Here is a 144,179-nt window from a genome sequence, read left to right as displayed (position 1 = left end):
AAGTGCTCGCTACTTGAGTTTTCATTGGGTGCTCATGTATGCATCGAGTATAGCAGGTGCTTGAGTGACATGCTCGAGTTTCCGCCCCAAATGTTTTGCAGCTGTTTTACAGCCAAAAAAATCTTGTGGGGATTGCCTGCCATGCACGAGCAATCCCCGCATGTTTTTTTTTGCATGTCTAATAACCGTGAAACATGCGGGACGGGGATCCGAGCATGTCACTTGAGCACCAGCGATACTTGGTGCATACCCGAGTACCCGATGCAAACTTAAATAGCGAGCACTTGCACTCAAGACTAATGACAATCTATTCAATATGATGACCTAATGTTATCAAATTCTGTGTTGTACCTCTGGGTTCAAAATGTTCACTATACCCCCTGATAAAATCCTGGAGGGATGTAGTTTCCAAAATAGAGTCACTGGGGGGGTGGATTCCACTATTTAGGCACATCAGGGACTCCCCAAATGCAACATGGCGTCCGCTAATTATTCAGGCTAATTTTACATTCAAAAAGTCAAATGGCGCTCCTTCCCTTCCGAACCCTGCCGTGCGCCTAATTAGTGGTTTTCCCCCACATATGGAGTATCGGCTTACTCAGGAGAAATTGCACAATTAATTGCATGGTTCAATTTCTCCTGTTACCCTTATGAAAATGCAAAATTGGGGGCTGAAAAATATTTTTGTTGAAAAAATGTGAAAATTTTATTTTTACGGTTCAATGCTATAAACTTCTGTGAAGCACCTAGGGGTTCAGGGTGCTCACCACACATCTACATAAGTTCCCTGGGGGTCTAGTTTCCAAAATGGGGTCACTTGATGGGGTTTTCCACTGTTTTGGGACATTATGGGCTCCCCAAACGCAACATGGCGTCCGCTAATTATTCAAACAAATTTTACATTCAAAAAGTCTAATGGTGCTCCTTCCCTTCCAAACCCTGCGGTGCGTCCAAACAGTGGTGTAACGGGTCCGGGAGGCGGAACCTCTGAGCTACTATACAAGGGGGCGGCCCTTGTAAGGGAGCGGGTGGCAGTCTCTGGGTGAACGGACAGGGAGTTACGGCAAGTGATCAGGGCAGTCTCTGGGTAAGGGGTAGGTACGACCTGTGATGGCAGACCCTCCGGGTAGGCTAGCAGGCAGATGGTAGATGTGTGCTCCCAGGTGAGCAAGCGAGAGTCTCTGGAATAGCAGGTGGTCACGGCACGTGACAACGGGACCTCCGGGCTGGCAAGCAGGCAGGTAACGGAGATGCGCTCCCAGGTGAGCGGGCAAGAGTCTCTGAGATAGCTGGTGGTCACAGCACGTGACAACGGAGCCTCCGGGCTGGCAAGCAGGCAGGTAGCGGAGAAGCGCTCCCAGGTGAGCGGGCAAGCTGGTCCATAGACAGACTGACCGGAGTTGTAAGGCAGACCGTCGGACCTCAGGCAAGCAGGCAGGTAGCTGATGTGCGCTACCAGGTGAGCGGACAAGTTGGTCCTTAGACAGACTGACCGGAGTTGTAAGGCAGACCGTCGGACCTCAGGCAGGCAGGCAGGTAACAAGTATACAGGCAGGAATCAGGCAGGTAACTAGCAGGAAACTGGCAGGAAACTGGCAGGTAACTGGCAGGTAACTGGCAACGGGACCTGAGGGCTGAAGCACAGGTGAGACACAGGTGCAAACAACATTGCTCGGGCACCTCCATTTTGGAGGAGGTGCCTTATATATGATGAAGTCCTCCGGCCATTGGCCGGGGACTCTTTAGGGCGGCGCGCGCGGCCCCTTTAAGAGGAGGGAAGCGCTCGCGCGCGCCCTAAGCACAGGGGCCGGGAAGGAGCGCGCGCTGAGAGCAGAGCAGGAGGAGGACGCCGGGACGGAGCGCGCGCTGACAGCAGAGCAGGAGGAGGACGCCGGGACGGAGCGCGCGCTGACAGCAGAGCGGTGAGGGGAGCAGCGTCCCTGCCTAGCAGAGGGCAGGGACGCCAGCGCTACAGTACCCCCCCCTTTAGGCCCCCCTTTTTTAGGCCAGACAGAAATTTAGCTAGGATGAGAGGGGCATGGATATTCTCCCGGGGCTCCCACGTTCTCTCCTCAGGACCAAACCCCCTCCAATCTACCAAGAAAAAGGTCTTTCCTCTTACCCTTTTGGTGGCAAGAATGTTCTCTACCTCAAACTCGTCCTCAGCAGAAACCGGAGCAAGAGGCGTACCTGTAGACTTAGAAAAAGAGTTAAGTACCACAGGTTTGAGGAGAGATACATGGAAGGAGTTAGGGATCCGTAAGTTGGCCGGGAGTTTCAATTTATAGGCCACCGGGTTGATCTGACTCATAACCTCCAGTGGGCCGATGAACCGAGGCCCCAACTTATAGGAAGGGATCTTGAGCCGGACATATTTGGACGAGAGCCAGACTTTATCCCCAGGACGGAATTGAGGAGGATCCAGACGTCCCTTGTCAGCGTGCCCCTTCATACGCTCGGATGACAGAAGGAGTGCGGACCGGGTACTCTCCCACATGGAGGAAGACTCGCTCTTGTGATTGTTGTACGAGAATTCGGCCCATGGCAGGAGATCCACCCAGTCAGAATGGTGAGCATTAACGAAGTGCCGGAGGTAACTGGTCAGGTTCTGATTGATCCGCTCCACTTGACCATTAGACTGTGGGTGGTAAGCGGAGGAGAAGTCCAGAGTGACGTCTAGCAATTTACAAGTGGCTCTCCAGAAACGAGAAGTGAACTGTACTCCTCGATCCGACACGATGTGACGGGGCAGGCCATGAAGACGGAAGATGTGGCGGATAAAGACTCTAGCCAGCTCGGATGCAGACGGAAGACCTGGCAGGGGAATGAAGTGAGCCATCTTGGAAAAGCGGTCAGCGAGCACCCAAATGACCGTACAACCGGCAGAGACGGGCAGATCAGTTACGAAGTCCATCGCTATATGCTGCCAGGGGGCAGCAGGTGCTGGCAGAGGAAGAAGGCGGCCGGCCGACAGGTGTCTCGGAACCTTGTTGCGGGCGCAGGACACACAGGCAGAAACAAAGTCCATAACATCCTTGTGCAGGTTAGGCCACCAGTAGTGCCGGGTAATAAGCTGGAGGGTCTTTTTCTGACCGGCGTGGCCAGCTAGTTTAGACGAATGACCCCAGTGTAGGATCCTCTCCCGATCAGGTACCGATACGAACGTCTTACCAGGAGGGAGACAATTTAGACTCACGGGGGCCACCTGCATTACTCTGGCGGGATCGATGGGGCAGTCACATGGTCTATGAGGTGGTAATGTCTCTGCCTCCTCCATATCAAAGACATCAGCACAAGACCAATAAGGAATCGGAAGTCCAGGTAGATTAGCTGGGATAGGAGAGGGACGGACGGAATGGACGGGAACCAGACAGGTTTTATGACAGTCTTGTCCCCAGCGAAGGACTTCTCCGGTTTGCCAGTCAAGCACGGGTGCATGTCTCTGGAGCCAAGGCAGACCTAGCAAGAGGGCGTGAGAGAGTCCAGGCAGAACGTGAAGGGAGATACTCTCTGAATGCAGCATACCCACTTGCAGAGTAATGGATTCGGTGATGAATTGGATGGGGCGAGATAAGAGGCCCCCATCCACGGCAACAACAGACAAGGGTACAGCCAGAGGTTTGGTGGGGATGCGGTATTTCTCCACCAGGGACAGTGAAATAAGATTTCCGGCTGCTCCAGAGTCAAGTTGGGCTAGTTCGGAATAACGATTCTCCCCGCAGATGATTGAGACAGACAGCAGCAGGGATGGAGAGGATTTATTTTTGTCTAGATCAAGTCCTCTGAGCGAACCTAGACACAGGCGTTCTCCCGACCTCTCCGGGCAGGCACGGATCCGATGCTCCTTACTGCCACAGTAGAAGCAGCTCCCCTCGGCACGGCGAAAGTCCTGACGGGATTTGACCATCTTGGTCTGGTCGACCTGCATAGGCTCAGGAGAGTGTACCTGGGGAGAAACGGAAGGAGTGACGGGTTTCAGAAAAGTAGGAACCAGACGTGGAAGCCCCTTTTCACGGGTGACCTCTTTGGCACGTTCCTGGAACCGTAGGTCAATCCGGGTGGCAAGAGTTATTAGGTCATCGAGAGTGGTAGGAATGTCCCGGCCAGCAAGTTCATCTTTAATACGGCCGGACAGACCCTCCCAGAAGACGGATACCAGAGCTTCGTTATCCCAGGCCAGCTCCGAGGCAAGGGTACGGAACCGTATGGCATATTGACCCACGGTGAGGCTTCCCTGACGGAGGCGTAGCAGAGATGATGCGGATGAGGTCCTCCGTCCGGGTTCGTCGAAGGCTTTCCGGAAAGCCGTGAGAAAGGCAGGCAAGTCGGACACCAGGGGGTCTCCTCTCTCCCATAGAGGATTTAGCCAGGCCAGAGCCTCCCCGGTGAGATGGGACATGATGAATGCAATTTTGGCTCGGTCGGAGTTAAACTGGTGGGACAATAGTTCAAAATGCAGGGTGCACTGATTTATGAAGCCCCGAGCCAGGACGGAGTCGCCTCCGAAGCGAGGAGGTGCAGAGAGCCGGGGTCCGGAAAAGGATACCAAGGTACTGGCCGTAGTTGCAGGATCAGACAGGGTGTTCAGGCGAGTATTAACATTCCGCAGATGACCCAGGATGGCCTCCTGTTGGGACTTCTGATGGGACAGTTCAAGACAGAGGTCCGAGAGCGAGGGAGCTTGGGTGCCACCGGGTTCCATGGCCCGAGCAAACTGTAACGGGTCCGGGAGGCGGAACCTCTGAGCTACTATACAAGGGGGCGGCCCTTGTAAGGGAGCGGGTGGCAGTCTCTGGGTGAACGGACAGGGAGTTACGGCAAGTGATCAGGGCAGTCTCTGGGTAAGGGGTAGGTACGACCTGTGATGGCAGAGCCTCCGGGTAGGCTAGCAGGCAGATGGTAGATGTGTGCTCCCAGGTGAGCAAGCGAGAGTCTCTGGAATAGCAGGTGGTCACGGCACGTGACAACGGGACCTCCGGGCTGGCAAGCAGGCAGGTAACGGAGATGCGCTCCCAGGTGAGCGGGCAAGAGTCTCTGAGATAGCTGGTGGTCACAGCACGTGACAACGGAGCCTCCGGGCTGGCAAGCAGGCAGGTAGCGGAGAAGCGCTCCCAGGTGAGCGGGCAAGCTGGTCCATAGACAGACTGACCGGAGTTGTAAGGCAGACCGTCGGACCTCAGGCAAGCAGGCAGGTAGCTGATGTGCGCTCCCAGGTGAGCGGACAAGTTGGTCCTTAGACAGACTGACCGGAGTTGTAAGGCAGACCGTCGGACCTCAGGCAGGCAGGCAGGTAACAAGTATACAGGCAGGAATCAGGCAGGTAACTAGCAGGAAACTGGCAGGAAACTGGCAGGTAACTGGCAGGTAACTGGCAACGGGACCTGAGGGCTGAAGCACAGGTGAGACACAGGTGCAAACAACATTGCTCGGGCACCTCCATTTTGGAGGAGGTGCCTTATATATGATGAAGTCCTCCGGCCATTGGCCGGGGACTCTTTAGGGCGGCGCGCGCGGCCCCTTTAAGAGGAGGGAAGCGCGCGCGCGCGCGCCCTAAGCACAGGGGCCGGGAAGGAGCGCGCGCTGAGAGCAGAGCAGGAGGAGGACGCCGGGACGGAGCGCGCGCTGACAGCAGAGCAGGAGGAGGACACCGGGACGGAGCGCGCGCTGACAGCAGAGCAGGAGGAGGACGCCGGGACGGAGCGCGCGCTGACAGCAGAGCGGGGAGAGGACGCCGGGACGGAGCGCGCGCTGACAGCAGAGCGGTGAGGGGAGCAGCGTCCCTGCCTAGCAGAGGGCAGGGACGCCAGCGCTACAAGTGGTTTTCCCCCACATATGGGGTATCGGCTTACTCAGGAGAAATTGCACAACAAATTGCATGGTGCAATTTCCCCTGTTACCCTTGTGAAAATGCAAAATTGGTGGCTGAAAAGATTTTTGTGTGAAAAATGTGAACCAGTTACCAGAAATAATCTGATCACTGTGTTGTACAGGTTGTTATGATTACAGGGAAACCAAATATTTTCATTTTGTTTGCTGATTTGTGATGTTTATTAATTTTTTTAAATGTGTATTGAAGATGACATTTTTGCAATTATTTTTATTTTTAGTAATTTTACAGGACAAAAAAAATGTGACCAGATCACAAGGAAAAGGAGAATTGTATATTTAATTAATGTAAGTGTGAGTAATAATAATAATAATCTTTATTTTTATATAGCGCTAACATATTCCACAGCGCTTTACATACATTATTGTCGCTGTTCCCATCGGGGCTCACAATCTAGATTCTCTATCAGTATTTCTTTGGAGTGTGGGAGGAAACCGGAGAACCCGGAGGAAACCCACGCACACACGGGGAGAACATACAAACTCCTTGCAGATGTTGTCCTTGGTGGGATTTGAACCCAGGACCCCAGCGCTGCAAGGCTGCAGTGCTAACCACTGCGCCACCGTGTAAAAATTCCGCTCCTGTGCCTCCCACCCCTTCCCAGGAGGAGGGGCTACAGCACAGAAACAAGCCGGAGAGAAATCTTCGCTGAGAGACTTGCAGAGATAATGGGATTGCCCACTTGCTACCATTCAAATAAAGTAACAGCTAAAATGCTGGTAAATATAGTTGATGGATGGCACAATAATCAGGCTTGAAACAAGTAAAGGAACCAACTTTCTTCCAAAGAGTCAGTACTCAGTACAAGTGCAAAATATTGCATTTGTAGTTGAAAAAAAATGTAAGACAGGAGATTCATAAAAAATGTCTGAACACACGATTTCTTCTGTGTAGCTACGGTTTCTCTGCCTCCTGCCGGGCAGAGACGCCGTTCCCCTCACCTCCGCGGTCCCGGTCCGGCATACTACAGCTCCCCTGCTGCTGCTGTTGCGCGCACTGTGCACAGCTTTTCCAGCACCGTGCTAAGGGCGCGCGAGCTCCCTCTTGAAAGGGCCGCACGCGCCGTCCAAAAGAGTCCCCGACCGATGGCTGGAGGACAACTCCTATTTAAAGCACCTCCTCCAAAATGGAGGTGCCTGTGCAAGGTTGTTGTTTGTGTGCGAACACTCTCCTTAGCCCTCAGGTTCCAGTGCCCGCCAGTCTGTCTATCAGCCGTGCCCACATGCCTGTCTATCAGCCATGCCCACCTGCCTGTTTATCAGCTGTGCCCGCCAGTCTGTCTATCAGCCGTGCCCGCTGGCTTGCCTATCAAGATCACCTGTCAGATTACCTTCTGTGCCCGCCTGTTTGCCTACCCGGATCACCTGTCTGGCTACCTGCCGTGCCCACCTGCTTGTCTACCTGGATCACCCGTCAGGCTACCTGCCGTGCTTATCCACTGTACCTGTCAGCCTCAGCCATCTGACCTGTGGGAGTCGCCTGCTCTCACACAAGGTCTGTCCCAGAGTGGCACCTGATTCACCTGCCTGGTCCCTCCTTGGTTCATGGAGTCGACTAAGCCGCCATGTGGCCAGGGTCGGTCCGAGTTGGCACTTAGTTATGCCCCTCTGGTCCCTCCCAGGCTGCTTCGCTCTCAGACCTGTACCAAGAGGTCTCTCACCAGAGATCCCAACAGGATACTATCCTGTCCTATCTGCGGTCAGTCAACTACCGCTTGGACACGCTGTCCACCTCGACTGTGTCCACCTCTAACTGAGCGGCATCCGCTCCTGCGGCACCTCAACCCAGTGGTGCTGTGGCACCTGGCTTTATACCCGGCTTTCTGCGCCTCCATGTTTTGGTGGTGACCCTGTCCTATGTCTGGGCTTCATAAATCAGTGCACGCTGCACTTTGAACTCCTGGCACACCTGTTCAACTCCGACCGGGCCAAGGTGGCATTCATCATGTCTCACCTTACCAGAGAGGCGTTGGCGTGGCTTAACCCTCTGTGGGAGAGAGGGGATCCTCTGGTGTCTGCTCTCCAGGCTTTCCTCGCGGCTTTCTGGAAGGTGTTCGATGAGCCTGGACGAAAATCTTCTACTGCCTCCTCACTACTCCGACTCCGCCAAGGGAGTCTCTGTGGGCCAGTATGCCGTGCATTTGCAAACCCTCGCATCTGAACTTGCCTAGAACAATGAAGCCCTGGTGTCCACCTTTTGAGAGGGCCTTTCCGAACGGCTCAGGGATGAGCTAGCCGGTCATGACATACCTTCCTCCTTGGATGACCTGGTGTCATTAGCTACCCGGATTGACATCCGTTTTTTGGAACGCGCTAAGGAGATGACCCGTGAGAGGAAACCTCTGCGCCTCGCTCCCGTCTTCCAAAGTTCAGTCTCGCAACCTGCACTCCCCTGGGTGTCTTCTCCAGAGCATATGCAAATTGATCATCCCCTCTTGCTTGGCCTGCCTTGGTTACAGAGACATGAGCCTGTCCTGAATTGGAGCTCGGGTGAGGTGCTCCGTTGGGGTCAGGAATGCCATAAGACCTGTCTGGTTTGGGTTCGTCCTGCTCGACCCCCGTATACTCCTGCTAACCTACCTGGCCTGCCAGCACCCTACTGGTCCTATGCGGACGTCTTTGATAAAAAGGAGGCAGAGACACTACCACCTCATACGCCGTATGATTGTCCCATCGACCTAATACCTGCTGCTTCACCTCCTCGCCGGCGAATCTACTTCTTGTCACTGGACGAGACCCGTGCCATGTCTGAATACATAGAAGAAAATCTTGCTAGGGGATTTATCCAGAAATCCACCTATCCGGCTGGAGCAGGATTCTTCTTCGTCAAGAAGAAAGATGGCTCTCTTCATCCTTGTATCGACTACAGGGGCCTAAACCAGATTACCATCAAGAATAAGTACCCCCTGCCTCTCATCTCTGAGCTGTTTGACCGCCTAAAAGGCGCTACGGTCTTCACTAAGCTCGATCTGCGTGGGGCGTACAATCTGGTCTGGATTCGCCAGGGAGACGAGTGGAAGATGGCATTCAACACTCGGGATGGTCACTACGAGTACCGCGTGATACCCTTCGGTCTCTGTAATTCTCCAGCCATCTTCCAGGAGTTAGAAAATGATATCTTTTGAGATCTCCTGTTTTCCTGCGTAGTGGTGTTCCTGGATGATATCTTAGTGTTCTCCCCTGATCTGCCCTCTCACCGGAGGGATGTTCGTCAGGTCCTGCTGAGGCTCTGGAAGAATCGCCTGTATGCTAAGTTCAAGAAATGCCTTTTTGAGCAGACCTCCCTGCCATTTCTGGGGTATATCATCTCTGAGCCAGACGGCCGACGGATCCCGAGAAGGTGTCTGCTCTATTAAAGTGGCCCCAACCGGAGGGCTTGAAGGCTATTCGGCAGTTTCTGGGATTCGCTAACTATTACGGTCTCTTTATTCCACATTTCTCCTCCCGGACAGCTCCCATCTCTGCTCTTACCCGTAAGGGAGCAAACCCCAGGGAGTTGCCTCCCGAGGCAGAGAATGCCTTTATCTCTGTTAAACAAGCCTTCTCCTCCACTCCTGTGCTACACCATCCAGATTGCAATAAACAGTTCTTCCTGGAGGTTGATGCCTCTTCCTTCGCACCCGGAGCAGTGCTTACCCAGAAATCCTAGTCCAGGCGAATGGTGACCTGCGGCTTCTTTTCCAAACTATTCTCTTCGTCCGTGTGCAATTACTCCATAGGAGATCGAGAACTGCTGGCCATCAAATTAGCGCTAGAGGAGTGGTGCTACGTGCTTGAGGGGGCTCTGCACCCAGTGGTCATTTACACTGACCATAAAAACCTCGCTTATTTGCAGACCGCCCAAAGACTAAACCGGCATCAGGCCAGATGGTCTTTGTTCTTTGCTTGATTCAGCTTCACTCTCTATTACCGCCCGAAAGACAAGAACATTAAAGCCAATGCTCTATCCCGCTCTTTTCTGTCTTCTGACATAGAGGAAGAGCCTCTACACATCATTGACCCCTCCAGAATTATGATTGTTGCTCCATTTGATCTCTCTCATCTACCTCCTGGTAAGACCTTTGTAGTGGCCCAGGATTGGAAGAGGATCTTACTCTGGGGCCATTCGTCAAAACTGGCTGGCCATGCTGGTCAGAGGAAGACGCTTCTGCTCATTACCCGGCATTATTGGTGGCCCACCCTGTGCAAGGATGTTGCAGATTTTGTTGCGGCTTGTTCCTCTTGTGCCCAAAACAAGATACCAAGGCACCTCACAGCCAGTCGTCTTCTTCCTCTTCCTGTGCCTTCCGCTCTGTGGCATCATACTTCAATGGATTTCATCACGGATCTTCCTGTATCGGCCAGCTGTACTGTCATTTGGGTGGTCGCCAACCGCTTCTCCAAGATGGCTCACTTCATCCCTGTGCCTGGCCTTCTGTCTGCACCTGTGCTGGCTAAGTACTTCATCCGTAACATCTTCCGTCTCCATGGCTTGCCCCTCAGCATTGTCTCAGACCGAGGAGTTCGGTTCACTTCTCGCTTTTGGAGAGCCACGTGCAAGCAGCTGGATGTCTCTTTGGATTTTTCTTCGGCCTATCATCCTCAGTCCAATGGTCAAGTGGAACGTATCAATCAGATCCTTACAAGTTTTCCTTGGCACTTTGTCAATGCTCACAATAGCGATTGGGTTGAGCTCCTGCCCTGGGCCGAGTTTTCATATAACAACCATATGAGTGAGTCCTCTGCTAAATCTCCGTTTTTTGTAGTGTACGGTCGACACCCCAGAATTCCATTTCCAGTCTCCTCATCAGTGGACAATCCTGGTGCAGAGTCTCTTGTCAGTGAATTTTCTGCGATTTGGGAAGACACTAGATCTGCGCTTCTTCGGTCCTCAGAGCGGATGAAGAAGCATGCGGATAAAAGATGTCTAGATCCATCTCAATTCTGTCCAGGAGACAAGGCCTGGCTTTCCTCCAAATATGTCCGTCTGAAGATACCATCATACAAGTTGCGTCCGCGATTCATCAGTCCATTCGAGATTCTGAACCAAATTAATCCAGTGGCTTAGAAGCTGAAACTCATGGCCTCTCTATGGATCCCCAACTCCTTTCATGTGTCTCTCCTCAAACCGGTTGTCCTTAATCCTTTCTCTAATGATCCAGGTACCACTCCAGCTCCAGTCTCCACGGAGGATGTCTTTGAGGTAGAAAACATTTTGGCCATCAAGAGGGCAAGAGGAAAAACTTTCTTTCCTGTGGATTGGAAGGGGTTTGGACCTGAGGAGAGGTCTTGAAAGCACAGGGAGACCATTCATGCCCCTCGTATCCTAGAAAAATTACTTGGGGGCGTAAAGGGGGAGTACTGTAGCATCGGCGTTTCTGCCTCCTGCTGGGCAGAGACGCCGTTCCCCTCACCGCCACGGTCCTGGTCTGGCGTCCTCCAGCTCCCCTGCTACCGCTGTTGCGTGCACTGTGTGCAGCTTCCCGGGCACTGTGCTTAGGGCGCCTGCCTGTCTATCAGCCGTGCTCGCCTGCCTGTCTATCAGCTGTGCCCGCCTGCCTGTCTATCAGCCGTGCCCACCAGCCTGTCTACCTGCCGTGCCCGCCTGCTTGCCTACCCAGATCACATGTCTGGTTACCTGCTGTGCCCGCCTGCTTGCCTTCCCGGATCACCTGTCTGGCTATCTGCCATGCCCACCTAATGCCTACCCGATCACCCGTCAGGCTACCTGCCGTGTTCATCAGCTGTACCTGTCAGCCTCAGCCACCTGACCCGTGGGAGTCACCTGCTCTCACACAAGGTCGGTTCCAGAGTGGCACCTGATTCACCTGCCCGGTCCCTCCTTGGTTCACGGAGTCGACTAAGCCGCCATGTGGCCAGGGTCGGTCCGAGTTGGCACTTAGTTACGCCCCTCTGGTCCCTCCTTGCATCACAGCACAGAGGTTCCACCACCCAGATCTGTAACATTCTGAATGAGAGAAATAGTGATTAGTGTTGAGCCACCCCCGTAGTGTTCGAGTTCGGTTCGGTTCGTCGAACACCCGTGTGTTCGCCGAACTGTTCGTCGAACTGTTCATCGAACACCTTCGAACACCGTTAAAGCCAATGGCAGGCAAACAAAAACACATAGAAACACATAGAAAACACCTTCAAAGGTGTCCAAAAGCTGACAAACTGCTCAGAAGACACAACTAACACATGGAAAAGTGACAAGTACATATAGTCATGCGAAAAGAAAAGAGGTGGAGGAGTAAAAGGAGGGGGAGACACAGATATAGGCATGTCATGCCCTTCTGAAATCCAAAAAGTGAGAAGCCGACACGTTCAGTCCGCTCCTGCCCGTGCCACCTCCGTGTCGCCGGGTTTGTGCCAGAGCCGCGGTGAACCCTGACGGCCAGCCCCCCTGTCCCAATACTGGTGCCTGTCCGCTGGTGGGTCGAGCGAGCCCCCCTGTGGTGGAGGCAGCTCTAAGCTTTTTAATTTAAATTGTCTCTCTAATTTGAATAAATACACTTTAAATCCATTTACAAGGATCTATTGGAGGGCAAGTCTCATGCCAGCAGACGCGTAATTCCAGCTCCAGTAGCGTCCACTAAAGCTGCTGCAGTTAAAAAGCTTTTATAAGGATCGAGCTTGGCTGTCCACAGCAAGGCATCCTACTGCCAGTCCGAGCCCCTATGCCTTGGGGTGCCTCCTGATGCTCTTCACTGAGTATCCCGTGGTCCCGAAGCATTTCCTTTGAAAAAATAAAGTGTCCAAACTACAGGTGGTGTAGCTTGCTTAACAGCCGGGAAAATCCGCTGACTAGCAGACCATGCTACTAGGCACAAAGTATTTCCTGGGCTAGATGCAGTTAAAAATTTGTAATTAGATACTCTCGTTGGATGCTGAGAAAGCATTCCATAGAGTCTCCTGGCACGCCATATATGATTCTCTTAAAAAGCTTGGGGTAGGGGTCTAGGGGACCCTTTTATAGCCAAAATCACGGCCCTGTATCGCAATACGTCACCTAGGCTGAAGATAAATGGAACTGTAGCACCCTGAGGGCTCGGTTGCTACAGAGGTATTGCACCTCACCCAGAGGTGTGATATCTCACTCTCAGGTAAGGATGTATTGTGGATCAGGACCCGACACCTGCATGCATTACACCACATTGCCGTGGGGCAGGGCGACCAATATGCCCCTGAGATGGGCACGACAGTCCCTGTCCCTGGCTGGAGTGGGGGGAGGGAACACTGAGGAAGGGGAACCCTGTAGTGCAGGAGCAGGGAGGAAGCAGTTCCTGGGTGCATTGAGAAGGGAGTATAAAAGGTGGGCACCATCTTAGTTCAGTGCAGAGAAGTCTGAGCAGAAGTGGCAGGGAGCAGGGGATCTGCATGAGCTCTGCTCCGGAGGCGGGCCTAGTAACAGAGGCCCAGGCCTGGAAGAGGGAGAAGGAAGGAAGAGGAGCGGAGAAGGCTCCAGGAACGAGGAACGAAGGGATCTCAGGGGTGCGGACGGGCGATTCGCCACCGCACGCCCGAATCCACCTGCGTGGAGGGGTCAGGCCAAAGGGGGAGACCGGTCCCCGAAACTAGTGGAGGCAGGAAACGACCCTCAGCTAGAAACAGGAGGCTGTGACATTTTATGTGGCGCAGCCCCTCGCTACACCCGCTAGGAAGGCACCACATAGGGTCAGGGAAACTGGCGCCAAGTTTACCAAGAGGAGGCCCGAGGCAGCCGGACAGAAGGGTTGGTAAGAAAGGCCAGACAAAGGACACACAAAGGGGGTCCTGTGAAGCACTCCAAAGTTATCTGGGAGTTGTCTGAGCCCCTCACCTGGTGAGCACAGTACGACGTGGGCAGCCGTTACCTGCAGACGTGGTCTGGATAATAAGAACTGTGAGTAAAGGCCCTGGACTGCATCACTGACTCCGTGTCATTACTGCTGCTGCCCTGCACCATCACCCCCATCCTCCGCATACACTGCCCTGAGGCTATACTCCTCCCGTGGGGAGTTATGCTACGCTCTGCTGCACCCACAACACCAGCCTCAGCGGTCTGCCCTGGAGCGGCGGTTCACTCTGACCGCAATCCACGGGTGGCGTAGTCGGACATTTAAACATCAAAACCACATAAATAGTTCCGCCACTGGTTTGACCGCCCTGAGCCACGGAACCGGGTTGCCGCCACGGAGACTACAACCACCAGCATCCACCAAAAAGCGTCCGGCTCCGGGTGTCCCAAGGCCCAGGGGGCGCGTCAGAACATTTTCATCACCTTTCACAATCACCAATGGGACAAGGCAGGGATGTTCTCTGTCCCCTCTCTTATACATCCTAGTGACGGAGCACCTGCTCTCATCAATTCGCCATAACCCCAATATTAGGTGGATTGAGGTGGGAGGCACCGAGTACAAGTGTTCTCTATTTGCTGATGATGTCCTAGTATATATCACTCAATCACATATATCCATCCATGCTGTTATGGCTGAAATAGATCACTTTGTTACATGGTCAAATTTTAAAATCAATGCAGCGAAGTCTGAGGCCCTCGATGTCTCCCTCCCCAAATCCATGTAGGATTCCATCCAGTCCAACTTTCCCTTTGCCTGGCCCTCACAGGGTATCAAATACTTAGGAATTCCTATTGATAGAGACCTCTCCCATCTATGTTATCTTAATTTTGGGCCCTTTATTGAACAACTCCATACAGACCACGGTTGGCAAGTTAGAACTGTAAGATTCACTACGTGAACCACTGGTGTTTTGTGGAAAAGCACATGTACACTGTGTTCCAAATTATTATGCAAAAAGTGTTTAGGAGTGATAAGGGAAGAATTTGTTTGTTTGTCAGTTAAACTCATTGATGGTGATGTGTGTGAGGGCTCTTTATATCACTGTAAGCAATTGCAGACACCTGTGCTAATTAGTTTGGCAGGTGTGTCCAATGAAAGGCAAGACTACTTAAGAAGGCTGTCTCACATTATTAAGCAGCCTACATTTTCTGCCAAAATGGGAAAGAAAAAGGATGTGTCGGCTGCTGAGAAGCAACAAATTGTGGAGTGTTTAGGTCAAGGCATGACTACAATCAACATTGTGCGATGATCAGGATGAAGTGTCTTGGCAATCAAGAAGTATGTAGCTGATTCACAGTACACACGTGTGCGTGCTGATAAGGGCAAATTGAGGTCTCTTTCCTACAGGCAATTACGTCAGGTTGAAAGAGCAGCGGCAAAAAAGCCTTGTCATAGCAGCAGACAAGTTTTTGAAGCTGCTTGTGCCTCCAACGTCCCCCGAACAACAAGATGCAGGGTCCTTCAGAGGTTTGTAGATGTGTATACGCCATCCTGTCGACCTCCTCTATCCACTTCACACAAGCAGAAACGGCTCCAGTGGGCCAAACATTACATGAAGACTGATTTCAAGACTGTTTTGTTCACGGATGAGTGCCGTGCAGCGCTCGATGGTCCAGATGGATGGAGTGGAGGATGGCTGGTTGATGGACACCCCACGCAAACACGGCTACAGCGCCAACAAGGAGGAGGTGGAGTAATGTTTTGGGCTGGAATCATGGGGAGAGAGATTGTCGGCCCCTTTAGGATCCCTGAAGGCGCTAAAGATGAACTCCATAATGTATGTGGATTTTCTCAAACAGCACTTCCTGCCATGGTTCAAGAAGAAGAACCGTGTATTTCACAGCAAGATCATTTTTCTGCATGATAATGCACCATCTCATGCTGCACATAAAACATCTGCATCTCTGGCTGATATGGGCATAAAAGGGGACAAACTTATGGTGTGACCCCCATGCTCCCCTGACCTCTACCCCATTCAGAACCTTTGGAGCATCATTAAAAGGAGTGTCTATGATGGCGGGAGGCAGTTCACATCTAAGCAACAGCTCTGGGAGGGTATTCTGTCCTCATGCAAAACAATTGAAGCAGAAACCATCCAAAACCTGACAAATTCAATGGACGAGAGAGTTCAGAAGCTCCTTTCGAACAAGGGGTCCTATGTGAAAATGTAACATCACCTAGAATAAAGTTTTGAGTTGAAAACTGTTTGATTTCAGTTTCTAACAACCTGCTAATGCTTATAATTTCAAAAATGACCATTTTTTTGGTCTTTATTAAAATGAAAAGGTTGATCGAAAAGTTTGGGGGATCTAAGAGTGTGGCAACCCAGTAGTCATGATTACTTCGAATTCTGACAATATGAGGGTCATGCTGCAGGTAGTGCAACAAGAAGGCACTTATGTGTCTTGCGCATCTCGGAGCCCCAAAATTATTTTCCGGGCTAGATGCAGCTAAAAATTATTATTAATTTTAAATCTGGTGAAGCTTTAGTATAGATGGCCTAATAGGATCAGTGCTGCACACTGCTACAAAGCCCAAATTATTTTCCAGTCAAGATACAGATAAACATGATTAGTAATTTTAAATCTGGTGGAGCTTATTATAGATGGCCTAATAGAATCAGTGCTGCACACTGCTCAAAGCCCAAATTATTTTCCAGCCAAGATACAGATAAACATGATTAGTAATTTGAAAGCTTAAAACGGTTGGCAGGGTGATTTTAACCAATCATCAAGCTTTTACTCTCCCCAGGATGACACAGGGGTAGAAAAGTCATTTCGGATCCATGATTTGTTCATCTTTATGAACGTGAGTCTGTCTACATTATCAGTGGAGAGCCGCGTGCGCTTATCTGTCAGCAAACCACCAGCAGCGCTGAACACACGTTCAGACAGAACGCTGGCTGCGGGGCATGACAAGATCTCCAAGGCGTAAGTGGCTAGCTCCGGCCATTTATCCAGATTGGAAGCCCAAAAAGAGCAAGGGTCCAGTGACACAGTCGTGGCTTCAATGTTTACTTGGAGATACTCCTGTACCATCGTCTCTATGCGCTGACTATGTGTCAGACTTCTTGTCTCCTGTGGCCTTGCAAAGGATGGGCTAAAAAAGTGGTGAAATGATTCCGCAAAATTGATGTTACAAGCAGATACTGTGGTTCTGTTATGGTTTGAGTGCTGAACACTTGACGGTCCCACGGTTGGCAAGTTGGAACTGTGAGATTCACTACGTGCACCACTGGTATTTTGTGGAAAAGCACATGTAAGATTCTGCAACAGTCTCTGCTGATACTCCTGCATGCGTGCATCCCTTTCTATGGCAGGAATAATTTCTGCAAATTTACTTTTGTACCGGGGATCTAACAGTGTGGCAACCCAGTAGTCAGGATTATTTCTAATTCTCACAATTTGAGGGTCATGTTGCAGGTAGTGCAGCAAGAAGGCACTCATGTGTGTTGCGCATCCAGGAGCACCAAGTCCCTGTTGTGTTGGTGGCGAGGTAACAATCATGCTTCCTTCCTCTGTCCTCTCCCCCCAACCTCGCACAACAGAAATGTGATCAAGGTCTCCCTCATCTGATGAGTCTTCCATCAGTTCGTCCTCCACTTCTTCCTGGGCTCCTGCACCTTCCTCACTAGTTTGGCTGCTACCATGCGCCCTGGTAAAACCATCTCCCCCACCCTCACATGCCTGCCGCCTTGGTGCTGCCGACCGTCTGGACCTTGCAGATGTTAGCCCTTCCGCATACAACTCCTCCTCCTCTACTTCCTCCACCTCCTCTTGTGCCACCACCTGACTCCGAATTCTGTTTAACATGTGCTCCAGCATGTAAATCACCGGAATAGTCATGCTGATAATGGCATCGTCAGCACTAAACATCTTCGTCGCCATTTCAAAACTGTGCAGAAGGGTGCATAGGTCCCTGATCTGAGACCACTCCTCCAGCGTGATTTGCCCCACCTCTGGATCTCGTTGGCCCAGGCTATACGTCAGAACGTATTGCACCAGGGCTTGACGGTGCTGCCACAGTCGCTGCAACAGGTGCAGAGTTGAATTCCACCAGGTAGGCACATCGCATTTTAGCCGGTGAAGTGGCAGGCCCAACGACTTCTGTAGAGATGTAAGTCACTGAGCTGCGGGATGCGAACGGCGAAAGTGAGCACACAGCGACCGTGCCCTCTGCAGAAGGCCATCTAGTCTGGGATAGTGGGCTAAAAATTGCTGGACAACCAGGTTCAACACGTGAGCCATACAAGGCACGTGTGTGACATTGCCCCGGCGAAGGGCCGCACCCAGGTTTGCAGCATTGTCGCACACGGCCTTCCCTGGTTTCAGGTCCAGTGGAGACAACCATTCATGAAATTGGTTCTCCAGAGCTGACCACAACTCCTCAGCTGTGTGACTCACATTTCCCAGACATTTCAATGTAAAAACCGCCTGATAACGTTGAGCCCTACTGCCAGCATAGTAAGGAGGTGTGCAGGATCCTTTCTGCGCAGTTAGAAAGCTTGTGGCATGACCAGACAGGCTTTGGGTGCAGGTGGAAGACCGAGAGGAGGTTGAGGAGGCAGAAGCAGTGGAGGAACTTTGACATAAAGAGGATTGACGCACAACTCGTGGGGACGGCAAGACTTGGACAGCAGCCCCTTGTCCTGCTGTCACCAAAGTTACCCAGTGCCCAGTCAGCGACATGTAACGCCCCTGTCCATGCCTACTCGTCCAAGTGTCTGTGGTGAAATGCACAATGTCACACACAGAGTTTCTCAAAGAAGTGGTGATGTTGTGTGCGACATGCTGGTGGAGCGCAGGCACACCTTTCTTTGAGAAGTAGTGCCGACTGGGCATCTGGTACTGGGGCACTGCGACGGACATAAGGTCTCGAAAATCCTCTGTGTCCACCAGGCGGAAAGGCAGCATTTCTGTAGCCAAGAACTTGCAGATGGTGAAATTCAGCCTCTTAGCTTTCTCATGGCTAGGAGGAAATGGTCTTTCACTTGTCCACATCTGAGGGACCGAGGGCTGGCTATTGTGCTTAGACGGGGTTGATAAGGGTGTCCCCGGCAAACTGCCAGTCTGTGAGGAAGATGCAGGCGGACATGTTCGGTTGCCTTGATCCAAAGGTGGTGCTATCGATGTCGGACAGCGCTCAACACCAGCTGGTGTTACCACCTCCAAAGAAAATGACGACCTGCCAATCACGCTGGCTGTTGCGGGTAAAGAGGTGGCAGGTCTGCGCCCCAAAACAGGTGTGACTGCTGTCCCCCCAGTCACAGAGGATGAAGAGGCCGCGGATGCACAAGATATGGCAGACGGTGGTTGGCCCGGCCGGCTAGGCCGCATTGTAGCACACTGAGCTTCCCACTGCAACTTATGCTTCATGTCCATGTGCCGGTTCATGCATGAAGTACTCAAACTATGTATTTTTTGGCCTCTACTTAGCTTTTGCTGACAAATGTTACAGATAACACGAGTTGGGTCATCTTTATCGATCTGAAAAAATGCCCAGGCTATGCAAGGCTTAGCACCCATGCGACCTGAAGAGCCACCACGACTTGTGGTGAGAGGCAGAGTTGTGTTTGAGGATGCAGTTGTTGACATGCTTCCAGTACTACGTCTCTGTCCAGGAAGGCGCAACCTGACCTTGTCGTCACTAGCATCTTCCTCCACCTCCTCTGCTGACCTCATCTCTTGGCTGACTGTGGGTTGACAGTAAGTGGGATCTCCAACCTCATCATCATCACCCTGTGCGTTATCACACCCGTCGTCCTCAGAGCCAACCTGTTCCTGCCCTGACAAAAAACTAAAGTTGTCGCTCCAATCAGGTATTTGAGTCTTATCATCATCTTCCTCATTGTCTCCACCAACAGGAGTTACAGTTTGGGAATGAGGGTCTACATTATGGTCAGAACCTTCTGCGTCTGGTCCTGGATCTGACTCATAAAGATTCTGGGCATCAGTGCAGATCATTTCCTCGTCTGGATTCACAGAAGCGCTGGAGTCGACCTCTGATTCCCAGGCTATAGTATGAGTAAACAGCTCTGCAGATTCAACCATCTGTTCTACCTCATACTCAGACGGGCAGCTAGAGATTTGGGAGCTGTGAGGAAGCAAGTGCGATTGGGGTGACACCTTTGAGGACTGGAGTATTTGTGATGTTGAAGTTGATGTGGAGGAGAGCCCACTTAAAGGAGCACTTGATATCCGTTGAAGCACCTGCTGTTTCTGTGCCTCATCTGGAATTTGTAGTGATTGGCGTGGCCGTAAGAAAGGGATCTTATCACATTGTCCGCTAAAAGAAGTAGACATTTTAGTTTGGCTGGAAGATGGTCTTTCTTCTGCAGATGTTACTGTTGCTTTAACACCTACCCCACGGACACAACCTTTTTTCCCCTTCCCAACACGCCTATTCCCCTTTCCACCAGCAGCAGACCTTTTTCCACTCATTTTGGTGGTTAACTAATTAACAACTCTGGAGTTGTTTGCACAAAAAAACAATGGATGGGAACCGAGCAGAGCTGAGTGGCCAAACTGTGGTATTAGGCCAAAACTATTGGCTGGGTTAGAGCAGAAAAAAATTATATTCAATTTGCAACCTGATGGAGGTCAGTATAGATGGACTAATAGAGAAAGTCCCACACACTGCTAGAAGGCCAAATATTTTTTCAGAGCTAGATGCAGATAAAAATTATTTTTAATTTGCAACCTGATGGAGGTCAGTATAGATGGACTAATAGAGAAAGTCCCACACACTGCTAGAAGGCCAAATATTTTTTCAGAGCTAGATGCAGATAAAAATTATTTTTAATTTGCAACCTGATGGAGGTCAGTATAGATGGACTAATAGAGAAAGTCCCACACACTGCTAGAAGGCCAAATATTTTTTCAGAGGTAGATGCAGAAAAAAATATATTCAGTTTGCAACCTGATGGAGGTCAGTATAGATGGACTAATACAACAAGTCCCACACACAGCTAGAAGCCCAATATTTTTTCAGAGATAGATGCAGAAAAAAATATATTCAGTTTGCAACCTGATGGAGGTCTGTATAGATGGATTAATAGAACAAGTCCCACACACAGCTAGAAGCCCAATATTTTTTCAGAGGTAGATGCAGAAAAAAATATATTCAGTTTGCAACCTGATGGAGGTCAGTATAGATGGACTAATGCAACAAGTCCCACACACAGCTAGAAGCCCAATATTTTTTCAGAGGTAGATGCAGAAAAAAATATATTCAGTTTGCAACCTGATGGAGGTCTGTATAGATGGATTAATAGAACAAGTCCCACACACAGCTAGAAGCCCAATATTTTTTCAGAGGTAGATGCAGAAAAAATATATTCAGTTTGCAACCTGATGGAGGTCAGTATAGATGGACTAATACAACAAGTCCCACACACAGCTAGAAGCCCAATATTTTTTCAGAGGTAGATGCAGAAAAAAATATATTCAGTTTGCAACCTGATGGACGTCTGTATAGATGGATTAATAGAACAAGTCCCACACACAGCTAGAAGCCCAATATTTTTTCAGAGGTAGATGCAGAAAAAAATATATTCAGTTTGCAACCTGATGGAGGTCAGTATAGATGGACTAATACAACAAGTCCCACACACAGCTAGAAGCCCAATATTTTTTCAGAACTAGATGCAGAAAAAATATATTCAGTTTGCAACCTGATGGAGGTCTGTATAGATGGATTAATAGAACAAGTCCCACACACAGCTAGAAGCCCAATATTTTTTCAGAGGTAGATGCAGAAAAAAATATATTCAGTTTGCAACCTGATGGAGGTCAGTATAGATGGACTAATACAACAAGTCACACACACAGCTAGAATCCCAATATTTTTTCAGAGGTAGATGCAGAAAAAAATATATTCAGTTTGCAACCTGATGGAGGTCTGTATAGATGGACTAATACAACAAGTCCCACACACAGCTAGAAGCCCAATATTTTTTCAGAGGTAGATGCAGAAAAAAATATATTCAGTTTGCAACCTGATGGAGGTCTGTATAGATGGATTAATAGAACAAGTCCCACACACAGCTAGAAGCCCAATATTTTTTCAGAGGTAGATGAAGAAAAAAATATATGTAGTTTGCAACCTGATGGAGGTCAGTATAGATGGACTAATACAACAAGTCCCACACACAGCTAGAAGCCCAATATTTTTTCAGAGCTAGATGAAGAAAAAAATTATATTCAATTTGCAACCTGATGGAGGTCAGTATTGATGGACTAATAGAATGATGCTATGCCCAAAAGATTTTATTTCACTAGGTGCAGTAAAAAAAATTGGTATTCTATACACAGGTGGTATATCTTGCAACACAGATAGGCTACTCCACTGACTAACACACTCTGCAATAGGCCAAAAAGGATTAGCTTTGCTAGATTCAGCCAAATGCTGTGAAAAAAACTTGCACAGCACTGGCACAGACCTGCCTGGCAAAAACTGATAGGAACTGATGTAACCTAGTCCTGAAAAGGACTCCAATTACAATTAGTCTTTACTCCCACAATCTATCTATTTAAGAGCACAGACCTGCCTGATAAAAGTCGTAGGAAATGCTGTAACCTAGTCCTTAAAAGGACTGCAATCACAACTATTCCCTACTCCCAAGCTATCTGTAGATTTGTGCGAAAATTGGCTTGAAATTAACAAGGTATAGCGCACACAGCAACAGCGGTGCCGTCTAACACGCAGCTGCAGCAGTGAGAAAATGGTGGCGACGGGGAAAATGGCTTGGTCTTATAGGGCAAGGACATGTGACATACACTGCCAATGACACATGCCCTTGCTTGTGTGAAAAAAAGCACTTTGCTCCGTGTGTGCGCTGCTGATAGGCTGACAGATTGCACCTCCCCACTGTAAATGCGGCAAAGAGAAAAAAAAAATGGAGATCTTCATTGTTCCTGCAGAGATGCATCCCCTGCCCCTCCCCCCACCCCGCTGTACACTCAAACTGCGTATTAACATTAATTTTCATCATTACTGAGAAAAAATCCAGTTATGATTTTGGTGCACGAACAGTTATCGAACATAACCTCGAACAGCCGAATTTTTCTCAAATTGTTCGTGTTCGCGGAACGGCTCGAACACCGCCCAAAACAGCTCGAATTTGAGATTGGCGAACAGTTCGAGTAGAACAACGCTCATCTCTAATAGTGATACGTTCCCCAAACTGGAAATATTAAATTCGGATATACTGGATATTGGTCTGAGGCTCATTCGTACACATAAATTTTTCATTGTGCATACTGATCAAAGCCACCAAAAATTCTGAACGTGTTACATATGATTTTGTGCAGATTTTTATGTGAATTTGCCATGTATTATAATGTGTAATTTGTAAAGGATGAAAACCAGTATAAAATTCTGCAGCATAAACTGATGTGTTGGGGATTTAAAATTTGCACCACTGATCAATTTCCACTGGAGATTTTACAGCAGTGCATGGATGAGATTTGGTAAAATTTGATCCACCATGCTACTATATTAATATGTCCACAAATTAAGATGGAAAATTAGCAAGATATCTACTACATGTGAACGTACCCTAAATAATGCTTCCACACACGACCCCACTGCATCAAGAGAAGTTCGATATTAGCATACTATGATGTTTACAATTAAATTCTTCCTATATTCAGAATATGTAACAGTGAGTTACATCGCATGAACATAGCAATTATGCTCTGCAAATAAAGACGTCTAACCTATTTCTCGCACAATGTTAGACTAATAGAGTTTTGATTGATATTTTGCTCAATGCTCAATATCCCAAACCAATTAAAGAAAAAAAGGAAAAGTCAAAATCTGCCTTTTGTCAAAAGTCTACCATAGTCTTCTGGGGGAAGCTTCTGATGTGATGAAACAGAGCTCTTTAATCTATTATTTTACCTTTCTGAATGTCTGTTCTAAATATGGCTTACTAAAGAAATTACACCACATCATTACACATTACACATTACGTCAACATTAATTTAGCCTGGTCTGGGATCAAAATGGAACAACCAACACTTTCAAGCTTTGCCATTGAGCTGTTATAATTGCTTCCAGTCAGAGGTGGAATTAAATTTTTTAGGAGGAAATGCTAGCAGTTGTTAATAGCCATTATCATATATATTTATTAAGGGATAATCTTACCCCTTCCTATATGTAAAGGATGACATCAAGGTAATTCTTATCAAAAAATATAGTCATTTATTAAATTATCTTTATTAAGTTATCAGTGTAGAAAAATACAGAATATGTAAAGAAATTTTAGTAAAATTGTCTATTTGTCTGTGGTCAGAATATTTGATTTATTGAAGAGAGAATTTTACCCATCTTTCTTTGAATCTTGAATGGAAAGTTTGTGTCAGCTTCGTGTCCTTGAGTGAGAGAGTGTCTAAGAGCAGCAGTCTCATGTAATCATATATTTATACATTAAACCCAGCGGCTGGTACATCCATCTATGGCTCTATGGCATTTCAAGCCTATATTTTGTTGCTAACATGCACCTAAGCTAAGTGTGCAGACACACTAATAAATATATATATATATATATATATATATATATATATATGTACATATATATTAGTTTCAACACATATAGTATATCTGCAGTATCTATCTATCTACAGGCATACAGGATTGAAAGATAGCTAGATAGATAGCTAGATAGATAGGTGGTTTAAGGGTTTTATAAGAATGTTAATTAATTTAAATGTATGTTTTTATTTGTACCTGATGAAGAGAGCAATTCACTCTAGATATGCGTTGTTTTAATAAAAACACCGTTTTTCAATAATTCATTGGAGTGACAGCGCCATTAGATCGTCATTTTTTTATTATTTTTATTTCGATTTATATCTTCACTCTCAGCTGGGGGCTGATGACGAAGGCTGCAGTCTGGTAACATCAGAGCTGTGCCTAAGATTACACAACGATTCCACGTGAGCCTTTTCAGTATTGGGTTGATTCACACATAGGAGCGCCTGATTCTTTCTTTGCTTTTAAGAACTATAGCATCCATACTATCCATACTTATGAATTCTGCTTCTAGAGATGATTAACTTGCCTAAAATTCAAATTCAACAGCTTCAATGAATTTTACCTGAAAATTTTGATGTGTGTCAAATAAATTCACTGTGAATCTCAATACTGCAAAGCTTCTAATTACCGTGAAACTAGGTTTATAAGACTTGGAAATCTCATAGCCATGTATAGAACTCATTTTGAGCTCTTTAGTACAATCACAGCCTTCTTAATGTCCATGTGACCTATCTGGATGAATGAAAATGAATAGTAGCTGGTGGTAAATAAGAGGATATTTACAAACACACTCTGCAGTACAGGCCTTAGTAGTTTGTACAAATTGTAGAACTTTCCAAAAATTATCATTTTTAGGGGCAGATGCCTACCTTCCTGGTGTTTATACACAGGCAGAGCAAATGGAAGAAGCCATGGCTTTTCACACAAGGTGGTGCAAAAATGATTCCTGTTTTTTCTTTGCTAAATTATGCAGCACAAGTTTTTAGCAAGGCATTAAAAAATTAACCCCTTATGAGAGCAAAACAGGTGAGATTAGCACTATTGAAAGTAAAGAAATGTTGACTTCTAAACTCGTACTGGAAAAATTATCAATTTTTGTGTGATCCACAACAGGTTTTGCGAGAAAACAATTACAAAGTCTTTTCATCAAAGCTTCCAAAAATTATTCTATTTTTGTTCTGGAGAATGAACAGGCTAATTATTTTCATAGTGAAAAAACAATTGTTTGTTGTCAATAAGCTTTTAAAAAATTAGCCATATTTTGTTAAAGAATAAAAGTCATTTTACTTTTTATGTTTTAAATCAATGGTACACGTGAAAAAAAGAAACTTAGCAGTATATTTCATCAGAGAAATTGTGCTTCTTTCTGTGCCAGAGCTAATCATTCATTTTCTAAATTCTCAATTCTTTGTTAAAATCTCTATTCACTGAAGACATATTTTTTAGTACTAAGACAAGAGATGACAGTTGGCTTTTATAAGATTGTATGTAGAATGAATGGAGCAGTAGAAGGGATGAGCTTTACCTTGAGCTCCTCCTCCTTCTTCTTCCAGTTTTCTTTCAGTGGAAGTGGAAGCAGCCAAAACCGCATTGCACAGTATTAGGAGGGGTAAGCAAGAAGATGTCTGACAGTGAAGTGCCAGCAATGGCAGAAGCAGCAGTACAGTCTAACATTATAAAATACAGTGGGCAGGTAGCTTGGAGATGTGTGGCTGACGTGGCTGTGCAGTGTCAGTGGCAGAGGCCTCATGATAGAGTATTAGGATGGGTAGTCATGAAGGTGTCTGGCAGTGTTGCACCAGCAATGGCAGCTCCAACAACAGCAGTACAGTCTTGCACTATAAAACACAATGTGCAGCCAGGAGATATTTGGCTGGCATAGCTTTGTAATAATAGTGGAAACGGAAGATGCCACATAGTAGAGCATTGCAATTTGCAAGAAAGAAAATTTCTGACAGTTTAGGAACAGCAATAGCAGCCCCAACAGTAGCATTACTACAATATAGATGACCTGTTGCCCAGCTGGAATTGATCTGAGAGTGGGCTATCATCACTGGTGACAGCATAAATGTGTAGAATACAGACAATAGGCAATCAGGCAAGCAGATGGTATAGTTTATTTAATCACTGGCATTAGCCATAAGTAGAGATGAGCGTTGTTCTACTCGAACTGTTCGCCAATCTCAAATTCGAGCTGTTTTGGGCGGTGTTCGAGCCGTTCGGCGAACACGAACAATTTGAGAAAAATTCGGCTGTTCGAGGTTATGTTCGATAACTGTTCGTGCACCAAAATCATAACTGGATTTTTTCTCAGTAATGATGAAAATTAATGTTAATACGCAGTTTGAGTGTACAGCGGGGTGGGGGGAGGGGCAGGGGATGGATCTCTGCAGGAACAATGAAGATCTCCATTTTTTTTTTCTCTTTCCCGCATTTACAGTGGGGAGGTGCAATCTGTCAGCCTATCAGCAGCGCACACACGGAGCGAAGTGCTTTTTTTCACACAAGCAAGGGCATGTGTCATTGGCAGTGTATGTCACATGTCCTTGCCCTATAAGACCAAGCCATTTTCCCCGTCGCCACCATTTTCTCACTGCTGCAGCTGCGTGTTAGACGGCACCGCTGTTGCTGTGTGCGCTATACCTTGTTAATTTCAAGCCAATTTTCGCACAAATCTACAGATAGCTTGGGAGTAGGGAATAGTTGTGATTGCAGTCCTTTTAAGGACTAGGTTACAGCATTTCCTACGACTTTTATCAGGCAGGTCTGTGCTCTTAAATAGATAGATTGTGGGAGTAAAGACTAATTGTAATTGGAGTCGTTTTCAGGACTAGGTTACATCAGTTCCTATCAGTTTTTGCCAGGCAGGTCTGTGCCAGTGCTGTGCAAGTTTTTTTCACAGCATTTGGCTGAATCTAGCAAAGCTAATCCTTTTTGGCCTATTGCAGAGTGTGTTAGTCAGTGGAGTAGCCTATCTGTGTTGCAAGATATACCACCTGTGTATAGAATACCAATTTTTTTACTGCACCTAGTGAAGTAAAATCTTTTGGGCATAGCATCATTCTATTAGTCCATCTATACTGACCTCCATCAGGTTGCAAATTGAATATAATTTTTTTCTGCATCTAGCTCTGAAAAAATATTGGGCTTCTAGCTGTGTGTGGGACTTGTTGTATTAGTCCATCTATACTGACCTCCATCAGGTTGCAAATTGCATATATTTTTTTCTTCATCTACCTCTGAAAAAATATTGGGCTTCTAGCTGTGTGTGGGACTTGTTCTATTAATCCATCTATACAGACCTCCATCAGGTTGCAAACTGAATATATTTTTTTCTTCATCTACCTCTGAAAAAATATTGGGCTTCTAGCTGTGTGTGGGACTTGTTGTATTAGTCCATCTATACTGACCTCCATCAGGTTGCAAATTGAATATAATTTTTTTCTGCATCTAGCTCTGAAAAAATATTGGGCTTCTAGCTGTGTGTGGGACTTGTTGTATTAGTCCATCTATACTGACCTCCATCAGGTTGCAAACTGCATATATTTTTTTCTTCATCTACCTCTGAAAAAATATTGGGCTTCTAGCTGTGTGTGGGACTTGTTCTATTAATCCATCTATACAGACCTCCATCAGGTTGCAAACTGAATATATTTTTTTCTGCATCTACCTCTGAAAAAATATTGGGCTTCTAGCTGTGTGTGGAACTTGTTGTATTAGTCCATCTATACTGACCTCCATCAGGTTGCAAACTGAATATATTTTTTTCTGCATCTACCTCTGAAAAAATATTGGGCTTCTAGCTGTGTGTGGGACTTGTTCTATTAATCCATCTATACAGACCTCCATCAGGTTGCAAACTGAATGTGTTTTTTTCTGCATCTACCTCTGAAAAAATATTGGGCTTCTAGCTGTGTGTGGGACTTGTTGTATTAGTCCATCTATACTGACCTCCATCAGGTTGCAAACTGAATATATTTTTTTCTGCATCTACCTCTGAAAAAATATTGGGCTTCTAGCTGTGTGTGGGACTTGTTCTATTAATCCATCTATACAGACCTCCATCAGGTTGCAAACTGAATATATTTTTTTCTGCATCTAACTCTGAAAAAATATTGGGCTTCTAGCTGTGTGTGGGACTTGTTGTATTAGTCCATCCATACTGACCTCCATCAGGTTGCAAACTGAATATATTTTTTTCTGCATCTACCTCTGAAAAAATATTGGGCTTCTAGCTGTGTGTGGGACTTGTTCTATTAATCCATCTATACAGACCTCCATCAGGTTGCAAACTGAATATATTTTTTTCTGCATCTACCTCTGAAAAAATATTGGGCTTCTAGCTGTGTGTGGGACTTGTTGTATTAGTCCATCTATACTGACCTCCATCAGGTTGCAAACTGAATATATTTTTTTCTGCATCTACCTCTTAAAAAATATTGGGCTTCTAGCTGTGTGTGGGACTTGATCTATTAATCCATCTATACAGACCTCCATCAGGTTGCAAACTGATTATATTTTTTTCTGCATCTACCTCTGAAAAAATATTTGGCCTTCTAACAGTGTGTGGGACTTTCTCTATTAGTCCATCTATACTGACCTCCATCAGGTTGCAAATTAAAAATAATTTTTATCTGCATCTAGCTCTGAAAAAATATTTGGCCTTCTAGCAGTGTGTGGGACTTTCTCTATTAGTCCATCTATACTGACCTCCATCAGGTTGCAAATTAAAAATAATTTTTATCTGCATCTAGCTCTGAAAAAATATTTGGCCTTCTAGCAGTGTGTGGGACTTTCTCTATTAGTCCATCTATACTGACCTCCATCAGGTTGCAAATTAAAAATAATTTTTATCTGCATCTAGCTCTGAAAAAATATTTGGCCTTCTAGCAGTGTGTGGGACTTTCTCTATTAGTCCATCTATACTGACCTCCATCAGGTTGCAAATTGAATATAATTTTTTTCTGCATCTAACCCAGCCAATAGTTTTGGCCTAATACCACAGTTTGGCCACTCAGCTCTGCTCGGTTCCCATCCATTGTTTTTTTGTGCAAACAACTCCAGAGTTGTTAATTAGTTAACCACCAAAATGAGTGGAAAAAGGCCTGCTGCTAGTGGAAAGGGGAATAGGCGTGTTGGGAAGGGGAAAAAAGGTTGTGTCCGTGGGGTAGGTGTTAAAGTAACAGTAACATCTGCAGAAGAAAGACCATCTTCCAGCCAAACTAAAATGTCTACTTCTTTTAGCGGACAATGTGATAAGATCCCTTTCTTACGGCCACGCCAATCGCTACAAATTCCAGATGAGGCACAAAAACAGCAGGTGCTTCAACGGATATCAAGTGCTCCTTTAAGTGGGCTCTCCTCCACATCAACTTCAACATCACAAATACTCCAGTGCTCAAAGGTGTCACCCCAATCGCACTTGCTTCCTCACAGCTCCCAAATCTCCAGCTGCCCATCTGAGTATGAGGTAGAACAGATGGTTGAGTCTGCAGAGCTGTTTACTCATACTATAGCCTGGGAATCAGAGGTCGACTCCAGCGCTTCTGTGAATCCAGACGAGGAAATGATCTGCACTGATGCCCAGAATCTTTATGAGTCGGATCCAGGACCAGACGCAGAAGGTTCTGACCATAATGTAGACCCTCATTCCCAAACTGTAACTCCTGTTGGTGGAGACAATGAGGAAGACGATGATAAGACTCAAATACCTGATTGGAGCGACAACTTTAGTTTTTTGTCAGGGCAGGAACAGGTTGGCTCTGAGGACGACGGGTGTGATAACGCACAGGGTGATGATGATGAGGTTGGAGATCCCACTTACTGTCAACCCACAGTCAGCCAAGAGATGAGGTCAGCAGAGGAGGTGGAGGAAGATGCTAGTGACGACGAGGTCAGGTTGCGCCTTCCTGGATAGAGACGTAGTACTGGAAGCACGTCAACAACTGCATCCTCAAACACAACTCTGCCTCTCACCACAAGTCGTGGTGGCTCTTCAGGTCGCATGGGTGCTAAGCCTTGCATAGCCTGGGCATTTTTTCAGATCGATAAAGATGACCCAACTCGTGTTATCTGTAACATTTGTCAGCAAAAGCTAAGTAGAGGCCAAAAAATACATAGTTTGAGTACTTCATGCATGAACCGGCACATGGACATGAAGCATAAGTTGCAGTGGGAAGCTCAGTGTGCTACAATGCGGCCTAGCCGGCCGGGCCAACCATCGTCTGCCATATCTTGTGCATCCGCGGCCTCTTCATCCTCTGTGACTGGGGGGACAGCAGTCACACCTGTTTTGGGGCGCAGACCTGCCACCTCTTTACCCGCAACAGCCAGCGTGATTGGCAGGTCATCATTTTCTTTGGAGGTGGTAACACCAGCTGGTGTTGAGCGCTGTCCGACATCGATAGCACCACCTTTGGATCAAGGCAACCTAACATGTCCGCCTGCATCTTCCTCACAGACCGGCAGTTTGCCGGGGACACCCTTATCAACCCCGTCTAAGCACAATAGCCAGCCCTCGGTCCCTCAGATGTGGACAAGTAAAAGACCATTTCCTCCTAGCCATGAGAAAGCTAAGAGGTTGAATTTCACCATCTGCAAGTTCTTGGCTACAGAAATGCTGCCTTTCCGCCTGGTGGACACAGAGGATTTTCGAGACCTTATGTCCGTCGCAGTGCCCCAGTACCAGATGCCCAGTCGGCACTACTTCTCAAAGAAAGGTGTGCCTGCGCTCCACCAGCATGTCGCACACAACATCACCGCTTCTTTGAGAAACTCTGTGTGTGACAGGGTGCATTTCACCACAGACACTTGGACGAGTAGGCATGGACAGGGGCGTTACATGTCGCTGACTGGGCACTGGGTAACTATGGTGACAGCAGGACAAGGGGCTGCTGTCCAAGTCTTGCCGTCCCCACGAGTTGTGCGTCAATCCTCTTTATGTCAAAGTTCCTCCACTGCTTCTGCCTCCTCAACCTCCTCTCGGTCTTCCACCTGCACCCAAAGCCTGTCTGGTCATGCCACAAGCTTTCTAACTGCGCCGAAGGGATCCTGCACACCTCCTTACTATGCTGGTAGTAGGGCTCAACGTCATCAGGCGGTTTTTACATTGAAATGTCTGGGAAATGTGAGTCACACAGCTGAGGAGTTGTGGTCAGCTCTGGAGAACCAATTTCATGAATGTTTGTCTCCACTGGACCTGAAACCAGGGAAGGCCGTGTGCGACAATGCTGCAAACCTGGGTGCGGCCCTTCGCCGGGGCAATGTCACACACGTGCCTTGTATGGCTCACGTGTTGAACCTGGTTGTCCAGCAATTTTTAGCCCACTATCCCAGACTAGATGGCCTTCTGCAGAGGGCACGGTCGCTGTGTGCTCACTTTCGCCATTCGCATCCCGCAGCTCAGCGACTTACATCTCTACAGAAGTCGTTGGGCCTGCCACTTCACCGGCTAAAATGCGATGTGCCTACCCGGTGGAATTCAACTCTGCACATGTTGCAGCGACTGTGTCAGCACCGACAAGCCATGGTGCAATACGTTCTGACGTATAGCCTGGGCCAACGAGATCCAGAGGTGGGGCAAATCACGCTGGAGGAGTGGTCTCAGATCAGGGACCTATGCACCCTTCTGCACAGTTTTGAAATGGCGACGAAGATGTTTAGTGCTGACGATGCCATTATCAGCATGACTATTCCGGTGATTTACATGCTGGAGCACATGTTAAACAGAATTCGGAGTCAGGTGGTGGCACAAGAGGAGGTGGAGGAAGTAGAGGAGGAGGAGTTGTATGCGGAAGGGCTAACATCTGCAAGGTCCAGACGGTCGGCAGCACCAAGGCAGCAGGCATGTGAGGGTGGGGGAGATGGTTTTACCAGGGCGCATGGTAGCAGCCAAACTAGTGAGGAAGGTGCAGGAGCCCAGGAAGAAGTGGAGGACGAACTGATGGAAGACTCATCAGATGAGGGAGACCTTGATCACATTTCTGTTGTGCGAGGTTGGGGGGAGAGGACAGAAGAAGGAAGCATGATTGTTACCTCGCCACCAACACAACAGGGACTTGGTGCTCCTGGATGCGCAACACACATGAGTGCTTTCTTGCTGCACTACCTGCAACATGACCCTCGAATTGTGAGAATTAGAAATAATCCTGACTACTGGGTTGCCACACTGTTAGATCCCCGGTACAAAAGTAAATTTGCAGAAATTATTCCTGCCATAGAAAGGGATGCACGCATGCAGGAGTATCAGCAGAGACTGTTGCAGAATCTTACATGTGCTTTTCCACAAAATACCAGTGGTTCACGTAGTGAATCTTACAGTTCTAACTTGCCAACCGTGGTCTGTATGGAGTTGGTCAATAAAGGGCCCAAAATTAAGATAACATAGATGGGAGAGGTCTCTATGAATAGGAATTCCTAAGTATTTGATACCCTGTGAGGGCCAGGCAAAGGGAAAGTTGGACTGGATGGAATCCTATATGGATTTGGGGAGGGAGACATCGAGGGCCTCAGACTTCGCTGCATTGATTTTAAAATTTGACCATGTAACAAAGTGATCTATTTCAGCCATAACAGCATGGATGGATATATGTGATTGAGTGATATATACTAGGACATCATCAGCAAATAGAGAGCACTTGTACTCGGTGCCTTCCACCTCATTCCACCTAATATTGGGGTTATGGCGAATTGATGAGAGCAGGTGCTCCGTCACTAGGATGTATAAGAGAGGGGACAGAGAACATCCCTGCCTTGTCCCATTGGTGATTGTGAAAGGTGATGAAAATGTTCTGACATGCCCCCTGGGCCTTGGGACACCCGGAGCCGGACCCTTTTTGGTTGATGCTGGTGGTTGTAGTCTCCATGGCGGCAAACCGGTTCCGTGGCTCAGGGCGGTCAAACCAGTGGCGGAACTATTTATGTGGTTTTGATGTTTAAATGTCCGACTACGCCACCCGTGGATTGCGGTCAGAGTGAACCGCCGCTCCAGGGCAGACCGCTGAGGCTGGTGTTGTGGGTGCAGCAGAGCGTAGCATAACTCCCCACGGGAGGAGTATAGCCTCAGGGCAGTGTATGCGGAGGATGGGGGTGATGGTGCAGGGCAGCAGCAGTAATGACACGGAGTCAGTGATGCAGTCCAGGGCCTTTACTCACAGTTCTTATTATCCAGACCACGTCTGCGGGTAACGGCTGCCCACGTCGTACTGTGCTCACCAGGTGAGGGGCTCAGACAACTCCCAGATAACTTTATAGTGCTTCACAGGACCCCCTTTGTGTGTCCTTTGTCTGGCCTTTCTTACCAACCCTTCTGTCCGGCTGCCTCGGGCCTCCTCTTGGTAAACTTGGCGCCAGTTTCCCTGACCCTATGTGGTGCCTTCCTAGCGGGTGTAGCGAGGGGCTGCGCCACATAAAATGTCACAGCCTCCTGTTTCTAGCTGAGGGTCGTTTCCTGCCTCCACTAGTTTCGGGGACCGGTCTCCCCCTTTGGCCTGACCCCTCCACGCAGGTTTATTCGGGCGTGCGGTGGCGACTCGCCCGTCCGCACCCCTGAGATCCCTTCGTTCCTCGTTCCTGGAGCCTTCTCCGCTCCTCTTCCTTCCTTCTCCCTCTTCCAGGACTGGGCCTCTGTTACTAGGCCCGCCTCCGGAGCAGAGCTCATGCAGAGCCCCTGCTCCCTGCCACTTCTGCTCAGACTTCTCTGCACTGAACTAAGATGGTGCCCACCTTTTATACTCCCTTCTCAATGCACCCAGGAACTGCTTCCTCCCTGCTCCTGCACTACAGGGTTCCCCTTCCTCAGTGTTCCCTCCCCCCACTCCAGCCAGGGACAGGGACTGTCGTGCCCATCTCAGGGGCATATTGGTCCCCCTGCCCCACGGCAATGTGGTGTAATGCATGCAGGTGTCGGGTCCTGATCCACACTACATCCTTACCTGAGAGTGAGATATCACACCTCTGGGTGAGGTGCAATACCTCTGTAGCAACCGAGCCCTCAGGGTGCTACAGTTCCATTTATCTTCAGCCTAGGTGACGTATTGCGATACAGGGCCGTGATTTTGGCTATAAAAGGGTCCCCTAGACCCCTACCCCAAGCTTTTTAAGAGAATCATATATGGCGTGCCAGGAGACTCTATGGAATGCTTTCTCAGCATCCAACGAGAGTATCTAATTACAAGTTTTAACTGCATCTAGCCCAGGAAATACTTTGTGCCTAGTAGCAGGGTCTGCTAGACAGTGGATTATCCCCGCTGTTAAGCAAGCTACACCACCTGTAGTTTGGACACTTCATTTTTTTAAAGGAAATGCTTCGGGACCACGGGATACTCAGTGAAGAGCATCAGGAGGCACCCCAAGGCATAGGGGCTCGGACTGGCAGTAGGATGCCTTGCGGTGGACAGCCGAGCTCGATCCTTATAAAAGCTTTTTAACTGCAGCAGCTTTAGTAGACGCTACTGGAGCTGGAATTACGCGGCTGCTGGTATGAGACTTGCCCTACAATAGATCCTTGTAAATGAATTTAAAGTGTATTTATTCAAATTAGAGAGACAATTTAAATTAAAAAGCTTAGAGCTGCCTCCACCACAGGGGGGCTCGCTCGACCCACCAGCGGACAGGCACCAGTATTGGGAGAGGGGGGCTGGCCGTCAGGGTTCACCGCGGCTCTGGCACAAACCCGGCGACACGGAGGTGGCACGGGCAGGAGCGGACTGAACGTGTCGGCTTCTCACTTTTTGGATTTTAGAAGGGCATGACATGCCTATATCTGTGTCTCCCCCTCCTTTTACTCCTCCACCTCTTTTCTTTTCGCATGACTATATGTACTTGTCACTTTTCCATGTGTTAGTTGTGTCTTCTGAGCAGTTTCTCAGCTTTTGGACACCTTTGAAGGTGTTTTCTATGTGTTTCTATGTGTTTTTGTTTGCCTGCCATTGGTTTTAACGGTGTTCGAAGGTGTTCGACGAAAAGTTCGACGAACAGTTCGGCGAACACACGGGTGTTCGACGAACCGAACCGAACTCGAACACTACGGGGGTGGCTCAACACTAGCCATAAGTGAATGAAAATCTGCATTCATCCATGCCTGATTCATTTGAAAAATGTAAGGTTCTCCATGCTTATGGCTGAAAACATGGTCCGCTTAATTGTGACAAAGCCACTGGCCATGCTGAACCAATTTTCTAACAGTAGAGTGGAGGCTGGATATGATAGCAAACTGGGCCACTTCTTGACACTGGTGCAATCTTCGGAACCAGAAACCTTTGGCGCAGCTCATGATACAATGCCAGAGAAAGAACACAATGCTGGTATGACAAGGCTCATCATACAATTCAGTTTTCTGTTGTTCATCAGGTTCGTACAGTGTCAAATAAAACATCTGGACCATCATGTCATATATACTCAAATTACTGATGCTGCTTTGGTTATTTGTTGTAGCTGTAGTGATGGCAAACGTGGGGAAGTGCTGCCCCTAAAAATCATTCACAATTTTGATGCTAAATAATGTTAAAAGAAAATTGCATTACAGAATTCCAAGAATTTGGGCTAAATAATTTACAATTTTGTCCTCCGTGTTTATGCCCAGTGCATGGTACCTGGGTACATGGGGAAGAGTTGATTCTGCAGGAAGAGGAGAAAGTTCTCCTGGTCAAACATGCAGTTCTTAGCTGTCTGCTACTGTTTCTTTCGAGAATGTAGCTTATCCTGCAAAGACATCAATTCACCAGCTCAAAAAAATCATTAACATTTTTGAAAGATTGTGAATTTTATTTAATAAAATTTCATTTACGGAATTCAAGAATTATGAGTTGATAAGTTTTATCAATATTTTCCTCTGTTCCTTCCCTGCTCAGAAATTTAAATCTTCACAGAGTACTACCGGGTAAGATCATCACAGACGCAAGCACAATGAAATTTAAGTTTACTGGAAATTACAGAGAATGTGAGAGTTGTAAGACATATTAAAAATTTGCTGCCAAAACCTGGCCCACATGGCTTTTTTCATAAAATAATCATAAAATTTGTGGAATCAGCCATAAATGCAAGGCAGGGTTCACGAGATGCCCAAAAAGGCTAATGCAACACCAGCATGTTTGTAATATTGGTGCAGAACGTGTCTCCAATTTGATGATTTAAACAAGTGTGCCAAACAGACGTCCAGTGCAAAATATCTAAATATTTTCTAATAATTTGTAGTCAAATATTTGGTTAGAGCAGATTAATTTCTCATTCCTAAAATGGAACACATAACAACAGAAGCCAGGAGGTAGAAACTACGTCTCAAAATCCAGCAACAGCCCCCAGTATAAATGTGGAGTAAATAATTGCCAAATTGGAATATTTAAACAGTTAAACAATTAGTAAATTGTGTGTATAATGTTTTTAAATTTGTAATTTAGGCTTTTTTTAATATGATTATCTTCCGTGATAAAAAAAATGTGTCCAGAATGCTATGTTGTTTGTTAAATACACAGACGTTAACCCCCTTACCCCCGAGGGTGGTTTGCACGCTAATGACCAGGTCAATTTTTACAATTCTGACCACTGTCAATTTATGAGGTAATTACTCTGGAAAGCTTCAAGGGATCCTCCTGATTCTGAGACTGTTTATTCCTGACATATTGCACTTCATGGTAGTGGTAAAATTTATTTGACATCACTTGCGTTTATTTTTGAAAAAAACTGAAATTTGGTGAAAATTTTGAAAATTTTGCAATTTTCAAACTTTGAATTTCCATGCCCTTAAATCAGAGAGATATGTTACACAAAATATTTAATAAATAACAACATTTCCCACATGTCTACTTTACATCAGCACAATTTTGGAACCACATTTTTTTTGTTAGGAAGCTATAAGGGTTAAAAAATGATTGATTGCTCATTTTTACAACAAAATTTACAAAATCATTTTTTTAGGGACCACATCACATTTGAAGTGACTTTGAGGGGCCTTTATGACAGAAAATACCCAAAAGTGACACAATTCTAAAAACTGCATCCCTCAAGGTGCTCAAAACCACATTCAAGAAGTTAATTAACCCTTCAGGTGCTTCAAAGGAATTTTTGGAATGTGGAAGAAAAAAATGAACATTAATTTTTTTTTACAAAAATGTTATTTTAGACCCCAATTTTTTTTATTTTGGTAAGGGTATCATTAAAAAATGAACCCAAAATTTATTGTGCAATTCCTCCTGGGCATGATAATACCCCACATGTGGGGGAAAACTACTGTTTGGGCACACGGCAGGGTTCGGAAGGGAAGGAGCGACATTTGACTTTTTGAATATAAAATTTGCTTGAATAATTAGCGGATGCCATGTTGCGTTTGGGGAGCCTCTGATGTGCCTAAACAATGGAAACCCCCCACAAGTGACACTATTTAGGAAACTAGACCCCCTAGGGAACTTATCTAGATGTGTGGTGAGCACCCTGAAACCCCAGGTGCTTCACAGAAGATTATAACATTGAGCCATAAAAATAAAATTTTCACATTTTTCCAACAAAAATGTTTTTCAGCCCCCAATTTTGCATTTTCATAAGGGTAACAGGAGAGATTGCACCATGCAATTTGTTGTGAAATTTTTACTGAGTAAGCCAATACCCCATATGTGGGGGAAAACCACTGTTTGGGCGCACGTCAGGGTTCGGAAGGGAAGGAGCGCCATTTGACTTTTTGAATGTAAAATTTGCTTGAATAATTAGCGAACGCCCCTGATGTGCCTAAACAGTGGAAACCCCCCACAAGTGATCCCATTTTGGAAACTAGCCCTCTCAAGGATTTTATCAAGGGGTATAGTGAACATTTTGAACCCAGAGGTACGACACAGAATTTGAGAACATTAGGTCATCATATTGAATAAGTTGTCATTAGTCTTGAGTGCAAGTGCTCGCTACTTGAGTTTGCATTGGGTACTCGGGTATGCACCAAGTATCACGGGTACTCAAGTGACATGCTCGAGTCCTCACTCCGCATGTTTCATGGTTATTAGACACCCTAAAAAAAACATGCGGGTATCGCTCGTGCATGACAGGCAATCCCCGTGAGGTTTTTTTGGCTGTATAACAGCTGCAAAACATTTGAGGTGGAGACTCGAGCATGTCACTCGAGCATTCGCTATAATTGGTGCATACCCTAGCACCCGATGCAAACTCAAGTAGCGAGCACTTGCACTCAACATTAGACGCCATATCAATGTCATTTTGTTTTCTTTACTTCTGAAAAAATCCCAACCTCAACACAAGCCTAACCCCAACCCTAAAACAACCCCAACCCTAATACAACCCTAACCCAACCCTAGCCCAACCCTAACCTTAGCCCAACCCTAACCCTAGCACGACCCTAACCCTAGCCCGACCCTACCCCTAGCCCAACCCTAACCCTAGCACAACCCTAACCCTAGCCCAACCCTAACCCTGACCTTAGCCCAACCCTAACCCTAGCACAACCCTAACCCTAGAGGGCTTTTTTTACGCTGTTACTCGTGCGGTATAAGTAATTAGACGACTTTATTCTTCGGGTCGGTGCAATTACAGCGGTACTAGATTCATATTGGGTTTTTATGATTGACAGCTGTCACAAACTAAAAAAATCTTTTTTTTTGCAAAGACTAGTTTTTGCATCGCCATATTTTGAAAGCTATAATTTTTCCGTATTTCGGCCGACATAGTCAGGTGATGGCTTGTTTTTTGCGGGACAAGTTGACGTTTTTATTGGTACCATTTTCGGGCACGTGAAATTTTTTGATCGCTTTCCATTTCAATTTTTGAGAGGCAGAACCAACAATTCAGGAATTGTTTTTTGGGGTTTTATTTTATGCCGTTCTGCGTGCAGTAAAATTGATAGCTTTATTATTCGGGTCAGTACGTTTACAGCGGTACCACATTTATATATTTTTTTATGTTTTGGCGGTTTTATACAATAAAAACTATTTTATAGAAAAATAATTGTTTTTGCATCGCTTTATTCTGAGAGCTATAACTTTTTTATTTTTCTGCCGTTGGAGCTGTTTAGTGGCTTGTTTTTTGCGGGACAAGATGTTGTTTTCAGCGTTACCATTTTTATTTACAGTTGTCTTTTTGATCGCATTTCATTCCATTTTTTGTTTGGCGGTATGATAATAAAGCATCATTTTATGTTTCTTTTTTTTTTTTTTTTTTTACCTTGCTCACAAAAGGGGTTAACTAGTGGGACAGTTTTATAGGTCAGGTCGTTCCGGACGCGGCGATACTAAATATGTGTACTTTTATTGTTTGTTTTTGTTTTTTTTCATAAGATTATTTATTTATGGGTACAATATATATATATATGTTTTTTTTTGGGATTATTTTTTTAATAATTTTTTAAAAAAAAATTCTCACCTTTTTGGACTTTTTACACATTGTCCCACTATTGGACTTTCACTTTTTGCAGCATGATCAGCTGTATAGCACAGGAATGCAGAACCATCCCTGTGCTATGCAGCCTGTCAGCGCTGCACAGGGAGAAGTTACTTTGGTCGTGCACTGCCTGCTTTCTGGTTACCCGGATGTTGTCATGATGACATCGGGTCACCATAACAACATCTGGGACCGGACTCAGATGCTGCGGGATGCCGGAAAAGAAGGTAAGTATCGCGCTTACCTCCTTTTAACCCACATTTCGGGGGTTAATGAGCAGGGAGCCGTGCAGGACCGCTCCCTGCACATAGCACCTGGTGTCAGCTGTGAGAATCAGCTGACACCTGGCAGCGATCGTGCCCGCACCACTTGTGTGCGGGCGAAATCGCCAAGGCGTACTAATACGTATCTGACCCATAAGTCTCAGGGCACAGATACATATTAGTAAGCCCTGGGCCAGAAAGGGGTTAATTAATTAATTTACTGTATCAGCAAGTAGTATTGCTGTGTGCAGAGGTGTACTTAGGGATTCATCTCAGGGGTTTGAAACATCTGAGTGGGCCCCTAACCTGTAACCCTAATTACAACTATGGTGACGCACTAATATTATCGCCATATGGTGATATATAGTGGTAGATAGAAGTCCTGCAGAACATACAAGTGATTACAGTACAGTTACATATAGTGACCTACACATGACATTCTTTCTGATGGAGTCATTCATTTTCCACATCTTTCCTATTTGGCCCAGATCAACATGGCAATTTTTTCCAGACATGTCTTGTCTGCAGATATTACAACAAAGACACATTTGACTTCTCATAAATTCCAGCACTGTCCTCATCTATTCCCAACCTGCACAAATGAATCATCCTGCTGGTACCTCAATACTGACCACTGCTGCATTATGTGTCCATATTACTGCACCTGCTGTTTGGCACAATAACAGTGCTCCTCTTAGTGCCTCACATAATAATGCCACCAATGTGCCCCTTATAAAGTAATAATGCCTTCTTTGTGTCCTCTAGATGGTATACCTGGCCCAAAGAAAATATTAATGCTTTGTGGGAATGCCATAAAAAACAGTGTCTACATTTTGTCCTTTGATGCACACAATATTCTGAGTACCCCTATAGCAATAATGTTTCTTAAATGCCCACATAACATTTAATTACGTTTACTCAATTAACCAATATACAGCTCCTCTATATACAGTATGGTGGGCCCACAGCTCTCTTATACAGAGTATGATGTCCCCACAGCTCCCCTATACACAATATGATGGGCCCTCAGCTAACCTACAGTGCTGGCCAAAAGTATTGGCACCCCTGCTATTCTGTCAGATAATACTCAGTTTCTTCCTGAAAATGATTGCAATCACAAATTCTTTGGTATTATTCTCTTCATTTAATTTGCTTGCAAGGAAAAAACACAAAAGAGAATGAAGCAAAAATTAAATCATTGATCATTTCACACAAAATTCCAAAAAAGGGCCGGACAAAAGTATTGGCACCCTCAGCTTAATACTTGGTTGCACAACCTTTAGCCAAAATAACTGCGAACAACCGCTTCCGGTAACCATCAATGAGTTTCTTACAATGCTCTGCTGGAATTGTAGACCATTCTTCTTTGGCAAACTGCTCCAGGTCCCTGATATTTGAAGGGTGCCTTCTCCAAACTGCCATTTTGAGATCTCTCCACAGGTGTTCTATGGGATTCAGGTCTGGACTCATTGCTGGCCACCATAGAAGTCTCCAGTGATTTCTCTCAAACCATTTTAGAGTGCTTTTGGAAGTGTGTTTTGGGTCATTGTCCTGCTGGAAGACCCATGACCTCTGAGGGAGACCCAGCTTTCTCACACTAGGCCCTACATTATGCTGCAAAATTTGTTGGTAGTCTTCAGACTTCATAATGCCATGCACACGGTCAAACAGTCCAGTGCCAGAGGCAGCAAAGCAACCCCAAAACATCAGGGAACCTCAGCCATGTTTGACTGTAGGGACCGTGTCTTTGAATGCCTCTTTTTTTTTCCTGTACACTCTATGTTGATGTTTTTTCCCAAAAAGCTCTACTTTTGTCTCATCTGACCAGAGAACATTCTTCCAAAACGTTTTATGCTTTCTCAGGTAAGTTTTGGCAAACTCCAGCCTGGCTTTTTTATGTCTCGGGGTAAGAAGTGGGGTCTTCCTGGGTATCCTACCATACAGTCCCTTTTCATTCAGACGCCGATGGATAGTACGGGTTGACACTGTTGTACCCTCGGGCTGCAGGGCAGCTTGAACTTGTTTGGATGTTAGTCGAGGTTCTTTATCGACCATCTGCACAATCTTGCGTTGAAATCTCTCGCCAATTTTTCTTTTCCGTCCACATCTAGGGAGGTTAGCCACAGTGCCATGGGCTTTAAACTTCTTGATGACACTGCGCACGGAAGACACAGGAACATTCAGGTCTTTGGAGATGGACTTGTAGCCTTGAGATTGCTCATGTTTCCTCACAATTTGGTTTCTCAAGTCCTCAGATAGTTCTTTGGTCTTCTTTCTTTTCTCCATGCTCAATGTGGTGCACACAAGGACACAGGACAGAGGTTGAGTCAACTTTAATCCATGTTAACTGGCTGCAAGTGTGATTTAGTTATTGCCAACACCTGTTAGTTGCCACAAGTAAGTTACAGGTGCTGTTAATTACACGAATTAGAGAAGCATCACATGATTTTTCAAAGGGTGCCAATACTTTTGTCCATCCCCTTTTTTAGGTTTGGTGTGGAATTATATCCAATTTGGCTTTAGGACAATTCTTTTTGTGTTTTTTTCATTGATGACAAATTAAATGAAGATAATAATACCAAAGAATTTGTGATTGCAATCATTTTCAGGAAGAAACTGAGTATTATCTGACAGAATTGCAGGGGTGCCAATACTTTTGGCCAGCACTGTATACACAGTATGATGGGCCCATAGCTACTTATACACAGTATGATGGGCCCAGAGCTCTGCTATACACAGTATGATACCCCCACAGCACCCCTATACATAGTATGATGTCTTACTGCTCCACCAAAACACTGTATAATGACCATCACCGAAGCCCTCACACTGTATAATAGCTCCCACAGTTGAAGAAACACTGTATAATGGCCCCCACACTGTATAATAGCCTCCACAGTAGTACCCACACTGGCTCCCAAACTGTATAATTGCTCTGGCACTTGCCCCCAAATTGTATAATGGCCCCTACATTAGCCTCCACGCTGTATAATGGCCCTCATATTGGCTCCCAAACTGTATAATTGCTCTCACATTAACCTCTAAACTGTATAATGGCCACTTCATTAGCCCCTAAGCTGTATAATGGCCTGCACATTAGCTTCCTCGCTGTATAATGGCCCTCACATTAGCCGCCAAACTGTTTAATGACCCCCATATTAGCTCCCACACTGTATAAAGGGCCCTACATTAGCTTTTGTACTGTATAATGGCCCCCATATAAGCTCCTATACTGTATAATGGGTCCCACATTAGCTCCTATACTGTATAAGAGCCCCAAAATTAGCCCCTAAACTGTATAATTGCCTCCACATTAGCTCTCATACTGTATAATGGCCCCCACTTTAGCTCCTGCACTAAATAATTGGCCCCACATTAGCCTCTAAACTGCTTATTAAAGTTATTAGGCCCCACACTTTATAAGGGTCTCCACAGTACAGTAGTCCCTATAATATATGATCGCCCTCCAGTATTTCAGGGTCCCCCATTGTTTAAGATGCCTCCCACATCATTAAATAAAAAAACATAATATACTGTACTTACCTAATCCAGAATCCTGATGACTCCTCCGACAAGGCTCGGGCAGACCAACACGCTGTCATAGCAAAGACGCATGCACAGGATGTCAGAATCATGACGCCTGCAGTCTACAGAACTGATAATGGTGGTGCAGAGAGATTGTGTCTTCCTACACTACTGTAGGGCTTAACTGTATTGGTGTTCGCAGCTAAGAGTAGTGTAGCTCCAGGTGTGACCCTGTGAGTGCAGAGCATGGGGCAACTTCACTCTTTGCTCTCCCCGGTGGCTACGCTACTGTTGTGTCGCGAAAGGTTGTTTAATTCAACTACTAAAATGGTTGTAAAACTTTAAGCTTTTGGTGATTTACCTATATATACTGTATACAAAAATGCAAAGTAATCCTGATATGTAAAATAGCTTAAGTAGCTACACATAGTTTTACATCCAGAAAGGAATGTGCAACAGTTACATGCCATATGATGATGAGGTGTGCAGGTTTTTTTGCACACCTTTTGGACAAAAATAATTGTAATCAATCGCTTTCTTTAACCAATCCACAAGTTTCTTACACCTCTCAACTGGAATTTTGGATCACTCTTCTTTTGTATATTGCTTCTCTCATATTTGAAGGGTGCCTTCTCCAAACAACAATTTTAAGATCTCTACACAGGTGTTCAATGGAATTTAGATCCAGACTCATTGCTGGCTACTTCAATACTCTCCAGTGCTTTGTTTCCATCCATCACTGGGTGCTTCTTGAAGTATGTTAGGGGTCATTGTCCTGCTGAAAGACCCATGACCTAGGACGCAAACCAAGCTTTCTGACACTAGGCATTACATTGCGACCCAAAATCCTTTGGAAATCTTCAGATTTCATGATGCTTTGCACACAGTCTTGGCACCCAGTGCCAAAGGCAGCAAAATAACCCCAAAACGTCTTTGAACCCCCATCATGTTTGACTGCAGGTACTCTGTTCTTTTCTTTGTAGGCCTCATTCTGTTTTCGGTAAACAGTAGAATGATGTGCTTTACCAAAAAGCTCTATCTTGGTCTCATCTATCCACAAGATACTTTCTCAGAAGGATTTTGTCTTACTGACAAACAATTTGTCAAACTGCAATCTAGCTTTTTTACATCTCTGTCAGCAGAGGGGTCCTCCTAGGTCTCCTGCCATAGTGTTTCATTTCATTCAAATGTAGATGGAAAGTTCACACTGACCCTGATGCACCATGAGCCTACAGGACAGCTTGAAATTATTTGGAACTTGATTGGGGCTGCTTATCCACAACCCAGACTATCCTGGGTTTCAACCTTTAGTCAATTTTCCTCTGCCATCCACTTTAAGCTACAGTAACATAGGTTGTAAACTTCTTGATTTTGTTTTGCACTGTGGACAAAGGAACATCAAAATCTCTGGAGATGGACTTGTAATCTTGAGATTATTGATATTGTTCAACAATTTTGGTTCTCAAGTCCTCAGACAATTCTCTTCTCTTTTTATTCTCCATGCTTCGTGTGGCACACACAGACACACAATGCAAAGATTGAGTCAACTTCTCCACTTTTTATCTGGTTTCAGGTGAGATTTTCATATTGCCCACATCTTTTACTTGCTGCAGGTGAGTTTGAACGAGCATCACATGCATGAAAGGAATTTGTTTACCCACAATTTTGGAAAGGTGCTAACAATTTTATCTAGCCCATTTTTGGGGTTTTGTGTGAAATTATTTCCAATGTGCCTTTTCTCTGTTTTTCTGTGGTATTACAATACACACAAAGGAAATAAACATGTGTATAACAAAATGTGTAATTGCAATCATTTTCTGGGAGAAATATTTAATTTTCTGGAACAATTTCAAGGGTGCCAAAAACTTTTGGGCATATCTGCATATTAATATTTATTTTAAGTCCCCACCCATGCTAAAAAATGTAACATAAGTAACCTTAAGATACTATTTTACTAGGCAGGTGCACTTGTTTTATTTGGCTATAAAAACAGCTGTAATCCTTAGCATTTTTTTGTTTTTGTTTTTTCTTTTTATTGTTTTCTTTTTTTTTCTTTATCCCCCTTCCCCTTGAATGAAAACTTAATGTAACCCAAAATGCCTCGTTGCAAATTTGGTACACATAAGTTTCAAAAGGGTCAAGTATGGTCTTGTGGTATACAGTAGTGATGAGCGCGTATGCTTCATTAACCCTTTCGGCGAGCACGCTCAGGTGCTTGCTGAATATTTTGGCGTGCTTGGCGTTTCATTCATTGTCGCCAAGCCTGCAAGTGTTAACAGCTGTTAGACAGCTGTGACACATGCAGAGATAGCCTGTTCATCAGGCTATCTCTGCATGTGTCACAGCTGTCTAACAGCCGTGACACTTGCAATCGCGGCGACAATGAGTGAAATGCCGAGCACGCCAAAATACTCGGCGAGCACCCGAGTGTGCTCGCCGAAATGGTTAATGAGGCATACTCACTCATCGCTAGTGTACAGTTGATAATTTGTACTATTAAACAGGTATTCAATCATTTAAAATGTATCCAATATTTCCCCAATATTTTCTTAAAAATGATCGGGACAAGAAAAGTTTGTTAGCATTGAGTCTTAAAAGCGATCTACGTACATTAGCGAAATTAGAACATAAGTTGTTAAAATGAGTTTGTTTGCAACTGCAGTGTTTGAAGAGTAAAACAACTGTTATTAAGGTGCAGTTACTGCATTATATCACAGAGCAATTAATTCGCAGTCACATAACTATGTAGGTACTACAACTATGTACTGTACCTACCCTCTATTTCACTTGAATCTTTGGATTATTATTCAAACACTGACTAACACTCACATTTTCATTGTGCTTCAACACTAGAGCTGTAATACCACACAATTCAATTTTAGTCTTTTTCTGTCCCTATATGGAATGAGCTATGTGCTCTGATCTCCTATCTTAATCTACAAAAGTATTGGCCAGACCTCATCTTTCTTACTGGATTTGATAATCCTCCCTGTGTAACTCTAGACCATGTAATGTTATAGCTGTAGGGCATTATGCGGAAGTCCGCTTGGTCACACCTGATATCATTAGCCTTCTGTGTGACTTTTCAGCAGTGTGAGAAATGGCACTGGGACTTTTTTTTTGGCCACTCCATGTCATTCAAATAGCAAACTGTTTGAATTTGTGAGAAGCCATGAGTAGGAGGAAACTTGACTCGTTCTGAATCAACTACAGTGTAACTCCTAATGAAATATAACTACCCCATTGTCTGACCTTTTAAACTACTGTATAACTGCCACACTACCCTCCCTTATGAGTTATGGCTTCCACACTGCCCCACCTAATCCATCCACACTGCCCCTTCTTCACTCTGTGTACCTTCCTACTCTGCATCCTTTCCATACTATGCACTTACACTGCTCCCTCTCCATGCAGTGCCACCTCTTCACATTGTCCCCTTCTCCATACTGTGACCATCTTTACACAGTTTCCCTCCACAACACAGTGTTCTTTTTCCATATTGTGTTCCCCATCTGCATACTTTCTTCCCCATGCTGTGCCCTCATACAAACCCAATCTCCCATTCCTGGTATACAATAAAAGTCCCTTGAATTTTCAGCTCTGCTGTGGAGCGCTTACCATATCTCGCATATTTGCCTCTATTGAAGTGCTGCATCTTGTCATCAGGGTGTAAAACACAGCTTAAGAATATGGAGGACTACATGGCAGCAGGCCAACTGGTCCTTAAGTGATAATATGCCTCTAATAAAACAGTGATTTTGCCAAAACTACACTTAAAAACTAAAATCAGTCTAAAAATGGTAATACTGTGAAGTTTAACAATTGATTGTTGCTACTATGAGAAAGTTCCCATATCAGAATATTTAAATCAATTACATCATAATACCAAAGAGTTAAACCAAATTGAAACATCGAACAAAATCAATAATCAGTTCTTTGCACTTTTGCAAATGATTTGTTATTGTTCTTCAGATAACATCGAGATAAGTCCAGTTGTCCAGAACAAATTCACACTTTGAAGAAATAAAAATCACACAGTATTCTGGTTAAAATAAAGTTATAAAGTTTTACTACTCAAACCAGTTACTGATTACTTCTAGCTTTATTTCAGCCTCGTTGTGCAGTCAGGAGAAGACAGCAAATTCATTAGGGAAATATGAAAAATTCCTTCTTCTACAATTAGAAAAGCTCAATAAGGACATTAAGCTCAATCTCAATAAGGACATTAAGATTTCATGAGCTTTGTTATCTAACAATTATTTATGAATAGGCAATAATCTGCATTGCTTTATTGTCTATACTAACACTGTGACTAACTATAATGATAACTTTAGCCACCCCATTGTTTTTTTCCCATTTGCAACTCTTACAATATGCGTTTTAATATCTGTTTCCTAAGCTATAAAATATCCATGGAAATCAGGTTTGTAATGATACAGTACACAAGAGAATGATTCTGATGGTTCAAGTGGCATCAAGAATAATGATACTGATCAAGCATTAGGGTGCTTGGGTACGCTCGTTACTCAATCGAGTATCCGGGTGCTTGAGCGCCATGCTCGAGTCCCTGCCCTGCATGTTTTGTGACTGTTAGTGTACGTTCATTGTTTGTTCAGGCTTTCACACAGCTGAATTTCCACATGAATCCTGCACCTCAGCTCACTTGCGATTCTTCTTGAGTTTTTGCAGCGTTTTTGACGTATGCATTTTTTGTCTCTCTTTGATATGATGTGCAAGGGTATAGATAGATATGGGGTAGGTAGATAGATAGATAAATAGATAGATATGGGGTAGATAGATAGAGAGATATCTGTGAGTTATATAATTAACCTAATAAATAAATGGAAAAAATGACTTGGGGGCCCCCCCTATTTTTGATAACCATCCAAGGTAAAGCAGACCACTGTGAGCTTATATTATCATGCTGGGAAGGTCCCTGGTTATTCGGCCTGTCTCAGCCTAAAAATACAAGCCCCAGAATTGGCGCATCACGGCGCCAATCCTGGTGCTTTGCCTGGCTCTTCCCCATTGTCCTGGTGCAGTGGCAATCAGGGTATTGTTAGTTAGGTTTGATGACGGCTGTGATTTGACTAAAATAACTGCTGGTATCATGCCTTGGGGTTAGTAATAGAGATGTGTCTATCAGTCACCCCCATTGCTAACCCGGTAATTAAAAATAAAAACATACACAAAGAAAAAAACACTTTATTTGAATAAATACACCCCCACACTATCCCTCATTCACCAATGTATATAAAAAAAAAAAAATCCTATGCGAGTTGGCAGTAATCCACCGAATCCGAAATAGTCCAGAGAAGGATGTCTGATAGACATAAAATGACAGAAACAAAGACAGAAAGACTCCCTGATTCATCAATTTATTATCCAAAATGTTGCCACGTAGGTCCAATGTAGTCCACGTTCCCCAAAGTCTCCAGCATCTGTGAATAGCAGTAAAGTGACCACTATTCACAGGAGCCGGGTAGTCACATCAATGCTCATCATAGTTGCAGGGTCTTGCTTCGCTCAGCAAGACCCGGCAACGATGATGAGTGTCGTAGACATTACAAGGCGCTTTTGCATAGCTGTCACTTTACTGCTATTCACACTCACCGGAGCAAGATTTGAGGAACATGGACTATGGCAGAGCTTCGTGGGAACACTATAGGTAATAAATTGGTGACCGATGGAGTGCCTGTTGTGTTTATTTCTGACTCGGATAAACTTATCCTCAGAAGCTGAAGTGACTCTTGGTCTTCCTTTCCTGGGGCGGTCCTCATGTGAGCCAGTTTCTTTGTAGCGCTTGATGGTTTTTGCAACTGCACTTGGGGACACTTTCAAAGTTTTCCCAATTTTTCGGACTGACTGATCTTCATTTCTTAAAGTAATGATGGCCACTCATTTTTTTTTACTAAGCTGATTTTTTCTTGCCATAATACAAATTCTAACAGTCTATTCAGTAGGACTATCAGCTGTCTATCCACCAGACTTCTGCACAACACATCTCATGGTCCTAACCCCATTTATAAGGCAAGAAATCCCACTTATTAAACCTGACAGGGCTCACATATGAAGTGAGGAGTAAAAGGAGGATGAGACACAGATATAGGCATATCATGCCCTTCTGAAACCAAAAAAGTGCAAAGCCGACTCGGCCAGTCCGTTCCTGCCCGTGCGACCTCCGTATCGCTGGGTTTGTGCCAGAGCTGTGGTGGACCCTGATGGCCAGCCCCCCTCTCCCAATACTGGTGCCTGTCCGCTGGTGGGTCGATCGAGCCCCCCTGCGGTGGAGGCAGGTCTAAGCTTTTTCATTTAAATTGTCTCTCTAATTTGAATGAGTACACTTTAAATCCTTTTACATGGATCTATTGAAGGGCAAGTCTGATGCCAGCAGCTGCGGGAATTCCAGCTCCAGTAGCGTCCACTAAAGCTGCTGCAGTTAAAAAGCTTTTATAAGGATTGAGCTTGGCAGTCCATCGCAAGGCGTCCTACCGCCAGTCCCAGCCCCTGTGCCTTGGGGTGCCTCCCGATGCTCTTCACTGTGTATCCCGGGGGCCCGAAGCATTTCCTTTGAAAAAATTAAGTGTCCAAACTACAGGTAGTGTAGCTTGCTTAACAGCTGGGATAATCCGCTGACTAGCAGACACTGCTACTAGGCCCAAAGTATTGCCTGGGCTAGATGCAGTTAAAAATTTGTAATTAGATACTCTCGTTGGATGCTGAGAAAGCATTCCATAGAGTCTCCTGGCACGCCATATATTATTCTCTTAAAAAGCATGGGGTAGGGGTCTAGGGGACACTTTTATAGACAAAATCACGGCCCTGTATCGCAATACGTCACCTAGGCTGAAGATAACTGGAACTGTAGCACCGCGAGGGCTCGGTTGCTACAGAGGTATTGCACCTCACCCAGAGGTGTGATAGCTCACTCTCAGGTAAGGATGGAGTTTGGATCAGGACCCCGATACCTGCATTCATTACACCACATTGCTGTGGGGCAGGGCGACCAATATGCCCCTGAGATGGGCACGACAGTCCCTGTCACTGGCTGGAGTGGGGGGAGGGAACACCGAGGAAGGGGAACCCTGTAGTGTAGAAGCAGGGAGGAAGCAGTTCCTGGGTGCATTGAGAACGGAGTATAAATGGTGGGCACCATCTTAGTTCAGTGCAAAGAAGTCTGAGCTGAAGTGACAGGGAGCAGGGGCTCTGCATGAGCTCTGCTCCGGAGGCGGGCCTAGTAACAGAGGCCCAGGCCTGGAAGAGGGAGAAGGAAGGAAGAGGAGCGGAGAAGGCTCCAGGAATGAGGAACGAAAGGATCCTAGGGGTGCGGAGGGGCGAGTCACCACCACACGCCCGAATCCACCTGCATGGAGGGGTCAGGCCAAAGGGGGAGACCGGTCCCCGAAACTAGTGGAGGCGGGAAACGACCCTCAGCTAGAAACCGGAGGCTGTGACATTTTATGTGGCGCAGCCCCTCGCTACACCCTCTAGGAAGGCACCACATAGGGTCAGGGAAACTGGCGCCAAGTTTACCAAGAGGAGGCCCGAGGCAGCCGGACAGAAGCGTGGTCACTGGTGGGGTAAGAAAGGCCAGAGAAAGGACACACAAAAGGGGTCCTGTGAAGCGCTCCCAAGTTATCTGGGAGTTGGCCGAGACCCTCCCCTGGTGAGCAGAGTACGACGTGGGCAGCCGTTACCTGCAGAAGTGGTCTGGATAATAAGAACTGTGAGTAAAGGCCCTGGACTGCATCACTGACTCCGTGTCGTTACTGCTGCTGCCCTGCACCATCACCCCCATCCTCCGCATACACTGCCCTGAGGCTATACTCCTCCCGTGGGGAGTTATACTACGCTCTGCTGCACCCACAACACCAGCCTCAGCGGTCTGTCCTGCTGCGGCGGTTCAATCTGACCACAATCCACGAGTGGCGTAGTCGGACATTTAAACATCAAAACCACATAAATAGTTCCGCAACTGCTTTGACCGCCCTGAGTCATGGAACCGGGTCGCCACCACGAAGAATACAACCCCCAGCATCCACCAAAAAGGGTCCGGCTCCGGGAGTCCCAAGGCCCAGGGGGCGCGTCAGAACATTTTCATCACCTTTCATAATCACCAATGGGACAAGGCAGGGATGTCCTCTTTCCCCTCTCTTATACATCCTAGTGACGGAGCACCTGCTCTCATCAATTCGCCATAACCGCAATATTAGGTGGATTGAGGTGGGAGGCACCAGGTACAAGTGCTCTGCCTTTGCTGATGATGTCCTAGTATATATCACTCAATCACATATATCCATCCCTGCTGTTATGGCTGAAATAGATCACTTTGTCACATGGTCAAATTTTAAAATCACTGCAGCGAAGTATGAGGCCTCGATGTTTCCCTGCCCAAATCCATACAGGATTCCATCCAGTCCAACTTTCCCTTTGCCTGGCGCTCACAAGGTGTCAAATACTTAGGAATTCGTATTCAAAGAGACCTCTCCCATCTATGTTATCTTAATTTTGGGCCCTTTATTGAACAACTCCATACAGACCACGGTTGGCAAGTTAGAACTGTAAGATTCAGTACATGAACCAAAGGTGTTTTGTGGAAAAGCACATGTACACTGTGTTCCTAATTATTATGCAAAAAGTGTTTAGGAGTGATAAGGGAAGAATTTGTTTGTTTGTCAGTTAAACTCATTGATGGTGATGTGTGTCAGGGCTCTTTATATCACTGTAAGCAATTGCAGACACCTGTGCTAATTAGTTTAGCAGGTGTGTACAATGAAAGGCAAGTCTACTTAAGAAGGCTGTCCCACATTTTTAAGCAGCCTACATTTTCTGCCAAAATGGGAAAGAAAAAGGATGTGTCGGCTGCTGAGAAGCAACAAATTGTGGAGTGTTTAGGTCAAGGCATGACTACAATCAACATTGCCAAGACACTTCATCCTGATCATCGCACAATCAAGAAGTATGTAGCTGATTCACAGTACACACGTGTGCGTGCTGATAAAGGAAAATTGAGGACTCTTTCCTACTAGCAATTGCGTCAGGTTAAAAGAGCAGCGGCAAAAAACCCTTGTCATAGCAGCAGACAAGTTTTTGAAGCTGCTGGTGCCTCCAACGTCCCCCGAACAACAAGATGCAGGGTCCTTCAGAGGTTTGCAGCTGTGCGTAAGCAATCCTGTCGACCTTCTCTATCCACTGTACACAAGCAGAAACGCCTCCAGTGGGCCAAACAATACATGAAGACTGACTTCAAAACTATTTTGTTCACGGATGAGTGCTGTGCAATGCTCGATGGTCCAGATGGATGGAGTGGAGGATGGCTGGTTGATGGACACCCCATGCAAACACGGCTACGGCGCCAACAAGGAGGAGGTGGAGTAATGTTTTGGGCTGAAATCATGGGGAGAGAGATTGTCGGCCCCTTTAGGATCCCTGAAGGGGTAAAGATGAACTCCATAATGTATGTGGAGTTTCTCAAACAGCACTTCCTGCCATGGTTCAAGAAGAAGAACAGTGTAATCCGCAGCAAGATCATTTTCATGCATGATAATGCACCGTCTCATGCTGCACATAACACATCTGCATCTCTGGCTGATATGGGCATAAAAAGGGACAAACTTATGGTGTGACCCCCATGCTCCCCTGACCTCAACCCCATTGAGAACCTCTGGAGCATCATCAAAAGGAGTGTCTATGATGGTGGGAGGCAGTTCACATCTAAGCAACAGCTCTGGGAGGGTATTCTGTCCTCATGCAAAACAATTGAAGCAGAAACCATCCAAAACCTGACAAATTCAATGGACGAGAGAATTCAGAAGCTCCTTTCGAACAAGGGGTCCTATGTGCAAATGTAACATCACCTAGAATAAAGTTTTGAGTTGAAAACTGTTTGATTTCAGTTTCTAATAACCTGCTAATGCTTATAATTTCAAAAATGACCATTTTTTTGTTCTTTATTAAAATGAAAAGGTTGATCGAAGAGTGTGGGGGATCTAAGAGTGTGGCAACCAAGTAGTCAGGATTATTTGGAATTCTGACAATCTGAGGGTCATGTTGCAGATAGTGCAGCAAGAAGGCACTCATGTGTCTTGCGCATCTAGGAGCCCCAAAATTATTTTCCGAGCTAGATGCAGCTAAAATTGATTATTAATTTGAAAGCTGGTGGAGCTTAGTATAGATGGCCTAATAGAATCAGTACTGCAAACTGCTTCAAGGCCCAAATTATTTTACAGCCAAGATACAGATAAACATGATTAGTAATTTTTATATCTGGTGGAGTTTGGTATAGATGGCCTAATAGAATCAGTACTGCAAGCTGCTACAAGGCCCAAAGTATTTTACAGTCAAGATAAAGATAAACATGATTAGTAATTTTAAATCTGGTGGAGCTTAGTATATATGTCCTAATAGAATCAGTACTGCAAACTGCTACAAGGCCCAAATTATTTTACAGCCAAGATACAGATAAACATGATTAGTAATTTTAAATCTGGTGGAGTTTAGTATAGATGGCCTAATAGAATCAGTACTGCAAACTGCTACAAGGCCCAAATTATTTAACAGCCAAGATACAGATAAACATGATGAGTAATTTGAAAGCTTAAAACGGTTGGTGAGGTGAATTTAACAAATCATCAAGCTTTTACTCTTCCCAGGATGACATAGGGGTAGAAAAGTCCTTTCGGATCATTGATTTGTTCATCTTTATGAACGTGAGTCTGTCTACATTATCAGTGGAGAGCCGCGTGCGCTTATCTGTCAGCACACCACCAGCAGCGCTGAACACACGTTCAGACAGAACGCTGGCTGCGGGGCATGACAATATCTCCAAGGCGTAAGTGGCGAGCTCCGGCCATTTATCCAGATTGGAAGCCCAAAAAGAGCAAGGGTCCAGTGACACAGTCATGGCTTCAATGTTTACTTAGAGATACTCCTCTACCATCGTCTCTAGGCGTTGACTATGTGTCAGACTTCTTGTCTCCTGTGGCCTTACCAAGGATTAGTGTTGAGCCACCCCCGTAGTGTTCGGGTTCGGTTCGGTTCGTCGAACACCGGGATGTTCGAGGAACTGTTCGTCGAACTGTTCGTCGAACACCTTAGAACACCGTCGAACACCGTTAAAACCAATGGCAGGCAAACAAAAACACATAGAAACACATAGAAAACACCTGCAAAGGTGTCCAAAAGCTGACAAACTGCTCAGAAGACACTCTCTTTAAAAAAGCCGGCCGGCAAATTCAGCAGCGGCATACACCGGTACCCGACAATTTAGACAAGAAGGAATAGAGCATCACACATAGATTAGATAGATAGAAACATGTCAGTCACACATATAAGAAGCACAGTGACAGTGTTGGTTACTGCACTTGTCATTTAGTGTAAAGGATTTATTAAAAAAAATATTAGTGTTTTCATGCACCGTCTCTTTAAAAAAGCCGGCCGGCAATTCAGCATCTGTACCCGACAATTTAGAACAGAAAGAATAGAGCTTCACACATAGATTAGATAGATAGAAACATGTCAGTCACATATATAATAAGTACAGTGATAGTGTTGCTTACTGTACTTGTCATTTAGTGTAAAGGATTTATTTAAAAAAATAATAGTGTTTTCATGCACTGTCTCCTTAAAAAAGCCGGCCGGCAATTCAGCAGCGGTACCCGACAATTTAGAACAGAAAGATAGAGCATCACACATAGATTAGATAGATAGAAACATGTCAGTCACATATATATGAAGTACAGTGATAGTGTTGGTTACTGTACTTGTCATTTAGTATTAAAATAAAGGATTTATTATTAAAAAAATTGGCGTGGGGTTCCCCTTAATTTTAGGCTCTAGCAGAGGTTAAGCAGACGGCTGGGGCAGATGTTTGAAGCCTGGGAAGGGGGTAATACCCACGGAGCTTCCCAGGCTACTAATATCAGCCCCCAGCTGAATACATAGCCTTTACTAGCTATTAAAATGGGGGACCCCCCAAAAAAAATGACGTGGGGTCCCCCCTAATTTAATAGCTAGCAAAGGCTAGGCAGACAGCTGGGGGCTGATATTAATAGCCCAGGAAGGGAGCCATGAATATTGGCCCCCTCCCAGGCTAGAAACACCAGCCGTCAGCCGCCCCAGAAATGGCGCATTCATAGGATGCGCAAATTCTGGCACTTAGCCTCGCTCTTCCACGCTGCCCTGGTGCGGTGGCAGGGGGTAATAGGGTTGGGGTTGATGTCAGCTTATAATGCCAGCTGACATCAAGCCCAGGTTAGTAATGGAGAGGCGTCTATAAGACACCCCCATTACTAACCCCATAGTCAAAGTTAAAAAAAACACAAACACCCAGAATAAAGTCCTTTAATTGAAATAAAGACACAATCCTTTATTGTTCTAAATTAAACCATACTTACCATCACGCCCATTCCAGCTGAAGCCAACGATCTCCTGCAATAAAAGAAAAATAATAAAGCAACCTCATCCTTACCTTTCCATGGTTCCCACGACAGCTTCAGCTCTGCTACATCGAGATGACAGGCTGGACCGCAGCAGAACGCTGCCATCCAGCCTGTCATCCCGCAGACACTGAGAAGCGCAGGCTTGCTTGCGCTGCTCAGCGTCTCTCTGTGACGACATCCAGATGAGCCGAGTTCATGTCCAATGAACTCGGCTCACCTCATGCACGTCACTGACAGCGTGGGAAAATTCTCACGCTGAAGCGCTGATTGCAGGAGAATTTTCCCACGCTGTCAGTGACGTGCAGGAGGTGAGCTGAGTTCATTGGACATGAGCTCACCTCATGCACATCACTGACAGCGTGGGAGAATTCTCCTGCACTCAGCACTTCAGCGTGAGAATTTTCCCACGCTGTCAGTGACGTGCATGAGGTGAGCCGAGTTCATTGGACATGACCTCGGCTCATCTGGATGCCGTCACAGCGAGACAGTGAGGAGCGCAAGCATGCCTGCGCTTCTCAGTGTCTGCGGGATGACAGACTGGATGGCAGCGTTCTGCTGCGGTCCAGCCAGTCATCTCGATGTAGCAGAGCTGAAGCTGTCGTGGGAACCATGGAAAGGTAAGGATGAGGTTGGTTTATTATTTTTCTTTTATTGCAGGAGATCGTTGGCTTCAGCTGGAATGGGTGTGATGGTAAGTATGGTTTAATTTAGAACAATAAAGAATTGTGTCTTTATTTCAATTAAAGGACTTTATTCTGGGTGTTGTGTTTTTTTTAAATACTTTACTAGAAATTCATGGCGGTCATGTCTAATACTGGCGTGACCCCATGAATTTTGGGCTTGGGGCCAGCTGATAATGCCAAGCTGGCCCTAACCCCTTTATTACCCAGTGAGCCACCGCATCAGGGCCCTGGATGAGTTGGGTACAGCGCCAGAAGATGGCGCTTCTATGAACGCGCCATTTTCCGGGGTGGCTGCGGACTGCAATTTGTAGCGGGGGGGGGCCCAGAAAGCTTGGGCCTCCCTGCGCTGCAGATTCCAGCCCCCAGCTGCCTAGTTGTACCTGGCTGGACACAAAAATAGGGCGAAGCCCCACGTACTTTTTTTTTAATTATTTCATGAAATTCATGAAATAATTAAGAAAAAAAGGCCTTCCCTATATTGTTGTGTCCGGCCAGGTACAAATAGGCAGCTGGTGGTTGGGGGCAGCCCGTTCCTGCCTGCTGTACCTGGCTGGACACAAATATAGTGCGAAGCCCCACTTCAATTTTTTTTAATTATTTCATGAAATTCATGAAATAATTAAGAAAAAAAGGGCTTCCCTATATTGTTGTGTCCGGCCAGGTACAAATAGGCAGCTGGTGGATGGGGGCAGCCCGTTCCTGCCTGCTGTACCTGGCTGGACACAAATATAGTGCGAAGCCCCACTTCAATTTTTTTTAATTATTTCATGAAATTCATGAAATAATTAAGAAAAAAAGGGCTTCCCTATATTGTTGTGTCCGGCCAGGTACAAATAGGCAGCTGGTGGATGGGGGCAGCCCGTTCCTGCCTGCTGTACCTGGCTGGACACAAATATAGTGCGAAGCCCCACTTCAATTTTTTTAAATTATTTCAGGAAATTCATGAAATAATTTAAAAAAAATTGACGTGGGGCTTCGCACTATATTTGTGTCCAGCCAGGTACAGCAGGCAGGAACGGGCTGCCCCCATCCACCAGCTGCCTATTTGTACCTGGCCGGACACAACAATATAGGGAAGCCCTTTTTTCTTAATTATTTCATGAATTTCATGAAATAATTAAAAAAAATTGAAGTGGGGCTTTGCACTATATTTGTGTCCAGTCAGGTACAGCAGGCAGGAACGGGCTGCCCCCAACCACCAGCTGCCTATTTGTACCTGGCCGGACACAACAATATAGGGAAGCCCTTTTTTTCTTAATTATTTCATGAAATAATTTAAAGAAAATTGACGTGGGGCTTCGCCCTGTTTTTGTGTCCAGCCAGGTACAACTAGGCAGCTGGGGGCTGGAATCCGCAGCGCAGGGAGGCCCAAGCTTTCTGGGCCACCCCCGCTGCAAATTGCAGTCCGCAGCCACCCCGGAAAATGGCGCGTTCATAGAAGCGCCATCTTCTGGCGCTGTACCCAACTCATCCAGGGCCCTGATGCGGTGGCTCACTGGGTAATAAAGGGGTTAGGGCCAGCTTGGCATTATCAGCTGGCCCTAAGCCCGAAATTCATGGGGTCACGCCAATATTAGACACGACCACCATGAATTTCTAGTAAAGTATTTAAAAAAAACACAACACCCAGAAAAAAGTCCTTTAATTGAAATAAACACACAATTCTTTATTGTTCTAAATTAAACCATACTTACCATCACGCCCATTCCAGCTGAAGCCAACGATCTCCTGAAATAAAAGAAAAATAATAAAGCAACATCATCCTTACCTTTCCATGGTTCCCATGACAGCTTCAGCTCTGCTACATCGAGATGACAGGCTGGACCGCAGCAGAACGCTGCCATCCAGCCTGTCATCCCGCAGACACTGAGAAGCGCAGGCTTGCTTGCGCTCCACAGTGTCTCTCTGTGAGGGCATCCAGATGAGCCGAGTTAATGTCCAATGAACTCGGCTCACCTCATGCACGTCACTGACAGCGTGGGAAAATTCTCCTGCACTCAGCGCTTCAGCGTGGGAGAATTCTCACACTGAAGCGCTGAGTGCAGGAGAATTCTCCCACGCTGTCAGTGACGTGCAGGAGGTGAGCTGAGTTCATTGGACATGAGCTCACCTTATGCACGTCACTGACAGCGTGGGAAAATTCTCCTGCACTCAGCGCTTCAGCGGGAGAATTCACACGCTGAAGCGCTGAGTGCAGGAGAATTCTCCCACGCTGTCAGTGACGTGCAGGAGGTGAGCTGAGTTCATTGGACATGAGCTCACCTTATGCACGTCACTGACAGCGTGGGAGAATTCTCCTGCACTCACCGCTTCAGCTTGAGAATTTTCCCATGCTGTCAGTGACGTGCATAAGGTGAGCCGAGTTGATTGGACATGAACTCGGCTCATCTGGATGTCGTCACAGAGAGACGCTGAGCAGCGCAAGCAAGCCTACGCTTCTCAGTGTCTGCGGGATGAGAGGCTGGATGGCAGCGTTCTGCTGCGGTCCAGCCTGTCATCTCGATGTAGCAGAGCTGAAGCTGTCGTGGGAACCATGGAAAGGTAAGGATGAGGTTGCTTTATTATTTTTCTTTTATTGCAGGAGATCGTTGGCTTCAGCTGGAATGGGCGTGACGGTAAGTATGGTTTAATTTACAACAATAAAGGATTGTGTCTTTATTTCAATTAAAGGACTTTATTCTGGGTGTTTGTGTTTTTTTTAACTTTGACTATGGGGTTAGTAATGGGGGTGTCTTATAGACGCCTCTCCATTACTAACCTGGGCTTGATGTCAGCTGGCATTATAAGCTGACATCAACCCCAACCCTATTACCCCTTGCCACCGCACCAGGGCAGCGTGGAAGAGCGAGGCTAAGTGCCAGAATTGGCGCATCCTATGAATGCGCCATTTCTGGGGCGGCTGATGGCTGGTGTTTCTAGCCTGGGAGGGGGCCAATATTCATGGCTCCCTTCCTGGGCTATTAATATCAGCCCCCAGCTGTCTGAATAGCCTTTGCTAGCTATTAAATTAGGGGGGACCCCACGTCATTTTTTTTGGGGGGTCCCCCATTTTAATAGCTAGTAAAGGCTATGTATTCAGCTGGGGGCTGATATTAGTAGCCTGGGAAGCTCCGTGGGTATTACCCCCTTCCCAGGCTTCAAACATCTGCCCCAGCCGTCTGCTTAACCTCCGCTAGAGCCTAAAATTAAGGGGAACCCCACGCCAATTTTTTTAATAATAAATCCTTTATTTTAATACTAAATGACAAGTACAGTAACCAACACTATCACTGTACTTCATATATATGTGACTGACATGTTTCTATCTATCTAATCTATTTGTGAAGCTCTATTCTGTCTGTTATAAATTGTCGGGTACAGATGCTGAATTGCCGGCCGGCTTTTTTAAAGAGACGGTGCATGAAAACACTATTATTTTTTTTGATAAATCCTTTACGCTAAATGACAAGTACAGTAAGCAACACTGTCACTGTACTTCGTATATATGTGGCTGACATGTTTCTATCTATCTAATCTATGTATGATGCTCTATTCTGTCTGTTATAAATTGTCGGGTACCGCTGCTGAATTGCCGGCCGGCTTTTTTAAAGAGACAGTGCATGAAAACACTATTATTTTTTTAAATAAATCCTTTACACTAAATGACAAGTACAGTAATCAACACTGTCACTGCACTTCTTATATATGTGACTGACATGTTTCTATCTATCTAATCTATGTGTGATTCTCTATTCCTTCTACTCTAAATTGTCGGGTACCGCTGCTGAATTGCCGGCCGGCTTTTTTAAAGAGACGGTGCATGAAAACACTATTATTTTTTTTGATAAATCCTTTACGCTAAATGACAAGTACAGTAAGCAGCACTTTCACTGTACTTCGTATATATGTGGCTGACATGTTTATATCTATCTAATCTATGTGTGAAGCTCTATTCTTTCGGTTCTAAATTGTCGGGTACAGGTGTATGCCGCTGCTGAATTGCCGGCTTTTCATGTTTCACTGTTGGCACTGTTCCCATCGATTTGGGCAATCACTGTAATGCCACAACCACAATGGCTGTGGCATTACAGTGAGTGGCAGACAATCCCTGCATGATTGGTGCTCTAAATAGCGCCAGACATGCAGGACACGCTTTTGGTGCACGAACAGTTATCGAACATAACCTCGAACAGCCGAATTTTTTGCAAATCGTTCGGGTTCGTCGAAAAACTCGAACACCGCCCAAAACGGCTCGAATTTGAGATTGGCGAACAGTTCTAGTCGAACACCGCTCATCTCTACCAAGGATGGGCTAAAAAAGTGGTGAAATGATTCCGCAAAATTGATGTTACCAGCAGATACTGTGTTTCTGTTACGTTTTGAGTGGTGAACACTTGACGGTCCCACGGTTGGCAAGTTGAAACCGTGAGATTCACTGCGTGCACCACTAGTGTTTTGTGGAAAAGTACATGTAAGATTCTACAGCAGTCTCTGCTGATACTCCTGCATGCGTGCATCTCTTTCTATGGCAGGAATAAGTTCTGCAAATTTACTTTTGTACCGGGGATCTAACAGTGTGGCAACCCAGTAGTCAGGATTATTTCTAATTCTTACAATTCGAGGGTCATGTTGCAGGTAGTGCAGCAAGAAGGCACTCATGTGTCTTGCGCATCCAGGAGCATCAAGTCCCTGTTGTGTTGGTGGCGAGGTAACAATCATGCTTCCTTCCTCTGCCCTCTCCCCCCAACCTCGCACAACAGAAATGTGATCAAGGTCTCTCTCATCTGATGAGTCTTCCATCAGTTTGTCCTCCACTTCTTCCTGGGCTCCTGCACCTTCCTCACTAGTTTGGCTGCTACCATGCGCCCTGGTAAAACCATCTCCCCCACCCTCACATGCCTGCCACCTTGGTGCTGCCGACCGTCTGGACCTTGCAGATGTTAGCCCTTCCGCATACAACTCCTCCTCCTCTACTTCCTCCACCTCCTCTTGTGCCACCACCTGACTCCGAATTCTGTTTAACATGTGCTCCAGCATGTAACTCACCGGAATAGTCATGCTGATAATGGCATTGTCAGCACTAAACATCTTCGTTGCCATTTCAAAACTGTGCAGAAGGGTGCATAGGTCCCTAAACTGAGACCACTCCTCCAGCGTGATTTGCCCCACCTCTGGATCTCGTTGGCCCAGGCTATACGTCACAATGTATTGCACCAGTACTTGTCGGTGCTGCCACAGTCGCTGAAACATGTGCAGACTTGAATTCCACCTGGTAGGCACATCGCATTTCAGCCAGTGAAGTGGCAGGCCCAACGACTTCTGTAGAGATGTAAGTCACTGAGCTGCGGGATGTGAATGGCGGAAGCGAGCACACAGCGACCGTGCCCTCTGCAGAAGGCCATCTAGTCCAGGATAGTGGGCTAAAAATTGCTGGACAACCAGGTACAACACATGAGCCATACAAGGCACGTGTGTGACATTGCCCCGGCGAAAGGCCGCACCCAGGTTTGCAGCATTGTCGCACACGGCCTTCCCTGGTTTCAGGTCCAGTGGAGACAACCATTCATGGAACAGGTTCTCCAGAGCTGACCACAACTCCTCAGCTGTGTGACTCACATTTCCCAGACATTTCAAAGTAAAAACTGCCTGATGACGTTGAGCCCTGCTGCCAGCAGAGTAAGGAGGTGTGAAGGATCCCTTCTGCACAGTTAGAAAGCTTGTGGTATGACCAGACAGGCTTTGGGTGCAGGTGTAGGGCCAAGAGGAGGTTGAGGAGGCAGAAGCAGTGGAGGAACTTCGAGATAAAGAGAATTGATACACAACTCGTGGGGACGGCAAGACTTGGACAGCAGCCCCTTGTCCTGCCGTCACCATAGTTACCCAGAGCCCAGTCAGCGACATGTCACGCCCCTGTCCATGCCTACTTGTCCAAGTGTCTGTGGTGAAATGCACCCTGTGACGCACAGAGTTTCTCAAAGAAGCGGTGATGTTGTATGCGACATGCAGGGACCGAGGGCTGGCTGTTGTGCTTAGACGGGGTTGAGAAGGGTGTCCCCCGCAAACTGCCAGTCTGTGAGGAAGATGCAGGCAGACATGTTAGGTTGCCTTGATCCAAAGGTGGTGCTATCGATGTCGGAAAGCGCTGAACACCAGCTGGTGTTTCCACCTCCAAAGAAAATGATGACCTGCCAATCACGCTGGCTGTTGCGGGTAAAGAGGTGGCAGGTCTGCGTCCCAAAACAGGCCTGACTGCTGTCCCCCCAGTCACAGAGGATGAAGAGGCCGCGGATGCACAAGATGTGGCAGACGGTGGTTGCCCCGGCCGGCTAGGCTGCATTGTAGCACAGTGAGCTTCCCACTGCAGCTTATGCTTCATGTCCATGTGCCGGTTCATGCATGAAGTAATCAAACTATGTTTTTTTTGGCCTCTACTTAACTTTTGCTGACAAATGTTACAGATAACACGAGTTGGGTCATCTTAATCTATCTGAAAAAATGCCCAGGCTATGCAAGGCTTAGAACCCATGCGATCTGAAGAGCCACCACGACTTGTGGTCAGAGGCAGAGTTGTGTTTGAGGATGCAGTTGTTGACGTGCTTCCAGTACTACGTCTCTGTCCAGGAAGGCGCAACCTAACCTCATCGTCACCAGCATCCTCCTCCACCTCCTCAGCTGACCTCATCTCTTGGCTGACTGTGGGTTGACAGTAAGTGGGATCTCCAACCTCGTCATCATCACCCTGTGCGTTATCACACCCCTCGTCCTCAGAGCCAACCTCTTCCTGCCCTGACAAATAACTAAAGTTGTCGCTCCAATCAGGTATTTGAGTCTCATCATCATCTTCCTCATTGTCTCCATCAACAGGAGTTACAGTTTGGGAACGAGGGTCGACATTATGGTCATAACCTTCTGCGTCTGGTCCTGGATCCGACTCATAAAGATTCTGGGCATCAGTGCAGATCATTTTCTCGTCTGAAATCACAGAAGCTCTGGAGCCGACCTCTGATTCCCAGGCTATAGTATGAGTAAACAGCTCTGCAGACTCAACCATCTGTTCTACCCCATACTCAGACGGGCAGCTGGAGACTTGGGAGCTGTGAGGAAGCAAGTGCGATTGGGGTGACACCTTTGAGGACTGGAGTATTTGTGATGTTGAAGTTGAGGTGGAGGAGAGCCCACTTAAAGGAGCACTTGATATCCATTGAAGCACCTGCTGTTTTCGAGCCTCATCTGGAATTTGTAGCGATGGGCGTACCGTAAGAAATGGATCTTATCACATTGTCCGCTAAATGAAGTAGACATCTTTCTTTGGCTGGAAGATGGTCTTTCTTCTGCAGATGTTACTGTTGCTTTAACACCTACCCCACAGACACAACCTTTTTTTCCCTTCCCAACACGCCTATTCCCCTTTCCACCAGCAGCAGGCCTTTTTCCACTCATTTTGGTGGTTAACTAATTCACAACTCTGGAGTTGTTTACACAAAAAACAATGGATGGGAACCGAGCAGAGCTGAGTGGCCAAACTGTGGTATTAGCCCAAAAGTATTGGTTGGGTTAGATGCAGATAAAAATTATTTTGAATTTGCAACCTGGTGGAGGTTAGCATAGATGGAATAATAGAACAAGTCCCACACACTGCTACAAGACAAAGCCCAAATATTTTTTCAGAGCTAGATACAGATAAAAATTATATTGAATTTGCAACCTAATGGAGGTTAGTATAGATGGACTAATAGCACAAGTCCCACACACTGCTACAAGCCAAAATATTTTTTCAGAGCTAGATGCAGATAAAAATTATATTGAATTTGCAACCTGGTGGAGATTAGTATAGATGGACTAATATAACAAGTCCCACACACTACTACAAGCCGAAATATTTTTTCAGAGCTAGATGCAGAAAAAAAATATATTGAATTTGCAACCTGGTGGAGGTTAGTATAGATGGACTAATAGAACAAATCCCACACACTGCTACAAGCTGAAGCCCAAATATTTTTTCACAGCTAGATGCAGATAAAAATTATATTGAATTTGCAACCTGGTGGAGGTTAGTATAGATGGACTAATAGAACAAGTCCCACTCACTGCTACAAGCCAAAATATTTTTCAGAGTTAGATGCAGATAAAATTCTATTGAATTTGCAACCTAGTGGAGGCTAGTATAGATGTACTAATAGAAAAAGTCCCACACACTGCTACAATCCGAAATATTTTTTCAGAGCTAGATGCAGAAAAAAATTATATTGAATTTGCAACATGGAGGAGGTTAGTATAGATGGAATAATAAAACAAATCCCACACACTGCTACAAGCCGATGACCAAATATTTTTTCAGCGCTAGATGCAGATAAAAATTATACTGAATTTGCAACCTGGTGGAGGTTAGTATAGATGGACTAATAGAACAAATCCCACACAGTGCTACAAGCCCAAATATTTTTTCAGAGCTAGATGCAGAAAAAAATTATATTGAATTTGCAACCTGGTGGGGGTTAGTATAGCTGGACTAATAGAACAAGTCCCACACACTGCAACAAGCCGAAATATTTTTTCAGAGCTAGATGCAGAAAAAAATTCTATTGAATTTGCAACCTGGTGGAGGTTATTATAGATGGACTAAAAGAACAAGTCCCACACACTGCTACAAGCCGAAGCCAAAATATTTTTTCAGAGCTAGATGCAGATAAAAATTATATTGAATTTGCAACCTGGTGGAGGTTAGTATAGATGGACTAATAGAACAAGTCCCACACACTGCTACAAGCCGAAGTCCAAATATTTTTTCAGAGCTAAATGCAGATAAAAATTATCTTGAATTTGCAACCTGGTGGAGGTTAGTATAGACGGACTAATAGCACAAGTCCCACACACTGCTACAAGCCGAAATATTTTTTCAGAGCTAGATGCAGGAAAAATTATATTGAATTTGCAACCTGGTGGAGGTTAGTATATATAGACTAATAGAACAAGTCCTACACACTGCTACAAGCCGAAATAATTTTTCAGGGCTAGATGCAGAAAAAAATTATATTGAATTTGCAACCTGGTGGAGGTTAGTATAGATGGACTAATAGAACATGTCCCACACACTGCTACAAGCCGAAGCCCAAAAATTTTTTCTGAGCAAGATGCAGATAAAAATTATATTGAATTTGCAACCTGGTGGAGGTTAGTATAGATGGACTGATAGAACAAGTCCCACACACTGCTACAATCCAAAATATTTTTTCAGAGCTAGATGCAGATAAAAATTATATTGAATTTGCAACCTGGTGGAGGTTAGTATAGATGGACTAATAGAACAAGTCCCAACCACTGCTACAAGCCAAAATATTTTTTCAGAGCTAGATGCAGAAAAAAATTATATTGAATTTGCAACCTAGTGGAGGTTAGTATAGATGGACTAATAGAACTAGTCCCACACACTGCTACAAGCCGAAGCCCAAATATTTTTTCAGAGCTAGATGCAGATAAAAATTATACTGAATTTGCAACCTGGTGGAGGGTAGTATAAAAGGACTAATAGAACAAGTCCCACGCACTGCTACAAGCCGAAATATTTTTTCAGAGCTAGATGCAGAAAAAAATTATATTGAATTTGCAAACTGGTGGAGGTTAGTATAGATAGTCTAATAGAACAAGTCCCACACACTGCTACAAGCCGAAATATTTTTTCAGAGCTAGATGCAGAAAAAAATTATATTAAATTTGCAACCTGGTGGAGGTTAGTATAGATGGACTAATAGAACAAGTCCCAAACACTGCTACAAGCCGAAGCCGAAATATTTTTTCAGAGCTAGATGCAGATAAAAATTATATTGAATTTGCAACCTGGTGGAGGTTAGTATAGATGGACTAATAGAACAAGTCCCACACACTGCTACAAGCCGAAGCCGAAATATTTTTTCAGAGCTAGATGCAGATAAAAATTATATTGAATTTGCAACCTGGTGGAGGTTAGTATAGATGGACTAATAGAACAAGTCCCACACACTGCTACAAGCCGAAGTCCAAATATTTTTTCAGAGCTAAACGCAGATAAAAATTATATTGAATTTGCAACCTGGTGGACGTTAGTATAGATGGACTAATAGATCAAGTCCCACACACTGCTACAAGCCGAAATATTTTTTCAGAGCTAGATGCAGGAAAAATTATATTGAATTTGCAACCTGGTGGAGGTTAGCTTAGATGGAATAACAGAACAAGTCCCACACACTGCTACAAGCCGAAATAATTTTTCAGAGCTAGATGCAGAAAAAAATTATATTGAATTTGCAACCTGGTGGAGGTTAGTATAGATGGACTAATAGAACTAGCACCACACACTGCTACAAGCCGAAGCCCAAATATCTTATCAGAGCGAGATGCAGATAAAAATTATACTGAATTTGCAACCTAGTGGAGGTTAGTATAGATGAACTAATAGAACAAGTCCCACACACTGCTACAAGCCAAAATATTTTTTCAGAGCTAGATGCAGAAAAAAATTATATTGAATTTGCAACCTGGTGGGGGTTAGTATAGATGGACTAATAGAACAAGTCCAACACACTGCTACAAGCCGAAGCCCAAATATTTTCTCAGAGCTAGATGCAGAAAAAAATTATATTGAATTTGCAACCTGGTGGAAGTTAGTATAGCTGGACTAATAGAACAAGTCCCTCACTCTGCTACAAGCCGAAATATTTTTTCAGAGCTAGATGCAGAAAAAAATGATATTGAATTTGCAACCTGGTGGAGGTTAGTATAGATAGACTAATAGAACAAGTCCCACACACTGCTACAAGCCGAAGTCGAAATATTTTTTCAGAGCTAGATGCAGAAAAAAATGATATTGAATTTGCAACCTGGTGGAGGTTAGTATAGATAGACTAATAGAACAATTCACACACACTTCTACAAGCTGAAATATTTTTTCAGAGCTAGATGCAGAAAAAAATTATATTCAATTTGCAACTTGGTGGAGATTAGTATAGATGGACTAATAGAATAAGTCCCACACATTGCTACAAGCCGAAATATTTTTTCAGAGCTAGATGCAGATAAAAATTATATTGAATTTGCAACCTAGTGGAGGTTATGTAGATGGACTAATAGAACAAGTCCCACACATTGCTACAAGCCGAAATTTTTTTTCAGAGCTAGATGCAGAAATTTTTTTTATTGAATTTGCAACCTGGTGGAGGTTAGTAAAGATAGATTAATAGAACAAGTTCCACACACTGCTATAAGCCGAAATATTTTTTCAGAGCTAGATGCAGAAAAAAATGATATTGAATTTGCAACCTGGTGGAGGTTAGTATAGATGGACTAATAGAACAAGTCCAACACACTACTACAAGCCGAAGCCCAAATATTTTTTCAGAGCTACATGCAGAAAAAAATTATGCTGAATTTGCAACCTGGTGGAGGTTAGTATAGATGGACTAATAGAACAAGTCCCACACACTGCTACAAGCCGAAATATTTTTTCAGAGCTAGATGCAGAAAAAAATTATAATGAATTTGCAACCTGGTGGGTGTTAGTATAGATGGACTAATAGAACAAGTCCCACACACTGCTACAAGACGAAGCCCAAACATTTTTTCAGAGCTAGATGCAGAAAAAAATTATATTGAATTTGCAACCTGGTGGAGGTTAGTATAGATGGACTAATAGAACAAGTCCCACACACTGCTTAAAGCCGAAGCCAAAATATTTTTTCAGAGCTAGATGCAGATAAAAATTATATTGAATTTGCAACCTGGTGGAGGTTAGTATAGCTGGACTAATAGAACAAGTCCCACACACTGCTAAAAGCCGAATCCAAATATTTTTTCAGAGCTAGATGCACATAAAAATGATATTGAATTTGCAACCTAGTGGAGGTTAGTATAGCTGGACTAATAGAACAAGTCCCACACACTGCTACAAGCCGAAATATTTTTTCAGAGCTTGATGCAGGTAAAAATTATATTGAATTTGCAACCTGGTGGAGCTTAGTATAGGTGGACTAATAGAACAAGTCCCACACACTGTTACAAGACGAAATATTTTTTCAGGGCTAGATGCAGAAAAAAATTATATTGAATTTGCAACCTGGTGGAGGTTAGTATAGATGGACTAATAGAAGAAGTCCCACACACTGCTACATGCCGAAGCCGAAAAATTTTTTCAGAGTAAATGCAGATAAAAATGATTTTGAATTTGCAACGTGGTGGAGGTTAGTATAGATGGACTAATAGAACAAGTCCCACACACTGCTACAAGCTAAAGTCAAAATATTTTTTCAGAGCTAAATGCAGATAAAAATTATATTGAATTTGCAACCTGGTGGAAGTTAGTATAGATGGACTAATAGAACAAGTCCCACACACTGCTACAAGCCAAAATATTTTTCAGAGTTAGATGCAGATAAAATTCTATTGAATTTGCAACCTAGTGGAGGCTAGTATAGATGTACTAATAGAAAAAGTCCCACACACTGCTACAATCCGAAATATTTTTTCAGAGCTAGATGCAGAAAAAAATTATATTGAATTTGCAACATGGAGGAGGTTAGTATAGATGGAATAATAAAACAAATCCCACACACTGCTACAAGCCGATGACCAAATATTTTTTCAGCGCTAGATGCAGATAAAAATTATACTGAATTTGCAACCTGGTGGAGGTTAGTATAGATGGACTAATAGAACAAATCCCACACAGTGCTACAAGCCCAAATATTTTTTCAGAGCTAGATGCAGAAAAAAATTATATTGAATTTGCAACCTGGTGGGGGTTAGTATAGCTGGACTAATAGAACAAGTCCCACACACTGCAACAAGCCGAAATATTTTTTCAGAGCTAGATGCAGAAACAAATTCTATTGAATTTGCAACCTGGTGGAGGTTATTATAGATGGACTAAAAGAACAAGTCCCACACACTGCTACAAGCCGAAGCCAAAATATTTTTTCAGAGCTAGATGCAGATAAAAATTATATTGAATTTGCAACCTGGTGGAGGTTAGTATAGATGGACTAATAGAACAAGTCCCACACACTGCTACAAGCCGAAGTCCAAATATTTTTTCAGAGCTAAATGCAGATAAAAATTATCTTGAATTTGCAACCTGGTGGAGGTTAGTATAGACGGACTAATAGCACAAGTCCCACACACTGCTACAAGCCGAAATATTTTTTCAGAGCTAGATGCAGGAAAAATTATATTGAATTTGCAACCTGGTGGAGGTTAGTATATATAGACTAATAGAACAAGTCCTACACACTGCTACAAGCCGAAATAATTTTTCAGGGCTAGATGCAGAAAAAAATTATATTGAATTTGCAACCTGGTGGAGGTTAGTATAGATGGACTAATAGAACATGTCCCACACACTGCTACAAGCCGAAGCCCAAAAATTTTTTCTGAGCAAGATGCAGATAAAAATTATATTGAATTTGCAACCTGGTGGAGGTTAGTATAGATGGACTAATAGAACAAGTCCCACACACTGCTACAATCCAAAATATTTTTTCAGAGCTAGATGCAGATAAAAATTATATTGAATTTGCAACCTGGTGGAGGTTAGTATAGATGGACTAATAGAACAAGTCCCAACCACTGCTACAAGCCAAAATATTTTTTCAGAGCTAGATGCAGAAAAAAATTATATTGAATTTGCAACCTAGTGGAGGTTAGTATAGATGGACTAATAGAACTAGTCCCACACACTGCTACAAGCCGAAGCCCAAATATTTTTTCAGAGCTAGATGCAGATAAAAATTATACTGAATTTGCAACCTGGTGGAGGGTAGTATAAAAGGACTAATAGAACAAGTCCCACGCACTGCTACAAGCCGAAATATTTTTTCAGAGCTAGATGCAGAAAAAAATTATATTGAATTTGCAAACTGGTGGAGGTTAGTATAGATAGTCTAATAGAACAAGTCCCACACACTGCTACAAGCCGAAATATTTTTTCAGAGCTAGATGCAGAAAAAAATTATATTAAATTTGCAACCTGGTGGAGGTTAGTATAGATGGACTAATAGAACAAGTCCCAAACACTGCTACAAGCCGAAGCCGAAATATTTTTTCAGAGCTAGATGCAGATAAAAATTATATTGAATTTGCAACCTGGTGGAGGTTAGTATAGATGGACTAATAGAACAAGTCCCACACACTGCTACAAGCCGAAGCCGAAATATTTTTTCAGAGCTAGATGCAGATAAAAATTATATTGAATTTGCAACCTGGTGGAGGTTAGTATAGATGGACTAATAGAACAAGTCCCACACACTGCTACAAGCCGAAGTCCAAATATTTTTTCAGAGCTAAACGCAGATAAAAATTATATTGAATTTGCAACCTGGTGGACGTTAGTATAGATGGACTAATAGATCAAGTCCCACACACTGCTACAAGCCGAAATATTTTTTCAGAGCTAGATGCAGGAAAAATTATATTGAATTTGCAACCTGGTGGAGGTTAGCTTAGATGGAATAACAGAACAAGTCCCACACACTGCTACAAGCCGAAATAATTTTTCAGAGCTAGATGCAGAAAAAAATTATATTGAATTTGCAACCTGGTGGAGGTTAGTATAGATGGACTAATAGAACTAGCACCACACACTGCTACAAGCCGAAGCCCAAATATCTTATCAGAGCGAGATGCAGATAAAAATTATACTGAATTTGCAACCTAGTGGAGGTTAGTATAGATGAACTAATAGAACAAGTCCCACACACTGCTACAAGCCAAAATATTTTTTCAGAGCTAGATGCAGAAAAAAATTATATTGAATTTGCAACCTGGTGGGGGTTAGTATAGATGGACTAATAGAACAAGTCCAACACACTGCTACAAGCCGAAGCCCAAATATTTTTTCAGAGCTAGATGCAGAAAAAAATTATATTGAATTTGCAACCTGGTGGAAGTTAGTATAGCTGGACTAATAGAACAAGTCCCTCACTCTGCTACAAGCCGAAATATTTTTTCAGAGCTAGATGCAGAAAAAAATGATATTGAATTTGCAACCTGGTGGAGGTTAGTATAGATAGACTAATAGAACAAGTCCCACACACTGCTACAAGCCGAAGTCGAAATATTTTTTCAGAGCTAGATGCAGAAAAAAATGATATTGAATTTGCAACCTGGTGGAGGTTAGTATAGATAGACTAATAGAACAATTCACACACACTTCTACAAGCTGAAATATTTTTTCAGAGCTAGATGCAGAAAAAAATTATATTCAATTTGCAACTTGGTGGAGATTAGTATAGATGGACTAATAGAATAAGTCCCACACATTGCTACAAGCCGAAATATTTTTTCAGAGCTAGATGCAGATAAAAATTATATTGAATTTGCAACCTAGTGGAGGTTATGTAGATGGACTAATAGAACAAGTCCCACACATTGCTACAAGCCGAAATTTTTTTTCAGAGCTAGATGCAGAAATTTTTTTTATTGAATTTGCAACCTGGTGGAGGTTAGTAAAGATAGATTAATAGAACAAGTTCCACACACTGCTATAAGCCGAAATATTTTTTCAGAGCTAGATGCAGAAAAAAATGATATTGAATTTGCAACCTGGTGGAGGTTAGTATAGATGGACTAATAGAACAAGTCCAACACACTACTACAAGCCGAAGCCCAAATATTTTTTCAGAGCTACATGCAGAAAAAAATTATGCTGAATTTGCAACCTGGTGGAGGTTAGTATAGATGGACTAATAGAACAAGTCCCACACACTGCTACAAGCCGAAATATTTTTTCAGAGCTAGATGCAGAAAAAAATTATAATGAATTTGCAACCTGGTGGGTGTTAGTATAGATGGACTAATAGAACAAGTCCCACACACTGCTACAAGACGAAGCCCAAACATTTTTTCAGAGCTAGATGCAGAAAAAAATTATATTGAATTTGCAACCTGGTGGAGGTTAGTATAGATGGACTAATAGAACAAGTCCCACACACTGCTTAAAGCCGAAGCCAAAATATTTTTTCAGAGCTAGATGCAGATAAAAATTATATTGAATTTGCAACCTGGTGGAGGTTAGTATAGCTGGACTAATAGAACAAGTCCCACACACTGCTAAAAGCCGAATCCAAATATTTTTTCAGAGCTAGATGCAGATAAAAATGATATTGAATTTGCAACCTAGTGGAGGTTAGTATAGCTGGACTAATAGAACAAGTCCCACACACTGCTACAAGCCGAAATATTTTTTCAGAGCTTGATGCAGGTAAAAATTATATTGAATTTGCAACCTGGTGGAGCTTAGTATAGGTGGACTAATAGAACAAGTCCCACACACTGTTACAAGACGAAATATTTTTTCAGGGCTAGATGCAGAAAAAAATTATATTGAATTTGCATCCTGGTGGAGGTTAGTATAGATGGACTAATAGAAGAAGTCCCACACACTGCTACATGCCGAAGCCGAAAAATTTTTTCAGAGTAAATGCAGATAAAAATGATTTTGAATTTGCAACGTGGTGGAGGTTAGTATAGATGGACTAATAGAACAAGTCCCACACACTGCTACAAGCTAAAGTCAAAATATTTTTTCAGAGCTAAATGCAGATAAAAATTATATTGAATTTGCAACCTGGTGGAAGTTAGTATAGATGGACTAATAGAACAAGTCCCACACACTGCTACAAGCCAAAATATTTTTTCAGAGCTAGATGCAGAAAACAATAATATTGAATTTGCAACCTGGTGGAGGTTAGTATAGATGGACTAATAGAACAAGTCCCACACACTGCTACAAGCCGAAGTCCAAATATTTTTTCAGAGCTAAATGCAGATAATAATTATATTGAATTTGCAACTTGGTGGAGGTTAGTATAGATGAACTAATAGAACAAGTCCCACACACTGCTACAAGCCCAAATATTTTTTCAGAGCTAGATGCAGTTAAAAATTATATTGAATTTGCAACCTGGTGGAGGTTAGTTTAGATGGACTAATAGAACAAGTCCAACACACTGCTACAAGCCGAAATATTTTTTCAGAGCTAGATGCAGATAAAAATTGTATTGAATTTGCAACCTGGTGGAGGTTCGTATAGATAGACTAAAAGAACAAGTCCACACATTGCTACAAGCCAAAATATTTTTTCAGAGATAGATGCAGAAAAAAATTATATTGAATTTGTAACCTGGTGGAGGTTAGTATAGATGGACTAATAGAACATGTCCCACACACTGCTACAAGCCGAAGCCAAAATATTTTTTCCGAGCTAGATGCAGATAAAAATTATACTGAATTTGCAACCTGGTGGAGGTTAGTATAGATGGACTAATAGAACAAGTCCCACACACTGCTACAAGCCAAAATATTTTATCAAAGCTAGATGCAGAAAAAAATTGTATTGAATTTGCAACCTGGTGGAGATTAGTATAGATGGACTAATAGAACAAGTCCCACACACTTCTACAAGCTGAAATATTTTTTCAGAGCTAGATGCAGAAACAAATTATATTGAGTTTGCAACTTGGTGGAGGTTAGTACAGATGGACTAATCGAATAAGTCCCACACATTGCTACAAGCCGAAATATTTTTTCAGAGCTAGATGCAGATAAAAATTATATTGAATTTGCAACCTGGTGGCGGTTAGTATAGATGGACTAATAGAATAAGTCACACACATTGCTACAAGCCCAAATATTTTTCCAGAGCTAGATGCAGTTAAAAATTATGTTGAATTTGCAACCTGGTGGAGGTTAGTTTAGATGGACTAATAGAACAAGTCCCACACACTGCTACAAGCCAAAATATTTTTTCAGAGCTAGATGCAGATAAAAATTGTATTGAATTTGCAACCTGGTGGAGGTTCGTATAGATAGACTAAAAGAACAAGTCCAAACATTGCTACAAGCCAAAATATTTTTTCAGGGCTAGATGCAGAAAAAAATTATATTGAATTTGCAACCTGGTGGAGGTTAGTATAGATGGACTAATAGAACAAGTCCCACACACTGCTACAAGCTGAAGCCAAAATATTTTTTCAGAGCTAGATGCAGATAAAAATTATATTGAATTTGCAACCTGGTGGAGGTTAGTATAGCTGGACTAATAGAACAAGTCCCACACACTGCTAAAAGCCGAATCCAAATATTTTTTCAGAGCTAAATGCAGAAAAAATTTATATTGAATTTGCAACCTGGTGGGGGTTAGTATAGATAGACCAATAGAACAAGTCCCACACACTGCTACAAGCCGAAGCCAAAATATTTTTTCAGAGCTAGATGCAGATAAAAATTATATTGAATTTGCAACCTGGTGGAGGTTAGTATAGCTGGACTAATAGAACAAGTCCCACACACTGCTAAAAGCCGAATACAAATATTTTTTCAGAGCTAAATGCAGAAAAAAATTATATTGAATTTGCAACCTGGTGGGGTTTAGTATAGATGGACCAATAGAACAAGTCCCACACACTGCTACAAGCCGAAGCCCAAATATTTTTTCAGAGCTAGATGCAGATAAAAATGATATTGAATTTGCAATCTGGTGGAGGTTAGTATAGCTGGACTAATAGAACAAGTCCCACACACTGCTACAAGCCGAAATATTTTTTCAGAGCTAGATGCAGGTAAAAATTATATTGAATTTGCAACCTGGTGGAGCTTAGTATAGCTGGACTAATAGAACAAGTCCCACACACTGCTACAAGCCGAAATATTTTTTCAGGGCTAGATGCAGAAAAAAATTATATTGAATTTGCAACCTGGTGGAGGTTAGTATAGATGGACTAATAGAACAAGTCCCACACACTGCTACAAGCCGAAGCCGAAAATTTTTTTCAGAGTAAATGCAGATAAAAATTATATTGAATTTGCAACCTGGTGGAGGTTAGTATAGATGTTCTAATAGAACAAGTCCCACACACTGCTACAAGCCAAAGTCAAAATATTTTTTCAGAGCTAAATGCAGATAAAAATTATATTGAATTTGCAACCTGGTGGAGGTTAGTATAGATGGACTAATAGAACAAGTCCCACACACTGCTAAAAGCCGAATCCAAATATTTTTTCAGAGCTAAATGCAGAAAAAATTTATATTGAATTTGCAACCTGGTGGGGGTTAGTATAGATGGACCAATAGAACAAGTCCCACACACTGCTACAAGCCGAAGCCAAAATATTTTTTCAGAGCTAGATGCAGATAAAAATTATATTGAATTTGCAACCTGGTGGAGGTTAGTATAGCTGGACTAATAGAACAAGTCCCACACACTGCTAAAAGCCGAATACAAATATTTTTTCAGAGCTAAATGCAGAAAAAAATTATATTGAATTTGCAACCTGGTGGGGTTTAGTATAGATGGACCAATAGAACAAGTCCCACACACTGCTACAAGCCGAAGCCCAAATATTTTTTCAGAGCTAGATGCAGATAAAAATGATATTGAATTTGCAATCTGGTGGAGGTTAGTATAGCTGGACTAATAGAACAAGTCCCACACACTGCTACAAGCCGAAATATTTTTTCAGAGCTAGATGCAGGTAAAAATTATATTGAATTTGCAACCTGGTGGAGCTTAGTATAGCTGGACTAATAGAACAAGTCCCACACACTGCTACAAGCCGAAATATTTTTTCAGGGCTAGATGCAGAAAAAAATTATATTGAATTTGCAACCTGGTGGAGGTTAGTATAGATGGACTAATAGAACAAGTCCCACACACTGCTACAAGCCGAAGCCGAAAATTTTTTTCAGAGTAAATGCAGATAAAAATTATATTGAATTTGCAACCTGGTGGAGGTTAGTATAGATGTTCTAATAGAACTAGTCCCACACACTGCTACAAGCCAAAGTCAAAATATTTTTTCAGAGCTAAATGCAGATAAAAATTATATTGAATTTGCAACCTGGTGGAGGTTAGTATAGATGGACTAATAGAACAAGTCCCACACACTGCTAAAAGCCGAATCCAAATATTTTTTCAGAGCTAGATGCAGAAGAAAATTATATTGAATTTGTAACCTGGTGGAGGTTAGTATAGATGGACTAATAGAACAAGTCCCACACACTGCTACAAGCCGAAGCCAAAATATTTTTTCAGAGCTAGATGCAGATAAAAATTATATTGAATTTGCAACCTGGTGGAGGTTAGTATAGCTGGACTAATAGAACAAGTCCCACACACTGCGAAAAGCCGAATCCAAATATTTTTTCAGAGCTAAATGCAGAAAAAAATTATATTGAATTTGCAACCTGGTGGGGGTTAGTATAGATGGACCAATAGAACAAGTCCCACACACTGCTACAAGCCGAAGCCCAAATATTTTTTCAGAGCTGGATGCAGATAAAAATTATATTGAATTTGCAACCTGGTGGAGGTTAGTATAGCTGGACTAATAGAACAAGTCCCACACACTGCTACAAGCCAAAATATTTTTTCAGAGCTACATGCAGGTAAAAATTATATTGAATTTGCAACCTGGTGGAGCTTAGTATAGCTGGACTAATAGAACAAGTCCCACACACTGCTACAAGCCGAAATTTTTTTTTTCAGGGCTAGATGTAGAAAAAAATTATATTGAATTTGCAACCTGGTGGAGGTTAGTATAGATGGACTAATAGAACAAGTCCCACACACTGCTACAAGCCGAAGCCGAAAAATTTTTTCAGAGTAAAAGCAGATAATAATTATATTGAATTTGCAACCTGGTGGAGGTTAGTATAGATGAACTAATAGAACAAGTCCCACACAATGCTACAAGCCCAAATATTTTTTCAGAGCTATATGCAGTTAAAAATTATATTGAATTTGCAACCTGGTGGAGGTTAGTTTAGATGGACTAAAAGAACAAGTCCCACACACTGCTACAAGCCGAAATATTTTTTCAGAGCTAGATGCAGGTAAAAATTGTATTGAATTTGCAACCTGGTTGAGGTTAGTATAGATAGACTAAAAGAACAAGTCCACACATTGCTACAAGCCAAAATATTTTTTCAGAGTTGGATGCAGAAAAAAATTATATTGAATTTGTAAACTGGTGGAGGTTAGTATAGATGGACTAATAAAACAAGTCGCACACACTGCTACAAGCCGAAGCCCAAATAGTTTTTCCGAGCTAGATGCAGATAAAAATTATATTGAATTTGCAACCTGGTGGAGGTTAGTATAGCTGGACTAATAGAACAAGTCCCACACAATGCTACAAGCCGAAATATTTTTTTAAAGCTAGATGCAGAAAAAAATTATATTGAATTTGCAACCTGGTGGAGGTTAGTATAGATGGACTAATAGAACAAGTCCCACACACTGCTACAAGCCAAAGCCCATATATTTTATCAGAGCTAGATGCAGATAAAAATTATACTGAATTTGCAACCTGGTGGAGGTTAGTATAGATAGACTAATAGAACAAGTCCCACACACTGCTACAAGCCGAAATATTTTTTCAGGGCTAGATGCAGAAAAAAATTATATTGAATTTGCAACCTGGTGGGGGTTAGTATAGATGGACCAATAGAACAAGTCCCACACATTGCTACAAGCCGAAGCCCAAATATTTTTTCAGAGCTAGATGCAGATAAAAATTATATTGAATTTGCAACCTGGTGGAGGTTAGTATAGCTGGACTAATAGAACAAGTCCCACACAATGCTACAAGCCGAAATATTTTTTCAGAGCTAGATGCAGAAAAAAATTATATTGAATTTGCAACCTGGTGGAGGTTAGTATAGATGGACTAATAGAACAAGTCCCACACACTGCTACAAGCCGAAGCCCATATATTTTATCAGAGCTAGATGCAGATAAAAATTATACTGAATTTGCAACCTGGTGGAGGTTAGTATAGATGGACTAATAGAACAAGTCCCACACACTGCTACAAGCCAAAATATTTTTTCAGGGCTAGATGCAGAAAAAAAATTATATTGAATTTGCAACCTGGTGGAGGTTAGTATATATGGACTAATAGAACAAGTCCCACACACTGCTACAAGCCCAAGCCGAAAAATTTTTTCAGAGCTAAATGCAGATAAAAATTATATTGAATTTGCAACCTGGTGGAGGTTAGTATAGATGGACTAATAGAACAAGTCCCACACACTGCTAAAAGCCGAAGTCCAAATATTTTTTCAGAGCTAAATGCAGAAAAAAATTATATTGAATTTGCAACCTGGTGGGGGTTAGTATAGATGGACCAATAGAACAAGTCCCACACACTGCTACAAGCCGAAGCCCAAATATTTTTTCAGGGCTAGATGCAGGTAAAAATTATATTGAATTTGCAACCTGGTGGAGCTTAGTATAGCTGGACTAATAGAACAAGTCCCACACACTGCTACAAGCCGAAATATTTTTTCAGGGCTAGATGCAGAAAAAAATTATATTGAATTTGCAACCTGGTGGAGGTTAGTATAGATGGACTAATAGAACAAGTCCCACACACTGCTACAAGCCGAAGCCGAAAAAATTTTTCAGAGCTAAATGCAGATAAAAATTATATTGAATTTGAAACCTGGTGGAGGTTATTGTAGATGGACTAATAGAACAAGTCCCAAACACTGCTGCAAGCCAAAGTCAAAATATTTTTTCAGAGCTAAATGCAGAAAAAAATTATATTGAATTTGCAACCTGGTGGGGGTTAGTATAGATGGACTAATAGAACAAGTCCCACACACTGCTACAAGTCGAAGCCCAAATATTGTTTCAGAGCTAGATGCAGGTAAAAATTATATTGAATTTGCAACCTGGTGGAGCTTAGTATAGCTGGACTAATAGAACAAGTCCCACACACTGCTACAAGCCGAAATATTTTTTCAGGGCTAGATGCAGAAAAAAATTATATTGAATTTGCAACCTGGTGGAGGTTAGTATAGATGGACTAATAGAACAAGTCCCACACACTGCTACAAGCCGAAGCCCATATATTTTATCAGAGCTAGATGCAGATAAAAATTATACTGAATTTGCAACCTGGTGGAGGTTAGTATAGATAGACTAATAGAACAAGTCCCACACACTGCTACAAGCCGAAGCCCAAATAGTTTTTCCGAGCTAGATGCAGATAAAAATTATATTGAATTTGCAACCTGGTGGAGGTTAGTATAGCTGGACTAATAGAACAAGTCCCACACAATGCTACAAGCCGAAATATTTTTTCAAAGCTAGATGCAGAAAAAAATTATATTGAATTTGCAACCTGGTGGAGGTTAGTATAGATGGACTAATAGAACAAGTCCCACACACTGCTACAAGCCGAAGCCCATATATTTTATCAGAGCTAGATGCAGATAAAAATTATACTGAATTTGCAACCTGGTGGAGGTTAGTATAGATAGACTAATAGAACAAGTCCCACACACTGCTACAAGCCGAAATATTTTTTCAGGGCTAGATGCAGAAAAAAATTATATTGAATTTGCAACCTGGTGGGGGTTAGTATAAATGGACCAATAGAACAAGTCCCACACATTGCTACAAGCCGAAGCCCAAATATTTTTTCAGAGCTAGATGCAGATAAAAATTATATTGAATTTGCAACCTGGTGGAGGTTAGTATAGCTGGACTAATAGAACAAGTCCCACACAATGCTACAAGCCGAAATATTTTTTCAGAGCTAGATGCAGAAAAAAATTATATTGAATTTGCAACCTGGTGGAGGTTAGTATAGATGGACTAATAGAACAAGTCCCACACACTGCTAAAAGCCGAAGCCCATATATTTTATCAGAGCTAGATGCAGATAAAAATTATACTGAACTTGCAACCTGGTGGAGGTTAGTATAGATGGACTAATAGAACAAGTCCCACACACTGCTACAAGCCAAAATATTTTTTCAGGGCTAGATGCAGAAAAAAATTATATTGAATTTGCAACCTGGTGGAGGTTAGTATATATGGACTAATAGAACAAGTCCCACACACTGCTACAAGCCCAAGCCGAAAATTTTTTTCAGAGCTAAATGCAGAGAAAAATTATATTGAATTTGCAACCTGGTGGAGGTTAGTATAGATGGACTAATAGAACAAGTCCCACACACTGCTAAAAGCCGAAGTCCAAATATTTTTTCAGAGCTAAATGCAGAGAAAAATTATATTGAATTTGCAACCTGGTGGGGGTTAGTATAGATGGACCAATAGAACAAATCCCACACACTGCTACAAGCCGAAGCCCAAATATTTTTTCAGGGCTAGATGCAGGTAAAAATTATATTGAATTTGCAACCTGGTGGAGCTTAGTATAGCTGGACTAATAGAACAAGTCCCACACACTGCTACAAGCCGAAATATTTTTTCAGGGCTAGATGCAGAAAAAAATTATATTGAATTTGCAACCTGGTGGAGGTTAGTATAGATGGACTAATAGAACAAGTCCCACACACTGCTACAAGCCGAAGCCGAAAAAATTTTTCAGAGCTAAATGCAGATAAAAATTATATTGAATTTGAAACCTGGTGGAGGTTATTGTAGATGGACTAATAGAACAAGTCCCAAACACTGCTACAAGCCAAAGTGAAAATATTTTTTCAGAGCTAAATGCAGAAAAAAATTATATTGAATTTGCAACCTGGTGGGGGTTAGTATAGATGGACTAATAGAACAAGTCCCACACACTGCTACAAGTCGAAGCCCAAATAATGTTTCAGAGCTAGATGCAGGTAAAAATTATATTGAATTTGCAACCTGGTGGAGCTTAGTATAGCTGGACTAATAGAACAAGTCCCACACACTGCTACAAGCCGAAATATTTTTTCAGGGCTAGATGCAGAAAAAAATTATATTGAATTTGCAACCTGGTGGAGGTTAGTATAGATGGACTAATAGAACAAGTCCAACACACTGCTACAAGCCGAAGCCCAAATATTATTTCAGAGCTAGATGCAGATAAAAATTATGCTGAATTTGCAACCTGGTGGAGGTTAGTATAGATGGACTAATAGAACAAGTCCCACACACTTCTACAAGCCGAAAGATTTTATCAGAGCTAGATGCAGAAAAAAATTATAATGAATTTGCAACCTGGTGGGGGTTAGTATAGATGGACTAATAGAACAAGTCACACACACTGCTACAAGACGAAGCCCAAACATTTTTTCAGAGCTAGATGCAGATAAAAATTATATTGAATTTGAAACCTGGTGGAGGTTAGTATAGCTGGACTAATAGAACAAGTCCCACACAATGCTACAAGCCGAAATATTTTTTCAGAGCTAGATGCAGAAAAAAATTATATTGAATTTGCAACCTGGTGGAGGTTAGTATAGATGGACTAATAGAACAAGTCCCACACACTGCTACAAGTCGAAGACCATATATTTTATCAGAGCTAAATGCAGATAAAAATTATACTGAATTTGCAACCTGGTGGAGGTTAGTATAGATGGACTAATAGAAAAAGTCCCACACACTGCTACAAGCCGAAATATTTTTTCAGGGCTAGATGCAGAAAAAAATTATAATGAATTTGCAACCTGGTGGAGGTTAGTATAGATAGACTAATACAACAAGTCCCACACACTGCTACAAGCCAAAGCCGAAAAAATTTTTTAGAGCTAAATGCAGATAAAAATTATATGGAATTTGCAACCTGGTGGAGGCTAGTATAGATGGACTAAAAGAACAAGTCCCACACACTGCTAAAACCCGAAGTCCAAATATTTTTTCAGAGCTAAATGCAGAAAAAAATTATATTGAATTTGCAACCTGGTGGGGGTTAGTATAGATGGACCAATAGAACAAGTCCTACACACTGCTACAAGCCGAAGCCCAAATATTTTTTCAGAGTTAGATGCAGATAAAAATTATATTGAATTTGCAACCTGGTGGAGGTTAGTATAGCTGGAATAATAGAACAAGTCCCACACGCTGCTAAAAGCCGAAATATTTTTTCAGCGCCAGATGCTGAAAAAAATTATATTAAATTTGCAACCTGGTGGAGGTTAGTATAGATGGACTAATAGAACAAATCCCACACACTGCTACAAGCCAAAGCCGAAATATTTTTTCAGAGCTAGATGCAGATAAAAATTATATTGAATTTGAAACCTGGTGGAGGTTAGTATAGATGGACTAATAGAACAAGTCCCACACACTGCTACAAGCCGAAACATTTTTTCAGAGCTAGATGCAGAAAAAAATTATATTGAATTTGCCACCTGGTGGAGGTTAGTATAGATGGACTAATAGAACAAGTCCCACACACTGCTACAAGCTGAAATATTTTTTCAGAGCTAGATGCAGAAAAAAATTATATTGAATTTGCAACTTGGTGGAGGTTAGTATAGATGGACTAATTGAATAAGTCCCACACATTGCTACAAGCCGAAATATTTTTGCAGAGCTAGATGCAGAAAAAAATTATATTGAATTTGCAACCTGGTGGAGGTTAGTATAGATGGACTAATAGAACAAGTCCCACACACTGCTACAAGCCGAAATATTTTTTCAGAGCTAAATGCTGAAAAAAATTATATTGAATTTGCAACCTGGTGGGGGTTAGTATAGATGGACTAATAGAACAAGTCCCACACACTGCTACAAGCCGAAGCCGAAAAATTTTTTCAGAGCTAAATGCAGATAAAAATTATATTGAATTTGCAACCTGGTGGAGGTTAGTATAGATGGACTAATAGAACAAGTCCCACACACTGCTACAAGCCGAAAAAATTTTTCAGAGCTAGATGCAGAAAAAAATTATATTGCATTTTCAACCTGGTGGAGGTTAGTATAGATGGACTAATAGAACCAGTCCCACACACTGCTACAAGCCGAAGTTCAAATATTTTTTCAGAGCTAAATGTAGATAAAAATTATATTGAATTTGCAACCTGGTGGAGGTTAGTATAGATGGACTAATAGAACAAGTCCCACACTCTGCTACAAGCCGATATTTTTTCAGAGCTAGATGAAGATAAAAGTTATATTGTATTTGCATCTTGCTGGAGGTTAGTATAGGTAGACTAATAGAACAAGTCCCACACACTGCTACTAGCCGAAATATTTTTTCAGAGCTAGATGCAGAAAAAAATTATATTGAATTTGCAACCTGGTGGAGGTTAGTAAAGATGGACTAATAGAAGAAGTCCCACAGACTGCTACAAGCCGCAGCCCATATATTTTTTCAGAGCTAAATGCAGATAAAAATTATATTGAATTTGCAACCTGGTGGAGGTTAGTTTAGATGGACTAATAGAACAAGTCCCACACACTGCTACAAGCCGAAATATTTTTTCAGAGCTAGATGCAGATAAAAATATATTGAATTTGCAACCTGGTGGAGGTTAGTAAAGATAGACTAAAAGAACAAGTCCCACAAACTGCTACAAGCCAAAATATTTTTTCAGAGCTAGATGCAGAAAAAAATTATATTGAATTTGCAACCTGGTGGAGGTTAGTATTGATGGACTAATAGAACAAGTCCCACACACTGCTACAAGCCGAAGCCCAAATATTTTTTCAGGACTAGATGCAGATAAAAATTAAACTGAATTTGCAACCTGGTGGAGGTTAGTATAGATGGACTAATAGAACAAGTCCCACACACTGCTACAAGCTGAATTATTTTTTCTGATCTAGATGCATAAAAAAATGATAGTGAATTTGCAACCTGGTGGGGGTTAGTATGGATGGACTAATAGAACAATTCCCACACACTGCTACAAGCAGAAGCCCAAATATTTTTTCAGAGCTAGATGCAGATAAAAATTATATTGAATTTGCAACCTGGTGGAGGTTAGTATAGCTGGACTAATAGAACAAGTCCCACACACTGCTACAAGCCGAAGTCTAAATATTTTTTCAGAGATAAATGCAGATAAAAATTGTATTGAATTTGCAACCTGGTGGAGGTTAGTATAGATGGACTAATAAAACAAGTCCCACAGACTGCTACAAGCCAAAATATTTTTTCAGAGCTAGATGCAGAAAAAAATTATATTGAATTTGCAACTTGGTGGAGGTTTGTATAGATAGACTAATAGAACAAGTCCCACACACTGCTACTTGCCGAAATATTTTTTCAGAGCTAGATGCAGAAAAAAATTATATTGAATTTGCAACCTGGTAGAGGTTAGTATAGATGGATTAATAGAAGAAGTCCCACAGACTGCTACAAGCCGCAGCCCATATATTTTTTCAGAGCTAGATGCAGATAAAATTATACTGAATTTGCAACCTGGTGGAGGTTAGTATAGATGGACTAATAGAACAAGTCCCACACACTGCTACAAGCCGAAATATTTTTTCAGAGCTAGATGCAGAAAAAAATTATATTGAATTTGCAACCTGGTGTGGTTTAGTATTGATGGACTAATAGAAAAAGTACCACACACTCCTACAAGTAGTAGCCCAAATATTTTTTCAGAGCTAGATGCAGGTAAAAATTATATTGAATTTGCAACCTGGTGGAGCTTAGTATAGCTGGACTAATAGCACAGGTCCCACACACTGCTACAAGCCGAAATATTTTTTCAGGGCTAGATGCAGAAAAAAATTATATTGAATTTGCAACCTGGTGGAGTTTAGTATAGATGGACTAATAGAACTAGTCTCACACACTGCTACAAGTCGAAGCCGAAACATTTTTTCAGGGCTAGATGCAGAAAAAAATTATATTGAATTTGCAACCTGGTGGAGGTTAGTATAGATGGACTAATAGAACAAGTCCCACACACTGCTACAAGCCAAAGTCAAAATAATATTTCAGAGCTAGATGAAGAAAAAAATTATATTGAATTTGCAACCTGGTGGAGGTTAGTATAGATTGACTAATAGAACAAGTCCCACACACTGCTACAAGCCGAAGTCCAAATATTTTTTCAGAGCTAAATGAAGATAAAAATTACATTGAATTTGCAACCTGGTGGAGTTCAGTATAGATGGACTAATAAAACAAGTCCCACACACTGCTACAAGCCCAAATATTTCTTCAAAGCTAGATGCAGATAAAAATTATATTGAATTTGCAACCTGGTGGAGGTTAGTATAGATGTACTAATAGAACAAGTCCCGCACACTGCTACAAGCCCAAATATTTCTTCAAAGCTAGATGCAGAAAAAAATTATATTGAATTTGCAACTTGGTGGAGGTTAGTATAAATGGACTAATAGAATAAGTCCCACAAATTGCTACAAGCCGAAATATTTTTTCAGAGCTAGATGCAGAAAAAAATTATTTTGAATTTGCAACCTGGTGGAGGTTAGTATAGATGGACTAATTGAAGAAGTCCCACAGACTGCTACAAGCCGAAGCCCATATATTTTATCAGAGCTAGATACAGATAAAAATTATACTGAATTTGCAACCTGTTGGAGCTTAGTATAGCTGGACTAATAGAACAAGTCCCACACACTGCTACAAGCCAAAATATTTTTTCAGGGCTAGATGCAGAAAAAAATTATATTGAATTTGCAACCTGGTGCAGGTTAGTATAGATGGACTAATAGAACAAGTCCCACACACTGCTACAAGCCGAAGCCAAAAAATTTTTTCAGAGCTAAATGCAGATAGAAATTATATTGAATTTGCAACCTGGTGGAGGTTAGTATAGATGGACTAATAGAACAAGTCCCACACATTGCTACAAGACAAAGTCAAAATATTTTTTCAGAGCTAATTGCAGATAAAATTATATTGAATTTGCAACCTGGTGGAGGTTAGTATAGATGGACTAATAGAACAAGTCCCACACACTGCTACAAGCCGAAGTCCAAATATTTTTTCAGAGCTAAATGCAGATAAAAATTATATTGAGTTTGCAACCTGGTGGAGGTTAGTATAGATGGACTAATAGAACAAGTCCCACACACTGCTACAAGCCGATATTTTTTCAGAGCTAGATGCAGATAAAAATTAAATTGAATTTGCAACTTGGTGGAGGTTAGTATAGATAGACTAATAGAACAAGTCCCACACACTGCTACTAGCCGAAATATTTTTTCAGAGCTAGATGCAGAAAAAAATTATATTGAATTTGCAACCTGGTGGAGGTTAGTATAGATGGACTAATAGAAGAAGTCCCTCAGACAGCTACAAGCCGAAGCCCATATATTTTTTCAGAGCTAGATGCAGATAAAAATTATACTGAATTTGCAATCTGGTGGAGATTAGTATAGATGGACTAATAGAACAAGTCCCACACAATGCTACAAGCCGAAGTCCAAATATTTTTTCAGAGCTAAATGCAGATAAAAATTATATTGAATTTGCAACCTGGTGGAGGTTAGTATAGATGAACTAATAGAAGAAGTCCCACACACTGCTACAAGCCCAAATAATTTTTCAGAGCTAGATGCCGATAAAAATTATACTGAATTTGCAACCTGGTGGAGGATAGTATAGATGGACTAATAGAACAAGTCCCACACACTGCTACTAGCCGAAATATTTTTTCAGAGCTAGATGCAGAAAAAAACTATATTGAATTTGCAACCTGGTGGAGGTTAGTATAGATGGACTAATAGAAGAAGTCCCACAGACAGCTACAAGCCGAAGCCCATATATTTTTTCAGAGCTAGATGCAGATAAAAATTATACTGAATTTGCAACCTGGTGGAGGTTAGTATAGATGGACTAATAGAACAAGTCCCACACACTGCTACAAGCCGAAGTCCAAATATTTTTTCAGAGCTAAATGCAGATAAAAATTATATTGAATTTGCAACCTGTTGGAGGTTAGTATAGATGAACTAATAGAACAAGTCCCACACACTGCTACAAGACCAAATAATTTTTCAGAGCTAGATGCCGATAAAAATTATACTGAATTTGCAACCTGGTGGAGGATAGTATAGATGGACTAATAGAACAAGTCCCACACACTGCTACAAGCCAAAATATTTTTTCAGAGCTAGATGCATAAAAAAATTATAGTGAATTTGCAACCTGGTGGGGGTTAGTATAGATGGACTAATAGAACAATTCCCACACACTGCTACAAGCAGAAGCCCAAATATTTTTTCAGAGCTAGATGCAGATAAAAATTATATTGAATTTGCAACCTGGTGGAGGTTAGTATAGCTGGACTAATAGAACAAGTCCCACACACTGCTACAAGCCAACATATTTTTTCAGAGCTATATGCAGAAAAAAATTATATTGAATTTGCAACCTGGTGGAGGTTAGCATAGATCGACTAATAGATCAAGTCCCACACACTGCTACAAGCCGAAGTTCAAATATTTTTTCAGAGCTAAATGCAGAAAAAAATTATATTGAATTTGCAACCTGGTGGGGGTTAGTATAGATATACTAATAGAACAAGTCCCACACACTGCTACAAGCCGAAGCCCAAATATTTTTTCAGAGCTAGATGCAGATAAAAATTATATTGAATTTGCAACCTGGTGGAGGTTAGTATAGATGGACTAATAGAACAAGTCCCACACACTGCTACAAGCCAAAATATTTTTTCAGAGCTAGATGCAGAAAAAAATTATATTGAATTTGCAACCTGGTGGAGGTTAGTATAGATGGACTAATAGAACAAGTCCCACACACTGCTACAAGCCGAAGTCCAAATATTTTTTCAGAGCTAAATGCAGATAAAAATTATATTGAATTTGCAACCTGGTGGAGGTTAGTATAGATGAACTAATAGAACAAGTCCCACACACTGCTACAACCCCAAATATTTTCTCAGAGCTAGATGCAGTTAAAAATTATATTGAATTTGCAACCTGGTGGAGGTTAGTATAGATGGACTAATAGAACAAGTCCCACACACTGCTACAAGCCGAAGTCCAAATATTTTTTCAGAGCTAAATGCAGATAAAAATTATATTGAGTTTGCAACCTGGTGGAGGTTAGTATAGATGGACTAATAGAACAAGTCCCACACACTGCTACAAGCCGATATTTTTTCAGAGCTAGATGCAGATAAAAATTAAATTGAATTTGCAACTTGGTGGAGGTTAGTATAGATAGACTAATAGAACAAGTCCCACACACTGCTACAAGCCGAAATATTTTTTCAGAGCTAGATGCAGAAAAAAATTATATTGAATTTGCAACCTGGTGGAGGTTAGTATAGATGGACTAATAGAAGAAGTCCCTCAGACAGCTACAAGCCGAAGCCCATACATTTTTTCAGAGCTAGATGCAGATAAAAATTATACTGAATTTGCAATCTGGTGGAGGTTAGTATAGATGGACTAATAGAACAAGTCCCACACAATGCTACAAGCCGAAGTCCAAATATTTTTTCAGAGCTAAATGCAGATAAAAATTATATTGAATTTGCAACCTGATGGAGGTTAGTATAGATGAACTAATAGAAGAAGTCCCACACACTGCTACAAGCCCAAATAATTTTTCAGAGCTAGATGCCGATAAAAATTATACTGAATTTGCAACCTGGTGGAGGATAGTATAGATGGACTAATAGAACAAGTCCCACACACTGCTACTAGCCGAAATATTTTTTCAGAGCTAGATGCAGAAAAAAACTATATTGAATTTGCAACCTGGTGGAGGTTAGTATAGATGGACTAATAGAAGAAGTCCCACAGACAGCTACAAGCCGAAGCCCATATATTTTTTCAGAGCTAGATGCAGATAAAAATTATACTGAATTTGCAACCTGGTGGAGGTTAGTATAGATGGACTAATAGAACAAGTCCCACACACTGCTACAAGCCGAAGTCCAAATATTTTTTCAGAGCTAAATGCAGATAAAAATTATATTGAATTTGCAACCTGGTGGAGGTTAGTATAGATGAACTAATAGAACAAGTCCCACACACTGCTACAAGACCAAATAATTTTTCAGAGCTAGATGCCGATAAAAATTATACTGAATTTGCAACCTGGTGGAGGATAGTATAGATGGACTAATAGAACAAGTCCCACACACTGCTACAAGCCGAAATATTTTTTCAGAGCTAGATGCATAAAAAAATTATAGTGAATTTGCAACCTGGTGGGGGTTAGTATAGATGGACTAATAGAACAATTCCCACACACTGCTACAAGCAGAAGCCCAAATATTTTTTCAGAGCTAGATGCAGATAAAAATTATATTGAATTTGCAACCTGGTGGAGGTTAGTATAGCTGGACTAATAGAACAAGTCCCACACACTGCTACAAGCCAACATATTTTTTCAGAGCTATATGCAGAAAAAAATTATATTGAATTTGCAACCTGGTGGAGGTTAGCATAGATCGACTAATAGATCAAGTCCCACACACTGCTACAAGCCGAAGTTCAAATATTTTTTCAGAGCTAAATGCAGAAAAAAATTATATTGAATTTGCAACCTGGTGGGGGTTAGTATAGATATACTAATAGAACAAGTCCCACACACTGCTACAAGCCGAAGCCCAAATATTTTTTCAGAGCTAGATGCAGATAAAAATTATATTGAATTTGCAACCTGGTGGAGGTTAGTATAGATGGACTAATAGAACAAGTCCCACACACTGCTACAAGCCAAAATATTTTTTCAGAGCTAGATGCAGAAAAAAATTATATTGAATTTGCAACCTGGTGGAGGTTAGTATAGATGGACTAATAGAACAAGTCCCACACACTGCTACAAGCCAAAATATTTTTTCAGAGCTAGATGCAGAAAAAAATTATATTGAATTTGCAACCTGGTGGAGGTTAGTATAGATGAACTAATAGAACAAGTCCCACACACTGCTACAAGCCCAAATATTTTTTCAGAGCTAGATGCAGTTAAAAATTATATTGAATTTGCAACCTGGTGGAGGTTAGTTTACATGGACTAATAGAACAAGTCCCACACACTGCTACAAGCCGAAATATTTTTTCAGAGCTAGATGCAGATAAAAATTATATTGAATTTGCAACCTGGTGGAGGTTAGTATAGATAGACTAAAAGAACAAGTTCCACACACTGCTACAAGCCAAAATATTTTTTCAGAGCTAGATGCAGAAAAAAATTATATTGAATTTGTAACCTGGTGGAGGTTAGTGTAGATGGACTAATAGAACAAGTCCCACACACTGCTACAAGCCGAAGCCCAAATATTTTTTCAGAGCTAGATGCAGATAAAAATTATACTGAATTTGCAACCTGGTGGAGGTTAGTATAGATGGACTAATAGAACAAGTCCCACACACTGCTACAAGCCGAAATATTTTTTCAGAGCTAGATGCAGAAAAAAATTATATTCAATTTGCAACCTGGTGGAGGTTAGTATAGATGGACTAATAGAACAAGTCCCACACACTGCTACAAGCCGAAGTCCAAATATTTTTTCAGAGCTAAATGCAGATAAAAATTATACTGAATTTGCAACCTGGTGGAGGTTAGTATAGCTGGACTAATAGAACAAGTCCCAGACACTGCTACAAGCCAAAATATTTTTTCAGAGCTATATGCAGAAAAAAATGGTATTGAATTTGCAACCTGGTGGAGGTTAGTATAGATGGACTAATAGAACAAATCCCACACACTGCTGCAATCCGAAATCCAAATATTTTTTCAGAGCTAAATGCAGAAAAAAATTATATTGAATTTGCAACCAGGTGGGGGTTAGTATAGATATACTAATAGAACAAGTCCCACACACTGCTACAAGCCGAAGCCCAAATATTTTTTCAGAGCTAGATGCAGAAAAAAATTATATTGAATTTGCAACCTGGTGGAGGTTAGTATAGATGGACTAATAGAACAAGTCCCACACACTGCTACAAGCCGAAGCCGAAATATTTTTTCAGAGCTAGATGCAGATAAAAACTATATTGAATTTGCAACCTGGTGGAAGTTACTATAGATGGACTAATAGAACAAGTCCCACACACTGCTACAAGACAAAGTCCAAATTTTTTTTCAGAGCTAAATGCAGATAAACATTATATTGAATTTGCAACCTGGTGGAGGTTAGTATAGATGGACTAATAGAACAAGTCCCACACACTGCTGCAAGCCGATATTTTTTCAGAGCTAGATGCAGATAAAAATTATATTGAATTTGCAACCTGGTTGAGGTTAGTATAGATGGACTAATAGAAGAACTCCCACAGACTGCTACAAGCCGAAGCACATATATTTTTTCAGAGCTAGATGCAGATAAAAATTATACTGAATTTGCAACCTGGTGGAGGTTAGTATAGATGGACTAATAGAACAAGTCCCACACACTGCTACAAGCCGAAGTCCAAATATTTTTTCATTGCTAAATGCAGATAAAAATTATATTGAATTTGCAACCTGGTGGAGGTTAGTATAGATGAACTAATAGAACAAGTCCCACACACTGCTACAAGCCGAAATATTTTTTCAGAGCTAGATGCATAAAAAAATTATAGTGAATTTGCAACCTGGTGGGGGTTAGTATGGATGGACTAATAGAACAATTCCCACACACTGCTACAAGCAGAAGCGCAAATATTTTTTCATAGCTAGATGCAGATAAAAATTATATTGAATTTGCAGCCTGGTGGAGGTTAGTATAGCTGGACTATTAGAAAAAGTCCCACACACTGCTAAAAAACAAAATATTTTTTCAGAGCTAGATGCAGAAAAAAATTATATTGAATTTTCAACCTGGTGGGGGTTAGTATAGATATACTAATAGAACTAATCCCACACACTGCTACAAGCCGAAGCCCAAATATTTTTTCAGCGCTAGATGCAGATAAAAATTATATTGAATTTGCAACCTGTTGGAGGTTAGTATAGCTGGACTAATAGAACAAGTCCCACACACGGCTACAAGCCGAAACATTTTTTCAGAGCTAGATGCAGAAAAAAATTATATTGAATTTGCAACCTGGTGGAGGTTAGTATAGATGGACTAATAGAACAAGTCCCACACACTGCTACAAGCCGAAGCCGAAATATTTTTTCAGAGCTAGATGCAGATAAAAACTATATTGAATTTGCAACCTGGTGGAGGTTAGTATAGATGGACTAATAGAACAAGTCCCACACACTGCTGCAAGCCAAAGTCCAAATATTTTTTCAGAGCTAAATGCAGCTAAAAATTATATTGAATTTGCAACCTGGTGGAGGTTAGTATAGATGGACTAATAGAACAAGTCCCACACACTGCTTCAACCAAAACATTTTTTCAGAGCTAGATGCAGATTAAAATTATATTGAATTTGAAACTTGGTGGAGGTTAGTATAGATAGACTAATAGAACAAGTCCCACACACTGCTACTAGCCGAAATATTTTTTCAGAGCTAGATGCAGAAAAAAATTATATTGAATTTACATCGTGGTAGAGGTTAGTACAGATGGACTAATAGAAGAAGTCCCACAGACTGCTACAAGCCGAAGCCCATATATTGTTTCAGAGCTAGATGCAGATAAAAATTATACTGAATTTGAAACCTGGTGGAGGTTAGTATAGATGGACTAATAGAACAAGTCCCACACACTGCTACAAGCCGAAATATTTTTTCAGAGCTAGATGCAGAAAAAAATTATATTGAATTTGCAACCTGGTGTGGTTTAGTATAGATGGACTAATAGAACAAGTACCACACACTGCTACAAGTCGGAGCCCAAATATTTTTTCAGAGCTAGATGCAGGTAAAAATTATATTGAATTTGCAACCTGGTGCAGCTTAGTATAGCTGGACTAATAGAACAAGTCCCACACACTGCTACAAGCCGAAATATTTTTTCAGGGCTAGATGCAGAAAGAAATTATATTGAATTTGCAACCTGGTGGAGGTTAGTATAGATTGACTAATAGAACAAGTCCCACACACTGCTACAAGCCAAAGTCAAAAAAATTTTTCAGAGCTAAATGCAGATAAAAATTATATTGAATTTGCAATCTGATGGAGGTCTGTATAGATGGACTAATAGAACAAGTCCCAAACACTGCTACAAGCCCAAACATTTTTTCAGAGCTAGATGCAGAAAAAAATTATTTTGAATTTGCAACCTGGTGGAGGTTAGTATAGATGGACTAATAGAACAAGTCCCACACACTGCTACAAGCCGAAGCCGAAATATTTTTTCAGAGCTAGATGCAGATAAAAACTATATTGAATTTGCAACCTGGTGGAGGTTAGTATAGATGGACTAATAGAACAAGTCCCACACACTGCTACAAGCCGAAGTCCAAATATTTTTTCAGAGCTCAATGCAGCTAAAAATTATATTGAATTTGCAACCTGGTGGAGGTTAGTATAGATGGACTAATAGAACAAGTCCCACACACTGCTTCAACCAAAATATTTTTTCAGAGCTAGATGCAGATAAAAATAATATTGAATTTGAAACTTGGTGGAGGTTAGTATAGATAGACTAATAGAACAAGTCCCACACACTGATACTAGTCAAAATATTTTTTCAGAGCTAGATGCAGAAAAAAATTATATTGAATTTACATCGTGGTAGAGGTTAGTATAGATGGACTAATAGAAGAAGTCCCACAGACTGCTACAAGCCGAAGCCCATATATTTTTTCAGAGCTAGATGCAGATAAAAATTATACTGAATTTGCAACCTGGTGGAGGTTAGTATAGATGGACTAATAGAACAAGTCCCACACACTGCTACAAGCCGAAATATTTTTTCAGAGCTAGATGCATAAAAAAATTATAGTGAATTTGCAACCTGGTGGGTGTTAGTATGGATGGACTAATAGAACAATTCCCACACACTGCTACAAGCAGAAGCGCAAATATTTTTTCATAGCTAGATGCAGATAAAAATTATATTGAATTTGCAACCTGGTGGAGGTTAGTATAGCTGGACTATTAGAAAAAGTCCCACACACTGCTACAAAACAAAATATTTTTTCAGAGCTAGATGCAGAAAAAAATTATATTGAATTTTCAACCTGGTAGGGGTTAGTATAGATATACTAATAGAACTAATCCCACACACTGCTACAAGCCGAAGCCCAAATATTTTTTCAGCGCTAGATGCAGATAAAAATTATATTGAATTTGCAACCTGTTGGAGGTTAGTATAGCTGGACTAATAGAACAAGTCCCACACACGGCTACAAGCCGAAACATTTTTTCAGAGCTAGATGCAGAAAAAAATTATATTGAATTTGCAACCTGGTGGAGGTTAGTATAGATGGACTAATAGAACAAGTCCCACACACTGCTACAAGCCGAAGTCCAAATATTTTTTCAGAGCTAAATGCAGATAAAAATTATATTGAATTTGCAACCTGGTGGAGGTTAGTATAGATGAACTAATAGAACAAGTCCCACACACTGCTACAAGCCCAAATATTTTCTCAGAGCTAGATGCAGTTAAAAATTATATTGAATTTGCAACCTGGTGGAGGTTAGTATAGATGGACTAATAGAACAAGTCCCACACACTGCTACAAGCCGAAGTCCAAATATTTTTTCAGAGCTAAATGCAGATAAAAATTATATTGAGTTTGCAACCTGGTGGAGGTTAGTATAGATGGACTAATAGAACAAGTCCCACACACTGCTACAAGCCGATATTTTTTCAGAGCTAGATGCAGATAAAAATTAAATTGAATTTGCAACTTGGTGGAGGTTAGTATAGATAGACTAATAGAACAAGTCCCACACACTGCTACTAGCCGAAATATTTTTTCAGAGCTAGATGCAGAAAAAAATTATATTGAATTTGCAACCTGGTGGAGGTTAGTATAGATGGACTAATAGAAGAAGTCCCTCAGACAGCTACAAGCCGAAGCCCATATATTTTTTCAGAGCTAGATGCAGATAAAAATTATACTGAATTTGCAATCTGGTGGAGGTTAGTATAGATGGACTAATAGAACAAGTCCCACACAATGCTACAAGCCGAAGTCCAAATATTTTTTCAGAGCTAAATGCAGATAAAAATTATATTGAATTTGCAACCTGGTGGAGGTTAGTATAGATGAACTAATAGAAGAAGTCCCACACACTGCTACAAGCCCAAATAATTTTTCAGAGCTAGATGCCGATAAAAATTATACTGAATTTGCAACCTGGTGGAGGATAGTATAGATGGACTAATAGAACAAGTCCCACACACTGCTACTAGCCGAAATATTTTTTCAGAGCTAGATGCAGAAAAAAACTATATTGAATTTGCAACCTGGTGGAGGTTAGTATAGATGGACTAATAGAAGAAGTCCCACAGACAGCTACAAGCCGAAGCCCATATATTTTTTCAGAGCTAGATGCAGATAAAAATTATACTGAATTTGCAACCTGGTGGAGGTTAGTATAGATGGACTAATAGAACAAGTCCCACACACTGCTACAAGCCGAAGTCCAAATATTTTTTCAGAGATAAATGCAGATAAAAATTATATTGAATTTGCAACCTGGTGGAGGTTAGTATAGATGAACTAATAGAACAAGTCCCACACACTGCTACAAGACCAAATAATTTTTCAGAGCTAGATGCCGATAAAAATTATACTGAATTTGCAACCTGGTGGAGGATAGTATAGATGGACTAATAGAACAAGTCCCACACACTGCTACAAGCCGAAATATTTTTTCAGAGCTAGATGCATAAAAAAATTATAGTGAATTTGCAACCTGGTGGGGGTTAGTATAGATGGACTAATAGAACAATTCCCACACACTGCTACAAGCAGAAGCCCAAATATTTTTTCAGAGCTAGATGCAGATAAAAATTATATTGAATTTGCAACCTGGTGGAGGTTAGTATAGCTGGACTAATAGAACAAGTCCCACACACTGCTACAAGCCAACATATTTTTTCAGAGCTATATGCAGAAAAAAATTATATTGAATTTGCAACCTGGTGGAGGTTAGCATAGATCGACTAATAGATCAAGTCCCACACACTGCTACAAGCCGAAGTTCAAATATTTTTTCAGAGCTAAATGCAGAAAAAAATTATATTGAATTTGCAACCTGGTGGGGGTTAGTATAGATATACTAATAGAACAAGTCCCACACACTGCTACAAGCCGAAGCCCAAATATTTTTTCAGAGCTAGATGCAGATAAAAATTATATTGAATTTGCAACCTGGTGGAGGTTAGTATAGATGGACTAATAGAACAAGTCCCACACACTGCTACAAGCCAAAATATTTTTTCAGAGCTAGATGCAGAAAAAAATTATATTGAATTTGCAACCTGGTGGAGGTTAGTATAGATGGACTAATAGAACAAGTCCCACACACTGCTACAAGCCGAAGTCCAAATATTTTTTCAGAGCTAAATGCAGATAAAAATTATATTGAATTTGCAACCTGGTGGAGGTTAGTATAGATGAACTAATAGAACAAGTCCCACACACTGCTATAAGCCCAAATATTTTTTCAGAGCTAGATGCAGTTAAAAATTATATTGAATTTGCAACCTGGTGGAGGTTAGTTTACATGGACTAATAGAACAAGTCCCACACACTGCTACAAGCCGAAATATTTTTTCAGAGCTAGATGCAGATAAAAATTATATTGAATTTGCAACCTGGTGGAGGTTAGTATAGATAGACTAAAAGAACAAGTTCCACACACTGCTACAAGCCAAAATATTTTTTCAGAGCTAGATGCAGAAAATAATTATATTGAATTTGTAACCTGGTGGAGGTTAGTGTAGATGGACTAATAGAACAAGTCCCACACACTGCTACAAGCCGAAGCCCAAATATTTTTTCAGAGCTAGATGCAGATAAAAATTATACTGAATTTGCAACCTGGTGGAGGTTAGTATAGATGGACTAATAGAACAAGTCCCACACACTGCTACAAGCCGAAATATTTTTTCAGAGCTAGATGCAGAAAAAAATTATATTCAATTTGCAACCTGGTGGAGGTTAGTATAGATGGACTAATAGAACAAGTCCCACACACTGCTACAAGCCGAAGTCCAAATATTTTTTCAGAGCTAAATGCAGATAAAAATTATACTGAATTTGCAACCTGGTGGAGGTTAGTATAGCTGGACTAATAGAACAAGTCCCACACACTGCTACAAGCCAAAATATTTTTTCAGAGCTATATGCAGAAAAAAATGGTATTGAATTTGCAACCTGGTGGAGGTTAGTATAGATGGACTAATAGAACAAATCCCACACACTGCTGCAATCCGAAATCCAAATATTTTTTCAGAGCTAAATGCAGAAAAAAATTATATTGAATTTGCAACCTGGTGGGGGTTAGTATAGATATACTAATAGAACAAGTCCCACACACTGCTACAAGCCGAAGCCCAAATATTTTTTCAGAGCTAGATGCAGAAAAAAATTATATTGAATTTGCAACCTGGTGGAGGTTAGTATAGATGGACTAATAGAACAAGTCCCACACACTGCTACAAGCCGAAGCCGAAATATTTTTTCAGAGCTAGATGCAGATAAAAACTATATTGAATTTGCAACCTGGTGGAAGTTACTATAGATGGACTAATAGAACAAGTCCCACACACTGCTACAAGACAAAGTCCAAATTTTTTTTCAGAGCTAAATGCAGATAAACATTATATTGAATTTGCAACCTGGTGGAGGTTAGTATAGATGGACTAATAGAACAAGTCCCACACACTGCTGCAAGCCGATATTTTTTCAGAGCTAGATGCAGATAAAAATTATATTGAATTTGCAACCTGGTTGAGGTTAGTATAGATGGACTAATAGAAGAACTCCCACAGACTGCTACAAGCCGAAGCACATATATTTTTTCAGAGCTAGATGCAGATAAAAATTATACTGAATTTGCAACCTGGTGGAGGTTAGTATAGATGGACTAATAGAACAAGTCCCACACACTGCTACAAGCCGAAGTCCAAATATTTTTTCATTGCTAAATGCAGATAAAAATTATATTGAATTTGCAACCTGGTGGAGGTTAGTATAGATGAACTAATAGAACAAGTCCCACACACTGCTACAAGCCGAAATATTTTTTCAGAGCTAGATGCATAAAAAAATTATAGTGAATTTGCAACCTGGTGGGGGTTAGTATGGATGGACTAATAGAACAATTCCCACACACTGCTACAAGCAGAAGCGCAAATATTTTTTCATAGCTAGATGCAGATAAAAATTATATTGAATTTGCAACCTGGTGGAGGTTAGTATAGCTGGACTATTAGAAAAAGTCCCACACACTGCTAAAAAACAAAATATTTTTTCAGAGCTAGATGCAGAAAAAAATTATATTGAATTTTCAACCTGGTGGGGGTTAGTATAGATATACTAATAGAACTAATCCCACACACTGCTACAAGCCGAAGCCCAAATATTTTTTCAGCGCTAGATGCAGATAAAAATTATATTGAATTTGCAACCTGTTGGAGGTTAGTATAGCTGGACTAATAGAACAAGTCCCACACACGGCTACAAGCCGAAACATTTTTTCAGAGCTAGATGCAGAAAAAAATTATATTGAATTTGCAACCTGGTGGAGGTTAGTATAGATGGACTAATAGAACAAGTCCCACACACTGCTACAAGCCGAAGCCGAAATATTTTTTCAGAGCTAGATGCAGATAAAAACTATATTGAATTTGCAACCTGGTGGAGGTTAGTATAGATGGACTAATAGAACAAGTCCCACACACTGCTGCAAGCCAAAGTCCAAATATTTTTTCAGAGCTAAATGCAGCTAAAAATTATATTGAATTTGCAACCTGGTGGAGGTTAGTATAGATGGACTAATAGAACAAGTCCCACACACTGCTTCAACCAAAACATTTTTTCAGAGCTAGATGCAGATTAAAATTATATTGAATTTGAAACTTGGTGGAGGTTAGTATAGATAGACTAATAGAACAAGTCCCACACACTGCTACTAGCCGAAATATTTTTTCAGAGCTAGATGCAGAAAAAAATTATATTGAATTTACATCGTGGTAGAGGTTAGTACAGATGGACTAATAGAAGAAGTCCCACAGACTGCTACAAGCCGAAGCCCATATATTTTTTCAGAGCTAGATGCAGATAAAAATTATACTGAATTTGAAACCTGGTGGAGGTTAGTATAGATGGACTAATAGAACAAGTCCCACACACTGCTACAAGCCGAAATATTTTTTCAGAGCTAGATGCAGAAAAAAATTATATTGAATTTGCAACCTGGTGTGGTTTAGTATAGATGGACTAATAGAACAAGTACCACACACTGCTACAAGTCGGAGCCCAAATATTTTTTCAGAGCTAGATGCAGGTAAAAATTATATTGAATTTGCAACCTGGTGCAGCTTAGTATAGCTGGACTAATAGAACAAGTCCCACACACTGCTACAAGCCGAAATATTTTTTCAGGGCTAGATGCAGAAAAAAATTATATTGAATTTGCAACCTGGTGGAGGTTAGTATAGATTGACTAATAGAACAAGTCCCACACACTGCTACAAGCCAAAGTCAAAAAAATTTTTCAGAGCTAAATGCAGATAAAAATTATATTGAATTTGCAACCTGATGGAGGTCTGTATAGATGGACTAATAGAACAAGTCCCAAACACTGCTACAAGCCCAAACATTTTTTCAGAGCTAGATGCAGAAAAAAATTATTTTGAATTTGCAACCTGGTGGAGGTTAGTATAGATGGACTAATAGAACAAGTCCCACACACTGCTACAAGCCGAAGCCGAAATATTTTTTCAGAGCTAGATGCAGATAAAAACTATATTGAATTTGCAACCTGGTGGAGGTTAGTATAGATGGACTAATAGAACAAGTCCCACACACTGCTACAAGCCGAAGTCCAAATATTTTTTCAGAGCTCAATGCAGCTAAAAATTATATTGAATTTGCAACCTGGTGGAGGTTAGTATAGATGGACTAATAGAACAAGTCCCACACACTGCTTCAACCAAAATATTTTTTCAGAGCTAGATGCAGATAAAAATAATATTGAATTTGAAACTTGGTGGAGGTTAGTATAGATAGACTAATAGAACAAGTCCCACACACTGATACTAGTCAAAATATTTTTTCAGAGCTAGATGCAGAAAAAAATTATATTGAATTTACATCGTGGTAGAGGTTAGTATAGATGGACTAATAGAAGAAGTCCCACAGACTGCTACAAGCCGAAGCCCATATATTTTTTCAGAGCTAGATGCAGATAAAAATTATACTGAATTTGCAACCTGGTGGAGGTTAGTATAGATGGACTAATAGAACAAGTCCCACACACTGCTACAAGCCGAAATATTTTTTCAGAGCTAGATGCATAAAAAAATTATAGTGAATTTGCAACCTGGTGGGTGTTAGTATGGATGGACTAATAGAACAATTCCCACACACTGCTACAAGCAGAAGCGCAAATATTTTTTCATAGCTAGATGCAGATAAAAATTATATTGAATTTGCAACCTGGTGGAGGTTAGTATAGCTGGACTATTAGAAAAAGTCCCACACACTGCTACAAAACAAAATATTTTTTCAGAGCTAGATGCAGAAAAAAATTATATTGAATTTTCAACCTGGTAGGGGTTAGTATAGATATACTAATAGAACTAATCCCACACACTGCTACAAGCCGAAGCCCAAATATTTTTTCAGCGCTAGATGCAGATAAAAATTATATTGAATTTGCAACCTGTTGGAGGTTAGTATAGCTGGACTAATAGAACAAGTCCCACACACGGCTACAAGCCGAAACATTTTTTCAGAGCTAGATGCAGAAAAAAATTATATTGAATTTGCAACCTGGTGGAGGTTAGTATAGATGGACTAATAGAACAAGTCCCACACACTGCTACAAGCCGAAGTCCAAATATTTTTTCAGAGCTAAATGCAGATAAAAATTATATTGAATTTGCAACCTGGTGGAGGTTAGTATAGATGAACTAATAGAACAAGTCCCACACACTGCTACAAGCCCAAATATTTTCTCAGAGCTAGATGCAGTTAAAAATTATATTGAATTTGCAACCTGGTGGAGGTTAGTATAGATGGACTAATAGAACAAGTCCCACACACTGCTACAAGCCGAAGTCCAAATATTTTTTCAGAGCTAAATGCAGATAAAAATTATATTGAGTTTGCAACCTGGTGGAGGTTAGTATAGATGGACTAATAGAACAAGTCCCACACACTGCTACAAGCCGATATTTTTTCAGAGCTAGATGCAGATAAAAATTAAATTGAATTTGCAACTTGGTGGAGGTTAGTATAGATAGACTAATAGAACAAGTCCCACACACTGCTACTAGCCGAAATATTTTTTCAGAGCTAGATGCAGAAAAAAATTATATTGAATTTGCAACCTGGTGGAGGTTAGTATAGATGGACTAATAGAAGAAGTCCCTCAGACAGCTACAAGCCGAAGCCCATATATTTTTTCAGAGCTAGATGCAGATAAAAATTATACTGAATTTGCAATCTGGTGGAGGTTAGTATAGATGGACTAATAGAACAAGTCCCACACAATGCTACAAGCCGAAGTCCAAATATTTTTTCAGAGCTAAATGCAGATAAAAATTATATTGAATTTGCAACCTGGTGGAGGTTAGTATAGATGAACTAATAGAAGAAGTCCCACACACTGCTACAAGCCCAAATAATTTTTCAGAGCTAGATGCCGATAAAAATTATACTGAATTTGCAACCTGGTGGAGGATAGTATAGATGGACTAATAGAACAAGTCCCACACACTGCTACTAGCCGAAATATTTTTTCAGAGCTAGATGCAGAAAAAAACTATATTGAATTTGCAACCTGGTGGAGGTTAGTATAGATGGACTAATAGAAGAAGTCCCACAGACAGCTACAAGCCGAAGCCCATATATTTTTTCAGAGCTAGATGCAGATAAAAATTATACTGAATTTGCAACCTGGTGGAGGTTAGTATAGATGGACTAATAGAACAAGTCCCACACACTGCTACAAGCCGAAGTCCAAATATTTTTTCAGAGCTAAATGCAGATAAAAATTATATTGAATTTGCAACCTGGTGGAGGTTAGTATAGATGAACTAATAGAACAAGTCCCACACACTGCTACAAGACCAAATAATTTTTCAGAGCTAGATGCCGATAAAAATTATACTGAATTTGCAACCTGGTGGAGGATAGTATAGATGGACTAATAGAACAAGTCCCACACACTGCTACAAGCCGAAATATTTTTTCAGAGCTAGATGCATAAAAAAATTATAGTGAATTTGCAACCTGGTGGGGGTTAGTATAGATGGACTAATAGAACAATTCCCACACACTGCTACAAGCAGAAGCCCAAATATTTTTTCAGAGCTAGATGCAGATAAAAATTATATTGAATTTGCAACCTGGTGGAGGTTAGTATAGCTGGACTAATAGAACAAGTCCCACACACTGCTACAAGCCAACATATTTTTTCAGAGCTATATGCAGAAAAAAATTATATTGAATTTGCAACCTGGTGGAGGTTAGCATAGATCGACTAATAGATCAAGTCCCACACACTGCTACAAGCCGAAGTTCAAATATTTTTTCAGAGCTAAATGCAGAAAAAAATTATATTGAATTTGCAACCTGGTGGGGGTTAGTATAGATATACTAATAGAACAAGTCCCACACACTGCTACAAGCCGAAGCCCAAATATTTTTTCAGAGCTAGATGCAGATAAAAATTATATTGAATTTGCAACCTGGTGGAGGTTAGTATAGATGGACTAATAGAACAAGTCCCACACACTGCTACAAGCCAAAATATTTTTTCAGAGCTAGATGCAGAAAAAAATTATATTGAATTTGCAACCTGGTGGAGGTTAGTATAGATGGACTAATAGAACAAGTCCCACACACTGCTACAAGCCGAAGTCCAAATATTTTTTCAGAGCTAAATGCAGATAAAAATTATATTGAATTTGCAACCTGGTGGAGGTTAGTATAGATGAACTAATAGAACAAGTCCCACACACTGCTACAAGCCCAAATATTTTTTCAGAGCTAGATGCAGTTAAAAATTATATTGAATTTGCAACCTGGTGGAGGTTAGTTTACATGGACTAATAGAACAAGTCCCACACACTGCTACAAGCCGAAATATTTTTTCAGAGCTAGATGCAGATAAAAATTATATTGAATTTGCAACCTGGTGGAGGTTAGTATAGATAGACTAAAAGAACAAGTTCCACACACTGCTACAAGCCAAAATATTTTTTCAGAGCTAGATGCAGAAAAAAATTATATTGAATTTGTAACCTGGTGGAGGTTAGTGTAGATGGACTAATAGAACAAGTCCCACACACTGCTACAAGCCGAAGCCCAAATATTTTTTCAGAGCTAGATGCAGATAAAAATTATACTGAATTTGCAACCTGGTGGAGGTTAGTATAGATGGACTAATAGAACAAGTCCCACACACTGCTACAAGCCGAAATATTTTTTCAGAGCTAGATGCAGAAAAAAATTATATTCAATTTGCAACCTGGTGGAGGTTAGTATAGATGGACTAATAGAACAAGTCCCACACACTGCTACAAGCCAAAATATTTTTTCAGAGCTATATGCAGAAAAAAATGGTATTGAATTTGCAACCTGGTGGAGGTTAGTATAGATGGACTAATAGAACAAATCCCACACACTGCTGCAATCCGAAATCCAAATATTTTTTCAGAGCTAAATGCAGAAAAAAATTATATTGAATTTGCAACCTGGTGGGGGTTAGTATAGATATACTAATAGAACAAGTCCCACACACTGCTACAAGCCGAAGCCCAAATATTTTTTCAGAGCTAGATGCAGAAAAAAATTATATTGAATTTGCAACCTGGTGGAGGTTAGTATAGATGGACTAATAGAACAAGTCCCACACACTGCTACAAGCCGAAGCCGAAATATTTTTTCAGAGCTAGATGCAGATAAAAACTATATTGAATTTGCAACCTGGTGGAAGTTACTATAGATGGACTAATAGAACAAGTCCCACACACTGCTACAAGACAAAGTCCAAATTTTTTTTCAGAGCTAAATGCAGATAAACATTATATTGAATTTGCAACCTGGTGGAGGTTAGTATAGATGGACTAATAGAACAAGTCCCACACACTGCTGCAAGCCGATATTTTTTCAGAGCTAGATGCAGATAAAAATTATATTGAATTTGCAACCTGGTTGAGGTTAGTATAGATGGACTAATAGAAGAACTCCCACAGACTGCTACAAGCCGAAGCACATATATTTTTTCAGAGCTAGATGCAGATAAAAATTATACTGAATTTGCAACCTGGTGGAGGTTAGTATAGATGGACTAATAGAACAAGTCCCACACACTGCTACAAGCCGAAGTCCAAATATTTTTTCATTGCTAAATGCAGATAAAAATTATATTGAATTTGCAACCTGGTGGAGGTTAGTATAGATGAACTAATAGAACAAGTCCCACACACTGCTACAAGCCGAAATATTTTTTCAGAGCTAGATGCATAAAAAAATTATAGTGAATTTGCAACCTGGTGGGGGTTAGTATGGATGGACTAATAGAACAAGTCCCACACACTGCTACTAGCCGAAATATTTTTTCAGAGCTAGATGCAGAAAAAAACTATATTGAATTTGCAACCTGGTGGAGGTTAGTATAGATGGACTAATAGAAGAAGTCCCACAGACAGCTACAAGCCGAAGCCCATATATTTTTTCAGAGCTAGATGCAGATAAAAATTATACTGAATTTGCAACCTGGTGGAGGTTAGTATAGATGGACTAATAGAACAAGTCCCACACACTGCTACAAGCCGAAGTCCAAATATTTTTTCAGAGCTAAATGCAGATAAAAATTATATTGAATTTGCAACCTGGTGGAGGTTAGTATAGATGAACTAATAGAACAAGTCCCACACACTGCTACAAGACCAAATAATTTTTCAGAGCTAGATGCCGATAAAAATTATACTGAATTTGCAACCTGGTGGAGGATAGTATAGATGGACTAATAGAACAAGTCCCACACACTGCTACAAGCCGAAATATTTTTTCAGAGCTAGATGCATAAAAAAATTATAGTGAATTTGCAACCTGGTGGGGGTTAGTATAGATGGACTAATAGAACAATTCCCACACACTGCTACAAGCAGAAGCCCAAATATTTTTTCAGAGCTAGATGCAGATAAAAATTATATTGAATTTGCAACCTGGTGGAGGTTAGTATAGCTGGACTAATAGAACAAGTCCCACACACTGCTACAAGCCAACATATTTTTTCAGAGCTATATGCAGAAAAAAATTATATTGAATTTGCAACCTGGTGGAGGTTAGCATAGATCGACTAATAGATCAAGTCCCACACACTGCTACAAGCCGAAGTTCAAATATTTTTTCAGAGCTAAATGCAGAAAAAAATTATATTGAATTTGCAACCTGGTGGGGGTTAGTATAGATATACTAATAGAACAAGTCCCACACACTGCTACAAGCCGAAGCCCAAATATTTTTTCAGAGCTAGATGCAGATAAAAATTATATTGAATTTGCAACCTGGTGGAGGTTAGTATAGATGGACTAATAGAACAAGTCCCACACACTGCTACAAGCCAAAATATTTTTTCAGAGCTAGATGCAGAAAAAAATTATATTGAATTTGCAACCTGGTGGAGGTTAGTATAGATGGACTAATAGAACAAGTCCCACACACTGCTACAAGCCGAAGTCCAAATATTTTTTCAGAGCTAAATGCAGATAAAAATTATATTGAATTTGCAACCTGGTGGAGGTTAGTATAGATGAACTAATAGAACAAGTCCCACACACTGCTACAAGCCCAAATATTTTTTCAGAGCTAGATGCAGTTAAAAATTATATTGAATTTGCAACCTGGTGGAGGTTAGTTTACATGGACTAATAGAACAAGTCCCACACACTGCTACAAGCCGAAATATTTTTTCAGAGCTAGATGCAGATAAAAATTATATTGAATTTGCAACCTGGTGGAGGTTAGTATAGATAGACTAAAAGAACAAGTTCCACACACTGCTACAAGCCAAAATATTTTTTCAGAGCTAGATGCAGAAAAAAATTATATTGAATTTGTAACCTGGTGGAGGTTAGTGTAGATGGACTAATAGAACAAGTCCCACACACTGCTACAAGCCGAAGCCCAAATATTTTTTCAGAGCTAGATGCAGATAAAAATTATACTGAATTTGCAACCTGGTGGAGGTTAGTATAGATGGACTAATAGAACAAGTCCCACACACTGCTACAAGCCGAAATATTTTTTCAGAGCTAGATGCAGAAAAAAATTATATTCAATTTGCAACCTGGTGGAGGTTAGTATAGATGGACTAATAGAACAAGTCCCACACACTGCTACAAGCCAAAATATTTTTTCAGAGCTATATGCAGAAAAAAATGGTATTGAATTTGCAACCTGGTGGAGGTTAGTATAGATGGACTAATAGAACAAATCCCACACACTGCTGCAATCCGAAATCCAAATATTTTTTCAGAGCTAAATGCAGAAAAAAATTATATTGAATTTGCAACCTGGTGGGGGTTAGTATAGATATACTAATAGAACAAGTCCCACACACTGCTACAAGCCGAAGCCCAAATATTTTTTCAGAGCTAGATGCAGAAAAAAATTATATTGAATTTGCAACCTGGTGGAGGTTAGTATAGATGGACTAATAGAACAAGTCCCACACACTGCTACAAGCCGAAGCCGAAATATTTTTTCAGAGCTAGATGCAGATAAAAACTATATTGAATTTGCAACCTGGTGGAAGTTACTATAGATGGACTAATAGAACAAGTCCCACACACTGCTACAAGACAAAGTCCAAATTTTTTTTCAGAGCTAAATGCAGATAAACATTATATTGAATTTGCAACCTGGTGGAGGTTAGTATAGATGGACTAATAGAACAAGTCCCACACACTGCTGCAAGCCGATATTTTTTCAGAGCTAGATGCAGATAAAAATTATATTGAATTTGCAACCTGGTTGAGGTTAGTATAGATGGACTAATAGAAGAACTCCCACAGACTGCTACAAGCCGAAGCACATATATTTTTTCAGAGCTAGATGCAGATAAAAATTATACTGAATTTGCAACCTGGTGGAGGTTAGTATAGATGGACTAATAGAACAAGTCCCACACACTGCTACAAGCCGAAGTCCAAATATTTTTTCATTGCTAAATGCAGATAAAAATTATATTGAATTTGCAACCTGGTGGAGGTTAGTATAGATGAACTAATAGAACAAGTCCCACACACTGCTACAAGCCGAAATATTTTTTCAGAGCTAGATGCATAAAAAAATTATAGTGAATTTGCAACCTGGTGGGGGTTAGTATGGATGGACTAATAGAACAATTCCCACACACTGCTACAAGCAGAAGCGCAAATATTTTTTCATAGCTAGATGCAGATAAAAATTATATTGAATTTGCAACCTGGTGGAGGTTAGTATAGCTGGACTATTAGAAAAAGTCCCACACACTGCTAAAAAACAAAATATTTTTTCAGAGCTAGATGCAGAAAAAAATTATATTGAATTTTCAACCTGGTGGGGGTTAGTATAGATATACTAATAGAACTAATCCCACACACTGCTACAAGCCGAAGCCCAAATATTTTTTCAGCGCTAGATGCAGATAAAAATTATATTGAATTTGCAACCTGTTGGAGGTTAGTATAGCTGGACTAATAGAACAAGTCCCACACACGGCTAAAAGCCGAAACATTTTTTCAGAGCTAGATGCAGAAAAAAATTATATTGAATTTGCAACCTGGTGGAGGTTAGTATAGATGGACTAATAGAACAAGTCCCACACACTGCTACAAGCCGAAGCCGAAATATTTTTTCAGAGCTAGATGCAGATAAAAACTATATTGAATTTGCAACCTGGTGGAGGTTAGTATAGATGGACTAATAGAACAAGTCCCACACACTGCTGCAAGCCAAAGTCCAAATATTTTTTCAGAGCTAAATGCAGCTAAAAATTATATTGAATTTGCAACCTGGTGGAGGTTAGTATAGATGGACTAATAGAACAAGTCCCACACACTGCTTCAACCAAAACATTTTTTCAGAGCTAGATGCAGATTAAAATTATATTGAATTTGAAACTTGGTGGAGGTTAGTATAGATAGACTAATAGAACAAGTCCCACACACTGCTACTAGCCGAAATATTTTTTCAGAGCTAGATGCAGAAAAAAATTATATTGAATTTACATCGTGGTAGAGGTTAGTACAGATGGACTAATAGAAGAAGTCCCACAGACTGCTACAAGCCGAAGCCCATATATTTTTTCAGAGCTAGATGCAGATAAAAATTATACTGAATTTGAAACCTGGTGGAGGTTAGTATAGATGGACTAATAGAACAAGTCCCACACACTGCTACAAGCCGAAATATTTTTTCAGAGCTAGATGCAGAAAAAAATTATATTGAATTTGCAACCTGGTGTGGTTTAGTATAGATGGACTAATAGAACAAGTACCACACACTGCTACAAGTCGGAGCCCAAATATTTTTTCAGAGCTAGATGCAGGTAAAAATTATATTGAATTTGCAACCTGGTGCAGCTTAGTATAGCTGGACTAATAGAACAAGTCCCACACACTGCTACAAGCCGAAATATTTTTTCAGGGCTAGATGCAGAAAAAAATTATATTGAATTTGCAACCTGGTGGAGGTTAGTATAGATTGACTAATAGAACAAGTCCCACACACTGCTACAAGCCAAAGTCAAAAAAAATTTTCAGAGCTAAATGCAGATAAAAATTATATTGAATTTGCAACCTGATGGAGGTCTGTATAGATGGACTAATAGAACAAGTCCCAAACACTGCTACAAGCCCAAACATTTTTTCAGAGCTAGATGCAGAAAAAAATTATTTTGAATTTGCAACCTGGTGGAGGTTAGTATAGATGGACTAATAGAACAAGTCCCACACACTGCTACAAGCCGAAGCCGAAATATTTTTTCAGAGCTAGATGCAGATAAAAACTATATTGAATTTGCAACCTGGTGGAGGTTAGTATAGATGGACTAATAGAACAAGTCCCACACACTGCTACAAGCCGAAGTCCAAATATTTTTTCAGAGCTCAATGCAGCTAAAAATTATATTGAATTTGCAACCTGGTGGAGGTTAGTATAGATGGACTAATAGAACAAGTCCCACACACTGCTTCAACCAAAATATTTTTTCAGAGCTAGATGCAGATAAAAATAATATTGAATTTGAAACTTGGTGGAGGTTAGTATAGATAGACTAATAGAACAAGTCCCACACACTGATACTAGTCAAAATATTTTTTCAGAGCTAGATGCAGAAAAAAATTATATTGAATTTACATCGTGGTAGAGGTTAGTATAGATGGACTAATAGAAGAAGTCCCACAGACTGCTACAAGCCGAAGCCCATATATTTTTTCAGAGCTAGATGCAGATAAAAATTATACTGAATTTGCAACCTGGTGGAGGTTAGTATAGATGGACTAATAGAACAAGTCCCACACACTGCTACAAGCCGAAATATTTTTTCAGAGCTAGATGCATAAAAAAATTATAGTGAATTTGCAACCTGGTGGGGGTTAGTATGGATGGACTAATAGAACAATTCCCACACACTGCTACAAGCAGAAGCGCAAATATTTTTTCATAGCTAGATGCAGATAAAAATTATATTGAATTTGCAACCTGGTGGAGGTTAGTATAGCTGGACTATTAGAAAAAGTCCCACACACTGCTACAAAACAAAATATTTTTTCAGAGCTAGATGCAGAAAAAAATTATATTGAATTTTCAACCTGGTAGGGGTTAGTATAGATATACTAATAGAACTAATCCCACACACTGCTACAAGCCGAAGCCCAAATATTTTTTCAGCGCTAGATGCAGATAAAAATTATATTGAATTTGCAACCTGTTGGAGGTTAGTATAGCTGGACTAATAGAACAAGTCCCACACACGGCTACAAGCCGAAACATTTTTTCAGAGCTAGATGCAGAAAAAAATTATATTGAATTTGCAACCTGGTGGAGGTTAGTATAGATGGACTAATAGAACAAGTCCCACACACTGCTACAAGCCGAAGTCCAAATATTTTTTCAGAGCTAAATGCAGATAAAAATTATATTGAATTTGCAACCTGGTGGAGGTTAGTATAGATGAACTAATAGAACAAGTCCCACACACTGCTACAAGCCCAAATATTTTCTCAGAGCTAGATGCAGTTAAAAATTATATTGAATTTGCAACCTGGTGGAGGTTAGTATAGATGGACTAATAGAACAAGTCCCACACACTGCTTCAAGCCGAAGTCCAAATATTTTTTCAGAGCTAAATGCAGATAAAAATTATATTGAGTTTGCAACCTGGTGGAGGTTAGTATAGATGGACTAATAGAACAAGTCCCACACACTGCTACAAGCCGATATTTTTTCAGAGCTAGATGCAGATAAAAATTAAATTGAATTTGCAACTTGGTGGAGGTTAGTATAGATAGACTAATAGAACAAGTCCCACACACTGCTACTAGCCGAAATATTTTTTCAGAGCTAGATGCAGAAAAAAATTATATTGAATTTGCAACCTGGTGGAGGTTAGTATAGATGGACTAATAGAAGAAGTCCCTCAGACAGCTACAAGCCGAAGCCCATATATTTTTTCAGAGCTAGATGCAGATAAAAATTATACTGAATTTGCAATCTGGTGGAGGTTAGTATAGATGGACTAATAGAACAAGTCCCACACAATGCTACAAGCCGAAGTCCAAATATTTTTTCAGAGCTAAATGCAGATAAAAATTATATTGAATTTGCAACCTGGTGGAGGTTAGTATAGATGAACTAATAGAAGAAGTCCCACACACTGCTACAAGCCCAAATAATTTTTCAGAGCTAGATGCCGATAAAAATTATACTGAATTTGCAACCTGGTGGAGGATAGTATAGATGGACTAATAGAACAAGTCCCACACACTGCTACTAGCCGAAATATTTTTTCAGAGCTAGATGCAGAAAAAAACTATATTGAATTTGCAACCTGGTGGAGGTTAGTATAGATGGACTAATAGAAGAAGTCCCACAGACAGCTACAAGCCGAAGCCCATATATTTTTTCAGAGCTAGATGCAGATAAAAATTATACTGAATTTGCAACCTGGTGGAGGTTAGTATAGATGGACTAATAGAACAAGTCCCACACACTGCTACAAGCCGAAGTCCAAATATTTTTTCAGAGCTAAATGCAGATAAAAATTATATTGAATTTGCAACCTGGTGGAGGTTAGTATAGATGAACTAATAGAACAAGTCCCACACACTGCTACAAGACCAAATAATTTTTCAGAGCTAGATGCCGATAAAAATTATACTGAATTTGCAACCTGGTGGAGGATAGTATAGCTGGACTAATAGAACAAGTCCCACACACTGCTACAAGCCAACATATTTTTTCAGAGCTATATGCAGAAAAAAATTATATTGAATTTGCAACCTGGTTTAGGTTAGCATAGATCGACTAATAGATCAAGTCCCACACACTGCTACAAGCCGAAGTTCAAATATTTTTTCAGAGCTAAATGCAGAAAAAAATTATATTGAATTTGCAACCTGGTGGGGGTTAGTATAGATATACTAATAGAACAAGTCCCACACACTGCTACAAGCCGAAGCCCAAAAATTTTTTCAGAGCTAGATGCAGATAAAAATTATATTGAATTTGCAACCTGGTGGAGGTTAGTATAGATGGACTAATAGAACAAGTCCCACACACTGCTACAAGCCAAAATATTTTTTCAGAGCTAGATGCAGAAAAAAATTATATTGAATTTGCAACCTGGTGGAGGTTAGTATAGATGGACTAATAGAACAAGTCCCACACACTGCTACAAGCCGAAGTCCAAATATTTTTTCAGAGCTAAATGCAGATAAAAATTATATTGAATTTGCAACCTGGTGGAGGTTAGTATAGATGAACTAATAGAACAAGTCCCACACACTGCTACAAGCCCAAATATTTTTTCAGAGCTAGATGCAGTTAAAAATTATATTGAATTTGCAACCTGGTGGAGGTTAGTTTACATGGACTAATAGAACAAGTCCCACACACTGCTACAAGCCGAAATATTTTTTCAGAGCTAGATGCAGATAAAAATTATATTGAATTTGCAACCTGGTGGAGGTTAGTATAGATAGACTAAAAGAACAAGTTCCACACACTGCTACAAGCCAAAATATTTTTTCAGAGCTAGATGCAGAAAAAAATTATATTGAATTTGTAACCTGGTGGAGGTTAGTGTAGATGGACTAATAGAACAAGTCCCACACACTGCTACAAGCCGAAGCCCAAATATTTTTTCAGAGCTAGATGCAGATAAAAATTATACTGAATTTGCAACCTGGTGGAGGTTAGTATAGATGGACTAATAGAACAAGTCCCACACACTGCTACAAGCCGAAATATTTTTTCAGAGCTAGATGCAGAAAAAAATTATATTCAATTTGCAACCTGGTGGAGGTTAGTATAGATGGACTAATAGAACAAGTCCCACACACTGCTACAAGCCGAAGTCCAAATATTTTTTCAGAGCTAAATGCAGATAAAAATTATACTGAATTTGCAACCTGGTGGAGGTTAGTATAGCTGGACTAATAGAACAAGTCCCACACACTGCTACAAGCCAAAATATTTTTTCAGAGCTATATGCAGAAAAAAATGGTATTGAATTTGCAACCTGGTGGAGGTTAGTATAGATGGACTAATAGAACAAATCCCACACACTGCTGCAATCCGAAATCCAAATATTTTTTCAGAGCTAAATGCAGAAAAAAATTATATTGAATTTGCAACCTGGTGGGGGTTAGTATAGATATACTAATAGAACAAGTCCCACACACTGCTACAAGCCGAAGCCCAAATATTTTTTCAGAGCTAGATGCAGAAAAAAATTATATTGAATTTGCAACCTGGTGGAGGTTAGTATAGATGGACTAATAGAACAAGTCCCACACACTGCTACAAGCCGAAGCCGAAATATTTTTTCAGAGCTAGATGCAGATAAAAACTATATTGAATTTGCAACCTGGTGGAAGTTACTATAGATGGACTAATAGAACAAGTCCCACACACTGCTACAAGACAAAGTCCAAATTTTTTTTCAGAGCTAAATGCAGATAAACATTATATTGAATTTGCAACCTGGTGGAGGTTAGTATAGATGGACTAATAGAACAAGTCCCACACACTGCTGCAAGCCGATATTTTTTCAGAGCTAGATGCAGATAAAAATTATATTGAATTTGCAACCTGGTTGAGGTTAGTATAGATGGACTAATAGAAGAACTCCCACAGACTGCTACAAGCCGAAGCACATATATTTTTTCAGAGCTAGATGCAGATAAAAATTATACTGAATTTGCAACCTGGTGGAGGTTAGTATAGATGGACTAATAGAACAAGTCCCACACACTGCTACAAGCCGAAGTCCAAATATTTTTTCATTGCTAAATGCAGATAAAAATTATATTGAATTTGCAACCTGGTGGAGGTTAGTATAGATGAACTAATAGAACAAGTCCCACACACTGCTACAAGCCGAAATATTTTTTCAGAGCTAGATGCATAAAAAAATTATAGTGAATTTGCAACCTGGTGGGGGTTAGTATGGATGGACTAATAGAACAATTCCCACACACTGCTACAAGCAGAAGCGCAAATATTTTTTCATAGCTAGATGCAGATAAAAATTATATTGAATTTGCAACCTGGTGGAGGTTAGTATAGCTGGACTATTAGAAAAAGTCCCACACACTGCTAAAAAACAAAATATTTTTTCAGAGCTAGATGCAGAAAAAAATTATATTAAATTTTCAACCTGGTGGGGGTTAGTATAGATATACTAATAGAACTAATCCCACACACTGCTACAAGCCGAAGCCCAAATATTTTTTCAGCGCTAGATGCAGATAAAAATTATATTGAATTTGCAACCTGTTGGAGGTTAGTATAGCTGGACTAATAGAACAAGTCCCACACACGGCTACAAGCCGAAACATTTTTTCAGAGCTAGATGCAGAAAAAAATTATATTGAATTTGCAACCTGGTGGAGGTTAGTATAGATGGACTAATAGAACAAGTCCCACACACTGCTACAAGCCGAAGCCGAAATATTTTTTCAGAGCTAGATGCAGATAAAAACTATATTGAATTTGCAACCTGGTGGAGGTTAGTATAGATGGACTAATAGAACAAGTCCCACACACTGCTGCAAGCCAAAGTCCAAATATTTTTTCAGAGCTAAATGCAGCTAAAAATTATATTGAATTTGCAACCTGGTGGAGGTTAGTATAGATGGACTAATAGAACAAGTCCCACACACTGCTTCAACCAAAACATTTTTTCAGAGCTAGATGCAGATTAAAATTATATTGAATTTGAAACTTGGTGGAGGTTAGTATAGATAGACTAATAGAACAAGTCCCACACACTGCTACTAGCCGAAATATTTTTTCAGAGCTAGATGCAGAAAAAAATTATATTGAATTTACATCGTGGTAGAGGTTAGTACAGATGGACTAATAGAAGAAGTCCCACAGACTGCTACAAGCCGAAGCCCATATATTTTTTCAGAGCTAGATGCAGATAAAAATTATACTGAATTTGAAACCTGGTGGAGGTTAGTATAGATGGACTAATAGAACAAGTCCCACACACTGCTACAAGCCGAAATATTTTTTCAGAGCTAGATGCAGAAAAAAATTATATTGAATTTGCAACCTGGTGTGGTTTAGTATAGATGGACTAATAGAACAAGTACCACACACTGCTACAAGTCGGAGCCCAAATATTTTTTCAGAGCTAGATGCAGGTAAAAATTATATTGAATTTGCAACCTGGTGCAGCTTAGTATAGCTGGACTAATAGAACAAGTCCCACACACTGCTACAAGCCGAAATATTTTTTCAGGGCTAGATGCAGAAAAAAATTATATTGAATTTGCAACCTGGTGGAGGTTAGTATAGATTGACTAATAGAACAAGTCCCACACACTGCTACAAGCCAAAGTCAAAAAAATTTTTCAGAGCTAAATGCAGATAAAAATTATATTGAATTTGCAACCTGATGGAGGTCTGTATAGATGGACTAATAGAACAAGTCCCAAACACTGCTACAAGCCCAAACATTTTTTCAGAGCTAGATGCAGAAAAAAATTATTTTGAATTTGCAACCTGGTGGAGGTTAGTATAGATGGACTAATAGAACAAGTCCCACACACTGCTACAAGCCGAAGCCGAAATATTTTTTCAGAGCTAGATGCAGATAAAAACTATATTGAATTTGCAACCTGGTGGAGGTTAGTATAGATGGACTAATAGAACAAGTCCCACACACTGCTACAAGCCGAAGTCCAAATATTTTTTCAGAGCTCAATGCAGCTAAAAATTATATTGAATTTGCAACCTGGTGGAGGTTAGTATAGATGGACTAATAGAACAAGTCCCACACACTGCTTCAACCAAAATATTTTTTCAGAGCTAGATGCAGATAAAAATAATATTGAATTTGAAACTTGGTGGAGGTTAGTATAGATAGACTAATAGAACAAGTCCCACACACTGATACTAGTCAAAATATTTTTTCAGAGCTAGATGCAGATAAAAATTATACTGAATTTGCAACCTGGTGGAGGTTAGTATAGATGGACTAATAGAACAAGTCCCACACACTGCTACAAGCCGAAATATTTTTTCAGAGCTAGATGCATAAAAAAATTATAGTGAATTTGCAACCTGGTGGGGGTTAGTATGGATGGACTAATAGAACAATTCCCACACACTGCTACAAGCAGAAGCGCAAATATTTTTTCATAGCTAGATGCAGATAAAAATTATATTGAATTTGCAACCTGGTGGAGGTTAGTATAGCTGGACTATTAGAAAAAGTCCCACACACTGCTACAAAACAAAATATTTTTTCAGAGCTAGATGCAGAAAAAAATTATATTGAATTTTCAACCTGGTAGGGGTTAGTATAGATATACTAATAGAACTAATCCCACACACTGCTACAAGCCGAAGCCCAAATATTTTTTCAGCGCTAGGTGCAGATAAAAATTATATTGAATTTGCAACCTGTTGGAGGTTAGTATAGCTGGACTAATAGAACAAGTCCCACACACGGCTACAAGCCGAAACATTTTTTCAGAGCTAGATGCAGAAAAAAATTATATTGAATTTGCAACCTGGTGGAGGTTAGTATAGATGGACTAATAGAACAAGTCCCACACACTGCTACAAGCCGAAGCCGAAATATTTTTTCAGAGCTAGATGCAGATAAAAACTATATTGAATTTGCAACCTGGTGGAGGTTAGTATAGATGGACTAATAGAACAAGTCCCACACACTGCTGCAAGCCAAAGTCCAAATATTTTTTCAGAGCTAAATGCAGCTAAAAATTATATTGAATTTGCAACCTGGTGGAGGTTAGTATAGATGGACTAATAGAACAAGTCCCACACACTGCTTCAACCAAAACATTTTTTCAGAGCTAGATGCAGATTAAAATTATATTGAATTTGAAACTTGGTGGAGGTTAGTATAGATAGACTAATAGAACAAGTCCCACACACTGCTACTAGCCGAAATATTTTTTCAGAGCTAGATGCAGAAAAAAATTATATTGAATTTACATCGTGGTAGAGGTTAGTACAGATGGACTAATAGAAGAAGTCCCACAGACTGCTACAAGCCGAAGCCCATATATTTTTTCAGAGCTAGATGCAGATAAAAATTATACTGAATTTGAAACCTGGTGGAGGTTAGTATAGATGGACTAATAGAACAAGTCCCACACACTGCTACAAGCCGAAATATTTTTTCAGAGCTAGATGCAGAAAAAAATTATATTGAATTTGCAACCTGGTGTGGTTTAGTATAGATGGACTAATAGAACAAGTACCACACACTGCTACAAGTCGGAGCCCAAATATTTTTTCAGAGCTAGATGCAGGTAAAAATTATATTGAATTTGCAACCTGGTGCAGCTTAGTATAGCTGGACTAATAGAACAAGTCCCACACACTGCTACAAGCCGAAATATTTTTTCAGGGCTAGATGCAGAAAAAAATTATATTGAATTTGCAACCTGGTGGAGGTTAGTATAGATTGACTAATAGAACAAGTCCCACACACTGCTACAAGCCAAAGTCAAAAAATTTTTTCAGAGCTAAATGCAGATAAAAATTATATTGAATTTGCAACCTGATGGAGGTCTGTATAGATGGACTAATAGAACAAGTCCCAAACACTGCTACAAGCCCAAACATTTTTTCAGAGCTAGATGCAGAAAAAATTTATTTTGAATTTGCAACCTGGTGGAGGTTAGTATAGATGGACTAATAGAACAAGTCCCACACACTGCTACAAGCCGAAGCCAAAATATTTTTTCAGAGCTAGATGCAGATAAAAACTATATTGAATTTGCAACCTGGTGGAGGTTAGTATAGATGGACTAATAGAACAAGTCCCACACACTGCTACAAGCCGAAGTCCAAATATTTTTTCAGAGCTCAATGCAGCTAAAAATTATATTGAATTTGCAACCTGGTGGAGGTTAGTATAGATGGACTAATAGAACAAGTCCCACACACTGCTTCAACCAAAATATTTTTTCAGAGCTAGATGCAGATAAAAATAATATTGAATTTGAAACTTGGTGGAGGTTAGTATAGATAGACTAATAGAACAAGTCCCACACACTGATACTAGTCAAAATATTTTTTCAGAGCTAGATGCAGAAAAAAATTATATTGAATTTACATCGTGGTAGAGGTTAGTATAGATGGACTAATAGAAGAAGTCCCACAGACTGCTACAAGCCGAAGCCCATATATTTTTTCAGAGCTAGATGCAGATAAAAATTATACTGAATTTGCAACCTGGTGGAGGTTAGTATAGATGGACTAATAGAACAAGTCCCACACACTGCTACAAGCCGAAATATTTTTTCAGAGCTAAATGCAGAAAAAAATTATATTGAATTTGCAACCTGGTGTGGTTTAGTATAGATGGACTAATAGAACAAATACCACACACTGTTACAAGTCGGAGCCCAAATATTTTTTCAGAGCTAGATGCAGGTAAAAATTATATTGAATTTGGTAACCTGGTGGAGCTTAGTATAGCTGGAATAATAGAACAAGTCCCACACACTGCTACAAGCCGAAATATTTTTTCAGGGTTAGATGCAGAAAAAAATTATATTGAATTTGCAACCTGGTGGAGGTTAGTATAGATTGACTAATAGAACAAGTCCCACACACTGCTACAAGCCAAAGTCAAAATATTTTTTCAGAGCTAAATGCAGATAAAAATTATATTGAATTTGCAACCTGGTGGAGGTCAGTATATATGGACTAATAGAACAAGTCCCAAACACTGCTACAAGCCCAAATATTTTTTCAGAGCTAGATGCAGATAAAAATTATATTGAATTTGCAACCTGGTGGAGGTAAGTTTAGATGGACTAATAGAACAAGTCCCACACACTGCTACAAGCCGAAATATTTTTTCAGGGCTAGATGCAGATAAATTTTATATTGAATTTGCAACCTGGTGGAGGTTAGTATAGATGGACTAATAGAACAAGTCCCACACACTGCTACAAGCCGAAGCTGAAATATTTTTTCCGAGCTAGATGCAGATAAAAATTATACTGAATTTGCAACCTGGTGGAGGTTAGTATAGATGGACTAATAGAACAAGTCCCACACACTGCTGCAAGCAGAAGCCCAAATATTTTTTCAGAGCTAGATGCAGAAAAAAATTATATTGAATTTGCAACCTGGTGGAGGTTAGTATAGATGGACTAATAGAACAAGTCCCACACACTGCTACAAGCCGAAGTCCAAATATTTTTTCAGAGCTAAATGCAGATAAAAATTATATTGAATTTGCAACCTGGTGGAGGTTAGTATATTTTTTCAGAGCTAGATGCAGAAAAAAATTATATTGAATTTGCAACCTGGTGAAGGTTAGTATAGATGGACTAATAGAACAAGTCCCACACACTGCTACAAGCCGAAGTCCAAATATTTTTTCAGAGCTAAATGCAGATAAAAATTATATTGAATTTGCAACCTGGTGGAGGTTAGTATAGCTGGACTAATAGAACAAGTCCCAAACACTGCTACAAGCCGAAACATTTTTTCAGAGCTAGATGCAGAAAAAAATTATATTGAATTTGCAACCTCGTGGAGGTTAGTATAGATGGACTAATAGAACAAGTCCCACACACTGCTACAAGCCGAAGCCGAAATATTTTTTCAGAGCTAGATGCAGATAAAAACTATATTGAATTTGCAACCTGGTAGAGGTTAGTATAGATGGACTAATAGAACAAGTCCCACACACTGCTACAAGCCTAAATATTTTTTCCGAGCTAGATGCAGAAAAAAATTATATTGAATTTGCAACCTGGTGGAGGTTAGTATAGATGGACTAATAGAACAAGTCCCAAACACTGCTACAAGCCGAAGCCAAAATATTTTTTCAGAACTAGATGCAGATAAAAACTATATTGAATTTGCAACCTGGTGGAGGTTAGTATAGATGGACTAATAGAACAAGTCCCACACACTGCTACAAGCCGATATTTTTTCAGAGCTAGATGCAGATAAAAGTTATATTGAATTTGCATCTTGCTGGAGGTTAGTATAGATAGACGAATAGAACAAGTCCCACACACTGCTACTAGCCGAAATATTTTTTCAGAGCTAGATGCAGAAAAAAATTATATTGAATTTGCAACCTGGTGGAGGTTAGTAAAGATGGACTAATAGAAGAAGTCCCACAGACTGCTACAAGCCGCAGCCCATATATTTTTTCAGAGCTAGATGCAGATAAAAATTATACTGAATTTGCAACCTGGTGGAGGTTAGTATAGATGGACTAATAGAACAAGTCCCACACACTGCTACAAGCCGAAGTCCAAATATTTTTTCAGAGCTAAATGCAGATAAAAATTATATTGATTTTGCAACCTGGTGGAGGTTAGTATAGATGAACTAATAGAACAAGTCCCACACACTGCTACAAGCCCAAATATTTTTTCAAAGCTAGATGCAGATAAAAATTATATTGAATTTGCAACCTGGTGGAGGTTAGTTTAGATGGACTAATAGAACAAGTCCTACACACTGCTACAAGCCGAAATATTTTTTCAGAGCTAGATGCAGATAAAAATTATATTGAATTTGCAACCTGGTGGAGGTTAGTATAGATAGACTAAAAGAAAAAGTCCCACACACTGCTACAAGCCAAAATATTTTTTCAGAGCTCGATGCAGAAAAAAATTATAATGAATTTGCAACCTGGTGGGGGTTAGTATGGATGGACTAATAGAACAAGTCCCACACACTGCTACAAGCAGAAGCCCAAATATTTTTTCAGAGCTAAATGCAGATAAAAATTATATTGAATTTGCAACCTGGTGGAGGTTAGTATAGCTGGACTAATAGAACAAGTCCCACACACTGCTACAAGCCGAAGCCCAAATATTTTTTCAGAGCTAGATGCAGATAAAAATTTTATTGAATTTGCAACCTGGTGGAGGTTAGTATAGCTGGACTATTAGAACAAGTCCCACACACTGCTACAAGCCGAAACATTTTTTCAGAGCTAGATGCAGAAAAAAATTATATTCAATTTGCAACCTGGTGGAGGTTAGTATAGATGGACTAATAGAACAAGTCCCACACACTGCTACAAGCCGAAGTCCAAATATTTTTTCAGAGCTAAATGCAGATAAAAATTATACTGAATTTGCAACCTGGTGGAGGTTAGTATAGCTGGACTAATAGAACAAGTCCCACACTCTGCTACAAGCCGAAATATTTTTTCAGAGCTAGATGCAGATAAAAATTATATTGAATTTGCAACCTGGTGGAGGTTAGTATAGATAGACTAAAAGAACAAGTTCCACACACTGCTACAAGCCAAAATATTTTTTCAGAGCTAGATGCAGAAAAAAATTATATTGAATTTGTAACCTGGTGGAGGTTAGTGTAGATGGACTAATAGAACAAGTCCCACACACTGCTACAAGCCGAAGCCCAAATATTTTTTCAGAGCTAGATGCAGATAAAAATTATACTGAATTTGCAACCTGGTGGAGGTTAGTATAGATGGACTAATAGAACAAGTCCCACACACTGCTACAAGCCGAAATATTTTTTCAGAGCTAGATGCAGAAAAAAATTATATTCAATTTGCAACCTGGTGGAGGTTAGAATAGATGGACTAATAGAACAAGTCCCACACACTGCTACAAGCCGAAGTCCAAATATTTTTTCAGAGCTAAATGCAGATAAAAATTATACTGAATTTGCAACCTGGTGGAGGTTAGTATAGCTGGACTAATAGAACAAGTCCCACACACTGCTACAAGCCAAAATATTTTTTCAGAGCTATATGCAGAAAAAAATGGTATTGAATTTGCAACCTGGTGGAGGTTAGTATAGATGGACTAATAGAACAAATCCCACACACTGCTGCAATCCGAAATCCAAATATTTTTTCAGAGCTAAATGCAGAAAAAAATTATATTGAATTTGCAACCTGGTGGGGGTTAGTATAGATATACTAATAGAACAATTCCCACACACTGCTACAAGCAGAAGCGCAAATATTTTTTCATAGCTAGATGCAGATAAAAATTATATTGAATTTGCAACCTGGTGGAGGTTAGTATAGCTGGACTATTAGAAAAAGTCCCACACACTGCTACAAAACAAAATATTTTTTCAGAGCTAGATGCAGAAAAAAATTATATTGAATTTTCAACCTGGTAGGGGTTAGTATAGATATACTAATAGAACTAATCCCACACACTGCTACAAGCCGAAGCCCAAATATTTTTTGAGCGCTAGATGCAGATAAAAATTATATTGAATTTGCAACCTGTTGGAGGTTAGTATAGCTGGACTAATAGAACAAGTCCCACACACGGCTACAAGCCGAAACATTTTTTCAGAGCTAGATGCAGAAAAAAATTATATTGAATTTGCAACCTGGTGGAGGTTAGTATAGATGGACTAATAGAACAAGTCCCACACACTGCTACAAGCCGAAGCCGAAATATTTTTTCAGAGCTAGATGCAGATAAAAACTATATTGAATTTGCAACCTGGTGGAGGTTAGTATAGATGGACTAATAGAACAAGTCCCACACACTGCTGCAAGCCAAAGTCCAAATATTTTTTCAGAGCTAAATGCAGCTAAAAATTATATTGAATTTGCAACCTGGTGGAGGTTAGTATAGATGGACTAATAGAACAAGTCCCACACACTGCTTCAACCAAAACATTTTTTCAGAGCTAGATGCAGATTAAAATTATATTGAATTTGAAACTTGGTGGAGGTTAGTATAGATAGACTAATAGAACAAGTCCCACACACTGCTACTAGCCGAAATATTTTTTCAGAGCTAGATGCAGAAAAAAATTATATTGAATTTACATCGTGGTAGAGGTTAGTACAGATGGACTAATAGAAGAAGTCCCACAGACTGCTACAAGCCGAAGCCCATATATTTTTTCAGAGCTAGATGCAGATAAAAATTATACTGAATTTGAAACCTGGTGGAGGTTAGTATAGATGGACTAATAGAACAAGTCCCACACACTGCTACAAGCCGAAATATTTTTTCAGAGCTAGATGCAGAAAAAAATTATATTGAATTTGCAACCTGGTGTGGTTTAGTATAGATGGACTAATAGAACAAGTACCACACACTGCTACAAGTCGGAGCCCAAATATTTTTTCAGAGCTAGATGCAGGTAAAAATTATATTGAATTTGAAACCTGGTGCAGCTTAGTATAGCTGGACTAATAGAACAAGTCCCACACACTGCTACAAGCCGAAATATTTTTTCAGGGCTAGATGCAGAAAAAAATTATATTGAATTTGCAACCTGGTGGAGGTTAGTATAGATTGACTAATAGAACAAGTCCCACACACTGCTACAAGCCAAAGTCAAAAAATTTTTTCAGAGCTAAATGCAGATAAAAATTATATTGAATTTGCAACCTGATGGAGGTCTGTATAGATGGACTAATAGAACAAGTCCCAAACACTGCTACAAGCCCAAACATTTTTTCAGAGCTAGATGCAGAAAAAAATTATTTTGAATTTGCAACCTGGTGGAGGTTAGTATAGATGGACTAATAGAACAAGTCCCACACACTGCTACAAGCCGAAGCCGAAATATTTTTTCAGAGCTAGATGCAGATAAAAACTATATTGAATTTGCAACCTGGTGGAGGTTAGTATAGATGGACTAATAGAACAAGTCCCACACACTGCTACAAGCCGAAGTCCAAATATTTTTTCAGAGCTCAATGCAGCTAAAAATTATATTGAATTTGCAACCTGGTGGAGGTTAGTATAGATGGACTAATAGAACAAGTCCCACACACTGCTTCAACCAAAATATTTTTTCAGAGCTATATGCAGATAAAAATAATATTGAATTTGAAACTTGGTGGAGGTTAGTATAGATAGACTAATAGAACAAGTCCCACACACTGATACTAGTCAAAATATTTTTTCAGAGCTAGATGCAGAAAAAAATTATATTGAATTTACATCGTGGTAGAGGTTAGTATAGATGGACTAATAGAAGAAGTCCCACAGACTGCTGCAAGCCGAAGCCCATATATTTTTTCAGAGCTAGATGCAGATAAAAATTATACTGAATTTGCAACCTGGTGGAGGTTAGTATAGATGGACTAATAGAACAAGTCCCACACACTGCTACAAGCCGAAATATTTTTTCAGAGCTAAATGCAGAAAAAAATTATATTGAATTTGCAACCTGGTGTGGTTTAGTATAGATGGACTAATAGAACAAATACCACACACTGTTACAAGTCGGAGCCCAAATATTTTTTCAGAGCTAGATGCAGGTAAAAATTATATTGAATTTGGTAACCTGGTGGAGCTTAGTATAGCTGGAATAATAGAACAAGTCCCACACACTGCTACAAGCCGAAATATTTTTTCAGGGTTAGATGCAGAAAAAAATTATATTGAATTTGCAACCTGGTGGAGGTTAGTATAGATTGACTAATAGAACAAGTCCCACACACTGCTACAAGCCAAAGTCAAAATATTTTTTCAGAGCTAAATGCAGATAAAAATTATATTGAATTTGCAACCTGGTGGAGGTCAGTATATATGGACTAATAGAACAAGTCCCAAACACTGCTACAAGCCCAAATATTTTTTCAGAGCTAGATGCAGATAAAAATTATATTGAATTTGCAACCTGGTGGAGGTAAGTTTAGATGGACTAATAGAACAAGTCCCACACACTGCTACAAGCCGAAATATTTTTTCAGGGCTAGATGCAGATAAATTTTATATTGAATTTGCAACCTGGTGGAGGTTAGTATAGATGGACTAATAGAACAAGTCCCACACACTGCTACAAGCCGAAGCTGAAATATTTTTTCCGAGCTAGATGCAGATAAAAATTATACTGAATTTGCAACCTGGTGGAGGTTAGTATAGATGGACTAATAGAACAAGTCCCACACACTGCTGCAAGCAGAAGCCCAAATATTTTTTCAGAGCTAGATGCAGAAAAAAATTATATTGAATTTGCAACCTGGTGGAGGTTAGTATAGATGGACTAATAGAACAAGTCCCACACACTGCTACAAGCCGAAGTCCAAATATTTTTTCAGAGCTAAATGCAGATAAAAATTATATTGAATTTGCAACCTGGTGGAGGTTAGTATATTTTTTCAGAGCTAGATGCAGAAAAAAATTATATTGAATTTGCAACCTGGTGGAGGTTAGTATAGATGGACTAATAGAACAAGTCCCACACACTGCTACAAGCCGAAGTCCAAATATTTTTTCAGAGCTAAATGCAGATAAAAATTATATTGAATTTGCAACCTGGTGGAGGTTAGTATAGCTGGACTAATAGAACAAGTCCCAAACACTGCTACAAGCCGAAACATTTTTTCAGAGCTAGATGCAGAAAAAAATTATATTGAATTTGCAACCTCGTGGAGGTTAGTATAGATGGACTAATAGTACAAGTCCCACACACTGCTACAAGCCGAAGCCGAAATATTTTTTCAGAGCTAGATGCAGATAAAAACTATATTGAATTTGCAACCTGGTAGAGGTTAGTATAGATGGACTAATAAAACAAGTCCCACACACTGCTACAAGCCTAAATATTTTTTCAGAGCTAGATGCAGAAAAAAATTATATTGAATTTGCAACCTGGTGGAGGTTAGTATAGATGGACTAATAGAACAAGTCCCAAACACTGCTACAAGCCGAAGCCAAAATATTTTTTCAGAACTAGATGCAGATAAAAACTATATTGAATTTGCAACCTGGTGGAGGTTAGTATAGATGGACTAATAGAACAAGTCCCACACACTGCTACAAGCCGATATTTTTTCAGAGCTAGATGCAGATAAAAGTTATATTGAATTTGCATCTTGCTGGAGGTTAGTATAGATAGACGAATAGAACAAGTCCCACACACTGCTACTAGCCGAAATATTTTTTCAGAGCTAGATGCAGAAAAAAATTATATTGAATTTGCAACCTGGTGGAGGTTAGTAAAGATGGACTAATAGAAGAAGTCCCACAGACTGCTACAAGCCGCAGCCCATATATTTTTTCAGAGCTAGATGCAGATAAAAATTATACTGAATTTGCAACCTGGTGGAGGTTAGTATAGATGGACTAATAGAACAAGTCCCACACACTGCTACAAGCCGAAGTCCAAATATTTTTTCAGAGCTAAATGCAGATAAAAATTATATTGATTTTGCAACCTGGTGGAGGTTAGTATAGATGAACTAATAGAACAAGTCCCACACACTGCTACAAGCCCAAATATTTTTTCAGAGCTAGATGCAGATAAAAATTATATTGAATTTGCAACCTGGTGGAGGTTAGTTTAGATGGACTAATAGAACAAGTCCTACACACTGCTACAAGCCGAAATATTTTTTCAGAGCTAGATGCAGATAAAAATTATATTGAATTTGCAACCTGGTGGAGGTTAGTATAGATAGACTAAAAGAAAAAGTCCCACACACTGCTACAAGCCAAAATATTTTTTCAGAGCTCGATGCAGAAAAAAATTATAATGAATTTGCAACCTGGTGGGGGTTAGTATGGATGGACTAATAGAACAAGTCCCACACACTGCTACAAGCAGAAGCCCAAATATTTTTTCAGAGCTAAATGCAGATAAAAATTATATTGAATTTGCAACCTGGTGGAGGTTAGTATAGCTGGACTAATAGAACAAGTCCCACACACTGCTACAAGCCGAAGCCCAAATATTTTTTCAGAGCTAGATGCAGATAAAAATTTTATTGAATTTGCAACCTGGTGGAGGTTAGTATAGCTGGACTATTAGAACAAGTCCCACACACTGCTACAAGCCGAAACATTTTTTCAGAGCTAGATGCAGAAAAAAATTATATTCAATTTGCAACCTGGTGGAGGTTAGTATAGATGGACTAATAGAACAAGTCCCACACACTGCTACAAGCCGAAGTCCAAATATTTTTTCAGAGCTAAATGCAGATAAAAATTATACTGAATTTGCAACCTGGTGGAGGTTAGTATAGCTGGACTAATAGAACAAGTCCCACACTCTGCTACAAGCCGAAATATTTTTTCAGAGCTAGATGCAGATAAAAATTATATTGAATTTGCAACCTGGTGGAGGTTAGTATAGATAGACTAAAAGAACAAGTTCCACACACTGCTACAAGCCAAAATATTTTTTCAGAGCTAGATGCAGAAAAAAATTATATTGAATTTGTAACCTGGTGGAGGTTAGTGTAGATGGACTAATAGAACAAGTCCCACACACTGCTACAAGCCGAAGCCCAAATATTTTTTCAGAGCTAGATGCAGATAAAAATTATACTGAATTTGCAACCTGGTGGAGGTTAGTATAGATGGACTAATAGAACAAGTCCCACACACTGCTACAAGCCGAAATATTTTTTCAGAGCTAGATGCAGAAAAAAATTATATTCAATTTGCAACCTGGTGGAGGTTAGAATAGATGGACTAATAGAACAAGTCCCACACACTGCTACAAGCCGAAGTCCAAATATTTTTTCAGAGCTAAATGCAGATAAAAATTATACTGAATTTGCAACCTGGTGGAGGTTAGTATAGCTGGACTAATAGAACAAGTCCCACACACTGCTACAAGCCAAAATATTTTTTCAGAGCTATATGCAGAAAAAAATGGTATTGAATTTGCAACCTGGTGGAGGTTAGTATAGATGGACTAATAGAACAAATCCCACACACTGCTGCAATCCGAAATCCAAATATTTTTTCAGAGCTAAATGCAGAAAAAAATTATATTGAATTTGCAACCTGGTGGGCGTTAGTATAGATATACTAATAGAACAAGTCCCACACACTGCTACAAGCCGAAGCCCAAATATTTTTTCAGAGCTAGATGCAGAAAAAAATTATATTGAATTTGCAACCTGGTGGAGGTTAGTATAGATGGACTAATAGAACAAGTCCCACACACTGCTACAAGCCGAAGCCGAAATATTTTTTCAGAGCTAGATGCAGATAAAAACTATATTGAATTTGCAACCTGGTGGAAGTTAGTATAGATGGACTAATAGAACAAGTCCCACACACTGCTACAAGACAAAGTCCAAATTTTTTTTCAGAGCTAAATGCAGATAAACATTATATTGAATTTGCAACCTGGTGGAGGTTAGTATAGATGGACTAATAGAACAAGTCCCACACACTGCTGCAAGCCGATATTTTTTCAGAGCTAGATGCAGATAAAAATTATATTGAATTTGCAACCTGGTTGAGGTTAGTATAGATGGACTAATAGAAGAACTCCCACAGACTGCTACAAGCCGAAGCACATATATTTTTTCAGAGCTAGATGCAGATAAAAATTATACTGAATTTGCAACCTGGTGGAGGTTAGTATAGATGGACTAATAGAACAAGTCCCACACACTGCTACAAGCCGAAGTCCAAATATTTTTTCATTGCTAAATGCAGATAAAAATTATATTGAATTTGCAACCTGGTGGAGGTTAGTATAGATGAACTAATAGAACAAGTCCCACACACTGCTACAAGCCGAAATATTTTTTCAGAGCTAGATGCATAAAAAAATTATAGTGAATTTGCAACCTGGTGGGGGTTAGTATGGATGGACTAATAGAACAATTCCCACACACTGCTACAAGCAGAAGCGCAAATATTTTTTCATAGCTAGATGCAGATAAAAATTATATTGAATTTGCAACCTGGTGGAGGTTAGTATAGCTGGACTATTAGAAAAAGTCCCACACACTGCTAAAAAACAAAATATTTTTTCAGAGCTAGATGCAGAAAAAAATTATATTGAATTTTCAACCTGGTGGGGGTTAGTATAGATATACTAATAGAACTAATCCCACACACTGCTACAAGCCGAAGCCCAAATATTTTTTCAGCGCTAGATGCAGATAAAAATTATATTGAATTTGCAACCTGTTGGAGGTTAGTATAGCTGGACTAATAGAACAAGTCCCACACACGGCTACAAGCCGAAACATTTTTTCAGAGCTAGATGCAGAAAAAAATTATATTGAATTTGCAACCTGGTGGAGGTTAGTATAGATGGACTAATAGAACAAGTCCCACACACTGCTACAAGCCGAAGCCGAAATATTTTTTCAGAGCTACATGCAGATAAAAACTATATTGAATTTGCAACCTGGTGGAGGTTAGTATAGATGGACTAATAGAACAAGTCCCACACACTGCTGCAAGCCAAAGTCCAAATATTTTTTCAGAGCTAAATGCAGCTAAAAATTATATTGAATTTGCAACCTGGTGGAGGTTAGTATAGATGGACTAATAGAACAAGTCCCACACACTGCTTCAACCAAAACATTTTTTCAGAGCTAGATGCAGATTAAAATTATATTGAATTTGAAACTTGGTGGAGGTTAGTATAGATGGACTAATAGAACAAGTCCCACACACTGCTACAAGCCGAAGCCGAAATATTTTTTCAGAGCTAGATGCAGATAAAAACTATATTGAATTTGCAACCTGGTGGAGGTTAGTATAGATGGACTAATAGAACAAGTCCCACACACTGCTACAAGCCGAAGTCCAAATATTTTTTCAGAGCTCAATGCAGCTAAAAATTATATTGAATTTGCAACCTGGTGGAGGTTAGTATAGATGGACTAATAGAACAAGTCCCACACACTGCTTCAACCAAAATATTTTTTCAGAGCTAGATGCAGATAAAAATAATATTGAATTTGAAACTTGGTGGAGGTTAGTATAGATAGACTAATAGAACAAGTCCCACACACTGATACTAGTCAAAATATTTTTTCAGAGCTAGATGCAGAAAAAAATTATATTGAATTTACATCGTGGTAGAGGTTAGTATAGATGGACTAATAGAAGAAGTCCCACAGACTGCTACAAGCCGAAGCCCATATATTTTTTCAGAGCTAGATGCAGATAAAAATTATACTGAATTTGCAACCTGGTGGAGGTTAGTATAGATGGACTAATAGAACAAGTCCCACACACTGCTACAAGCCGAAATATTTTTTCAGAGCTAGATGCAGAAAAAAATTATATTGAATTTGCAACCTGGTGTGGTTTAGTATAGATGGACTAATAGAACAAATACCACACACTGTTACAAGTCGGAGCCCAAATATTTTTTCAGAGCTAGATGCAGGTAAAAATTATATTGAATTTGGTAACCTGGTGGAGCTTAGTATAGCTGGAATAATAGAACAAGTCCCACACACTGCTACAAGCCGAAATATTTTTTCAGGGTTAGATGCAGAAAAAAATTATATTGAATTTGCAACCTGGTGGAGGTTAGTATAGATTGACTAATAGAACAAGTCCCACACACTGCTACAAGCCAAAGTCAAAATATTTTTTCAGAGCTAAATGCAGATAAAAATTATATTGAATTTGCAACCTGGTGGAGGTCAGTATATATGGACTAATAGAACAAGTCCCAAACACTGCTACAAGCCCAAATATTTTTTCAGAGCTAGATGCAGATAAAAATTATATTGAATTTGCAACCTGGTGGAGGTTAGTTTAGATGGACTAATAGAACAAGTCCCACACACTGCTACAAGCCGAAATATTTTTTCAGGGCTAGATGCAGATAAATTTTATATTGAATTTGCAACCTGGTGGAGGTTAGTATAGATTGACTAATAGAACAAGTCCCACACACTGCTACAAGCCGAAGCCGAAATATTTTTTCCGAGCTAGATGCAGATAAAAATTATACTGAATTTGCAACCTGGTGGAGGTTAGTATAGATGGACTAATAGAACAAGTCCCACACACTGCTACAAGCAGAAGCCCAAATATTTTTTCAGAGCTAGATGCAGAAAAAAATTATATTGAATTTGCAACCTGGTGGAGGTTAGTATAGATGGACTAATAGAACAAGTCCCACACACTGCTACAAGCCGAAGTCCAAATATTTTTTCAGAGCTAAATGCAGATAAAAATTATATTGAATTTGCAACCTGGTGGAGGTTAGTATATTTTTTCAGAGCTAGATGCAGAAAAAAATTATATTGAATTTGCAACCTGGTGGAGGTTAGTATAGATGGACTAATAGAACAAGTCCCACACACTGCTACAAGCCGAAGTCCAAATATTTTTTCAGAGCTAAATGCAGATAAAAATTATATTGAATTTGCAACCTGGTGGAGGTTAGTATAGCTGGACTAATAGAACAAGTCCCAAACACTGCTACAAGCCGAAACATTTTTTCAGAGCTAGATGCAGAAAAAAATTATATTGAATTTGCAACCTCGTGGAGGTTAGTATAGATGGACTAATAGAACAAGTCCCACACACTGCTACAAGCCGAAGCCGAAATATTTTTTCAGAGCTAGATGCAGATAAAAACTATATTGAATTTGCAACCTGGTAGAGGTTAGTATAGATGGACTAATAGAACAAGTCCCACACACTGCTACAAGCCTAAATATTTTTTCAGAGCTAGATGCAGAAAAAAATTATATTGAATTTGCAACCTGGTGGAGGTTAGTATAGATGGACTAATAGAACAAGTCCCAAACACTGCTACAAGCCGAAGCCAAAATATTTTTTCAGAACTAGATGCAGATAAAAACTATATTGAATTTGCAACCTGGTGGAGGTTAGTATAGATGGACTAATAGAACAAGTCCCACACACTGCTACAAGCCGATATTTTTTCAGAGCTAGATGCAGATAAAAGTTATATTGAATTTGCATCTTGCTGGAGGTTAGTATAGATAGACGAATAGAACAAGTCCCACACACTGCTACTAGCCGAAATATTTTTTCAGAGCTAGATGCAGAAAAAAATTATATTGAATTTGCAACCTGGTGGAGGTTAGTAAAGATGGACTAATAGAAGAAGTCCCACAGACTGCTACAAGCCGCAGCCCATATATTTTTTCAGAGCTAGATGCAGATAAAAATTATACTGAATTTGCAACCTGGTGGAGGTTAGTATAGATGGACTAATAGAACAAGTCCCACACACTGCTACAAGCCGAAGTCCAAATATTTTTTCAGAGCTAAATGCAGATAAAAATTATATTGAATTTGCAACCTGGTGGAGGTTAGTATAGATGGACTAATAGAACAAGTCCCACACACTGCTGCAAGCCAAAGTCCAAATATTTTTTCAGAGCTAAATGCAGCTAAAAATTATATTGAATTTGCAACCTGGTGGAGGTTAGTATAGATGGACTAATAGAACAAGTCCCACACACTGCTTCAACCAAAACATTTTTTCAGAGCTAGATGCAGATTAAAATTATATTGAATTTGAAACTTGGTGGAGGTTAGTATAGATAGACTAATAGAACAAGTCCCACACACTGCTACTAGCCGAAATATTTTTTCAGAGCTAGATGCAGAAAAAAATTATATTGAATTTACATCGTGGTAGAGGTTAGTACAGATGGACTAATAGAAGAAGTCCCACAGACTGCTACAAGCCGAAGCCCATATATTTTTTCAGAGCTAGATGCAGATAAAAATTATACTGAATTTGAAACCTGGTGGAGGTTAGTATAGATGGACTAATAGAACAAGTCCCACACACTGCTACAAGCCGAAATATTTTTTCAGAGCTAGATGCAGAAAAAAATTATATTGAATTTGCAACCTGGTGTGGTTTAGTATAGATGGACTAATAGAACAAGTACCACACACTGCTACAAGTCGGAGCCCAAATATTTTTTCAGAGCTAGATGCAGGTAAAAATTATATTGAATTTGCAACCTGGTGCAGCTTAGTATAGCTGGACTAATAGAACAAGTCCCACACACTGCTACAAGCCGAAATATTTTTTCAGGGCTAGATGCAGAAAAAAATTATATTGAATTTGCAACCTGGTGGAGGTTAGTATAGATTGACTAATAGAACAAGTCCCACACACTGCTACAAGCCAAAGTCAAAAAATTTTTTCAGAGCTAAATGCAGATAAAAATTATATTGAATTTGCAACCTGATGGAGGTCTGTATAGATGGACTAATAGAACAAGTCCCAAACACTGCTACAAGCCCAAACATTTTTTCAGAGCTAGATGCAGAAAAAAATTATTTTGAATTTGCAACCTGGTGGAGGTTAGTATAGATGGACTAATAGAACAAGTCCCACACACTGCTACAAGCCGAAGCCGAAATATTTTTTCAGAGCTAGATGCAGATAAAAACTATATTGAATTTGCAACCTGGTGGAGGTTAGTATAGATGGACTTATAGAACAAGTCCCACACACTGCTACAAGCCGAAGTCCAAATATTTTTTCAGAGCTCAATGCAGCTAAAAATTATATTGAATTTGCAACCTGGTGGAGGTTAGTATAGATGGACTAATAGAACAAGTCCCACACACTGCTTCAACCAAAATATTTTTTCAGAGCTAGATGCAGATAAAAATAATATTGAATTTGAAACTTGGTGGAGGTTAGTATAGATAGACTAATAGAACAAGTCCCACACACTGATACTAGTCAAAATATTTTTTCAGAGCTAGATGCAGAAAAAAATTATATTGAATTTACATCGTGGTAGAGGTTAGTATAGATGGACTAATAGAAGAAGTCCCACAGACTGCTACAAGCCGAAGCCCATATATTTTTTCAGAGCTAGATGCAGATAAAAATTATACTGAATTTGCAACCTGGTGGAGGTTAGTATAGATGGACTAATAGAACAAGTCCCACACACTGCTACAAGCCGAAATATTTTTTCAGAGCTAGATGCAGAAAAAAATTATATTGAATTTGCAACCTGGTGTGGTTTAGTATAGATGGACTAATAGAACAAATACCACACACTGTTACAAGTCGGAGCCCAAATATTTTTTCAGAGCTAGATGCAGGTAAAAATTATATTGAATTTGGTAACCTGGTGGAGCTTAGTATAGCTGGAATAATAGAACAAGTCCCACACACTGCTACAAGCCGAAATATTTTTTCAGGGTTAGATGCAGAAAAAAATTATATTGAATTTGCAACCTGGTGGAGGTTAGTATAGATTGACTAATAGAACAAGTCCCACACACTGCTACAAGCCAAAGTCAAAATATTTTTTCAGAGCTAAATGCAGATAAAAATTATATTGAATTTGCAACCTGGTGGAGGTCAGTATATATGGACTAATAGAACAAGTCCCAAACACTGCTACAAGCCCAAATATTTTTTCAGAGCTAGATGCAGATAAAAATTATATTGAATTTGCAACCTGGTGGAGGTTAGTTTAGATGGACTAATAGAACAAGTCCCACACACTGCTACAAGCCGAAATATTTTTTCAGGGCTAGATGCAGATAAATTTTATATTGAATTTGCAACCTGGTGGAGGTTAGTATAGATTGACTAATAGAACAAGTCCCACACACTGCTACAAGCCGAAGCCGAAATATTTTTTCCGAGCTAGATGCAGATAAAAATTATACTGAATTTGCAACCTGGTGGAGGTTAGTATAGATGGACTAATAGAACAAGTCCCACACACTGCTACAAGCAGAAGCCCAAATATTTTTTCAGAGCTAGATGCAGAAAAAAATTATATTGAATTTGCAACCTGGTGGAGGTTAGTATAGATGGACTAATAGAAAAAGTCCCACACACTGCTACAAGCCGAAGTCCAAATATTTTTTCAGAGCTAAATGCAGATAAAAATTATATTGAATTTGCAACAAGGTGGAGGTTAGTATATTTTTTCAGAGCTAGATGCAGAAAAAAATTATATTGAATTTGCAACCTGGTGGAGGTTAGTATAGATGGACTAATAGAACAAGTCCCACACACTGCTACAAGCCGAAGCCGAAATATTTTTTCAGAGCTAGATGCAGATAAAAACTATATTGAATTTGCAACCTGGTAGAGGTTAGTATAGATGGACTAATAGAACAAGTCCCACACACTGCTACAAGCCTAAATATTTTTTCAGAGCTAGATGCAGAAAAAAATTATATTGAATTTGCAACCTGGTGGAGGTTAGTATAGATGGACTAATAGAACAAGTCCCAAACACTGCTACAAGCCGAAGCCAAAATATTTTTTCAGAACTAGATGCAGATAAAAACTATATTGAATTTGCAACCTGGTGGAGGTTAGTATAGATGGACTAATAGAACAAGTCCCACACACTGCTACAAGCCGATATTTTTTCAGAGCTAGATGCAGATAAAAGTTATATTGAATTTGCATCTTGCTGGAGGTTAGTATAGATAGACGAATAGAACAAGTCCCACACACTGCTACTAGCCGAAATATTTTTTCAGAGCTAGATGCAGAAAAAAATTATATTGAATTTGCAACCTGGTGGAGGTTAGTAAAGATGGACTAATAGAAGAAGTCCCACAGACTGCTACAAGCCGCAGCCCATATATTTTTTCAGAGCTAGATGCAGATAAAAATTATACTGAATTTGCAACCTGGTGGAGGTTAGTATAGATGGACTAATAGAACAAGTCCCACACACTGCTACAAGCCGAAGTCCAAATATTTTTTCAGAGCTAAATGCAGATAAAAATTATATTGATTTTGCAACCTGGTGGAGGTTAGTATAGATGAACTAATAGAACAAGTCCCACACACTGCTACAAGCCAAAATATTTTTTCAGAGCTCGATGCAGAAAAAAATTATAATGAATTTGCAACCTGGTGGGGGTTAGTATGGATGGACTAATAGAACAAGTCCCACACACTGCTACAAGCAGAAGCCCAAATATTTTTTCAGAGCTAAATGCAGATAAAAATTATATTGAATTTGCAACCTGGTGGAGGTTAGTATAGCTGGACTAATAGAACAAGTCCCACACACTGCTACAAGCCGAAACATTTTTTCAGAGCTAGATGCAGAAAAAAATTATATTGAATTTGCAACCTGGTGGAGATTAGTATAGATGGACTAATAGAACATGTCCCACACACTGCTAGAAGCCGAAGTCCAAATATTTTTTCGCAGATAAAAATTAGATTGAATTTGCAACCTGGTGGAGGTTAGTATAGATGGACTAATAGAACAAGTCCCACACACTGCTACAAGCCGAAATATTTTTTCAGAGCTAGATACAGATAAAAATTATACTGAATTTGCAACCTGGTGGAGGTTAGTATAGATGGACTAATAGAACAAGTACCACACACTGCTACAAGCCGAAACATTTTTTCAGAGCTAAATGCAGAAAAAAATTATATTGAATTTGCAACCTGGTAGGGGTTAGTATAGATGGACTAATAGAACAAGTCCCACACACTGCTACAAGCCAAAGTCAAAATATTTTTTCAGAGCTAAATGCAGATAAAATTATATTGAATTTGCAACCTGGTGGAGGTTAGTATAGATGGACTAATAGAACAAGTCCCACACACTGCTACAAGCTGAAATATTTTTTCAGAGCTAGATGCAGAAAAAAATTATATTGAATTTGCAACCTGGTGGAGGTTAGTATAGATGGACTAATAGAACAAGTCCCACACACTGCTACAAGCCGAAATATTTTTTCAGAGCTAGATGCAGATAAAAATTATATTGAATTTGCAACCTGGTGGAGGATAGTATAGATGGACTAATAGAACAAGTCCCACACACTGCTACAAGCCGAAATATTTTTTCAGAGCTAGATGCATAAAAAAATTATAGTGAATTTGCAACCTGGTGGGGGTTAGTATGGATGGACTAATAGAACAATTCCCACACACTGCTACAAGCAGAAGCCCAAATATTTTTTCAGAGCTAGATGCAGATAAAAATTATATTGAATTTCCAACCTGGTGGAGGTTAGTATAGCTGGACTAATAGAACAAGTCCCACACACTGCTACAAGCCAACATATTTTTTCAGAGCTATATGCAGAAAAAAATTATATTGAATTTGCAACCTGGTGGAGGTTAGCATAGATCGACTAATAGATCAAGTCCCACACACTGCTACAAGCCGAAGTTCAAATATTTTTTCAGAGCTAAATGCAGAAAAAAATTATATTGAATTTGCAACCTGGTGGGGGTTAGTATAGATATACTAATAGAACAAGTCCCACACACTGCTACAAGCCGAAGCCCAAATATTTTTTCAGAGCTAGATGCAGATAAAAATTATATTGAATTTGCAACCTGGTGGAGGTTAGTATAGATGGACTAATAGAACAAGTCCCACACACTGCTACAAGCCAAAATATTTTTTCAGAGCTAGATGCAGAAAAAAATTATATTGAATTTGCAACCTGGTGGAGGTTAGTATAGATGGACTAATAGAACAAGTCCCACACACTGCTACAAGCCGAAGTCCAAATATTTTTTCAGAGCTAAATGCAGATAAAAATTATATTGAATTTGCAACCTGGTGGAGGTTAGTATAGATTGACTAATAGAACAAGTCCCACACACTGCTACAAGCCAAAGTCAAAAAATTTTTTCAGAGCTAAATGCAGATAAAAATTATATTGAATTTGCAACCTGATGGAGGTCTGTATAGATGGACTAATAGAACAAGTCCCAAACACTGCTACAAGCCCAAACATTTTTTCAGAGCTAGATGCAGAAAAAAATTATTTTGAATTTGCAACCTGGTGGAGGTTAGTATAGATGGACTAATAGAACAAGTCCCACACACTGCTACAAGCCGAAGCCGAAATATTTTTTCAGAGCTAGATGCAGATAAAAACTATATTGAATTTGCAACCTGGTGGAGGTTAGTATAGATGGACTTATAGAACAAGTCCCACACACTGCTACAAGCCGAAGTCCAAATATTTTTTCAGAGCTCAATGCAGCTAAAAATTATATTGAATTTGCAACCTGGTGGAGGTTAGTATAGATGGACTAATAGAACAAGTCCCACACACTGCTTCAACCAAAATATTTTTTCAGAGCTAGATGCAGATAAAAATAATATTGAATTTGAAACTTGGTGGAGGTTAGTATAGATAGACTAATAGAACAAGTCCCACACACTGATACTAGTCAAAATATTTTTTCAGAGCTAGATGCAGAAAAAAATTATATTGAATTTACATCGTGGTAGAGGTTAGTATAGATGGACTAATAGAAGAAGTCCCACAGACTGCTACAAGCCGAAGCCCATATATTTTTTCAGAGCTAGATGCAGATAAAAATTATACTGAATTTGCAACCTGGTGGAGGTTAGTATAGATGGACTAATAGAACAAGTCCCACACACTGCTACAAGCCGAAATATTTTTTCAGAGCTAGATGCAGAAAAAAATTATATTGAATTTGCAACCTGGTGTGGTTTAGTATAGATGGACTAATAGAACAAATACCACACACTGTTACAAGTCGGAGCCCAAATATTTTTTCAGAGCTAGATGCAGGTAAAAATTATATTGAATTTGGTAACCTGGTGGAGCTTAGTATAGCTGGAATAATAGAACAAGTCCCACACACTGCTACAAGCCGAAATATTTTTTCAGGGTTAGATGCAGAAAAAAATTATATTGAATTTGCAACCTGGTGGAGGTTAGTATAGATTGACTAATAGAACAAGTCCCACACACTGCTACAAGCCAAAGTCAAAATATTTTTTCAGAGCTAAATGCAGATAAAAATTATATTGAATTTGCAACCTGGTGGAGGTCAGTATATATGGACTAATAGAACAAGTCCCAAACACTGCTACAAGCCCAAATATTTTTTCAGAGCTAGATGCAGATAAAAATTATATTGAATTTGCAACCTGGTGGAGGTTAGTTTAGATGGACTAATAGAACAAGTCCCACACACTGCTACAAGCCGAAATATTTTTTCAGGGCTAGATGCAGATAAATTTTATATTGAATTTGCAACCTGGTGGAGGTTAGTATAGATTGACTAATAGAACAAGTCCCACACACTGCTACAAGCCGAAGCCGAAATATTTTTTCCGAGCTAGATGCAGATAAAAATTATACTGAATTTGCAACCTGGTGGAGGTTAGTATAGATGGACTAATAGAACAAGTCCCACACACTGCTACAAGCAGAAGCCCAAATATTTTTTCAGAGCTAGATGCAGAAAAAAATTATATTGAATTTGCAACCTGGTGGAGGTTAGTATAGATGGACTAATAGAAAAAGTCCCACACACTGCTACAAGCCGAAGTCCAAATATTTTTTCAGAGCTAAATGCAGATAAAAATTATATTGAATTTGCAACAAGGTGGAGGTTAGTATATTTTTTCAGAGCTAGATGCAGAAAAAAATTATATTGAATTTGCAACCTGGTGGAGGTTAGTATAGATGGACTAATAGAACAAGTCCCACACACTGCTACAAGCCGAAGCCGAAATATTTTTTCAGAGCTAGATGCAGATAAAAACTATATTGAATTTGCAACCTGGTAGAGGTTAGTATAGATGGACTAATAGAACAAGTCCCACACACTGCTACAAGCCTAAATATTTTTTCAGAGCTAGATGCAGAAAAAAATTATATTGAATTTGCAACCTGGTGGAGGTTAGTATAGATGGACTAATAGAACAAGTCCCAAACACTGCTACAAGCCGAAGCCAAAATATTTTTTCAGAACTAGATGCAGATAAAAACTATATTGAATTTGCAACCTGGTGGAGGTTAGTATAGATGGACTAATAGAACAAGTCCCACACACTGCTACAAGCCGATATTTTTTCAGAGCTAGATGCAGATAAAAGTTATATTGAATTTGCATCTTGCTGGAGGTTAGTATAGATAGACGAATAGAACAAGTCCCACACACTGCTACTAGCCGAAATATTTTTTCAGAGCTAGATGCAGAAAAAAATTATATTGAATTTGCAACCTGGTGGAGGTTAGTAAAGATGGACTAATAGAAGAAGTCCCACAGACTGCTACAAGCCGCAGCCCATATATTTTTTCAGAGCTAGATGCAGATAAAAATTATACTGAATTTGCAACCTGGTGGAGGTTAGTATAGATGGACTAATAGAACAAGTCCCACACACTGCTACAAGCCGAAGTCCAAATATTTTTTCAGAGCTAAATGCAGATAAAAATTATATTGATTTTGCAACCTGGTGGAGGTTAGTATAGATGAACTAATAGAACAAGTCCCACACACTGCTACAAGCCAAAATATTTTTTCAGAGCTCGATGCAGAAAAAAATTATAATGAATTTGCAACCTGGTGGGGGTTAGTATGGATGGACTAATAGAACAAGTCCCACACACTGCTACAAGCAGAAGCCCAAATATTTTTTCAGAGCTAAATGCAGATAAAAATTATATTGAATTTGCAACCTGGTGGAGGTTAGTATAGCTGGACTAATAGAACAAGTCCCACACACTGCTACAAGCCGAAACATTTTTTCAGAGCTAGATGCAGAAAAAAATTATATTGAATTTGCAACCTGGTGGAGATTAGTATAGATGGACTAATAGAACATGTCCCACACACTGCTAGAAGCCGAAGTCCAAATATTTTTTCGCAGATAAAAATTAGATTGAATTTGCAACCTGGTGGAGGTTAGTATAGATGGACTAATAGAACAAGTCCCACACACTGCTACAAGCCGAAATATTTTTTCAGAGCTAGATACAGATAAAAATTATACTGAATTTGCAACCTGGTGGAGGTTAGTATAGATGGACTAATAGAACAAGTACCACACACTGCTACAAGCCGAAACATTTTTTCAGAGCTAAATGCAGAAAAAAATTATATTGAATTTGCAACCTGGTAGGGGTTAGTATAGATGGACTAATAGAACAAGTCCCACACACTGCTACAAGCCAAAGTCAAAATATTTTTTCAGAGCTAAATGCAGATAAAATTATATTGAATTTGCAACCTGGTGGAGGTTAGTATAGATGGACTAATAGAACAAGTCCCACACACTGCTACAAGCTGAAATATTTTTTCAGAGCTAGATGCAGAAAAAAATTATATTGAATTTGCAACCTGGTGGAGGTTAGTATAGATGGACTAATAGAACAAGTCCCACACACTGCTACAAGCCGAAATATTTTTTCAGAGCTAGATGCAGATAAAAATTATATTGAATTTGCAACCTGGTGGAGGATAGTATAGATGGACTAATAGAACAAGTCCCACACACTGCTACAAGCCGAAATATTTTTTCAGAGCTAGATGCATAAAAAAATTATAGTGAATTTGCAACCTGGTGGGGGTTAGTATGGATGGACTAATAGAACAATTCCCACACACTGCTACAAGCAGAAGCCCAAATATTTTTTCAGAGCTAGATGCAGATAAAAATTATATTGAATTTCCAACCTGGTGGAGGTTAGTATAGCTGGACTAATAGAACAAGTCCCACACACTGCTACAAGCCAACATATTTTTTCAGAGCTATATGCAGAAAAAAATTATATTGAATTTGCAACCTGGTGGAGGTTAGCATAGATCGACTAATAGATCAAGTCCCACACACTGCTACAAGCCGAAGTTCAAATATTTTTTCAGAGCTAAATGCAGAAAAAAATTATATTGAATTTGCAACCTGGTGGGGGTTAGTATAGATATACTAATAGAACAAGTCCCACACACTGCTACAAGCCGAAGCCCAAATATTTTTTCAGAGCTAGATGCAGATAAAAATTATATTGAATTTGCAACCTGGTGGAGGTTAGTATAGATGGACTAATAGAACAAGTCCCACACACTGCTACAAGCCAAAATATTTTTTCAGAGCTAGATGCAGAAAAAAATTATATTGAATTTGCAACCTGGTGGAGGTTAGTATAGATGGACTAATAGAACAAGTCCCACACACTGCTACAAGCCGAAGTCCAAATATTTTTTCAGAGCTAAATGCAGATAAAAATTATATTGAATTTGCAACCTGGTGGAGGTTAGTATAGATGAACTAATAGAACAAGTCCCACACACTGCTACAAGCCCAAATATTTTTTCAGAGATAAATGCAGTTAAAAATTATATTGAATTTGCAACCTGGTGGAGGTTAGTTTACATGGGCTAATAGAACAAGTCCCACACACTGCTACAAGCCGAAATATTTTTTCAGAGCTAGATGCAGATAAAAATTATATTGAATTTGCAACCTGGTGGAGGTTAGTATAGATAGACTAAAAGAACAAGTTCCACACACTGCTACAAGCCAAAATATTTTTTCAGAGCTAGATGCAGAAAAAAATTATATTGAATTTGTAACCTGGTGGAGGTTAGTGTAGATGGACTAATAGAACAAGTCCCACACACTGCAACAAGCCGAAGCCCAAATATTTTTTCAGAGCTAGATGCAGATAAAAATTATACTGAATTTGCAACCTGGTGGAGGTTAGTATAGATGGACTAATAGAACAAGTCCCACACACTGCTACAAGCCGAAATATTTTTTCAGAGCTAGATGCAGAAAAAAATTATATTCAATTTGCAACCTGGTGGAGGTTAGTATAGATGGACTAATAGAACAAGTCCCACACACTGCTACAAGCCGAAGTCCAAATATTTTTTCAGAGCTAAATGCAGATAAAAATTATACTGAATTTGCAACCTGGTGGAGGTTAGTATAGCTGGACTAATAGAACAAGTCCCACACACTGCTACAAGCCAAAATATTTTTTCAGAGCTATATGCAGAAAAAAATGGTATTGAATTTGCAACCTGGTGGAGGTTAGTATAGATGGACTAATAGAACAAATCCCACACACTGCTGCAATCCGAAATCCAAATATTTTTTCAGAGCTAAATGCAGAAAAAAATTATATTGAATTTGCAACCTGGTGGGGGTTAGTATAGATATACTAATAGAACAAGTCCCACACACTGCTACAAGCCGAAGCCCAAATATTTTTTCAGAGCTAGATGCAGAAAAAAATTATATTGAATTTGCAACCTGGTGGAGGTTAGTATAGATGGACTAATAGAACAAGTCCCACACACTGCTACAAGCCGAAGCCGAAATATTTTTTCAGAGCTAGATGCAGATAAAAACTATATTGAATTTGCAACCTGGTGGAAGTTAGTATAGATGGACTAATAGAACAAGTCCCACACACTGCTACAAGACAAAGTCCACATTTTTTTTCAGAGCTAAATGCAGATAAACATTATATTGAATTTGCAACCTGGTGGAGGTTAGTATAGATGGACTAATAGAACAAGTCCCACACACTGCTGCAAGCCGATATTTTTTCAGAGCTAGATGCAGATAAAAATTATATTGAATTTGCAACCTGGTTGAGGTTAGTATAGATGGACTAATAGAAGAACTCCCACAGACTGCTACAAGCCGAAGCCCATATATTTTTTCAGAGCTAGATGCAGATAAAAATTATACTGAATTTGCAACCTGGTGGAGGTTAGTATAGATGGACTAATAGAACAAGTCCCACACACTGCTACAAGCCGAAGTCCAAATATTTTTTCATTGCTAAATGCAGATAAAAATTATATTGAATTTGCAACCTGGTGGGGGTTAGTATAGATGGACTAATAGAACAAGTCCCACACACTGCTACAAGCCGAAATATTTTTTCAGAGCTAGATGCAGATAAAAATTATATTGAATTTGCAACCTGGTGGAGGATAGTATAGATGGACTAATAGAACAAGTCCCACACACTGCTACAAGCCGAAATATTTTTTCAGAGCTAGATGCATAAAAAAATTATAGTGAATTTGCAACCTGGTGGGGGTTAGTATGGATGGACTAATAGAACAATTCCCACACACTGCTACAAGCAGAAGCCCAAATATTTTTTCAGAGCTAGATGCAGATAAAAATTATATTGAATTTCCAACCTGGTGGAGGTTAGTATAGCTGGACTAATAGAACAAGTCCCACACACTGCTACAAGCCAACATATTTTTTCAGAGCTATATGCAGAAAAAAATTATATTGAATTTGCAACCTGGTGGAGGTTAGCATAGATCGACTAATAGATCAAGTCCCACACACTGCTACAAGCCGAAGTTCAAATATTTTTTCAGAGCTAAATGCAGAAAAAAATTATATTGAATTTGCAACCTGGTGGGGGTTAGTATAGATATACTAATAGAACAAGTCCCACACACTGCTACAAGCCGAAGCCCAAATATTTTTTCAGAGCTAGATGCAGATAAAAATTATATTGAATTTGCAACCTGGTGGAGGTTAGTATAGATGGACTAATAGAACAAGTCCCACACACTGCTACAAGCCAAAATATTTTTTCAGAGCTAGATGCAGAAAAAAATTATATTGAATTTGCAACCTGGTGGAGGTTAGTATAGATGGACTAATAGAACAAGTCCCACACACTGCTACAAGCCGAAGTCCAAATATTTTTTCAGAGCTAAATGCAGATAAAAATTATATTGAATTTGCAACCTGGTGGAGGTTAGTATAGATGAACTAATA

Source organism: Phyllobates terribilis, unplaced genomic scaffold (assembly GCF_046119375.1).
Source record: "Phyllobates terribilis strain yellow unplaced genomic scaffold, ASM4611937v1 Scaffold_4__5_contigs__length_816908805, whole genome shotgun sequence".
Classification (NCBI taxonomy): Eukaryota; Metazoa; Chordata; class Amphibia; order Anura; family Dendrobatidae; genus Phyllobates; species Phyllobates terribilis.
Note: the sequence above shows the minus strand (reverse complement) of the source record.